At 40.6% G+C, this 120,748-nt stretch overlaps 1 protein-coding gene and 1 pseudogene across 2 annotated transcripts; both read left to right on the plus strand.

The window, feature by feature from the left end:
- The first annotated feature begins 25,650 nt into the window (after nt 1-25,650).
- LOC106928095 (uncharacterized) lies at nt 25,651-27,688 on the plus strand (annotated as a pseudogene). The gene is made up of 5 exons (XR_015761804.1): nt 25,651-25,977; nt 26,199-26,386; nt 26,494-26,650; nt 26,740-26,867; nt 27,006-27,688. The product of XR_015761804.1 is annotated as an uncharacterized LOC106928095 (transcript).
- A 5,109-nt stretch (nt 27,689-32,797) lies between these two features.
- On the plus strand, nt 32,798-119,528 carry ches1 (checkpoint suppressor 1). Its single transcript, XM_015004144.2, has 6 exons — nt 32,798-33,244; nt 69,566-70,165; nt 85,875-86,026; nt 101,774-101,832; nt 111,752-111,860; nt 114,118-119,528. Exons 2-6 carry the CDS (start codon nt 69,584-69,586, stop codon nt 114,671-114,673), a joined length of 1,458 nt encoding a protein of 485 aa, XP_014859630.2. The 5' UTR covers nt 32,798-33,244; nt 69,566-69,583; the 3' UTR covers nt 114,674-119,528.
- Nucleotides 119,529-120,748: the final 1,220 nt, after the last annotated feature.

Here is a 120,748-nt window from a genome sequence, read left to right on the forward strand (position 1 = left end):
TGATAAAATCAACAGGTTGACTACACTGAACAAACATGTAAAAATAAACTGTAGTAAATCTTTAAAATGATTCAGAAAGTTCAATTAGAAATTTTAAGTACAATGTAAAAAAAAGGGTAAATAAATAAGGCATAACATTGTTTAAAGCACAATGCATAGAGTTAGACTAGGTAGATCTGCCCATATGAATCAGGCACATTGTCACCGATACTCAATTTATAATTTTTTTCAATATCGGGACAGCTGCATATCTTAATAATGGATTGGTGCATCTCTAAATTAAAATGATTGGATCACTGCTCAAACTTTTTGGTCACAGTAGTGTGCTTTTTTTTTTTAAGCAGTGCACATGCACAGTGTACATGGTGTGTAAAAGGTTTGCTCAAAAACATGCTGCCCAAATCTTTACTACACAAAATGTATCTCCTGGTACCGATCGTTTGAAAATGCCATAATCTGAATCCCAGCTTTATCAGATTACTTTATCAAGAAAACACATAAGCCCCTTTCTCCCCACAAAGAAAGCTGTAGTTTTTAAAGTTAATCCAAATTAACCAAATACATTTTGAAACAGCCGTATCACAAGGGACTGATCAGGACCTCAAGCTCCCCTTAGGCACCAACCCCAAAGGATATCTGTAAGCTTCACCCCCACACTGTTTGAAGCTGTTACAAAAAAAAAGAATAGATCGGATATTTAGCAAAAGTTGGGAACTTTTTTTTTTTTTTTTTTTTTTTAGAGAAAGAGGAGAAAAAAGTGTTGCCTTTAAATTATTCATGGACATCAAAGGCCTCCCTCGTTGAATTTCATGAATAAACCAAAACCGCGGTCAAGCTCGGCGTTCCACAGCATAAGTTCAGAGAAACCCGGGGAAAATGTTTGAAGACATTAAAGCAAAAGAGAAGCAGACAAAAGAGAGCAGCGTATGTCAAACATCTCAGGCGTTGGCAGCTCTTACTGAGGTAGACAGATCAAGCTGCTCGGGCAGCTTAAGAGTCCAGACGTGTTAAATGAAGCATGCTCAGATGTTTAAATGTAGAAAAATCTGTTCTGGTACATAAGCAGGAATTATGTCCTGGACTGACAGATGAACTGATAAAGAAAACTCAACGCAGATTGTTACATGTATATATGTTTTCAGGTTTTTCACCCTGTGAGAGGGAAGAAAAGACGTTTTCTTGGGCTCCGACATTGCTTCTTCTGTAGTTTTTTTTCTTTCTTTTTGGTTCTGTTCAGACTATTGATGTTCATTCAGGATAATGCCCTTCAGCCGGTCAAATACGGTATAGGTTTCCTAGGTTTTCGCCCTGCGACTAAACGCATGGCTTAAAAATCAACATTTTCCCCATTGAAGGAGCCATAACACCATCGCTCTATCTGACATGCCTTACTTTCTGATATCATCCTGCAGGTAAAATGCCTTCTTCGTTTTTAATTATTAATTGCATTAGAGGTGTAAGTTTGCAGGGAGCTTCTCTGCTCCACTCAATAATCCATTATCTGATTTCCTGCCTTGTATCGTTTCCTCCCGTGGATTCAGATTCATCCACTTTTGATGGCAACTTTCAATTCTCCCCTGCAAACTGGTGTTGGTTTAGTTTTGTTGGTATATTATTTGGTATGTTACCTGATTCAATGTAATGACTCAAGTACAATGTGAAAAAAATCTTTTTCCAAGTCAAGTCCTAGTCCTCAAATGACTTAACGTGTAACGTTTATCTCATGAGAAATAGAAATATGTATTGTTTTTTTCTGTGAAAACTGCACCCGCTGATGTTGAATCTTTCAATGAACGTGACAGGAAGTTGCATTGTTTTAGGCGAAGCAGAGTCTTTGTAGCGATATAGTGAAGCTAAGGGACAAATTACTTGCACAGACATCACTGTAGATTACTTTTGTGCTAATGTTTGACCCTTGGATAACAGAATGGATTATTTACAGCTGCCTGTGCACAAGCAAGATCAATACCTGCGATCTCATATTAAAGATGGCTCATGTGACTAGCATCTCAAACCTTTAGCCCAAGTCAGGGTTTGAGTCATTTTTTTGTGCAGCTAAGATGCAACTCAAGTTCTACTCTCATCTTTTTAAGGATAAAACTTGACGGTATGTTTCGAAAGATTAGCATAACACAGTAATGAAGTACACAGAGAAATTAGCTGAATATGGAAAGCCCTAAGCAACATTTATGCTAATTTTAAAAAAATGGGAGGAACATGAAAGAAAACCAAAACATAGCCACACATATATCATGGCAATAAAAAAAAAACTGACAAGTTTTTGCAACAGTCGAGTCATTGACAGTAATTCCCGCTAACCTCCAGTTTATGTTGTATTTTTTTCCAGAGATAAAGTCCACAGGGCTTTAGAAAAAAAGGCGGTATCCTTTCACGCCACTCTCTAAAGAGCAGTCGGTGGACCAACAGGTGGGCAGCCAATCAGGAAACAAGTAACCAGAACTCTTTCTAAACTCTTAAACCTGATTTTGTGTAGTCACATTTCATGCTCTTTCTGTAGTTTATCCAAAACATCCAAAAGCCTTTCCTGTTTGGGGTCAGCCCTCTCTGAATTGTCTTGCTCTTTGCGCTGAGAGCGAACGCGTTTGCTTCGTAGCAGCACGCCTGACCCAGTTTTCCCAGCCACCACAATAGAAATCTAAAGCGTCAGCTGCTGCAAACAAATTTCCCCACGCCTTTAAATTTCCCTGTATTTATTTCCGAGATGAAGGACCTTTTAGAGGACTGTTCTTTGCTTCTTTTTTTCTTGTGACAAAAATACCATCGTAATAAAATTACCTAGCTTTTGCTTGCTTTTGTAGCGGTTCAATTTTCCCCCCTCTCTCTCTCCCTCTCTCTTTCTTTTAGGATTCAGAGAGCCAGACAAGAGAGCTTTTGCCTTTCTGTGTCTTTGGCATGTTTGCTAGTTTATGCTGGACGGTATCCAGGTCTTAACTTTAATTAATTCCAAACAGTGGTCAACCATTTTGCCTTTTAAAAGCAGTGGCAGTTTTAGGATTTCGGGTACCTACTGCCCAGACTACAGGCCGATGGTTAAGGATTTTTCCAGCACGTTCAGATCATGTTCACATGGCCTTTAGCGGCGTTAAAGTGGACACATTACCCAAACGTCCTCTGACAGAAGCTGCACACACTGGCAAATATAGAACACTGCGGTGTTTGAATTTAGCACAAGTCCAATCAATAGGATTCTGTGTCTTTCTCCCTCGCGCGCTCTCAGCCCGTCTTCGTCAATCCCCCCTTCACCCCTCCTGATTGGAAGCGAAGCGGGCAGGCTCTGTTCCATGGGAGGGCCTCTCCGCAGCAGATAATGCTTCATTCCGTTCATTTTGGCTTCCTTTTTATTTGTTCACATCAACATCAAAGCCTGTCTGTATCCTCCGCTGGGAAGCGGAGCTCTAAGTCTTTGACTGATCTGCCTTGTTCGCTCATCGCACTGCCCTGGTGATGTCCATCCCTCATCGCAGGCGCAGTGAACACACTCACTTACATTGACGGGGATGCGGCCGCTCACACCCATGGGGGACAAGCGGGCCACGGATACAGATGGAGTGAGTGTGTGTATGTGTGTGTGTGTGCGTGTGCGTGTGTGTGTGTGTGTGGACGGCCTCAGATGCAAAACACATTTGCATTTGGTTGAATGTGGCGGGAAAGAAATTATCTTCTTGGGATTTATGATAGTTGTAGTCATGGGTGTACCAATTGCAGGGTTTTTTTTTTTTTTCTTTTTGGCCGAACCCTCTTCACCAAACTTTAAAAAACCTGACTTGCCAATTCCGATTTTGGCCAATACCATTTTTCTTTTCTGAAATGTCACTAAATATAGCAAAAAAGTCGATGAGTTGGTAACAGTTGGGTGACTATTAACTGCAAACATGCAGACATGACCTGGTGGCCCAGTCTGTCAGTCAAACCTCTCTCACGGTGCAGCAACAGAGGACAGTGGTTGATTTTTAGATCTTTGCTGAAGTAGATAGCAAAGATCTGTCTACTTGGATAAGATCGGCTTCACATGTAAGCATCAGCTGATCACCAATCTCCCAAAATTAAGGAAGTCAAGGCCGATTTATCAGCTGGACGATTTAATGGTTTGTGTGAACTCACTTTTTACATGAATGTGTTATTGCCCAAAAGCACTTGATCGATCCATCCATCCATCCATCCATCCATCCATCCATCCATCCATCCATCCATCCATCATGAATAGAATCCATCCATCTATCCATCTGTTCTTCCTATCTTCCTTCCTTCCTTCCTCTGTACTCAGTCAGTGGGTTTATGAGGACCCATATCTCTATGAACCTCTTCTGGTTCTCCAGCCTGGTTAGGAATTACCAGGCCGTTGCCTTCTAATCACCCTTCTCTGCTCTGTGTAGGATTTTTCCCATCAACTTGGATTCCTCTGATAGAATTTCAACCAGCACTGTAGCTCTTCATCTATCTGCTAGTTGGCAGTAGTGGCTGACTGGCGCACGCATGTATTGCACAAGATTGCCTTTGAACCCTGTGCTGTCCTCACCACTTAGCTGGTTGTGACGGGGGAAAAAGAAATGTCTTGAATAAGGTTACTTCATGTACATTTCCCTCACACTGACAGCGTTACAGAATAATCTGGCTTTAATTCTAAGCCAAGCACAATTTCCCCAAGACTCAGATCCAGACATGAGCTCTGCTGATCAGCATTGTCCTTAAGCTTAAGGCGCTGTTCAGAAATTGAACTCCATGGTGTGTAATGGTACGGAATCTCCTTCCTGAAATTGTAGAAATACTTGCACACTCATACCAATGAAGAAGGCAAAGTGGCACAGGATCAATGACGGAGCAGACGATGCGATCTTCTTCTCTTGGCTTTCTTTACAGGACAGGCTCCCTGGTTGTCTGGTAATTGGCTCCCAATCTTATCTTTTTCCATATTCTCTTTCTTCCTCTCTCCCATTCGCCTGCTTTACTCTGTCTGTATGGTCTGCTTTCGTTACGACTGTTGTCTGACCTCCCCCCGCTGCCGCACACCCTTCAGCGTCTCTTGACACCACCGCTAATTACTAAACGCGCGGGGGCCATTAGCGCGGACCTCCAGCCGACGCCTGCTCCTTTTGTCAATTCATCTCCTGCCTTCGGTCGCTATCTCTCCATCTGCGCCCCGCGTCTTTCTCTGTTCTCGGTCAAAAGTTGCTTTGTGTGGGACACATTAGGCGAACAAAGGGAGCAAGCGGCAGCGGCACTCAGAAAGGTCACAGTGATGTACAGCGGCTCAGCGCTGCCGCCGGGGTCAGGCCTGTCGCAACGCGGCCACACTTAGCACTCATGCAGCCAACAGTATCATGGCCTACCGAAGGAAATGTACGTGCTGCAGCTATCGGTCTATCATAATGGAAAAATGGATTAAAGAGCTTATCGCAGAAGAAACACATCCATCCATCCATTTTCCGTCACCCTTGTCCCTCAGTGGGGTCGGGAGGGGTGCTGGTGCCTATCTCCAGCTCACGTTCCGGGCGAGAGGCGGGGTACACCCTGGACAGGTCGCCAGTCTGTCGCAGGGCAACACAGAGACACACAGGACAAACAACCATGCACACACACTCACACCTAGGGGCAATTTGGAAAGGCCAATTAACCTGACAGTCATGTTTTTGGACTGTGGGAGGAAACCAGAGAACCCGGAGAAAACCCACGCATGCACAGGGAGAACATGCAAACTCCATGCAGAAAGACCGGGGCCGGGAATTGAACCCAGAACCTTCTTGCTGCAAGGCGACAGCTCTACCAACTGCGCCACTGTGCAGCCCGAAGAAACACATAATCTTTCAAATCAGCCTCACAAAGTAGTCACACCCCTTGAACTTTGTCATCATTGATTTTTACTAATAAAACTCTAAAAATGTGGTGGGAATTTGTATTTGGCCCCTCTGACTCGCCCCTTAAAGCCCCCTTTTGCTGCAATTACAGCTGCGGGTTGCTCTTTGTAGGTCTCTACCGACTTTGCGCTTGTAGACACTGATATTTTTGCCCATTCTTCTTTTGAAGATAGCTAAAGCTCAGTCAGATTGACTGAAGAGTGCCTATTCACCCGTCCATTGTCTCCTGCTTCTTTGGGGTCGGGTCATGGGTGCAGCAGTGTAAACAGGGAGACCCAGGCCTCCCTCTCCTCAGCCTCTTATTACAGCTCCTCCGGGAGAATCCCAAGATATTCCCAGTCCAGTCGAGGAACAGATTCCCTGAAATTCTAATTTGTCATTTAATGCCTTGAAATTGGGCCTCTGTCTCTTTAAGAAGCTCCTGCTCTTTCCAAACACTCGCATAATGAGCTCAGCTGATGCTGCTGGCTGGTCTAAAGGAGCTGGGTAGGGTGAGTCAGGGAGCTGGGCTGCTCTGTCAGGTGGAAGCTTGGAAACTGCAGCTCCAAGGAAGAGCTACATCCTCGAAGGCGGAGCTAGGTCCACCCAGGTGTTTTGCACAGCTGAATGATTGCCAAGAGAAATTCAAGGATTACATGCTTTAAAGTATCAAAGCAACACTACAGGTATGTTTTTGATGAGGAAATAACTTTAGAACATGATGTGAAGCTCAAAAAAAGTCAATTTTACATAATACTGCCCCTTTAATACACTGTTTTGTGTTTAGTATTAGGTAGATAAAAGTTATACAAAGTACATAAAAATAACTGTTGCATTTTACTTTTAAAAAGAAATCAGCATTTGTGTCCCTGAAGTACTTTTGATTTTGGTGAAATGGTTTGGACTCCACTGCGATCTGGATAAAATACATCAAAGCTTGAGGCCATGGGTAAAAAAACAAAACAACAAAAAACAACAAAAAAAAGACGTGAAAATATTTGAAGGGAATGGATATTTTTTCAAAGCACCATGTGGTCGATTGTGACTTGTCTGACTTGTATACTGACACGCTTTCTGACCGTCTTGATGACCGTCCCATGAGGACGATCAAAAGCATTTTAACTTCTGTCAGGAAATGACTCTGAGCTTTTTTGCCAACAGAGTTCACATCTAAAATGACTCTCAGTGTTACTCCTGTGTGTGCCCGTATAGTAGATGGAAATTTAAAGATAGAGAGGATGGCATAACTTTACACACACATACACAGACACACACACACTGAGCTCCAGTCAAACATGGCATGTCTGTTCGATACTGTAGGCTCGTTGGTTTTGTTTATTGTTTGTCTTCAGGCACTGAGAGGCCTTTTTACACTCACGCACGCCAGTACACAACTACACACACATGGATTCAGCCACTTGAAATTGTTCGATTAAGTGGGTCATCCTCTTCTACAGACTCTTGAAAGAGAAAATCGCTCTCTCTCTCTCTCTCTCTCTTTTTCTTTTTTTCTTGTGAGTTTCTAGCCAAGAGGCAATCGCACCCTTCCATGGTTTTGGCTGCACCTTTTAAGAGTATTTATGGAAATGACAGAACAGCAGTCTGGAGCACCGCATGCTGCTTGTTGCTCTGCCTGTGTCTCACCGTGTTTGGCATGTGGATCGCGAGTGCACGCGCGTGCGTGCGTGTGCAACAAAGAATTTCAAAAGCAAGGACGGTTGTGCATATTAGCCGATATCTGTGGCTGTTAGCGCGGACAAAGAGCGTCTGGTTTGTCGTTAGGGATGCTTTGCGGCTCCCTTTATTTACTTTTCCATGATGAGCTTGGCATAGATCTCTCTCTTGCGCTGCGTTGTGACTCCATGGTAGATTTGGCAGGAGCACACAGACGCAGACCTGTCTGTGCGAATGAAAGCTGAGCGTCTCATAAAACCCCTTCACTTTGGCTGTCTGAGACACTGTGAGCTGAAGTGTCCATCTCTCTTTTTTTTTTCTCTTCCCCTGTCTCCTTTGGACAGCTCTGAGGCAGTCCAGTCAGATCAAGCTTCACCGCCAAGTATTCGGACTGATTGGCCTCCAGCAGCCACAGCTGCACAGGAACCGTTGATGCTGCATGAAATAAACAGGCTTCACAAAACATGAGGGGAGCTTTAAGGGTTTGATACTTCCCACATTAGACATCTGATTTACAGACACGTACACACAGAAAGGCAGTCACGCTATAGGCTGAAAATGTCCTGTAATTCAAATAAAAGTCAAGAGAAAATTGTGGAAAAACCAAATTTGTAATAAGAAATGAAAGATGGCATGCATGTTTTCTGCAGTGACGTATGATTTTACTTTAAGAGTCTTATTTCAATATGATTGTGACATGAATTGTTGTATTTTTGGAACATGAAGTTACTAATAATGTAGAGGTTGCACTACACCTTTTTGTTCTCCATCATTTTGACAGACGGGGTAAAAACAATCCCAGCATAATCTATATTTATTTGTGTTTAAAATGATGATAATGACATTCAATTTCATTTAACTGTCAGTCGGTTTAAATGGTAACAAACTGAACTGAGGATCCACATTGTGTCATCACACACCAAGCAGATGAATGTATTTCACTTTTTCTCTGCAATGAGAAGTTTTGAAATCGGGGAACATTTCTCAAACCACCCTAACAGCATGTTTCTGGACCATGGGGGAAGGCGGAATACCCCGCATTTTCCAAATAATTCACTATTTAAAAACAAATATTTTCTTGAAACGAATGCAGCCATATCTTAAATATATGCTGTGTAAGAATATGCAGCTGCTGCCACCAACTGGTTCGGAGGGGAACTGCTTGTTACTCTGCTAGTGAGTTACCTCTCCATGGGAACAACCAATCACATGGCAAGGTTGGCCAACGACGCCCCAACCTGGCTCCGCCCCTGGACCAGACAGAGATAGAAAGAGAGTACACCAGTTTAACTTTTATTATTTTTCTCTTTTAACACGTAAATGCCAGACTGACTGAACGTTCTTTGGACAAATTAATGTAAAATTGACTTGTATCAATGTCAACTTCTTTTTGTTTTCCAGTTTTCCTGGTGAATTAACGCAAATTAAATGTGTTGATTGAATCTCCTAACTTAGCAAGATTCACAGGCTGGTTTCGATCCCTCTTTTCTTGTACTTGCTAAAATGGTCTCTCTCTGATATGAAGATATGCTTAATGATGTGAAATATTTAGGTGGGACAAAAACACATGACAGAAGAGATCGACACGGATGCAAATACTTCTGTTGTAGAAAAGTTTTTTCCTCGTCTACGTCTGCATCTGATCCAAACTCCATTTCTGGGAGAGACTGCTGCTAGTTATATCATCGCCATTTAATGTCCTTTTCCAAAAAAATCTCTGCTCTAATCCGTCACTGCTGCCCAAAATGAAGGAACTGATAAATTTCATTATCCCAACAGAGCAATTTGCTGACAGTGGGGGCTTAGTTTTGGTTCCCACCGGGAACGAGAAGCAGCAGAAGCCTTCAGCTATCGGGCTCCCTTTTTTCCGTTGGAGCCAGTTCACAGTTTGGCTTAAGGAAGCAGGTATCCTCTCTATTTTTAACATAAGGCTTAAAAAATTCCCAGTTTGTCATGCTGTTCTGAGCCCCGTCTGCTCGTGGACTCCCTGTGACGATTGGAGTACCTTTCCTCAACTCTCTTTTACCCTGCATGTATTCATGGCACTTTCTGATGCCACTAGCTCTTGTAGTTTGTTCCCTTTTTTTGTCCTTCTGTTCTCCCTCTTCATGCACCTTTCTGCAGGTATCGCTCGCTCTAAAGCGGCAGGTTTTCTGATGTACTCCAACTAGCTCCACAGGCTTGCCCACTATCATTTCCTTATAGCCGTCATGCACAGTTGTCCTCATAAATTCACTCTTAATGCCATGCAACCTGTCTACGGTACAAACGGCCGTCGTCTCTGGCGCACACGGCTTTTCTGCCCCGTTGTGCAGTTTAACAGTACAGACAGTAATTTCATAAGGCCACCCTTTACCTGCTGAGCTCTTCTATTATTAATATTTACCTGACTCATTCAGTTTAATCCTCAGTCACTCATGGAACCGTTATCCACAAGCTGCCTGTAAAATGTATGCAGGCTAATTCTAAGATATCGATATCATTGTATCGATAAGCTGCTCTTATCTTATCTTTTGTGTTAAAGAAGGTTAGAAACTGAATGTCATATGAATTGGTAATGACGTGTCATTGTAAGAAACAACTGATAAAACTTAAAACACCAACTATAAAGTCAAAAATGATAATAAGGTATATATTTTTTTCTCTTTAGTTAAATCCTAAGTAGTCATCCAATGGATCTTAAGTCTTAATCTTAATATGCTTTACTAAATATTATAAGGTTACAAATTTTAAGTATTGTAATGGTTTTTCTTGTGTATTCCTAAATCCCACAGTTTTATTTTTTGTGTTTTTTGGTAATGTCTGGTAATCTCTTTGTATTTACAAAGAATACTCTGGATTAAAAACATCAGCCTGTGATTGGCTAGAAGTGCAGTTCGTTTACATCAACCTCATCAAGTTGTAAGTGCAGACACTGACCAAGCGCGCGCCACAACTTGTATTGAGCGTTATTCTTTGTTTACAAAGATATATGCGCTCACATCAACCTTTGTTTCGAACGAGCGCAAACTCAGCAACTGGTGGGGATTTTATACTCGATGTGAACATTGGTGCTGAATCCTCCAAAAAGTCAGCCTTCGTAGAAGGATTGTATAAATACTGGTACAACTGAACCTGCTCTGCAAGAGCACCCCCCAAGTGATCCATTCTGAGTGAAAGTTGGTGCGACAGTAAAACTCTGTCTTTACTGTCACTGCTACTGGTGTGTAAAAATATATATTTTTAATAAACAATCAATGGCATTTAGCCTGGCGGAGGTGCAAGTAAACCCCGCCATGCTTATAATATTTTGGAGAAAACGCTGTATAGGATAAATTCTTTGTTCCCACTAAAAAAATTTGATGTTTTTAACGATAGCTGGTACTATGTGTTCAGCCTGATCTTGGAACAAGATGGTTACTGCAATAAGAACAAGGGAATAGTCTATTCTACAAGACGTTTGACGGGTGCCACGTGTGTCACTCTGTAGACAAAGATACTTGCCATGCTCCAAGTAGACCGAGGGTAGTCACAATCTTATCAGGGATTTGAGGAGTTCTAGTGGCTTCTTGGAAGGCAGCAGCTACTTCAGTTAGAGGGGCTGAAGCAAGTCTCTGTCCGAACACCAAACCCTGGAGGGAAAACCCTGGAAAGGTACCCCTACACGAAGAGCCGCCTCATTCGCCCAGTGAAGCAGAATTTGAGCCGTGCCATTGGTCCCAGGAATTGGAGATGCTGTTAATTCAAGGTCAGGTTTACCTTAAACAAATGATTTCCTCACAATGAATGTGCAACACTTCACAGCTAATGACATGATGACAACTGTGGTGTGCAGTTTTGCACTCTGGAGGTTCTTAGTAATTAAAAACTTTTGCAGGCGACTTCATTCTCTTCCATTCCATGGACAAATGTGGGTGGCCAGGGTGTGGGTGTTGTGTCCTTTTTTTTTTTTTTTTTTTTTTTTTTACACAGTAGTCATATTCAAATCGCACAAATCTGTTCGCAGAGTTAAATTAAGAGTTATGTAGAATCAGACCAAAGTCAAGTTTCGCACACGTGATCCTGTGCACCAGGCATACCTTTGGAGATCGCACCCCAACAGCAAGGTTGACGTGAAGCTGAAAAGGAGCGTGGAGGGCACCGCACCTCAGGAGGAATGACACAACAAACTCTTGCCCACAAACAGAGACATACGTGCAAACACACCTCCTCTCCTTTCCTCTCCTCTCCTTTCTTCTCCCTCATCGATGACTCATCCCACTCGGGGACAGCGAGTGAGCGAGAGGCAACGGGAGGGAGGGGGACAGGAGAAGTGTGAGAGACTACAGTAGAGAGGGGGCCAACTCTAGTTAATAGATTTGCAGAGACGACTTATTGCGTAAAGCGCCTTCCTGTTGACCTTTTTGTTTCAACGCTTTGGTAATCCCATAATGTACATCGATATAAGTGACAGCCGTTTAATTCCACCAAACACCCGCATTGAGACCAGTCACACGTGGAGATGCTTTTCTTCTTCTGCTTTAGTTTTTAGCATCTTTTTAAAAAAGATTTTTGGTTTATCACAACTCAGTTGTGAAACACAGAAGACCTTACTTACCAACTGAGCTTCATGCCAACAAGCTCAGTAGCTGCGTTTCCGTTGTCCGTATATCTGCGCAATTTGACATTTTGAAAATAAATTTGCTCAGTGGAAACACGTCAGTTTTGAAAAAACTTGTTTTTTGACAAAATAAAATTGTTTGTTTCGCAAGTGGAAACACTTTTTTTGCATCACACAAGTCACACGATCAACAACAGGACGTTGGCACCGGCACAAACCACGAAGAAGAAGACGTCAGGAAGTAGCAGGAGGATGATGGCACAGCATGATTTTTAGTGACTTAGAACGTGAACAAACTTATTCACTCGTGATTTTAATTGCAGTGTTTTGGGGACATTGTAGTCTGCGATTTTACACAAGAGCTATGGATTCAAACGTATGCGAATGACAACTTTTTATGAAGCGTGTGATGCTGTGAGAGCTATGGAGGAGTCAGCTGCACATTGTCTGGAAAAAAAAAAAAACATCATCCTCTTACCACTTCTTGTTGTCTTTTTGTTGTCTTCGCCAGTAGTAACATCCAGCTGTTGGTCACGTGACAGGTGTGATGTGAAGAAAGTGTTTCCATTGCAGTTTTGCGAAATACATCTATTTTGATGCAGATGAAAAACTGCTAGTGCAAAGACTTTCTGTTGGAAAAGGTGAGTTTTGGCAGGTTTCCATTAAGAGAATTTATGTTCATAATTTAAGTTGGTGCAAAAGGAAATGCAGCTTGTGTCACCTTGCAACTCCGGTGGAGCCCACTCCAAATCCCTTAATCTCTAATGTCTTTATCTCATGGCACGAGGATATTTGGGCAGACAGACAGACCCTTGAGGAAGAAGGGGTTTTGTCACAAGAGGTGATTGTGCTGCTTTGAAGGAGGAACGCTGTGGAGCTGGATGCATCGCCGAGGATAAAGGAGCGTTGCTGCTGAGGGTATGCTGGTGCTGCTGACTCTTGGAAAGCAAACAGACGGTGGAGTGGTCATGTCCCGTGTGGCTGTATGCTACATATAGCATCCCGCCCCCCTCTCCACTGCACCACCAGCGCATCCTTTCTGAACATTTTAAAGCCATAGAGGTTATTATAGGATTTAGGGTCTATAGAATTTATCCTTTATCAGACTGCAGATTAAGTGTGATTAAGTGTGACACTGACCTTGTAATTAAAGCGAAATGTTGGGCAGTTGGCGATTACTATTAATAATACGACTGGAACGCCATGTAGCTGTACCCGTAGTGCCATTTGCGAGAATAGCCTTTCATTTTCTTTTTTTCCAGCTGAAGCCGAGTCAGAAAACGGTTTAAGGAAGTATTAGTTTAGGGACGAGCACACCATTAACGTAACCCATTCGTTGCAGCTTTCTTTTCCTTTACATGCTTCAATTCAAACTGGTTTGTTTTAGTTTTCAGCTGAACTGTAGGCGATATAAGTGACTGGATGGGAAAAGTTCTGAAGGGATTCAACACAAACCCATGGTTTCACATCACAAACGCCTGGCACTTTAACAGCCTCCTTACTTCTACTCTGCTACTAGACTGCACAGGACAATGCACACGTATGTGTGTGTGTGTGCGTGTGTGTGGATTTTCGGGGTTACCAGGCGTCTCTGTGGGAACAATTTTCCAACCAGATATGAAAGCTGATCCGCAAGAAGCAAGCACAGACAAGCCTCAAACAGCACGACGCCAAACAAACCTCTCCCCCGAGAGTTTTAGGTGCGATTACCGGACAAAGCGACTGAACTCATTTGCTGGATTCTATCAGTAATTTTAAAAGCGCCTTTGCAATTATTATTCTTATTATTATTGCTTTAATTATGAGTCGGAGCTGGGTGTTGATTAGAGAACGGCGCAATCATGCCAAGTGGTCAAAACAGCAGATGAGATTGCTCAGCGTGTCGCGCCGGGAAGCAGCACAGCGGTGTCTCAACTGCAGAGTGGATGACAGAAACACTCCTCGGCGGTCTCCTCAGGATCTGTGTCCGTGCCCGTTTGAGTCGGCCGCCGCAGTTCAGTCTGGTCAGCAGGGTTCGTCTCAAACCCACTGTAAAAACAAAATATAAATCCAGCGACCTACATGCATTTCAGACCACGCCGTCCAATTTAATTAGTCATTTTAATCCAAGCTGATTGGTAATTAATGATGTTCTAGCACTTTGCTCTACTTCCAGTCCAGAATTATTTTGTTAAAAGTACATCGAAGCAGGGTCTAAACGGCTCATAGACTGGATTTATGAGACCTTTGGTTTAAATGTTTTTGTTTTTCTTTTTGACATCTAGAGCTGGTTTTAGATGTTTATTAGAGGCATAAAAGTAGTCCTGCTTTTGTCAAGATTAAAGTTGCACTCCAAAAAATAAAGGAACGACATTAGCCTGCTTTTATCTTGTGATCCTACAACCTCTACTCTTGTGCTTTCCTAATGGAGCAATTCAGTAGGGCTCCACAATCTGTACAAATAACATACAATATAAGACCAAGATCTTTCAGCCTGTAAGGGGGAAAGAAACCTGAACCTAATATGAAAGTAGACAGAAAGAAACACTAATCTAAAGAAACAAATCTAAAACACAAGCAATGTGAGTAATAAATGAACTGACAAAAGGGAAACACCAAAATGGTTAGATGTTACAAAATAAACAACTTCGAAATTATGAAAACAAAAGCTAAATATCCAAGCGTCTGGGAATCACGACAGACTTTTAGCGGTTTGGAGTTAGCATCCTGGTAGCTAGCATCCCTTGAAACAGATGCATTAGCTGTGTTTCCATTAACAATAGATTGGCGTGAATTGAAATTATGAAAATAAATTTGCCTAATGGAAATATGCCAATTATGAAAAGACTCTTGATAAAAAAAAGTGCCTTGCTCTAGGATGAAGTGATTTTTCAGCCTTATTGAAATAAAAAAATATATTTCACAAAAACGTAATGGAACACTTTCTTTGCATCACAAGTCACGTGATCAACAACCAGATGTTACTATTGGTGAAAACAACAAAAAAGAAGACTAGAGAAAGTGACAAGAAGTTGCAGTCCGATAATGTCTTTTGGGGGTTTTTTGGACAATGTGTAGCTAGCTCCACCAGAGTGCTCAATTCTTAAAAGAAAAAAAAATCCATACCTTTCCTGGAAAAACCAACCTCAATTTTCCCAAAATGCCACATATGTAGCCACGTCCAAGTAGGCGGGGCTTGTTGCTCCAATACTTGAATAAGAAGCCAACGTCTCCTCTGATAAACGTTAGCGCCGTGGCTGTCTTATGACTACATCTCATGTAAGTGTTTACATCCATCGGTAGCTTATTCACGCATGACTTTAACTTAATTTCTTACTCAATGTAAATGCTGCAATTGTGAAATTGTGTTTTTGGGACATTAGCAGAACATAGACAAAGATTTGCTCACATTTGTGATTGAAAGGCAGCTACTGAAGCATCTTTTTAGGCCTTAAGCTTGCAGCCTGCCTACATGTTGTATTTGTCGCTTCGTATTCACTACTCTGTGCCTTGTTGTGCTCTGCCTCAGCTACAGGGAGTTTTTTATTTTTTTTTATATCGTTAAATGAATGTGTGAGGGTAAATGTGGATCCTGTCACCCACCACGCTTCGCAGGCACTCCAAAATAAACTGCTCCCACCGTGGATTACTATTGATCCGTGTGGAGCACTCAGCTGAATTTGGAAATAAGGAGCCGGAGAGGGAAACTGGGAGAATATACAACTTCCTCTCTCTCGTCAACTTGACCTGTCATCTGAAGGAGTGCATGTAGAAAATGTGCTTGAGATGATTTAGAAATACAGTTTGACAAGTTGGAAAAATGACAAACGCTCGCCGGCTGTTCTTACATGCGAGGCAAATTACGTTTTCAGACATATGTAATCTGTTCAACTGTATATTTCAGAAACAATATGAAGTGGAAAAAAAAAGGTGACGTGTCATTTGAATGTTTTAAAATTAAAGACGAGTCAGAATATAAATTTCCTGAATTTTTATTCGGTTCTTTGATAAAGAATTGATATAACTTTGACAGCGTGAAGTCTTCTGGAAATAATTCCTTGAGCTTTTTTTATATTTTTTTTTTTCATAAGTTTTTTTTGACAGAGTGGCATGAATAGACTAAGAGTAGTAATATTTCCAGACATTTTTCTGAGTTCAGGGCCGGAGTTCTGCAGGCTTTTTATAGTTTTCTGAAAACACTCCATGCATTTTCATTTGTTTGTTTGTTTTCTTTTTGTTGAAATGTAAAAGTTCAATTCTTTTTCAAAGAACCTGAATAAATTTTACCTTCTTTTTTAAGAACAGTTTTTGTTTTCCATTTATTCTCCCCTCTGCTCCTAGTGTTCTCTCTCTTCATGTCACAGAAGATGCAGATTATTTGACTGCAGTGACAGAATACTTCGCACATTATCACAACGAATACTGCGCTCCCATTCACCTGAAATTCACATTCGAGAATGACAGCATACACAACATAAGTGAGTTCTACTTGAAAACTGGGGGAAAAAAGTAAATTGTACTTTTGCTATTTAAGATCAAAACAAATTAATGCATTAAAAATGGGATCTGGTTACCTTGGCAACTGAATGCAGACTGGTGAAGAGTTCTTGCTGACCATCGAGTCACAGTAATTTCTAAGACAGAATCTCCAAGTGCTTGGACATAGTTTGTTTAACACTGTGTACGTTACTTAATCAATAAGACAAAAAAGAAAATAGAATTTAAAATAAATACTATATTACAGCAGTTATAATCCTTTTTCATGCACGCAGGATTTACTCCAAATTTTAACATTGCACTGACAAACCTTTGAATTTTGCCTTCAGGAAATGTTCTGAATAGTTGCGACGTTGTTCATGTCCTGATAAAACGTTTGGTCAGTAAGTTCAGTATTACTGTCTTCAATTGATTTTTTGCCTTTTATGGTGTAAGAGTCCCTTTCCTTCCATTTCCTCCTGCCTTACCCTATCCTACCTTACAGTCCTACCCTCTGTGCCAAACTGTGCCAGATTGTCAGATTCGTTCCCCCTTTCAGATTCCTAGTTGCTATGCTACCACTATTTTCTTGTTGGCCGCTCCCAACTCCTTGGTTCTCTTTAACTACAAGGCTCTGACAGAGCCTCTCTCAGGTCCTCAAGCCACTTCATGGTTCAACTGCTGTATTTGCCGTGGGAACTCACTTCAGCCACAGGAGATTACCTCTTCTTCCCCACCTCCCGCCCGTTTACCATAACCCACTGGCCTTTCTGCCCTGGCCTATATACAACAACCAGCCTGTTGAAGCAAATACCAATTGAACACTTACCAGAATCGACTCCACTATTGCTTATCCATCCTGGGATCAATGGTAATTCCCATATGTCAGTAGCCATTGTAACACAATTAAGGTTATAATTCAGAATACTCACCATCAGTGTTCCTACGGCTGTCCCATCTTCTCAAAAAATAAAAAACCCCAAACCTCCTACATCATAAATAAGGTCATGATGAATGTATTTCATCTATTGCCAAACCTTTAAACACAACCTTCAACACTGTCTGACACAACATTCATCAAAATGTTACAATGTAAACTATGGAGAACCCCAAGATCCAGTGTTAGGACCCACTTCATTTCTCTATATCTGTTGGATCGCTTACCATTTCTTTTGATAACTAAACATTTTCATTTTTATTACCTCCTGATGACAAGTTGAAGTGCTTTTCAACTGGATGTATGGCAGAACATTTTCTTCAGATAAATCTGGAGCAGATCCTTAGGGTGATAAACCCAACCCACCATTTTAAATTCTGTCCATGAACCGTCACTTAAAAGAAAATCAAGTTGTTATGTTGAATTCAAGCCAAATTTTCACAACCCATGTTAAAAATGTTTCAAACTATGTGTTTTACCACCTGAAGAACATTGCCAGAGTTTCACCCCTTTTCTCTCTCAGTGCTGTGCAAAGACTTTGATACATGCTTTTATAGTGTGTAGCATTGATCATTGTAACACAATGCTTTCTGGTCTTCCTGGGAGAACTATGGCTCCACTGAAACTACTTCAAAAAAAAATTCAGCTGCAAAAATGCTGACAAGGACCAGAAAGCAAGCTCATGTAACACATATTTTATTTTTATTACCGCTTTCACCTCTGGTGCAGTCCTTCAGAACAGCTGAGGGCAGCTGGGGGAGTTGATGTTTAAAAATTCACTGTATGTAAATATGTCCCACGAATATGTTTATTCTCTACTTACTTATGGTTTCAAGTTTTGCTGTCTTCTAGATTTTTTTCCTCACTACACCTTGATCAGTTCCTCATTGTTTGATTGATTGAGAACAATGACTAAAGTCTGTCTCTGTTGATGATTCTAGGCCTTTATTTACTGTAATAGGAGTCATTGTGCTTCAACTGCATATTCTACATTCGTACCGAAATCAGTACAAACTCTTGTGTCGCAGGTCAAAAGGTCATTGGGGTTACATGTCCAGGAGAGAATGCCAAAGGTCCCTTTTGCCAACGACACTCTCCAGCTCATTCTTGGGGATCCCGAGACATACCAAAAGGGGACTGATCATCTCTCCAGCTGATTAGGTCTGTTCTTATGACAGTAGAACATGCCTGGAAGGTCATCCAGAAGGTGATCTTAATCTGAACAACTCCAACTCAACCAATTTCAATGTTAATAGCACTAGCTGTGTTTCCATTAACCATAGATATGCACAAATTGAAATTCCGACAATAAATTAATGAAATGGAAACGCCAAATTAGAAAAGCTTTGCACTTTGATTATGTTTTTCTGGCTACCAAAATAGATGTATTTCACAAAACTGCAATGGAAACACTTTCCCCACATCATGCGAGTCACGTGATCAACAGCCGGATGTTGCTACTGGCAAAAACCACAAAGACGACAGGAAGTGATAGGAGAATGACAGTTCGTACTTTGGACAATGTGCAGCTGGCTCCACCAGAGCTCTCACAGCATCACTCAGTTTATACAATGTTGTGTGTCATTCTAACGTGTTGAATCCGTTGCTCTTCTGGAAAATCGGTCACACCAATTTTCCCAAAACGCTCCCAAGTAAACAGGATTTGTTGCTCTGACGCCTGAATAAGATGCCGACATCTCCTTTGATGGCTGATAGATGATGAGCGCTAGCACCATGGCTGAATTATAAATATATTATATCTAACTCTTTACATCTGTCACTGCTTTATCGCATGAACAAAGTTATTCATGAGTGATTTAAATTTTATTCCTTAATGGAAACACTGCAATTGCGAAATTGTTCTTTTTTTGACATTAGCAGAAAATCAACAAAGATTTATGTAAATTTATTATGGAAAAGCAGCAATCAAACCAATGTATAGCCATATCTCTTGACCATAGGGAAGAGTTGGAACATTGAATCATGTCGCCAAATGACAGTAGCTCATTACGTCCCAAACAGACGTACACACATTGCAAGGTTGGTCTGTATTCACGCCAGAAGCAAACCACACTAGAGTTTGTTTGGAAGCAGACCCAGACCTCCTCAAAAACCAAGTGTCAGCTTGGTTGTTTGGTCCGCACCAGGATTCGCTTGAGCGTATTCACACCTGCACACACTGTCCGGACCAACAGGGGAAACTGACGTTTAAACGTCTCAGGTGTGAAATCAACCACAAACCGCTCCACTTGAAGACTTGAAGAGAACATCATCATGAAAGATGAGCCTTGATGGTCTGAAACCAGACGCCTTATTCTCCACAACTAGACGTTGAGTTTCTTTTCATGAACACTAAAGAAAAGACAGGAGATTCGGGGTGAACTGGGGTTCGTCCAGCGCATTCTGGGAGCTCAACTTTGTGCAGAGAATCCAGAGACTGTTTTCTCCAGAGTCTTCTGATTTGGTTAAAGAAAATCTAATGAACAACCTGGGAAAGCATCTTTGGTACTCCATACTCCAACCCACAAGTTAATGACACATTAAACTATGTGAGGGTAAAGACCTGGTGTATGTAACCACAGTCAGAATCATTATTTTGCAGCATCTTAAATTGAACTTTCTCTGGGATTCTGTGAAGAATGTCACTGATTAGAAGAAAAATAGGTCAATATTCAACATGAAAACATCAGATGCATGAAAGGATCAGTAAGCTTTCCAGGTAGACTGCACTGGAAACGGTGGGGGGGGGGAACCCATCAAGTGTCATGACACACTTCTGACATATGTTCCCGCTTTCAAGTAAAAGAAAAAAGAAAAAATCTTTAATTTGCCAGAATTGATGGAGAAACGAGACACCGGGAAGCGGAGAAAAAGCACAAAGATTGAAACACTGGGAGGGGAAATAAAAAAGGCATTTTGATTGACAGCCATTACGCCTGCCCGTTTCCTGCCACACACAAGCTTGCTGACCCATCCGACTGCTCGCCCGAGGCCTCTGGGTAGACAAGCAGAGATGGCAGCCCCACTTAAAGAATGAGAGATGATGAAGGGGCGGTCGGCGCCCAGGTCGCCTGTTATCTGGAAAAGTCTGTGTGCAGCAGGAACGCCAACTGAAGTGCTGCAATTTGGTGGGTATTTGTTTCTGTTTCAGACACAAGTAGCATATTTTAGACGAGGTTAAACCAGAGCTGCAGAGAAGACAGGGGCATGCATTGTAGATCACTGATGTAACGAATTTAGACATTCTTGATCAATGCTTCATTGTCTCTTCAATTCTACGACAAACGGTACGAATGAATACTCTCAGTAATTAAATTTTAACCGATCGTAGTTTATTCGCACTTGCAGATCCAGAATCCAGCTCCCTTTTTTGCCCCATTACCATTAGCCTTAATCTGCAGCTCCTAATCCGACCACAATCACAGCTGCAATTTACATTTGCTCCCTGCAAACGTCCAGCCGGGTCCTGCTGACGTAAATAGGACATAATTTAACAGTGCTGAAATATAACTGCATCCAGGGCAGTTCTGTAGGCTCCTGCTGGAAAATCCTCACAAAAATATAATTTATGGATATACTATTGAGTGTTTCTATGTACATTAATGTGTTTTTTGTTTGTTTTTAATGTGTTGTCACCTTCCTAAAATAATGGCCTAAGTCATTTTTTGGTTGTTTTTTTTTGGGGGGGGAGGTTTTGCCCAAAGTGATTTTGGTAAAAAAAAAAAAAAAAAAAAAAAAAATCACCACCTCTTTATTGCCTAAAGATGATTTGCAGAAAAAAACATAAACAAAAAATATATATGCAGGCCATTTTTTGGAAGGTATGCATATACATGTAGGTGTTTCATGTGAATTCAAACATAAAAAAGAGGAGAAAACAACATTTAGAATTTTCTGTAAAATGTCATTAAAAATGTAAATTCTTTTTGGAATAAATTAATGCACCCACATATTTATTCCCACCAAAAATCTCTTAAATCAGACATAGACCACATGATTAGGCCATGCTTCTCAGCATTTTCACTGTGTTTAAACCCCAGACATTCAGCTTGGTGTGCTCCTGACTGTTGAAGTGAGCGTGAACACCCTGGACGGACCCGAAAAGCTGCCTGAGGCCGTCAGAAAGAAGATCGTTGGAGATAAGGAGTCTGGCAATGGATATAAAGAGTTGAAATCAGCCGTTCCACTCTATGGAAACCAGGTTCCAAGAGGAGGAAATTCAAAACAACTCGCCATCCAAGCAACTTCTCCCTGAAAGCAGATCGCAGGACGCTAAAAGCCTTAAAAAGTCCTTCAACCTTCAACAGGCTGTTCCTGCTCTTGTAGTGAAAAAGCATGCCTAAAAAAATATCGCAAAAGTTTAATTTTCACAGAACACATTTCCCCTCTAAGAGAACCAAAAAGGTCACTCAAACGTTTGTCAGAGATGGTAAAAATGTTGTGTTTTTTTTGTTTTGTTTGTTTGTTTTTTGACAAACAGCTCTATTAGGACATGGATGTTGTTGACCAAATCCAGCATCCTGTCAAAAAAAAAAAAAAGAAAGCAACAACCTGACCCTACCTGGAGTAGCAGATGCCACGGTTTAGGGATGCTCTGCTAATGACGTAGGAACCGGCTCCGCAGTCCTAACGTCTTCCTCAGAAAGCACATTTATTTTAAACGAGTAAAATAAAAAGGTCAATTTTTCATGTTTACTTGTGAAGAAATATATTTCTTGTATGAATTAAAAAAAAACTAAATCTAAAAATTAGACATTAGCAATTAGTGTTTATTTTTAAAGAACAGAATGTTTAATTTTTTCACAGCATTTCACATCTGTAGACGAAGACGACAACCAGGTTTAAATTTGTGTTTATTAACAGTAACTGTCATATAAACCCCCTAACCCAGAATAAAGCATGCAGTAGATCTTTGTCTAATAAATGCATATTCAGTAAAATGTGTGGCTGGAAATTACATAAAAACAATGACAGACATGAACATACTCAGCGAGATTTATTATGAGTCTAAATTGTTGAATTTGATATTGTTCAGCTTCAGACCAACCAAACTTTAAAAAACAAAAATCCTTTCACACATTTGATATTTTCAAACAAGAAAAAAACGGCCTTGTTTGAAACCTCTCAGCCTCTCTTTGTGTACTTATGTTCCCAGCAATTTCCCACGTTTCAGTACGACTAAGTAAGATCGATGAAGGCGGGGCAAAATTTCTCCCCACCATCTTTTAAATTAGCCTGTAGTCCATCTCCTGCACACAGCTGGTCCTCCGACTGAACGGTCCCTTTGTGGGGCTCCTGCTATGAATCCGTGCTCCGGACCCTTTGAAATCCCCCTTAACTTTTTCCCCCCGAAATCTTTGATTCAGCTGCTGTTTGCAGTCTTTTTCATGTGGTTCCAACTTTAGATTCTTTTTTTTCTCCCCCAATTTGTAGAAGTTTTGGAGAACAGATCATAACAAACTATTATTGGTGAAATATGTCCTTATATGAACTGGTTTAATGCAGTTAAGTAGGAAACATTAAAAGAAAAAAAACCAACCAACTTTTAATTTGAAGAGGTACAAAATTTAAATGACTGCACATATTTGTTTTAAATCACACGTGAGATTATTAGAAGGACCTCAAAAAATTTCTACTAGGGAAATGTGACTCGGATTTGGAAGAGGATTAGGGCCACTGGGGAAAAAAAAAAAAAAAAAGAATTCTGACTTTAATCTCAGAATTCTGAAAAGAAAAGTCAAAATTCTTTTTTTTTCCAGTGGCTCTAATTCTCTTCCGTCCTCGGACATTTGTGTAATTTCTACCATTGCTTCTTAGGTAATGGTTCAGAATGTATAGAAACTTTGAATAAGCCTCAATGTTCTATTTCTTTTTTTTTAAATAACGTGCTATCAAACATAAATGTAAAGTTTCACGCTGACTCATAAAACAGAATAACTTTTTTCCAATTTAGCATTAGCTCGTTATTCATTTTTTCCTTTTTTTACTGATTGTCTCATTTGTTTTTAGCCCTCCTGCATTGTTGAATGAACAGTGTACAATGGCTAAACTTTATTATTGCAGGCAAATATATATTTTATGCACATGGAGACATATAGTAGTGTACCACCAGCGTTTTGATAAAGAAAAAAGAAAAAATAGCCACACATATCCATCCTGATTGTGGTTCTTTGTCTCTCTGAAAAGTGAAACCAGTTTGGGTGAAGCCACTGGTATCAATGAAATATATGAAGGGTAGATGAAGGCATCTGTCAAAACTTCTCCAGCTCGTCCTTGCATGACTGGCTCCTTTTGGAGGACTGCACTGGGACTGAGGTTCCCCCCTCCGGGTCCACTGGGCCCTGATCAGAATCTCACAGGAACATTTGATTTTAACATGGCAAAAAACGCAGATTAATCAAATAAATCTGTATTTCTTGGCTTCGGCTGCTGGGATGCACTTAACACATAAAGTTGAGACAAAGAACTGAGTTTTTTTTTTGTTTTTGTTTTTTTTTATTGGCATGAATGTGAATGTTAAGAATCAAAACAACATGATATTTTTATTGTCTCGTCTTGGTTAGTAAGATTTGAGCGCCAAGGCAAAAAAATAAATAAATAAAAAATCTACCAGGAACTGCCAGAAACGAGAAAAAGAGTTCAACTCCAGGCTTCTGACTCATTCATAAAGTTTAAAGCTATTTCACTGTATAATATAATCACACAACTAAAATATTGGATGACAAGATAGACAGTAAATTCTAAAGATTTACATTAAGTTTTAATCAGTCTCTCTCCCTGTTGCGACAATCATACAGCATCTTCATTGAGAACAAACATCATCATCATAAAACGCAAAATCAGAACTAATTGACAAACCAGTGAGTGGAACGACTACTGTAGTCATTCTGTATCCAGTTAGAACAACCCTTCATATATTTCATTGGTATTTATCGTGGTAGACCAAAACAAAGTAGTACATAAAGTATTGTTCAATGGAAGGGGAATGAAGGAAAGTTTTCAATGTGTTTTTTTGAAATATATATATATATATATATATATATATATATATATATATCTCGCCCATTTCATGGAACAACATAACCAAGTGGCGGGCATAGTGTACAGGAACATCTGTGCCGAATATGGACTGGAAGCCCCGAGGTCAAAGTGGGGGACACCCCCAAAGGTGGTGGAGAATGACCGAGCTAAGATCCTGTGGGACTTCCAGATCCAGACAGACAAGATGGTAATGGCGAACCAACCGGACATTGTGGTGGTGGATAAAGAACAGAGGAAAGCCGTTGTGGTGGATGTAGCAATACCAAGTGACTACAACATCAGGAAAAAGGAGCATGAGAAACTGGAGAAATACCAGGGCCTCAGAGAGGAACTGGAGAAGGCCTGGAAGATGAAGACCACAGTGGTGCCTGTGGTCATCGGGGCCCTCGGGGCATTAACCCCTAAACTGGAGCAGTGGCTAAAACAGATCCCAGGAACAACATCAGACATCTCAGTCCAGAAATGTGCAGTACTAGGCACAGCCAAGATACTGGAGGAGAACCCTCAAAGGCCTCTGGTAGAGGACCCGAGCTCAGAGGATGAAAGAGACCACCCACGGAGGGTGAGAAGGGAATTTATATATATATATATATATATATATATATATATATATATATATATATATATATATATATATATATATATATATATATATATATATATATATATATATATATATATATATTTGCTACAAGCCATCAGGCATATGAAGGTGCACCGGTCAGTTGAGTCCAAAATGAATAGTAACCTGCTTTGTTTGTCAAGTTTGTGCGCACAAACAAGAAATTTTGACTTCAACTTTGCTCACAATTAAGACATTTTTAAGAGGAAGACAAGGCTGAACTGGTGCAAATATGCATGCTATCAGTCTGCACAGCAAATTCGGAAGTGTCAGATTTCCAGTGCAAGTGTTGTACGTTAAAAATACGGCATCAATCCAACACTTGTTGACGTTAATTCAACAACATGAGTGTTAGTTTCCCAAAGGAGTTGCTAGTGTTCATCTTAAACAGCCCTACTGTGGTGCTGATTTCAGAATGAACGCCACCTGCTCCGTCAATTCTAACTGTGAGGGGTTTGCCTGAAGAGCTGGGACAGCAGTCTCATAGTCGTGTCTGGAGCTAACATTGCTTGTTACGAGATAAGTTTTGGCATATTTTTATAGGCGCTTTTATTTTCCTTTTGCGCAAGTGTCTCGATTAATACATGTCGTTTTATTACTTTAAGTATTTGCTCTTGTATGATAAATGTATGCGTTTAAATTGAAGTGTAGCAACTATTTTTCTGTATGGTAAATAATGATGAACATATATTAAGATAATGGGTACGTTTTTCTTTTCTTTAGCGCATCATGTTGGTGAGATTTGGAGAAAAGCAGAAGTTTGTCAAAGTGGCTGAGAATGATGATGGTTATAACTTCAGCACATTTCTTCACCAAGGTTGGCATCTGTTTTCATGCAAGTACATAATGTATGAGTGGACTACTTGCTATGTAAAACCTTTTGAATTAATTTAAAAGGCTTGTATCATGGAGTTTATGATTGCTTATTGTTATGGTCTGTGAAGTACTTTTACAAGGTGACTTAAAATGTTGAAAATTTTCTGTTAAATATTTATTGTAATTTTTCAATTAATGCAAATACATTATTCTTTTAATCAGTCATTGAGAAGCTACATCTTCCACTTGAGACTGAGCTGGAATTGACGGATGAATCGGGGACAGAAATTGATGCAGACTTGTTTGAGGATCTTTTGCAAGCAGGTAACCTTACTGTTACTGTGACAGCTAAGGAGTTTTCTTCAACGGTTTTGGATGTCTTTCCAAGATTTCTCAACACTACTGGACTGGTAAGACAAACAGCTTCTTATTAAGAGTGAGTGAATTATCACTCATAGTATACATTTAAATCTGAAATGGTCCAAAATCTTTTTTCTTTCTTTCTTTTTTTTTGTAGATTGACCAAGACTTCACCATGATGTTTGGAGAGGAGATGTCAGGCAGATTGTTGGAAAAATGACCCACCATTTTCAAACCTAAGATTCTGACGGAGTGCAGAAAACAGACTTTGAATGTGCACATTGAAGAACTCTTATCTGTGCAACATGACACAGGTTGGTCTGGTTAGTTTGGCACACTATTCTTTTTAAATCGGTGGCATATTTTTTGGAATGCATGACATTTCTCCTGTTTTTTGGTGTAGGCTGGGACGGAGGCCTGTCAAGCATCCTTTTGTTGGTTCACCTCCTTCCCCTTACCTCCAAAGGACATAAGAGAAGATCCAAAATCGGTGCATGTCAAGCTGTCGACCATCTTGTGAGATATCTGCAGGTATGCAAGACATCCACTGCTGTTACTCTGATTATCCTACTTTCCATGTTGAAGCTTTCCAATTGTCTTGGTTATCTGTTTGGATGTGTATGTAATATATATCATTATTTATACTTTGATTTTTCTGAATATTTTAAGATGGGAACCAATGTAGAAACCTTCCTTGCTGGTGTGGAATCGGGTCAGCCCTTCCTTCTGTGTGTGGGTGAAAAAAGGAGCAGCATTCAAAGATACATCATCATTGATCACAAGGCCATCCCTTGCAAGGGAAAAACATCCTTGGCAGCTTTTGATGAGCTCTTCAAGTCACACTTCATCTTCAGTATTAACTATCATGACTTACTCAACAACTTCTATACATTCATTCAAACCACTGTTTTCAACATTGATGTGGGAAGCACCAAGGAAAGTCCCAGAGTGAAGGAGCTAAGGGCAAGATTTATGCACACTTAAGGTAATAAATATCCTTTGATGCAAATATGTTTATTTATTTTGTCTGTAAACCACAACACAGAAGTTCTGTATTGCTCTGTCAGCGTTTAAGACTCCTCCATGGTCTATATCCAGCAAAGAATTTACGCTTAAGATATGGACAGTCTGGATGTTTTCATTTTGCACATATTCAGGTTTTAAAAAGCATCTTGTTCAGTTCTATAGAGATGTTGCTTTGACTAAAGGGTTTGACAATGTGGACACTCGTAATGAAATTGGTGAGGCCTCAACTTCACAGGCGGCCAGTACAAACCCTCCCCTGACTTCTCTGCCCTCTGTTGAAAATCATATGTTAAGCATGTTGTTGCCTCTGTTGTTGCACAGTTGCAAGCATCGCTGAGGGCACAGTCCAAGCAATGGTGGGGTCCATGGAGGAACTTGTTGATGACATTCATAGGGAAGTGAGAGAGGAAGTTCTCAGCTGTATTTCAAAAATTCAATGCACAGGTTTGATCTTCGCAGAGATCAAACAGGACTTTACTGTCAGGTCCCTGTAACAGATAAATTTGTGTATATGCCTATACTTGGAACTCTAAAGTCCATATTCAGGAATACTGACTTGTGTGAAGGTTTTTTGCAACCCAAATTTCATGAAGAAGGCATTTATAAAGACTTATGTGATGGTTCATACTTCAAAGAAAACATATTGTTTTCCCAGAAAAAACATGCGCTACAGATTCAACTCTATTTTGATGAGTTTGAGACAACAAACCCCTTAGGTTCAAAGAATGGTATTTACTTCATTTTGAGAAACCTTCCCCCAAAGTATAATTCTGTGTTGATGAACATATACGTTGTGGCTCTTTTTCACTCACAAGATCTGAAAATGTATGGCTTTGATGACATTTTAAAGCCTCTTGTTGATGATCTTAAAATCCTAGAAAAACAAGGAATTCAAGTGCCTTTCTCAGACTCACCATTGTTTGGTTCTGTAGTACAAGTAATGGGTGACAACCTGGAATTACATGGACTGTTTGGTTTTGTTGAGTCCTTCAGCGCTACATACTTCTGCAGATTTTGTTTGACAAGTAAGGATGAGTCACAGTCTGTCTTTACTGAAGATGAGGCTTGTATGGTATTTCGTACAAAAGAAATGCACGGAGAACATTGTGCAGTTCTACAGGAAAATCCTTTGTTGGCTTCAATATTTGGTGTCAAAAAAACATGCTTACTCAATACATTGCAATTTTTTCACACTTCTGACAATTATGCTGTGGACCTAATGCATGATTTACTCGAAGCTGTAGTACAATACAAACTCAAACTTGTCTTTCATTACCTTGTCAACCAGAAGTACATTTCTTTGGAATTGTTGTCACAGAGGATTCAAAGTTTCAACTATGGTTATATTGAGAGGAAAAATAGACCTAGTGGGTTCAAAATGGATGAGGCTAGCAACAGTCTCCCAACATTGTGCCACATTGTCATATTGTGTGATTTCTTTCATTTATTTATTTATTGCAAACCAGTGCTGATTTATGTGTTGAGCTTGTTTGAAATAAAAGTACATTTAAAATTCTACTTGTGTTGCTTTGTGTATATTCAAGTAGCATCTAATGTTTTTAAGTGAATTTGGGCATTATAGACTGCCATTATTTTAAATAATTTTATTTGCTCTACTGGCTTTTATTTTGTAGTGAATTGACAGAAAAGTGGGTAATGAGAGAAGGGGAAGACGGCCCACGACAGCCGCATTGAAAACTAGAGCCTTCATATGTGGGTTGTGCTTAACCCCTGGGCCACCACAGCACACCTTGCCAATAGAATTTTAAAACTCAGATTTCTACGTTGTTCTATTCTTTACACTGTTCTGTGTTAGATTAACACATTTACAGTGTTAACTTTTGACAATATACACGAGTTTTTGGGTAAATTAACACTGAAGTGTATTTGATTTCAACTACTGAGTGTTGATTCAACTCTTATCACAAATAAAACTTTCAAAAGTGTAACTTCTACACCATCCAGAGTGGACACTTTAAAAGTGTTGAATTTAACTCTGTAGGAGTTGATGGAACACTTCCAAATTTGCTGTGTGGGCACCCTGATGTTTAATTGTTCAGAGAAACAGAGAGAGAGCTCTGTGGCACCAACATGAAGGTAAAAAGTCAAAACAGTTTGTGTCCAGGATGTGTGGGATCTGGGAAATCACCAGATGAAATAGGAAACTAACAATTAGGCTGGGACAATCCATGTCTTCAACAGATAAAGGAAGGCTAGACAATAACGTCAGAAAAAGCATATGTTATGTGCTGTATTGGGAATCTGTGGCAAAGAATTTGAGCTTGAGCTATTACTTAAAGAAAACTGGACAAAAAAAATGACAACCTCTCGATGGGTAAAGATGGTAGAAACATAACCCCAAAAGACCTGTAATTCCAGGTCAGCTGTGCAACTCTGTACTTTTTGAGGTGTGTGCAAACATATTACCACTTACTGCGCCTACAGTTGTTTTTTTTTTCTTGCTAACACAGTTTACTGCTCAATTTTCGTAATCTTTCAGGATCAGGCCTTTATGGTGTGTGTGGGCGAGCAACAAGAGAGGAGGTGAAGGAGCATAGAGGCGCCTAATCAGTGTCTGTTATTAATCTTATCATTTACACATGCGGAGACAGCTGTTAAGTGAAGAAAATGCCCATGAGGAACTATTTTTCCACCAACGTTTGGCGCCCCCTCTAGCGGCACCCACATGCGTTGTGTATAGTGCATACCAACTTTTTGTGCCACCGATTCCAGGACTCAGTAGGATTGAATGCAAATTCTCACCACCTTGTCCTGATGCTGATTTGATCAAATGCTCATAGCCATCAGTCTTTTCCTTTCACCTTACAGTTGTTCAAATCCACAAAGAGATTTAGATTTGTCTATCACAAAATGTGAAAACGCTAATCAGATGTGAATACTTTTGCAAGGTACCATCTGAGCTAGCTACACGTCTCCCCCTATTACTGCGTGTCCTTAATTTTTCTCGTCTTCCTGCGTCGCATTTCTTTGCCCCATTTTCTTGAGTTTTTTTTCTTCTCCGGCACTTGGAGATAAGATCTAGCCTCTCTGGAGCCCGTCTTAAAGATCCCCACTGTCATCTCAGCTTATTGCTGCCTTCTGGGTTGCGCGGCACAAACACAAATACGCTCATGTACACACATGGCCTCCCACTAATAACAGGGGCAGGGAGACGCAGCCCGGATTCAGGGACTTGTAAACACACTTTCGTTCTCCCAACAATTCTCTTTGATCTTCAGCAAACAAAACAGTTTGCCTGACGCGTTCGCCGCTTTCCGTCTCTGAACTTGAACCCGCCGCAGTGCACTTCTCCCACTTCGATTTCCCAGCCCATAAATAAAGCACACTTTGGTTTTTCCCTGACTGTGGCGCTCTCCGCCGTACCGATAGCAGCGCCACGTCTGTCACATCCATTAACTCGGCGGCGTTCAAGCAAGTTCTGCTCAAACGTTTCTGCAGGCTGCATGTTTACATCTCAAAGAAATCCGTTTTGCATATGGGTTTTATTTATAGCAACACAGGGTGTGCTCCTTATGCTTTCCATAAGGATTCAGTGAATTATTATAACTCAAATCTCTGCATAGCTCCATAGTGGCTGCTCCTCTTAAGAGGCGAGTTCAAGCCCAAGTTAGGGCTCCCACTTCCTGTGTTCACAGAAAGAGAAGCGGAGGGAAAAAAGGAAAGAAAAAAAGAAATCCTGCCCTTCAGTTTCTGGATCCCATGGTCCATAATGATCTGATCTCTGTCTCCCATAGGCGGGCCGTTGCTGTGGCAACCTGATGACGCTCTGAGGCAGGATCAGGAGGAGAGGGAAGGAGGGAGGGAAGAGGGGCAGGCAGATGAAGGAAACGGCAGCAGCACCAAAGATAGGTTGGGTTTGAGCAGATGACTCACACGGAGAAATAAATATAGAACATAAACGAAGAGTGAGGGAAAGAGAGAAAGCATTTGCTGTCTTTGCTTTGACCTTCCTATATATTTTGTGAAGGATTGTTGGCTATGTTTGTGTTCATCCACATAAATAAAATTATTTTGATTCCCTCTTGACATCACTAATTGGTTGAATATTTGATTTTATGTGTATGTAATATATATTAATTTTACCATTGGATGGCAATTGTGGTAAGTAAACCATGAAAACAAGTTTTCATTGTTTAATTAAATAAAAATCTTTTTAACTGAATATGTGCCACTGATTCTTGGAGTTAAAAGCAGTTAGAAATTTATCACAGCACCATTTAAAAAATATATTTTTAACAGTTTGAAGCAAGAAGTTTACATACACTGAATAAAAAGACATAGACATGTTTTTTTTCTCCCCTCAATTCCTGCAGTTAATTAAGGAAATATTCCAATTTGCTGGAGGAATTTCATTTTGTAGTTTTAACAATAAAACAATGAAGCGACAGGTTTACTAACTGAGGCTCTTCTTAACTCAGCTTGACTTATTTGACAGGACAATAAAGGTCAAGAAGGTCAAATGAAAAGTTGGAAATACAATTATATTGCACGCAGAAGTCAGAATTTGGTATCAGAAAAACATTATGACATTGGATTGTATGAAAAAAAAACTCTTTTGATACCTTTTACCTGTTTCAGGTAAAAAAAAAATCTTATTAATAACAGTCTTATTATTTTTTTGTTAACTACCAGAGTAATGGATGAGATAAGAAAAGCAAAAAACCTGAGTGAGTGTGATAATCCACAAGGAAACCTGTACTGATATGGACTGAAATGCCACTCAGCAAAAAAGAAGTAATTATTCCAAAACAGTAAAAAGACCTGCTATGCTTTCAAGGGATAAAGACCTGGATGTTGACGACGTGCTCTGTGGTCTTATGAAACTAAAATTGAAGTATTTGATTATAATGAGCCAGTGGAATTTTTTTAAGTTTGAAACTCAGACATATCCAAAAAAAAATTCTACAAATTTCCTAAGATTAATTTAAAACTTTCTGAATTTTTTCAGCAAATGTTAAACTTTTCCAACTCAGAAATGTCCTACATTTTTCTAGAAAATTGACAAGGCTAATCTCAAAATTTCTTAATTTTTTTCAAGCAAATTTCAACTTTTTAAACTGAGAAATTTCCACAAAGGTTTTTCAAGAAATTTTGTGAGACTCATCTCAAAATTTACATGTTTTTCTAGAAAATTTCTGAGAATTTACTCATTCTTTTCGTATCTAATACAGCCCTAATACGCCATCATAGTGCTGTCTGATTTAATGTTAGACAGTGAAGAAAATATATTAAATATTTGATTAGATATCTTTGTATACAGGACGCATCGTCACAGCTAAGATACCCATCATGTTTAAATCAGTTTTGGACAAACAATAGACGATCTTTGGCTAAAGCTTCTGTATACAATGGCATTCTTTCAATGAACTCGACACTCTTTAGGACCCAGGGCGGCCTCCGGGGGAAGTCCTCAGCCGCTGGCGGGGCAAGGCAGGCAGGCAGAGCCCAGGAACACATCCACGCACATCCACACACATACAGCCAAGCCGAGCTCCTCTCCTACAGAGGAGAGAGCGCACAGAGGGATAAACACAGGGAGACCAGAGGAACGCGGCAGCGGCTCTCGTGTGTCTGCTTTGTGTGTGCGCGCACGCGCGCTCGCTCGCTCGGTGCTCGAGACGACTAGCGGGGCGGAACATGGAGGGGCTCGGGAAAAACGCTGGGAAGTGACCTCGAACCGAGGAGAAAATTGGGGGGAGGCAAACGGACGGAGAGAGCGAGAAGAAGGACGGACTGACAGACGGACAGCTCGGTCGGAAAGGAGGAGAGGAAGAAAGGAAGAAAGAGAGAAAGGGAGAAGTCTGACAGAGGAGAAAGAAGAGTGGGGAAGGGGTTCACCTGGAACTCGCAAGGATTTTAAGGTGACTCCATTGGGCTTTTCATGGCCGTATGTAGCTGTTCTGAAGGTGTGTGTCGCTGACATGTGCTGCATGGCTCCGCACTTGGAAGGAAAAGTGTGGTGGGTTCGCGTTGTGTGCGCGTGTGTGTGTCTGTGCGTGAGTGTGTGCGCAGCGTCGGTTTACATTAGCGCGAGTTAGTTGTGGAGGTTGTTTTCCCTTACACGCGTGAAGGGAAAGGGTGCCAAAGTGAGCTGGAAGTGACCACTGTAAACTGGAGTGAAGGGATCAAAAGGAGTGGCTACTTTTTAGGGAACAGCCTGATCCCATTCCAACACGCACACACGCAGTCACACACTTCTCTGGTATGTTACTTTAAGTTGAGCAACAGTAAAGCAGAGTCCACTTTCACCCTCCCTTTAAAATCCCTCTCTCTTCACCATGTGTTTGCATCTAAGTGTGGACTTTTTCTCCCACAAGCCAGTGCATACTTGCAGAAAAAAAAAAACAGCACAGGGAAATCTTTTTTTTTCTTCCTGAGAGAGGCTCGATAAGTAGTAGCAGCTCCAGTCAACGTGTGTGTGTGTGTGTGTGTGTGTGTGTGTGTGTGTGTGTGTGTGTGTGTGTGTGTGAGTGAGAGAGAGATATTATGTATCTGTCTGCGTGTTTCTGTGCCATATACGGCAAACAGGTTGAGAGGAGGCAGATCTGATCAGACGCACAGCAACAGAGGAGAGAGCGTGGCACAGGCTGAGCAGCAGCGCACTGGATTACACACACACACACACACACACACACACACACACACACACACACACACACACACACACCCAAGCTCTGGAGCCAGGAGAACAGCTGGGAGAAATGTGTGTGTGTGTGTGTATGCCCCAAAGCCTTTTCACTTTAATGCATGCGTCTGCCTTTACACGTGCAGCGCTGTTTGCTCTCATATTATCCTCCTGCCGCCATGTGAGCGTGCATGCGTCCAGCTGAGGCTGTGTAAATATGTAAGAGAAAAGGTGGTGGTGGTGGTGTGTGTGTATAGGGGGGTGTTCGGTCATCTACTCAGACAGCCTGGACGACAAGGAGCTGGAATGCAGACAACGAGGTGGATGGAAAGAGAGGATGATTGAGATTTTTAGGATAGAAGAGGAAGGGAGGAAAAAAGAAAAAAGAGGAGGCGGGAGGAGAGATGCTCTCTCCAGGAGTGCTCAGAGTGTCGCTCATTCATAATTCACCTCTATGGCAAACGTTCATTCACATATTGACCCCCCATGGCTGCGCTCACCGTCTTCCCTGTCTCTCAATGGACGCCCACCTATGGCGAAGTGTTCAGTTAGCCCTTCTTTATCCTTTATCACTTTCTCAGACAGGCACCTCCATTTCTTTTTATTTTTTATTTTTTTACTTTGTTCGGCCGTTCCGGTTGTTCGACGCCAGCAGTTTTCCAGCGAGAGCCTCTTGTGTGAAATTGAATCGTGTAAATTGAATATTGAACTCAGACTCCACCCCTACACACAGATAATTGGTTTGGATGGATCAGTGGGTTAGTGCTCTCAGTACAGCTGTTTGACTGATTCCCTGAACCCCGGCTCAAACAGTCCATAATGGATCCATAATTCATGTGTGAATGAATTGAATCGTCAGTGTTTTGAATATGAGCGTCGAGACGGTTTCCTCGGACTGCCGGCTCATGGTTTATTCAGCGTAAACGTCCCAGAATGGCTGTGTTTTTTTTCTTCTTTTAATTTGTTTTGTTTTTTAATATTTCTTGTTGTGCTACTGGGGGCCTGCCTGGGAGCTGCACAATCATCACCCACCGCTGAGATTTGGTCAGCTGTGGCTGCCGGCCATATGGCGGTTGAGTCTAAAACGCAATGTCAGGTGAAAGCGTGCAGCCGGGGCCATGGTACATTTAGTTCTGAAAGGTAAACGTTCCACTAAACATTACCTTATCAGCAAAACTGATAAAAATATCCTGACCTCTTAAGTTGTTGGGGGATGATGGAGTGTATTTACTCGGTGAAAAGAGGACAATGTGCGTTGTGCGTCTCGCTTGGCAAGGCGGCATTTGTTACAAGCCGGTCCTATTTTTACGGAGCAGCAGGCAGGTCGGGAGCACTGAGAAGGTACATGTATATTTGGGTATACTTCCAGACAAAAGCAGTAATTTAGTTCATTTGAATTGATTTATACTCACAGTAGTAGCGATCATTTTAAGTGGGTTTATTTGGCCGTAACTCAGTACTAGAGATGCATCAATCAGATTTTTGGCCGATTTCTAGCTGCCAATTTTTATGAAGTTTTAACATGCCAATATCAATTTGAACTCTCTTAAATTTTCAATAATAACTGCATTCAAAATACATTTTCTAACCTTTCTTATAGGAGTATGTCATTATAATTTATATCACCAGAGAAGGCGACTTTACCGCATCAGAGGAGTTGTTTGAAAACACAATTTTACAGATTTAAAATAAAAAAATAGCTATTTTTAACGTGATTTGAAAATTCTAGTATATTTCTATGAAGCCAGCACTGGCATATGCTCATTTATTACATCTGTCTTAACAACCTCAATGTGACCAATTGCTTTGGGGTAATTTATGATTTTAAGGAAATGTTGGAAACATTGCCAATATTCCTAAGTATTGTCTTGTATCACGTGCTCGGTTGACAAAAGCTCTCGGCTGGTACATTACAGCCGACTTAACAGGAACGGATCCCAGTTGCCACTAAATCTGTCAAATTCAACGACTATATTGCCAGGACGTTTTAAAGCAAAGAGACTCATTGCCCACCTCAACCATTGTTGTCTTCTTAAGAGGGAGGATGACTTTTGAATTTGTTCTTTGTTTATAAAATTGATAGTTTATCACACATTGTTTTGTTAGCCCACATAAACCCAAACAAAAAAATGATTCTGTTGCGGTTGCTGTTTGGAGGGTTACCTAACAAACTTCAAATCTGGTTCTACAACTTTGGCCAGTCAGATTTTTGTTTACTTCTATAGAAAAGACCGAAGAGTAGGCTTTAATATTCAGAATGTCGATCAATGACTAATTGAATTTGTCCCGAATGCACTACATTGTGGTAGAATATTTTTCCAATAATCAGGAATTAGATGATCAAGACTGCATGATTAAGAAAACACGTGACTGTTTTCCTCACCCTTCTTTCTCCTGTATACTTTTTTTTTGCATGAGCATTTCATTCTCTAAACTCTATATCAAGGTGTTGGCATAACGGCTTCACTAGCCTGCTCCACCTTTCTTTTGTGTTGGCTTTGCAATGGTACAGACACACTCTCTGTTAACTCTGATGTTCATCATGCAGAAACCCCGCCGTGAATCTTTGGTGGACATGCAGGAAAGACGTATCTGACTGATTTGGAAACGTCAAATTCGACCACTGGCCTTCAGATGTTGCATTTAGTTCCGCATATTTTCCAGACACTCTACACACAGATTCAACACATGCCAGTAGTAAGAGTGTGGCACTTCTGTCTCAGCAAAGTAGGTCACTTCCACTGACAATGATATAATTTCCACTGAATCAAAGAGCTCAAAAAAGGTTATTTCTAATGAAGTAAACCGACTGTTTGTTAGCTTTACCAACTTAACCTGGTTTAGGTTGGCTTATGGTCCCAGAAATCTGCTATTTACCTAGGATACATAAATAATAGAGTGTTTTTATATTGCTTAAGGGATTTTCCTTATTAAAATTGCAAAAATAAATTATATTTTGTTACATTGCAACCAAAACTTTATACAATGTTGCACTTTAAAAGGTTCAGTATTATGTAAAATTAACTTTTTTTGAGCCTTTCATCATTTTATTATGTTACTCTCTCATCAGAAACATACCTGCAGTGTTGCTTTGATTCTTTCAAGCATGTTTGAGAAATCCTTCAATATCCATTGCAACCATTCAGCTGTGCAAAACGTCTGGGTGGACTTAGCTCCGCCTTCAAGGATGAAACTCCTCCTCTGAGCTGCAGTTTCCGAACTTCCACCTCACAGAGCAGCCCGTCCGTCCCCTTCGAATTGCCCACTCAGCTCCTTCAGACTAGCCAGCAGCAATTAGCAAGCACCTGGTGGAACTGCACATCTGCTTAGATCATCAGTGAAATGCTGGTAAAAATGTGATGTGATGACTTCCCGAGAGCAGAGTTTCAGAAAGAGCCAGAGCTTCTTAATGAGACAGAGGCCCAATTCCAAAGGTGTTATTACAAGGTGAAGTTTCTTTTAAGTCATTTTTATAAAAACCAAAGGTAACATAGTTTCTCGATCGTGCTATAAAATGGCACTGTGTGGCTGGAAAACATAACTCCGCTCGTTTAATTAGGTGAATCAGAACGCTAACGCTGCACACTGACAGCCTAACTGGCTGTTGCTGAGATTTTGAGCATTTAAAAATGCTTTCCTTGGATCCTAATAGGAGGTTGTAAATGCAACATTCAAGAAGCCTTTCCAAGCCAATAAACGGCTTGTCAAATTCAGCGCGCTTCTCCTCAGCGCCTCCAAGTATTTGCTTTGCGTGTGTGCTGAGAAGAAGCCTCCTGTTTGTACACACCTCCTGACCAGTACACTGCAAACAAACAAGCAAAAGAGGCGAGCAGGAGGAAGAAGGTCAGATAAATATAAACTGGGAAGTAGAGCTTATGATATAGTTTCGTTGGATCTCACAGAACGGTTCATGCTGGTGTCATTGGAGCTCGCAGCTTTTTTTTTTTAGCTCTTTAAAAGATTAGCAAGTACCTGGCTAATTATTGTGCTAATGTTCATCTTCTATCGTCTGTACATTATATCAAGGTGTTAAAGTTGAGAACTAAAAGCTAATTCTTCCCAAAGGTAGCAGTGACCAGAACTATTTGGCATCAGCCGAGAGGAAGCTGGGTTTAATGGAATGCTTTTCATCTGCAAGAATCCTCAGAGGCATGTAGGACGGAGTCAGGGTTCATAGCACTGAAGCCAACCTGAAGGGAAAAAAAAAGTAAGCTTTATCTGGGCTGCTGTTCACATCAACCTGAGCACAGGCACAGCAGGAAGACTGTGTTACAGCCAGGGAAAGAAAGACAGACATTTCTTTATCGCCGCGCATTGAGTTGGTGGTAAAAAGGTCGGTGTGCGTCTAAATATAGCGGATATAGCGGTTAGGAAGGAAACCTTGTGGCCTAAAATTCAGCTTTCAGAATCGTGGGGGGATTTCCCTCATGATTCTGGTTTACATGGGGAGGAATTTATTCGTGCATAGGCAAATGTGGGACGTGTGAAAAGTCTGAATTTTACTGCTACCTGTTTAGTCTGAAGGGTTTTGTTAACAGAATGCATTAATGCAGCTTGCAGCGGCTCTGTTTTTTCACCAGGTGGTTCTGTTTATGTGTCCATCCATCATTGGCGTAGTACAAAATAGGCAACATAGCTATTGTGTTGGTTTGTCTGTTAGTTGCTGTCTTATGGCAATTTTTTTAACTAGTCAGTAATGTCTTGGAACTGGGGTTACCACAATCTGTTTTCTCACTTTTAGATTCATCAGTTATTATTAATGATGATTTTTCCCTCCAAATAACATTCTCTACTCAATTAAATGTGATTAAAATGGGTAAAGTAAAGGTAATTTGCACTAATTCACAACACACAAGCGGTTTAACAGTCATTCTTCTGGGAAAAGTGGGACAAAGTAGCTCAAGGACAATTTGCCCAACCTCAGAATGCGTTTAGCAGCTTCAGCAAAAAAGTAAAGTGGGAAGTGTGTGTTTATATTGGTATTGTTTTTTTCTTGTTTGTTTTTTGTCGGGTTCTTCAACAGCCACTGGGTCCATTTCTTCAGCTGTTGAACTATTCAGACTTTACAGTCTCCTAACTACAGAAATACTTTCACACTTCAGATCACTTTGACCTTTTATAGCTCTGAGAACCCGAGTGGGTCAGACGCTCCATCCTCCATGTTTGTTTGGAAACGTTGACATAGACGGAGACGGTGGATGACTGGAGCCAAACTCTGCTGACTTAAAGGAGCAGAGACGCACAAAACACACTCATACGCACACAGTATTACAACTGCAGGGAGGGGATGTTCTAAACCAGTGGTGTCCAAACTTTCTGCTACATTGGCCATAATTCTCATTTTAAAGTACATCTGCACCACAACTAAAACATTTTGTTTCCCATTTAAAAGCACATAAAATAATTCTGTGAAAGAAAAAAGCTATATTTTACTGTAATAATGTAATTGATTTCATGTTAAAGGGTATTTGTAAACCAGCATACATCAAAAACATAAAAAGGGTCTTACCTTTTTAAATAAAAAAAGTAGAGGAAAAAGGAGAGGAAAGTAGCTAATTGGAGTCAACAATTTAGTGTTGTACCAAACAACTTCAATTTTAGTTTGTTAGAGGACAAAGATACCCTAAGACAATTACAAAAATTATATCCAATGTGCCAGCAAGTCGCATTTCAACCATTTTTGAGTGAAGCTTGGGGGGCCATGTAAAACCGTCTCGAGGGCCAACGTTTGGACGTCCCAGCTCTGCACATCAACCTTCAGGAAAACTGTTGCTTGCAACTTTTTAGAGATGCAAAACGTAGAAGCTAAAAAAAGCAAAACAAAATGCTGTGTCAGCCTAAAGTCTTGATGTGAACTGTTTATTGCAGTTGATTATTAGATTCAATTACATCAATGAATCATGGCAGCTGTACAGGGAATTTGTTTATTTTATGAGCCGTGATTCAGCTGTTTGTATAGCTTCGTCCACAACTTTTAGCTGTTCTGTCAGTTTGTATTTTACTATGTTGCAGTGATGCAATATAATGTGGTGTAGTAATATCACTTAGTTTATCGTACTACCCAAAAGTCATCTACTCCAGCAACATAAGACTGTTGACAAAGTTGCAAGCATCTTCGGCTTTAGTTTCTCCAGGAGCAGCAAAAGAATAAACACTTTTTTTCAAGGCCCTGTTTGTAAGACTAGTTTAAGCTTTACTGTTATGCTCTTAATTGCACTGAACAAATTAAAGTTGTTTTTACCTGTTTGACAAAGCTTGTGAGGCTGCTGGTGTATTTAAGTGTGCTATAGCAGTGCAGAGTTGTAAAATAAGTTTGTAGCACAGTACATTGATGTCTTTGTTTAAAAAAAATATGCTGCAAGTCAATTCAGCGCTGCTGTTATGTTTCGAATCGGTATCAGCACATGCTAAACTTCAGGTATCGGTATCGGAAGTGATAAAGGTGGATCGGTGCATCCTCCATTGTCTTCAATTGGCTGTTGTTCTGCGTTGAAGGGATGCTACTCGGTTAGCGCCTCTCTGTCGTATCCTTCGTGTTACACAAGTGCACAAGCGTAAGCCCGCAATGACACATGCACACAGTTTCAGCCTCATGCAGAAAAAGACGTCAGCAGGAACAAAAATAGAGCTTATAAATGGGGGGGAAAAAGTGCTTTATGTTTTGCGAGGACTGATGTCATGTTTGGTCTAAATCCACGGCCGACGAATTAGGGGGCAGCTGCGGCGAGTATCTGCCTGCGCTGCGTTAGCTCACTTATCTGCTGTCTCTTTTGGCGCTTTCAGAGGCACGCAGTTCAAGGAGTTGCACTTTGGATGTGTATGCTTTTGTGTGTGTGTGTATGTGGGTCTCTGTCGGCTTGTTTGTGTGTTTTCAGCGGTGGAGGCATGCACACTGTGACGCTGCTCCGGTTGCCACGCAACTCAGGAACGTGGGTGGAAGGATTTCCTGTCCTTAGGAAGCTGTGTTTATAAGGAGGGGGGAGTGAGAGTGAGAGCGAGCGTGTGTGTCTGTGTGTTTAGATTTCAGTTTGCATTTCAGCTAAATATGCTCGAGTGCTTGTGTGAATTTAATGCGTTCTCTGCCTGAAGTAAAAGTGTTACAGAAAGTCATCAAAGACACACACACACGGCATCCTCATAGAGATGGGGCTAAAAAGGCCTTTTCTTGTCCGTTTTGAGTTGCATAACTGCTGTTTGCAGAGCTTTGTCTCTATACGCCCCCCTCCCCATCACCACCGCCCACGCCCTCGCATCCACCCATGATGTCATCAGCACGCCACATTTCATGTCTTCTCTCGCACACGAGGCTGCAGTTCTGTCTCTCTGCCCTTCACGCAGTCACAGAGACGCACGCAGCAGCTGGCCTGTCCTGCAGCCGTTGGACCCCCTCTGATTACGTAATTGACACTGAGTGAATGGGATGACGTCAGCTTGGCTCTCGATGACTCTCCCTTTCTCTCTGGCTGGCTGCGGTGATGTCATGACTGGATGCAGCCAAAGACATTGAGAGTGTGTGTTGGCATGCAGAGTCGCATGGGGAGAACACAAGTCCCTTTAGAAATTATTTTTATATGGTAAAAAATGGCTCAAATCCTCTTTCTCTTTTCTTTTACCTGGAAGAGAAATAATTCCCCAACTGTTAGACGTTGTGTTCATGCTTAGACCTTTTGTATGTTTAGATGGTGGCTTGATGAAATTATATCTTGAACTCTTTTACATTTTGCCATGCTGCAACCAAAAAGTCTCTAATATGTCTTCTTGGGATTTTAAGTGATGGACCAAAACAGAGTAGTGCATCATTGTGGAGTGGAAGGGAAATGATCCATGATCCATGATATAATAAATCTAAATAGTAAAAAAAAAAAGGCAATTTGTATGCAATGGAATCCTTGTATAAATGTAGATGTTCTATTAAGAGGTTTATTATGCTACTGAGTGGTGCAGTATGGCATGAGTCGGTCTGTTTCCCTTATAAAACTCCTCCATACAACCAACCTTTGTTGTACCATTCCTGTCCGGTTAGGGTGGAACTAGTGACGTTGCACACCACAGTCCATTTATTGGGGCACAGAAAACGCGAGACATACTAGTGCATCATGTTTGTCATTGCACTAGTATCACACTACGTTAGGCGGTTGAGTTTATCCCCACTTGCCTGGTGAAATTCCTACTGGCAGTGGAAAAGCTCTCTCAATTGTCCCAAACCATAAAATAGTGTACCAAACTTTGCCAACCTCTTCTGTGTTGGCACTGGAGAATGTTAGGCAACAAACGGCATCCTTAAGACCAAGGAACACACCGGACAAGTCTGTTTATGAAGCAGGGTTAAGTAATAAACCATACTTCATTCTTTGAAAGTCTTAAAAAGCATTGTTCAGCCCATCATCTGAAAACAGACCTACCAAGACTTAGCTGACCACCTAGACTCAAAGTTTAGGCACGAAGGGCAATAATCACAGAAGCAACCAAGAAAGCTCTGAAAGAGCTGCAGAGATCCACAGCCCATTAGGGAGAATCTATCATTAGTAAACATGTTCATCATGTGAAAGAGTGGCAAGGAGAGGGGCGTTGTTGAAAGAATTCATTTAGGAATCCTGTTTGGAGGGGAGCCTTTGAGACTGGGGCGGAGGTTCACCTTCTAGCAGGACAAAGATCCAGAACTTACGTGACTAAGATCAGTGCAAATTCACGTAAAAATGGCAAAGTCAAACGTAGACTTAAATCTAAGTGAGAATCTGTAGGAAGGTTTAAAGTTGCTGTTCTAAGATGCTCTTCATCCACTCTGACTGAGCTTGAGACATCTTAAAAGAAGAATGAACTTCGGTTTTTTGACAATATATTTAAAAATCGTGTATAATTTTTCCTCTACTTCATAATTGCCCATGCCTATACTTTATGTTGTTCTATCAGTTAAAATCCCAGTGAAAAATATTGACTTTTGTGACTGTAACGTCACAAAAAATCATAAGAGGGTCAAAAATTCATAAGAGGGTATGACTGTTTTCACAAGACGCTTTAGGGCACATGGGAAATTTAGACAGATTCCTTTGTTGACATGGTGGTACTGCAGGCTCCTGAGACTTCTGCTTGAAACGGGCTCACCAGCGCTACGTAGCTTGAAGCTCCATCACCTTATTGCCCTTCTTCTGCAACTGTCCTGACCTTTTCTGCCCTCCTCATCCTGGGACTTGGCAACAATCAAATGTGGGAAGTGAATGAAATTGGAAGAAGAGATGATGCAGGGCTGTCTCCACAGATGTGGTACACAGCAGTTCCCTATTTTAGCTAAAGTACACATCGTCATGGAGAAGAAAAAGAAGTGATTTAAGTCATTGGGGTCTTTTTTTTTATTGTTCAGGAGGGGAAAAAAAGCTGTATCTGGTTTTAGCTCAATGTTTGGGCAATGGCTTTTCGAGACATCTCTATTTGTGTGTTGGTAGAACAGGCTGCCTGTTGTGGTCTCGCAACTGTTGTGGTTGAAGCTCTGAACATCTGCCATCTAACACTGGATGGGAGGACTGGGAGCTTTTAACAGACCTCAACACACACCCACACACACGCTCTAATACACTTTGCTTTTCTTTTGTCCTCTCCTTCCAGCCCCAAAAGTCCGTGGGGGAAATCGCACAATGCAGTGACTTGCAGGTCAGATCAAACGGCGCACGTGCATTCATACGGACGCAAAATCAGCAGATTTAGCCTAATAAACTGATTAGCACTAGCTCATTGTGCGTAAGGCCAAAGCACAAACAAAGCACTGTACATTCCACTGACCAAACAACAGCTTAACGCTAAACAGGGCTGTTTAAATAGTGCTTCACAAACACAAAGCAACACAAACATGGAGGCTGCACCCGCCTTTTAGATCAAAACGGATCAGAAGGCTACCGACTGCTGTATTAATTATATACATGTGCACAAGATACGGATTCACATGTGGCCTCCCCTCGCTCCAAAAGGAGTCCTAGGGCCTTAGTCAGCGTCTGTGTGTCCGTGCGTGGGCCTGTTCCCTGGCACTGTGAGGGGAAAAAATACCTTCCCATATGATGTAAACACCAAAGTCCCTGTTTGTGTATGAGACCGTGCGCCTGTGTGTCTGTGTGTTTCTCTGTGCTCTCATAAGCTTCTGCTTCCTGAGTGTGTGTGTGTGTGTGTGTGCGTGTGCGTGCGTGCGTACCCGCGCGTTTGTGACTGGCATGCTCGGAGATAGGATTCGCTGTCTTTGACAGTTTTCCAAATTATTTCCCAACACTGTGCAGTTTCTTTTTAAAGATAAGTTCCTCTGCCATCTCTGCTTTGTTCTGTGGCGGAAAGCAAATGCGGCGTTGTCAGAGGCGGCTGACGTGTGACGGCGCCAACTAAAGGGAGGGCGGTCAAGTCAAAACTTGGGCCACCCGTTTGAGTTTAACCTGTAGGATTGTTGGGTTTTGAGTGTTTAAAGTAGCACCCAGGACAAGCCACAGTTGGCAGTATTTGTAAGATCTTTGAAATTAAACAAGAGTTCCTTGACGTTTTGCTAGAAACAGAAAGGATCTTGAGGCGTTGACCTGATCCTTTCTCAACTCATGACTTTCAAAATGAGCTGCAGTCACTACAGTTGGTGCACCAGCTGTGTTGGGATCTGCAAATGGCCTTGTAGGGCTGTGTAAAGCTGATGATCGATTGCAGGGATTTTTGACATTCCACTGCATCATTCATCAAGAAGACCTTGTATCTAAGAAGCTAAATAGGGCTAGAAACTGTGAATTTTATCCTTCCGTATGCTTTAGCTGCGTTTCCATTAACTTTACAAATGCGTAATTTGACATTTTTTAAATAAATTTGCTTAACAGAAACTCATTAATTTTGAGAGAAAAAAACAATATAAAGTTTTGGTGCTAGAAAGAGGTGGGTTTTTTTTGGACTGTATCTAAATTGGTGTATTTCACAAAGCTGTAATGGAAACGCTACATGAGTCGTGATCAATAAGATGTTACTACTGGGGGAAATGACAAAGAAGACGACAAGAAATGGCGTGAGGATGATGGTGCTGCATGTTTTTAACGACTTATCGTGTGAACTAGCTTATTCACGTAATTTTTATTTAATGCACCTTGTTTTTAATGGAAGCACGGCAATTCCAACGTTTGTGACCCCTGGTGTAATTAAAATTTGGTGCTTCTGCTCTTTGACTCTCAGTTGAAGAAGACTGGACTTTGTCTGTGGTTTTGAGAGAAGAAACCACAGAGTTTTGGAAAACTGTGCCCCCAGACACTCTCCATTGTATTACAGACTACACTCAAGCTAATATCAATGTTTGCACTGACCATATGCCTGTGAATCCATTTACTCAACAGGTGAAAAACAAATGTTGCTCTGTTGTTACCAACATGTGTGAAAGGATTTGCTTTGAGTAGCCACAGCAGAGCACAAGTCAAGCCCAGAGATGATTGTGGAAAACAAAGACACTCAGGTGTCCCACTAATTCTTTGTGACGAAAATAAGAAAAAGGACAATTTGAGTAAACAGTAACCATTGACGTTGTGCGACTCTTTGCGGTGATGATGGGTTTAATTTGGCTGTTTTTGATTAACTGGTTTGCCGCAACCGAACTAGAACATTAAGTTGGAGTTGATGTTCTTCCAGGAATCAGTTTCTGACTTCAGAGCTAAAAGATGGCAAACAACCAGGACTTTTTCCTTAGGATGCTGTTGTGTTCTTCAGTTTCTACTGGCTGGTGGGATGGTACCACTAAAAGTGCCACTACGTTGGTTTGAGAACCACGACCCTTTACTTAACAGGTCTGGTCTTTTTACCTCGACTCTATGGTCAAGTCAGATTTGCAAGCATATTTGAACCCTTCCTCTATAAACAAGAAAAATAACTTTTCCCCTAAAATTAACAAGAAAAGTTTTACTAAGATACAATGGGAAAACTCAAATTTAAAGTCAAATTTCTCATCGATATATTTCTAATTGAGAGGGAGCGAGGAAAAAGTTGACAGATGAACCAGAGCTGATTTTTTAAAAATTGTTTGATAGAGACATGAATAAAGTAAGTTACATGAAAATAAGATTAGTTTTTAATTGTCCAGTCGATAACGGAGAACCTCTGAAGATCGTTGGGGAGCTGAGCCTCATCAAAAATGTTAATATTTGTAAAAATATGAATGATTCTTTTTTTTATTTTACCTTGTTTAATTTTATCAGTACCACTAACTATCTAAACCTTAAACAAGGCATTCCGGAGGGAAGCTAAATCCTAATTAATTTCATGCTTTTTCTTTTCTAGCTCTTCGTCATGAGCCACAACAAAGTTTGTATTCTAATAGTTTCGTTTTTTTCATAATACAGATACATTTTTACCATTTTGGTCTGATTTACATTTGAGACCAGCAGAGCAGGTTTTCAATTTTAATTTGCAGCCAAATTTAATTTCTGTAGAAACTCATAACACACCTATTCACAGCTTTTATTTTGAAGCGTTACTCTGACAAAAGAAAAAAGCTATAAAACACCAAACACTCTTTTGACATTTGAATTCATTTCATAATTTTACTTGGTTTTTAATATCAAAATTCTAAAAAATAAAAATAAAAATGATTATGGAGTTTCACTTATACAAGCTCTATGCTTACACTGGCTTCCTGTTGTAGCATTGTTTATGATCAGTTTGAGTTTTGATGGCTGTTGGAAGGACTGAAACAATCAGATTAATCGTGATGAATCGATGATTGAAATAATCGTCAACAAATTTAGAAATTGATTAACTCTTAATTTTTTGAGCCAAGACTCAAAAGAGGTCATGTGCTGTAAAAGACAAAATACTCAACACAGTATTAAGCCAGAACTGTAGAAAAATATATAAATTTTGAGTTTAAGATAATAAAAACCCTCTTTGTCTATAAGTGGCATAGTTTTAGGTTCATTCAATACAAATTCTGTAAAAACAACAACAACAAAACTTCCTGTTAGGCACCTTTTGCTATCCAATTATCAATTTATCAGTAAATAAATAAACAGATCAGCCTGAAGCGTTTCACATGTTGACATTATCAGTATTTTTTAGCTGCAGACGCATCCTTTGCTATAAATGACTAAGCGAACACTAAAAGAACGCTACGTTATTACATTTTAGGGGATACAATGTTTATTTTCTCATTTAAAGAATAAATTAAATCATTTATCTATTTACATCTTTTAATGTATTTCTAGTATTGTAACGGCTTATGTGGTTAAATGAAAAATCTGCAGAATGTGGCAGATTTTTGTCTAATTAATCTTCAGAATAAATGATAGACTAATAGATTACTAAAACAATCATTAATTGCAGTTGGGGTCTTTCTCTGGTCCAATTAGTTGGACACATAGTTGTTTGAATTTGTGCTCTTGATATCTGCATTTACCTCTAAAACACTGTCCAGCTACCTGCTGTATCTAGACATTTTTTAATTAATTTATTTTGCAAAGTGACTTTTATGTTGCCATTTTTGCATTAGTATTTTTGTGATTCATGGGAAAGCCTTAAGCCACAGACTTCCTCTCCAACGTTGCCAGGGGCAAATGTATAATAATAACAAAACATTTTGAGGGGAAAATGCGACTGAAAAGAGGAACGTGATCTTCCTTGTCTTTCGCCATCCACCAACTGCAGAGTAAAAAGCGTGAATGTTCCTACGGCCGAGTGCTTTGATTTCGCCGCCGAGTGCCAAAGATGGAGCTTTAACTGCGGCCCGTCAAGAAGCGCCGCCACATTCAACATGTTTCTGCTCCAACAGTGAACGCCAGGTGCAAAACAATCATCAGCTGTCAACACATTCATCACAACCGCATTCAGATCTGGTCAGGGGCCACACAGGAGCTCGCGCTGGAAACGATATGTGTCATGTGTTCGTTGCTGGGCAACTTTGTCTCAATACCCCGCCGCCTCCCCTTCCGCCCCTCACGACCTTGCGACCCTGCCAAGTCTGGCGTTACCACCGCCCCCCCTCCTCCTCCTCGCGGTGCTAACACTTGTATGTGGCTGTGTGTTATCTGAGACGATGGCGCGACCGCTGCGTGGCAACTGGGAACAGCTGTGATTTTGCTGAGGTTCAGGCAAGTGTGTACACACACACACACACACACATTTTTTATGTTTTTAGCGCGCGCATGTTCACGAGACGCTTGCCGTCACTTTTCATCTGCGCGCGGCTGCCGCTACAACATAATACAGAACGCAGACACCTCCGCGTCGCGAGAGACTCAATCATCCACGTCGTCAGCTACCCCACTCAAAGCGCGCGCACCCTCAACCGTGTTGTCAAATTGCAGCCAAAAATAGCCGAGTCGAGGGAGCGACGGGGAGCAGTCATTTCCCTGAAGATCCATTCATGTAAAATACTGTTATTCAAACCTCCCTCCCCCTTTGTTCAATAGTCTTATTCATTTCTTTTGACTGGAAAACCAAACAGAGCCCCCGTCTTTTGCTTGCCAACGCGAGACATTGTGCATGTGCGCGCGGTTCCTTGTGTACCTGCTCCGCTCTTCTCCATAAGTGGAATGCCCTTGGCCCGTATGACCTGCGTGCTCCTTACTGAGCCCTCCGCCGAGCGCCCCCCGGGGCTTGCTCCAGAGCGGCTGCTCGAGCCAATAAGGAGCTCTGGCTGGCAAGTGACATCATTTAGCGGGGGATCTTTAGGGCTGGCCCCCTCGAGGTGATTCGTTGCAGTGAGAGGGTGCTCTTATTGTTATTAAGATTGAGTGTTATATGAAGGGCTATCAGAGGAGAGCCCCCTTAATGAAAGTGGAGCACGGAGAGCAGAGGCAGCAGCAGCAGCGGTGGCGGAAGCTCTGCAGGGAAAAACTGTGTGAAGGGGAAGAGCTAGAGCTGGAAGAGGAGGAAGACTGAGGACGGGAGGGGAGGAAGGAGAGTTTAAGGTGGAAGAGGACAGGCCAAGAAGAAAGAGAGCAAGGGGGTTGGTGTGGTGGAGGGGAGCGGGGGCTGAATATTTAACAGCTGTGTCCAGACTTGCTGACTCTGGGTGTTCATGCTCTGAATGTAGCATGAGATGCAGGCAGTGGATACAGGAAACTGCTGCTAATATATATATATATATATATATATATATATATATATATAAAGAAAAGGCAAAAGTGCAAGACCTAGAGGAAGAGAGATCAAGAGCATGTGTGCGTAAATGCATGCAAATTTTCCAGGTTTTTGTCCTTTTGTTCTTCTATTCATGTGTGGGTGCATCTAGGAATGTGCGCTCAAGTTTTGCCCAGCATTCAGTATAAAAGTGGAACGCCCTACCTCTGAGGAAAATTCCACTCTTAGCTGCTCCTATGTTATTGTTGTAAATCATCAGTTTGGGATCTCCAGCATCTCCTCTCTCCTTTTTGCGAACATGTAGTTGTTGTTTACTTTCCTTGTCGCATCTGTAGTCTTTTAACTTCCCTTTACACTTTTAGTTAAAAGTTCTACTTCACTTCCCAGAATGCCTGCTTGGTTGGCGTACTGTCTGTGATCATGTCAGCCACAACATGCAAGTTTTAAAATATCAATAAACTTCTGTGCGCTTGGCTTGCAAAATTGTATTGTTGACCATGCACACAAATTTCTGTTATGTGAAATAATATAATGTACTCTCCTAAAGGTGATATGCACATAAAAGACTGTTTTGGTTGCTGCAGCTTTCTGTTTGTCTGAGTTACTTAATTTCCTGGGCACTCTGGGCTCCCAAGACGGCTGCCTGTGTAGGTAAAGAAAGCAGCTGAAAGTCTAGTCATTAAATTTTTCAATGTTCAAATCCAAGCACAACGCTTATGAAGCCGAAGATCATTTCTTCTCATTTTAGTCCTACGTGCAACCATGGTAAATGATGTTGGAAGGCAAATTATTGATTAATCAAGTAAACATGCTAATGTTAGCTTAGCATTTCCACTAACATAAGTTTGAATGTGTTTAAGTCTTTAAAAACAAAAGGTTATCCTGAAGAAATTACTCTTGGGGTACATATTTCACAGTGTCATGAAAAATGGTACAGGCAAATCAATTAATCGCATGATAAACAAACTCAGTGATTTCCATGTGAATTATTTATTGTTTTTCTCTTTTTTGCTCTCTTTCCACCAAAAATTGGATTACACAAGTCCTCAATCTGGTGCTTTCATCTCATCTAGTCTTTGTTTTTAAGGACTGATTTGCTTAGAGTGACTTTATTATTCATTTTATTTGTTTTTTCTGTTATTTATTATGTATATTTAAATGTCTTCTAGTTCCAGTGTTGAATGCTCATTAGAATTTAAAGTTTATTTATCTTGGATTATTTTTATGCCATTACCATTACAGTATTTGAAAATGGTCTCAAAAAACAACATTATCATTTATCGCAATAACTTTTGTGGACAACTTATCGTCCAGCAAAATATGTTATCGAGACAGGCGGAGGTACAGCTGAGTGAGTCAGGAGGGACACAGGAACAATGCTAATGTAGATAATGTAACAATAATGGTTATGAAATGCAGCTGTTGACGTCCTGTTCATTGTATTACGTGGGATTGGACTGGCTAAAGAAAATCCTGAATACTTTAAGACAATTATATCATCAATTTATTTTCCTACGACTTCTCCAAGATGAATTTCTGTCGGAATGCTGAACATACGAGACTCTTAAAGTCTTTCGAAAGACTAAAAAAAAAGTGAGCTCAAGACTTATTGGTTGTTTCTTGGGATTGTTCTGTCTCTTTATAGCTTTAGTAGATCCACTGCTGTGTGAAGTTGTATTAGGTTTTGCAGCTTGGCCGTCGTCCAGCTCTTCCACCAAATTCTTTTTGTTGTGCGTGTTCAAAGGGGTATTTTCTTACTTAAATGCTTTCGAGCAAATCTAAAGCTATTTAATTAGTGCAGGTTCCACTGGAGAGCTGCGGTGTTGGATATCATTTCACAGTTTTAGTGAGGAAAACACCGGAGAGCCTTGTTTTTATTTGCCTGTCAAGCCAACACCTTTTACTACATGCTGCAGTAATTCCCAGGAGCACTGACAGAAATTAACTTTTTGACTCGCCTGCAAACATTGGTGAAACTAAAATAAAACAAACCTTACAGGGAGTTATTTTCATGAGCTGATCAAATGCCACTAATAGTACAGTATACATGTGGACTGGCGTCTGCTGACTATCATCTTTTTTTTTTTTTTTTTTTTGCCATTTGACTGACCATTAAGGGGAATTTCCTCCAATTTAGCTCTTACAAATTTCCTTTTTCCTAAAGGTTGACTAGTCTTAAAAATGACACTGAATAAAACAATTGTGTGTGCCTCTCATGTTGGAGTATTGGCCTGATATCAAGATTACTTTACCACACTTGACTCTAAGCAGACGTTCTGTCAGTGCTAATGATTCAGTCACCTCAGAATGCTGATTCCTTGAAGTCTTTCCAATTTATTTATTAAAACATTCCTTTTGTTTTATAAAAAAGTGTGACAGTGATACAATTTAAAAGTGATACTCTATCACATTATACAAAAGCAGGAAGCTTCAAAAGGCACTGTATAAATGACGGGACTCGACTTTCCACGACTTGTGATTTCTTTCCTCATGTCTAGATTAGCAATGGGCTTTTCTGAAATTTTCATGGTATGATGACCTTGAGATAATATTTATTGAATTGACTGTAGCTTTAAAACAAAAATGCTTATTCAGCCATATTTTATCTAAAATTGTTTACTGTCCAGCTATCCAAAGCTGGACAGTAAACTATTGCTTTTCACTATTGCTTGTGAAAAGCAATAGTTACCACACCTTGATTGTCTGTGTCTGTTTCCATTTACCATGTAATTGTGAAAATTTTAGTCACCAAAATCAATTAGCTAATCGGACAGACGCCAATATTTAAAAAAAAAAAATCTATTTTTTAATAAGTTTTTGCACTTGAATGAGGTGGGTTTTTTGCTGTATTGAAATTAGTGTATTTCACACATATTTTTGCTATTAACGGAAAAGACAAATAAGTCTACAGGAAGTGGTAGGAGGATGATGGCAGAGAATGTTTTTTAATGACTTACCACATTAACAAACTTATTCACATGTGATTTTATCTGCGTTTCTTATTTAATGGAAACAGCAATTGTGAAATTGTGTTTTTTCGACAATTGCGGAATGTCAGCAAAGTTTTTTGCGCATTTGTACTGGAAATGTGCATAAAACTTTAGAGATCTAGTTTAGAGACAAACTAGATCTCTAAATTTGGAAACACGACTAGGGTTTTTTGCAATGAGAAATGTTTCCAGACAAATTGCTTGAGAAAAACATTAATCATCTTTCAACCAGTTTGCAGTGCGGCATCAGGTAGGGCAGGGGAAAGGTAGAGCAGCACTACTCTGTTCTCCAAGCAGTCAGGAAAATAAAGAGTAATTATTAAAACCTTCCGATCCATCCTGATCGTGGTGGCGTTGCTGAAGAATTAAATGTGTTCACCACATCCTTTAAGATGATAGGAGTTGCTGGAAAGCGGTTTATTTTCAGACAAAGCTTACTATGTGGCCTGAGCAGAATTAGATAAACATGCACCCAGAGTGAAACAACTACTGCTAACGGGAACCAAAAGAATGAATCAAGACAAACTAGATCTCTAAATTTGAAGTGACCAATGTGTTTTGCCAAGTGTACTTTGTCTACAAAACCAAAATAATTTTCCTGCTGTCAAGATTCTGCTGTAGACCTTTGGTGTTACAGATCTACGTGTCTGTTGTCAAGCTTTTCTAGTAGCTGTTTGAGATAAATTATAGAATTGGTAGATGTTTGAAAGACTTTATAACCAAAAGTGGGAGTGAGTTGATGCCACGGACGAGTGAAAGAAGGTGAATGAAAGCATAAACCATGAAGGGATGAACTGACTTCTTGAAGTGGTTTCAGAAACCTCCAAGGATACAGACCTGTTGCATGAGGCTCGAGGCTGAAAGAAGTGGAGGGGGCAAAAAAAAGCACAAGACTCTCCTTGAATTACTCGAAAAATCTCCACTTGACTAGAGGTGCATCGTTGGATATTTTTGCACTTGTGGAAATGATGCCAGCCCCGTCTCCTTCTGCAACACATCGGCGCTGGCTAGAGGAATGTAAGTGGAAATCAGGGGACTTCAGATAAAAGATCAGAGGCCTTAATGTGAGCCACGTTGTGTGTTGTCCTCCCGTTCCCCCCATCCCCTCTCCATCTCCTGAGTTCTCCACATCAGGAGCGAAACAGCCTTTGATGAATATCTACAAAGAGATTTGAGACTTATAAAGCGCGGCAATTTATCCAGGTATGTTATCTTAAGCCTGGTAATTTGGGAATTCAATTCGCTCATCGGGGGAGACAGAGGGGAGCCTGCAGTGTTTGTATCAGGTGGACTCGTATCAGATTGGTTGGTTTTAAAATAAAAGGTCTTGGGGCTATCCAGTTAATAAGCGGCAACATCTTACCGCTGTGGTTATATTACTTTGTGATGTATTTCTTTGTGCATGTATGAGAGCATAACCATGCATCAAGGCCTCAGTTCTGCGTCTAATCTGAGCAACATCATCCCTCACCCCTAATTCTGCTGGCAGGACCTGTCAAACAGCATGCGCTGAAAGCAGGGGTGACTTTGAATAGCTGCTAATGACCCTGCGATCTAACCATCCTCTCCATTTTGCTCTCCCTCGCTCGTTCTTGTCTCGTCCGCCGCTGTCAGCAGCATTCACGCTCACCCTCCTTCTCGGGAGGACGAGCACTGCCCGCTGCCATCCTCAAGATCTGCTGATTGGAAAGTACGACAAACACGGAGTTTTGCGAAAAAGAAGCCCGTTTATTTTTTTATTTTTGTGAAACGAACCAACCCTGTGTGAGAGCGAAGATTGAAGCCATGGCGTTGTGCATCAATGAAAAGACGGGTTTTTGTCGTTGACCTTTTGTTTAAGCTTGGCAAGGCCTACTGAGCCAAAGTCGTCTTCACCAGGGGACGCCGAGGAAGACTCTGAAAGACAAACTTACAACAGCAGCATACATCCACAGCCAAGGGAATTCTTTGTACGCAATCCGTCAGGCAACACTTTTGCTTCAAACATGCAGGCTTGCTGCCAAACCCATTTAAATCTTGACCAAACAAACAAAAATAGTCATCTCCTTCATTAACAATGTGAATTCACTAAGAGATCCTTGAATTTTTCAAGTATATGAAAGAAAAACCCTTCAGATTAATTCTCGTGGATGAAGTAAAACAATAAAAGCACCAAACCAACGTGGTCCTATATTCAAAAAGATAATTGCTCCTTGAACTTAAGACCTTGTTGCGCCACAGTCTTTGACAAAACCAGCAGTCGGTGTTTTAGGTCACTATGCAGACATTTTGACCCACTCTTCTTTGCAGAATTGTTTTAATTCAGCAACATTGGAAAGTTTTTGGGCATTAATGACCATTCTAGTTTATACTGCAGTGTCTCTATAGGGGTTTTAACTCGACCACTCATTTTGCTTTGGCAGAGGAACTTGCTGGTGTGCTTCCAATCATCCTCCTGCAGCAGAACCAAAGTGTGTCTGATCCCTGGAGTAGTTGTTGATTTGCTCTTGGAGAAGTTTTGGAAGGTTGTCTACCGGCAAGGTTCTACACCGTTTCATAGTTTCTTCATTTCAATGGTTCTCTCTGTGTGTTTGCTAGAGTCCCAAAGCCTTAGAAGGGGCATTTTAGCCCTATCCAGATCGACGGATGTCAGTAACTTTGTTTCTTATCTGTTCCTGAATCAATTTTTGATCGAGGCATGATGTGTTGCTCCTTAAGATCTTTTAGTCTGCTCCATGTTGTCAGACAGGCTCTATTTTCTGCAGGTGATGTCTTGATTCCTGCAGAAGTCAATGTTGCTTGTCAAAACTGAGCCTCCAAAAATTGGTCATTGATTTAATTTGTGATTTATCAAGGGAAAATCTGCTTTTGTTGACCTGATGATCTGAAAGTTTAGGGGGTTAAGTTCTTCTTCACAGCCCTGTATTTGAACAGCGCAACCTGCATGTCTCTTTTAACAAAACAGTAGCTGGAAAGTGGGTGGACAGCATAAAATATGGAATGTGACATTGATGGGAAGCAGAGGTACAGTCAATAAAGCAGCCGGAGTGCTGCAGGCCACGGAAAGAAAAAGTGAAGCCAGGAAAGGTTGGCTCTAAGGAAATTGATGGCTTTCTCCTTTTGTAAAAGTCACCTGAGATTATTTTTGATTAATTGAACGAAACATGAAATAAGATCCGTGAGAAAATGCCATTAACTTTTCTCTTTTAACTGTTAGCAAAGACATGACCTAATTTCATTTTTATAGGAGCTAAACCCTTTGTGCATTTAATTCCGCTTTACTCCTTTGCACAAGTTTTTCCTACATCCTAGACAGACATTCTTTCCATTCATCTTCGACAGCACTGAAATCCAACTGGGAAGAGTTTGAACTCGCTTTTCATAGACAATTCATCGCAGCGAGCGTCCCCTCGAGTTTTCTTCCATCCCCCCTCCACCCCTCCGATCAAACTTGCTTTATGCTTCTTAGGTATTTTAGTGGGATGCAGAGACCCCCTCAAGAGTTATACAGAGCTGTTACTGACAATATTGGTGACTTTGAAGCATAATTTAATGGATTTAACTACATGGCAGAGCGTTGAAGAGAATAAATTCACCCATAATCGCAAATATAAGCTTCCATTTGATATTGAAAAGTTGGAGAATCACGTATCACAAAAATGCCATGTGTTCGTATGTAATTTTGTTTTATTTATTTGGCTGAATTTGAAAAGCAGCCGTCAAAGGTGACGACATCAGTTTGTGACCAACAAGGGCATTCAAGCTGAGAATTGGACGCTTTTTCATCATTGTGTGAATAAAATCCGAAATATTGATGTGTGGCTTTCACTTACCATTTTTTTATTATTATTATTATTCAAGGTGTGTGTAAGGTAGGGAATGCATTTATTATTCCCCTTTCTATTAATTTCACATCATTTATTGAGATGGTGAGTAGCCAGTTGTCAGCTTGGTGATGCAGCCATGGATCAGCGTCTGGTTTAGAGTGATGGCGATCACTTCAGGATACGAGCTCGTCTTGTGAAATTTATTTGACAAGCTCTTTAAAGAGCTGATATGCATTAATTGGGATTTTTCTGGCCAATACCCATTTTTATTTTTTTTTGTTGTGTTTTTTTTAAAGCCTTACAGTTTTGATTTTTGAGGTGTATGCCACGTTTTCTGTTGGTTTTTGAATCCAACAGAAAATGATCACAAGATGTATGCTTCAAAAAAAAATTTTGTAACCAGTAAAAAAGTTAGGTTTTATGCTGTTTTTTTAAGGAAAAAAACCCCATAAAAATACACATCTGGGCACATTAAGGGAAAAGGAAATCTGCCAGTATTGGCATATCGTGAGAAAAAAAACGTTTGTTTGGTCCATTCACACCTGCCCAAACGAACCGACCTAGTGTTTGATTAAAGCAGACTTTAACTGGTCTGAATGCACCCTTAGAGTTGAAATAAACTAGTTTGCCGCTGTTAAACTCTGTTTATTTGGCAAGATCATCGGAAAAAAAACTTTTAGTCACTTAGGAGAGAGAGAAAAAAACACTCCACCGAAGGGTGAGATCTGATATATTTCATTTTTAGCCTGTTTGGGAGTTTGTAAACAGCCTGAATTTAGTTTTGTCAGCATTCGGAGCACGTTTCAGTTGACATAAGGTATCTTGTGCGGTGTTAAAAACAGCTTGTAAGAGTGGGAGGGAGGAGTGAAGGATGTAAGCAGAGTTGTATCATCAGCAGAAGCGCTTGGAGGACCGTCAGCAAAGGCAGGCCAGAGAGGACCATATAGCCGCCTGACAGATTGCTGCTTCACTCTCTTGTCCTTGTCTGTGCACTTTTTTTCTTCTCTCAGCCAGAACCTCAGTTCGTCAGCCAAAGGTGATCTAATAAACTCCTCAGTCATGAGTTTCCTGGCCAACGTTGAGCCAGTCGAATATTTTCTTGATCGCAACCATTTAACTCAAGAGTTTGACTTTGTTTCGCTTATTGGTTCAAATCCATCCGTTGTTTTTGACCAAAGAGCTGCTGTGGGTTTCGGTAAGCCAGACTAGGGTTGGACCTTTGGAACTGGGATTGCTCTTCCAGTGGTTGTTGCTATGGTTTTTTTCTTTTTTTTTTCTTTTTTTTTTTTTTTTTTCTTCTTGTCTGGATCAAATTTAGGCCAGTGGCCGAGAGCCCGAGCTGCTGTTTGTTAAAGATAAGTGGAAAAGCCAGGGGGGGGAAGGAGACAACAGAAACAGACACAGAGAGGGAACATGGTTCCATTTCTTGTTATATTTTAACTGCAGGACAAACATCTAAAAATGAAAAGAAAAAAAATCCCACACCACCTCAAAGCATCATCCACCCCCTCTCTCCCCTCAGTGTGGGGATCCCGATAGATGACGCTGCCCTCTTTCAGCAGTTCGCGGAGGCTTCCTCTTTGCTCTTTTGTGGCCTGAACTCCTCTCTGCCCACTATCAAAGCTCTGTTGGCTCTGCACCGGCTGCTTTGATTTATCGTATACTGTTTCTGGCAGTCTCCCTTTCTCTTTTTCTTTTTTTTTTTCCTTTTTTTCTCCAGCTCTCTCTTTCTCCCTCTGCCTCTCTCGCACACACATAGTCTTCGCTTTCCCACAGTATTGTAAAGGAGCACGAGGCGCCAACTGGGACCTGCTCACTGTCAAAGAGAAAAAGACGGGGAGGCCTCGGAGGAAGTAAGGGGACGTTTGGGTGAAGGATGGAGAGCGCTAAGGAAAAGGTGGAAAATCGGACATGGGCAGTCTCAACTCTGTTCCTGTGGGGGTTATTAATACTGTTGATGTTTAAAAACTTTCATCAAAGCTAAATTTAGAATCATATTTAAGACATTTCCTACTCGTTTTGACATTCATCAAGCGTTCTTTTGGTTTGATGAACATAAAGAGCGACCCCAATTACCAGTGGGACACCTCAAGGCCGTGTTTCCAGCCCCCTTTTGTTTTGCCGGTCAAACTGTAAATCCACTGCATCTGCTAACGCTAATGAGATTGTGAAGTATGCAGCTGGTAAAACATATCGTTACCACGAAATTTCATTATGCAAGATGCTATATTTCGCGAAGAATTGCCTGGATTGAAATACGCTAACCATTTAAGTCCTATGCATCCAGGCTCACTCGCTCTGCCTGTTATATGGTTGGTGATGCTTGTTTGACGCAGTATGAGAATATTTAGAAGGTAAAGTCATTTGTGAAGACTGTATCTGTCATATGTGGTGGTTGAGAGGTGGTGAGGAGAGACGCAGAGACCCAGGTTTTGAAAGAAATGATGGATTTAATGAAGAGAGCTCAGACAGTCCAGCACAGGCGACACGGCAGAGAGTTGGCACACAGCTAATTACCGGTAGCAACTGAAAGAACAGACTGAAAACGAGAGCGGAACCAACACAAGACTTAACAGTACGACTGTGGTGGCAAGCAGACAAAAGACATACGGCGTACGTTTGACGAGTACCCGACAAGAGACAGAGACAAGTGGACTTAAATACACACGGGGATAATCAAGGGAACGAGACACACCTGGGAACAATCAAGGGCTGAGAGGACAACACAGAGACTCAGGGAAACAGGACTAAAGACAGAAAATCCCAAAATAACTATACCGAAAAATACGGATCATGACAGTATCTTTAACTGCATCGACAAAAGACACTTAAGGTGTGGGTATGTGTATATGGATAGACTATCTGTGGTCTAAGTTTACTATGAAACCCTATAAAAGGGGCATATAAACTTCAATTATTTACTTATTGCAAGACATCTTGTTATTGCAACATTCACCCATATTACAGCATACAGCATATTTTTGTTTATTGTAAATCTCATGCATATAAAATTGAACATTAACAGCTGCATAGAATAATAAAAGCTGCCACGAGAATCCAGAGTTAACGATTTCCAGTCACTTTCAATAAATTAGAATATTTGTCCTGATGAGTCATATCAGATTAAATGTAGTTTTCTATAAACCCACATTCCTGTTTTTAAAATACTGTTTTTATTGATCTGATGTAATATTCTAATTTTGATGTAGCGTAAAATCATCATGATTAAGAGAAATAAAGAAAAACGGTGTTAAAACATCAGTCTTTGTCTAATTAACCTCTACAATTTGTTTCATTTGGTGATAAAGATACTGAAATTTTTAATAATATTCTAATATATTTAATGGGTCTGTATAGTACACGTCTATGACCTGCTTATGGTCTACTGTAAGGATGTGTGACTCCAGTAAAACCTGAGTGTTTTACTTGGTTTATAACCTTCATTTCACAAGTCTCAACTGGCCCAGAACGATGCCTTCGCCATTTCATACATACTTACAGCAATGAAACATTTCATACCTGCTTTGACAATCAATGATTTGAAATAATTGTGTGTCATCTATTCCAAGTTGACTGTAAGGAAATTGGATTCTGTGACTCCAATTTAAAAAAAAAAAAAAAAAAAAAAAAAAGAATGCAGTCCAGAGGTCGCTCAGAGCTATTTTTGTCTGATTATAAGTCATAATCTGTCATGTTACATAAGAGTCATAAGGCCCAACAAGGATTTGGTCTACAGTCAGTGGAAATATAGGCTGATGTACAATTTTTACACACAAGACTTGAGTATTTTTTTTTAATTATTTTTCTAAATAATTATTTGAAAGTATAATTGTTTGCTTGGAGAACACATAGGTAAGAAATGCAGATTTTTAAGTAGTGAATTTACCCCAAGCCACCAACAGCATCAAAGATTCAGATTAGATTGAGTTTGATTTATGCAGCAGGGAAGAAAAAAAATAGCTTCTTGGAAAATAAAGCAGCTCTTTCAACGCCCTTGTGGCCTGATAATCAGTTTTAGATTTAATCCAGAGATTTGGTTTCAGATAAACTTTTCATCTCTGTCTTTTTCCGGCATCTGATTTTCTTCCTAATTTGCCAAGAAAACACGGTCAGGTCATCGAAGCTCAGCTTTAAAATGAGGAGGAGAATTAAACCGGCTTTTTCAGTCTGGTTCCTCTATATAACCCACAGATTTTGGGATAATTTTCCCACCTCTTTTAATCTAGTAGTCTAGCAAAGTTCCTTGTTTTATCAGAGAAGATATAAAAAAATACTTTGACATTTGAAGGAGACTTAATAAATGCTAATTAATGGAGAAAACCTTTTCCACACACTTTTTTTCAGGTGATATTTTGTGCTAAATTAAAACTGTTGGCAAAATAAGTAATTGCTGTGGATACGGTAATTACTAATCAGGCAATATTAGACTCCTAAAAATAAGCAACAGTTATTTTTATCACACTCTTTTTAAGAATTTCTGGAAAATTTAGATTGTATCAACTGGACAGCAAAAACTTTTATTTCACTTTAAATCATTGAAACATACTGTAGGCAATACTCGTTTAACATATATAACGCCCCCTACAGGTAAAGTGCAATGTGCTTATGGAGGTGCACTAAGTAATTAAAATTTATTTATTTCCATCAAATGTCAGCCTCTAAGTACATGTAGCTAAAAAAAAAGATATATTTGTTGTCTTTTTACGTTGTGACACATAAAAAGTTATTATGTTGGGCTGAAACGATTAATCAAATTAATTGTGATTAATCATCAGCTAATTCAACAACCGATTAATCGTTAACTGGAGTATTCAGACTAAATAAATCCATTTGGTGAAAAACAAAAACATATTCAGAGCAGTAATTAGGCCAAAAGATTTTGTGTTTGTCTGTAAATATGTTATAACCAAAACTCCTCAAGTGGTATAGTTTTAGCTTCTGATTTACAGCAGTTCTGTTTATTCTTTATTTAAAAACTTAATTGAATTATTTGTTTATTTGCATCTTTAAATGTATCTCTAATATTGTAAAAACAGCTTAAACAGTAAATTGAAAAATCTGTAGAACGTCCCCTTTTTCTATCCGATTAATCGTCATAACGATTAATCGATTAACAAAAAATCAAGTTACTATAATCTATAATTATCTGTGGTGATGCAAATTGGTACCAAGTTGGTTATTACATAAATACTCATTAAAAAATAAACTTTGACTTAGTGGTTAACTCTTCATACTCATTTTCTCATGTATGTGTCACCGAAATAAAAATAAAGTGCCCTGAGACCATTGTGTGACAGGTCAGCTGCAGGGGAGCAAACATGCTTAAAACAATGATTCCAAATGGGAGCAGTGATGTGTCATGGTCATACCCATGCTCTAGACTACACCCTTGGGCCTTTGCTTTATATATATATATATATATATATTTTTTTTTTTTAACTTTGACCTCAGAGTTTCAGGCAGTCCTCTACACTTTGCCCCTTCACCACCTCCAGACTCCACACACACGTCACCTTCAGGACGCCATGTCTGCAGCCTCCGTTTGCCTTCGTGTGTGTCCGTGTTTGTGCGTATGTCTCAGTGTAATTGTTTTCCGTCCTCAGAGAGCGAGAGTACGCGTGACTTCATGAGCGCTGGCTGCTGATGAATCAGACCAAACGGACTGCGTGTTTGCCCGGTCCAAATGTCTCCTGTTTGCTCTGACGGTTTAGACCACTTTGAAGGACTGATGCAGTGTGTCTGCACATGTCATCTTAAGTCACTCGCACAATTTGATTTTATAATTTTTTTTTTTTTCTTTACCATGCAAGGAATAAATTAGTTGCACATTTGCTTTTCCTGCACTTTTCTATAGTGCACCAGCTTGGAGTGGTTCTTTCAGCGTCACTGATGTGCTTTATGCTCTCATTTTTCAACTTGAAAGTTCTGGGGCTCAGCTCCCCTAACTATACTATCATGATCTTATTATCTGCTTTGTAGGAAAAAAAAAGAAAAAGGGGGAGGTATAATGGTTAATCCCGAGGCAAAGCAGTCTGAGAACTCAAACTTAGAAAAGTAGGTATGCAGAGCAAAGGCTCATTTTGTCTCACATTTCATTTTTCTGTTCAAGAAATTTGACCATGTATAGGCAGTTGAAACGGTTCCTCCTTATTCAGTGACGTAAATGAAGTCGAGTACTAAGTGTACCATTTGTTTATATTCAGCGGGCTTTCCCCTGTTGCCCCAAAATAAAACTCAGTTCAACCAGATGCTGTTAGAAGGTACCTAAGTAAACTCTAACTGGCTTTGAGTCCATTTGGAAGGAAAAGGAACATTTTTTTTTTTTTCTTAGACAAATGATTCTCTTTATACAAATAAAAATCTGAAAAGTGTGGTGTGCATTTATATTCCTCTAAGGCTGGCTGGGGTGTACATGATTATTATTATTTGTTTTAATCAATTATTAAAATTTTTTGTTTTTGAAAATGACATTTTTGGAAAAATCTGGATTTATTTGTTTTTCCGCCAATGCAAGCTTTGTGTTTCCATAGTTAGGAGCCGTGTTGTTTGACAAGTGTGTTTTAAAACTTCTGTCATTTAGACTTTGAATTCAGGTCAACTTTATGACAACATATTACTCAGGCTATGATTTTAATGTTTTTTTTAATTCCGAGAATGAAGTCCTAGTCAAAGTTATAAGAATACAGTTGTAGTAATACAAGTCAAAGTAATGTGAGAATTAAGCGTTAATATTACCAGAATAAGTTTGTAATATTCTTACCTAATATAAATAATATTGCCTTAATTCTTTCATGCACATTTAAGAAATCCTTTAATCATTTCCCATAGCAACCATTCAGCTGTGCAAAACACCTGGGTGGACCTAGCCCGCCTTCTAGCCAGAGCTCCTCCTCATAAATGCCGTTTCCAAGCTTCTGAGCTTCCAGCTCATAGAACAGCCTTTCCCCAACAACTCCCCCACTCAGCTCCTTCAGACTAGCCAGCAGAAATTAGCAAACACCTGGTGGAACTGCACATCTACTGCGCTCATTATACAAGTTACTGACTTACTTAATATGGGAGGAATGTTGTGACGACTTCCTGAATGCAGAGTTTCAGAAACAGTCTGAGTTTTTAAAGAGACATAGGCACACATTCCCTGTGGCATGATCCCTCCACCACTGTGTTCTGATACTTTTTTGTTACTGGGATTTTACTTGGGGTGGGGGGGATAACACAAAGAGCAATAATACTAAATGTGCTGAACCGATGTCCACTGAATGTGTTCCCATCTATGTGTGCGCGGCTGCTGTTAGCTGCCCGGCAGCACAGAGTACAGCCCAGACACTGGGGGTCAGGAGCGCTCCTCAGGGACACCCCGACCCTGACCTCCATTCCAGAACTCTCGGCTGCTGCAGACGACAGAAAAAATAAGACGCAGTCCAGAACCAATAGGATGTGACCGCTTCCTCAAAGCCCCTTGGAAACCCTGATATTTGTCGCCAGGGAAAGGTCTAATTCCACAGCTCGGAAACGGAGAACTTCACAAGGCTTCCTGCAAGCCATGCTGACATATATGTAGCCGAAGTTATTATTTTCCAGTCTCTTAGAGACTTCTCATTCCCTCTTCCCTCCCCCCGTTTCTCTCTGTCCTTCTCCCTTTTCCCCCATTTCCCTTCTGTCCATCCGGTCTGTGTGAAGGAAGGATAAAGGTCGTCCTTTTGTCATCAAAACTCCAGATTAGTTTTGCCTCGGTGCATCTGACTCTCTGCTTTATCACTGTGGCCAGAGGAGCCACAAGGTTCAGCTCACGCCTCTGCAAGTAATAACTCCTACCAGCCACTATTCCATTCTCCGCTGCTATCTCCTACACTACTATTACTACTCCATTCACGGGGTGGAGGGGTGGGGGATTATTTTCATGGCACCGGCTTTATTGTGGCGTAGAGTGAAGACTGACAGGAAAGTGGGGTGCACGAGAATGTGTCATGCAACATATGTCACTAGCTGCAATCAACCTGACAAAGTTCTAATGGTTGCTTTAGTCCTTGGAGGCCCGGAGTTAAGTATAAATGAGCTGCTGACAGCGTGTCACAAGCCAAACTGGGTTGTATTTTAATATTTCTTCATTGATGTGGGTCTTTTTGTGGTGGGGATCGGGGGGTTTTCTGTGACTTGATGACTTGGTGGTTTTTTGCTGAAAGTCTCATATTTTCTAATGGTGCAGCTGCTCTCGGAACGGGTGAAATGAAGGACTTTGCTGGAACGTTTCCTCCGGCATCGGCTCTCGAAAGAAATGCCTGTAGGTCTGACAGGAGGGGGGGAAGAGAGCTGCCAAGAGGGATTGGAGATCTTCGGAGGATTACGTAAATATGGCTTGTGATCTAGACAAGTATCTGCGAGAGCTCGAATGCGGCATAAGATGATTACGCTGTCAATTAGAGCACATGAATTAACTTACACCTTGTCTGCTCTCAGAGGAGTTTATTAACCTTTTTCCACTCGCGTAAAGACCGCCAGCCCCCCGGCTTCCAGCCGTAAGGACTTCAGAGGGCCGGAGCGGACCGCAGGTCAGCCGAGATACACCGAGGTCACAGACAGCATTTCAATTAGATAGCCCTCATGATTCCATGATGTCAGGCTCAGTTTGGTCAACTTTAGAATCTACAAGCGTTTTGGATTTCTATTAGTCAATCTGACTAATAGAAGAAGCACCCAAGGGAAATATGGAGGGAAAAAATGGTATTTGTTTTTTTTTTTTTTGTTGTATTTTTTTTTTTTTTTTGATTAATCAACCTTAAAAATTTGATAGAAGTAGCTTTTGAACAGGCTGTCTAAAAAAGTCTTTTCAGTCACTTTGTAGCAACAACACTCTCAGACTTCTACTGATGCAATAAATTAAGCCATTTTGCAGACAAATTCAAACTTAAGTGATCAAATTTAATAATAATTTATTAGTCTAAAACCTTTAAAGTTTTCTATGTTGAGGACTAAAGGTCTAGACCCAGGAAGTGATGTCACACATTTTCCATTCATTTGCTATTTAACTTATGCAACCGGCAAAGTTTGCGCATGTGAAATTTTGAGCTCATGCACGAGAAAGTAGAAACATGTTAAACTTTTGTCGCTGTCATCGTCGCGTCCCCTTTGTTGGGTTCACCTCGAATGGCAGAAAACCTTGGCCTTTCACTGTCTGAATAGTTAATAACATTAGAAACTACCAAGGAAAAAGTAATGATAAAAATACTTTATTCTACTACATCAGAAAACTCTCATGAGAAAAATGTAACTTATACAACGCATCAATTTTAATGCAAAGGAATTTGGAGAAATTGAAAATAATGAAAAGTAAAATAAAATAATGGAAAATGTCAGGAATGTTTAGAAAAATATCTTATCAGAGGTGTAGAGTACTCAGTTGTACTCAAGTAAGAGTACAACAATTTCAGTATACTTTTACATTAGTAATCGTAATTGGGGATACAAATTTAGCTCAATATAATCAAACATATTGCTGGTTGATCATCAATATGTTTGATCACATGTCCAACATCCTACCCCTTCAGAAACTCAAACAGTGACGATACTGAAATAAACATCGGTTCTTCACATTGGCCCAGTTACACCTATCAGACTGATATCTATATGTTAAAAATAGCTACCACCAGGAAGATGCCGATATATCGATCACCCCTGCTCATAACTGACACAATGAATCCAAGGCTTTCTCTGAATAATCCCCATTCACACATTAGCCTTAATTTCTTTTAATCCACTCATGATTTTAAGATCTGCGGCAATACTGCTGAAACTCTCCAAGAACCTACTGTACACGCACCGGTGGTACAGTAATAACAACAACAGTCTGATTTTAGTGAGTGACGTTTCCAGCGGAGAAAGCCACTTATTGTAAATGAATGGTGTCTTTTAAAGTCCGTACGCTCAGGGCGCAGAGTGCAAACAGAAGCAGTGTGGTGCCAGGGTCACAGAGAGAGAAAAGACGTGCTGTACTGACTTCGGCTGCTTCAAATTATGCTGGTTTGCTCCGAGTTTCACAAGAAGAGTGTGACCAACAGATCAGACTGCGCATGCTTTTGTAGTCCGGTGCGCGCGTCTATGCAAAACCGGGGAAAAGCGATGGGAGAGAAGGAAGGAAAAAAAAACCTGCTAATGTGGACACGCCAAAAAGAGACGAACACAAATCAAAACAAAGCACGCAAACACAAAAGAGATCCAGAGAATGAGGAAGACAGAGAGAACAGCAGAGTCCCATCTGTCAAACAAATGTGAGGATGCTCCTAACTCACACACACACACACACACACACACACACACACACACACACACACACACACACACACACACACACACACTCTGATGCACACGCAGGCACACCACAGCAAGCATCATTTAGTCTGAACTTGAGCGATATCTGCATTTGTCCTTTAGCAGTGGCTCCTCGGGGGCCACTGTAGAAGTTGCATGGAAGTTTGTTTAGAGCTGAGCAAGTGTGTTAAGCTTTATGAGAGCCCATGGGAGACTCTGTGGCACACACACACACACACACACACACACACATATCTACACACAAACATGCAGAAGCTCAGGCACGAGGCTTGGGCGGCAGCTCGCAGTGGCCCCAACCAACAGTGAGGAGTTTGTTGTCATAGCAACAGTAAAATGAGATGACTTTACTGTCAGCCGTAATGTTTCATGGCCCCCTTGCCGCTATGGCAACATAACAAGGAGGAGGAAGAGGAGACGGGAGAGAAAGAGAGCATCAGAGGCATCTCTGCATTCCGGTGGACTCCTACCAGGAACAATGTCACTGCGATGTCCTTTCTTCCTCCTCAAGACAAACACAGTCACAAACACACCACCCCGACAAGCCTGTCAGAAACAGGCATCAACACACACACACACACACACACACACACAACTTGAAAAGCCTATCAAACGCCCCCCTCTTCCACCTCGCCCATCGCTTTGATTTACCCGCTCACTATTTTCAGCTCCGGTGCCATATCGTCACCGGGCCACCAATTTGAATTCATTATGCTCAATGTCAATATTGGTGCAACAACGGCGTACCTCAAGACAGGTACAGCTTGTTGAATGAGCGCGTGCGCTTGTCAGACAGCGGGAGAGGCAAAACGAAGAGGAGGAGGAGGGGGGAGGAGGAAGGAGAGACGAGCGAGATCAAAGAGCCACACCAACTCCTGCTAAGCGTTTTCCCTTCGCCGTGGAGACGGCGGGGAAGCAGCGGAGCGGAGGGGTGAGTGACTGCGGGCCGGCCCCGGCTATATGCGGCGGCTGTGCATCACAGCTCTATATTTAGCTCAGTCCTTCCACGACGGCCTGTCAACACTGCTAAGCAGCTATCTGTGCTGATAAAAGTGTGAAAAACGGAAGATAGGTGGAAGAGGAGCAGACGCATAGGAGGGGAGGAGGAAGGACAGGAAGAAAGAAGAAAAAAAAAAAGGCAGACGAGAGTGGAGATGAGTTGTTTTGCTCTGTCGCCATGGCGACGCGGCAGCCGGAGCTGTGGCGCGCTGACAGTTGTCACGCTGCGGCCGGTCGCCGTGGGTGACAGCTGTCAGTCAGCGGCACAGAGTGAGGGGGGACAGATCGGTCGATGATCACCTTGGATTAGAGAGCGATCGCAGCATACAGAGAGGGGCCAGAACATATCGAGGCTTAATCCTCATGTCCTAATGGTGCTGCTGTGTGGCTGTCCCTGTGTACATCCATGCACTGATAAAACAAACTGGTAGAATTCAACCCAAATAATGGGTCTGTCTCTATCTGTGTTTCTGTAACTTAAATACATTTGATCTACTTGCTTAAGTTGTCAGTGCTTCTCTGCTTAGGGTTCAAATGTAGGAACCATGCAGACGGTTCAGCTATGGAAAATAAATACATTTATTATTACCACACCAACATGTCTTTAATTAAGAAAGTTGCATCTGTCTACATCAGCTGTTTTGGAGTTTCTCAGTGACATCTTAACCTCCACTGCGTGAAGCATCTTCTGCTGCATCTACTGCAAACATCCCCTATTATTTTACAAGTGAGGAGATTATTTATTAATCGATAAGTCAAGTGTATTTGTATAACACGTTTCAGCAAACAAGGCAGTTCAAAGTGCTTTTACATCATAAAAAAAACGAGTAAGAAGTCATAAAAACTGCATACAGTCAACAGTTACCTATTTATTGCTGTGTGCACAGCTGTTTGTCTTTAAATTGTTGAAACAATAGTTACAGTTGACAACGTCTGAAATTGTTGCGTCCTGATTTACTTCACATCCAGTCTGCGTAAGAAAAACATGATAAAATGTGACTCAAAGATGTCACGTTAACTTTTTGTATCATTTTTGTCCAGGTCAACTTAAAAAGTGAGCTATTAGTGCAACAGAAAATATGGGACTTTGTTGAGATCTGATATTAATACTGCTGTTTTGACAGTATTGACCAATATCGTACTCTTTTAAAAACATTTTATTACTCAATTAATCGTCAGAACTAAACGCGGAGAAGTAGCATCCAGTTTTTATCCTCCACTAATCTAGAAGGACTGATGTTTGAGATCTCTGCTTCAAGTTTATAAAGTCAGACCCACTATATGCTGTTTGCCTAAGCTAAAAGGAACAAATGATCAAAATGTTTAGGTAGGATTTGTCGGTAAAGAAAGCCAATACTTTGAATTAAACCAGTATTGAAATTCACAGTTACAAACTACTATCCTTGATTATAACATGAATATTTCATTGTTTAAATTTAATGCCAGGCAAAACTCCTTTTTACAGTGTATGCGCTTTAGCTTTCATTCATGTTTGCGTGGGTGTTGCTTTATGCGTGGACGTGTGTGCGTGTGCGTGTGTGTGTCTCTGTTCTCAGGCTCCGAGCGGGCAGAGCAGATTAGGTTTTAGCTGGAGTTGCTGCCGGGTGCCTTCCCACAGCTGTCTGCGCTAGAGGACAATCAAAGGCCCAGTTGCGCGCCTTCTTCTGATTGTGGTGTGACGCTCGGGCCCGTTCCCCTTCAATTACCGCGCTCTGCCTGCGTGTAACGAGCTCAGCATTGCTCTTATGCTGGCAGGATAATGGTCTGATTGGAGCAGGGATGGATTTGAACTCACACTTTAATTTGTTTCTTTTCTTGGTAAATTACCCCCGATCACGATCATGTCTCGTCACAGATATCCCGCTGTGGAACTAAGTCTCATCATTTGGACGCCGTTCCTGATGTTGTAAAATCCAGGAATTTAAGAAGGGTTTCTTTTCTGCTCTCAATTATCGCGCCAACCCCTGACAATTACATTTTCTCGTGCTGCAGAGATGTTAAATCACCGGCACAGTTTCTGAGGCCCCTGCAACCATTAGACCTTTAACTGTTTTCATGTGTTATGACAGCAACCCCGTGTAATGTCAATACTGTGCTGTTACACTGGTAATTAGAGGGGTGGTTGTACAAGGAAAGATTTCCTCAGCCGCTGAAGCACTAAATTTGCCACACCAGTCGGAATTAGACGGAAGGCCTCGGAGGGAGATGATGATGCAGATTTTCCCTCTCAGATGTAATTCTGCCTAATTGCAAAAGGAGTCAAAATCTCCTCCTTTTTGACTTTTAGCGAAAGTGAAGGCTTAATAAAACACAGACAAGCTGACCTTTTTTCTACTCTTTCTGTTTCCTTCCACCTTTGTCGCTTTGCAGGAGTGAGCCCTGGGCTGGATGGGACCCACCATGCCCCCCAGTAAGAAGGCCCAGAGCCCCAGCAGCGGGGCCAGCGCTTCGCAGGGCATGAGCCCGCCCTACCGGCAGGGGGACCCTGCCACGGCGGCGTCCGAGGCCGAGGCAGCCGACCTCTCGCTCTCCCTGTCCGCCTCCTTCTCCAAAGCTGAGGACGAGGAGCTCACCAGCCTCTCCTGGCTCCACGAGAGCACCGACCTCCTCAACAGCTTCAGCCACTCCGGGCTGCGTAGCGTCTCCCCTCTGCAGGATCCCGACAGTCAGCACCCACGCTCGCCTTCCTCCTCGTCGCCGTCCCCGGACGACGCATTGCTCGGCGACGCGCACTCGGCGTACGACCTGGCGGCGGGGGCCAACCGGAAACCGCCGTACTCTTTCAGCTGCCTGATCTTCATGGCCATCGAGGACGCGCCCAACAAGCGGCTGCCGGTGAAGGACATCTACGGCTGGATTCTGGAGCACTTCCCTTACTTTGCGAACGCTCCAACTGGCTGGAAGAACTCGGTGCGGCACAATCTGTCGCTCAACAAGTGTTTCAAGAAGGTGGACAAAGATCGCAGTCAGGTAAAGAAATCAACAACTCTTCATACACAGGTCCAGGTTAAAACCTTAGGTGTGTTTATTGGGTTTTAATCAAGTGAACTAAAATGATGTGAAGGTTTTGAAGTTCCAGGTGACTTCTCAGATCAATTGTGTGAAATAGTTTTTTTGTAAAAGTAGACAGACAGTATTAGTAAATATGTTGGGAAAGTGAGCGGAAATGTTTCAAATTCACTGAAATGAGATGCAAACAAATTTTCGGAATAGTCGAGCTTATATTTATAGCACATTTCAGCAACAGTTCAAAATGCTTTATACCATAAAAACATAATACAGTAACCAGTCATGCAACAAACATGGTCATTAGAACTGGGGTGATGTGTTTTTTTCTTCCTGGTTTTAGTCAGAACTCGATCAGCAGCTTTCAGAAACAGACGCAGCTGTCTGATTGGTTTTCTATGCAGATCTAAAAAGTCATATGCAGTGGCATAATAACATTATTGTGTTTGAAAAGTATTCATAATTCTTAAACATTTCAACATATTGTCACGTTACATCAAACTTTTACATGTTTTATTTGGATTTCATATGCTAGACCAACACGTAGTAGCAGATTTTTGGAAAGTTGAAGGCAAATTAAAGACACCTGTTAGAATCAAAAATGTGAAATGTGGCATTAAATCACTTTGATACCCACTAAAAAAACTTGAAAAGAAGGTGAAAGAATATCCCGGACAAGCCCCCATTTTGTTTCGGCCAGGCTTTAGGATCATAACAAATAAAGGGAAGCAACGCATAGAATAATTTAAAAACTGATTTATTTACCTGGTATCATGGCTGGCTGGAGAAAAGGGGCAAGGAGAGGGAGCAAGTGATGAGAACAAGTGGTGGATCTTAAACTGGATCTGAAGCTCTTATGGAGACACTGACCAGCTGCCTCCAGTTCCAAAAAGCACAAATTAGGAGCTCTGAAACACAGATATGTTACAGCGTGGCCCAGAGGAAAAGCCTTGGGCCAGTCAGATGACACCAGATTTAGTGATTTTTATTGTTTTGGGTTTTTTTTAGAAAAAAAAAAAGGTAATTTTGTCTTGCATGCTAAACTCTCGTTCCATTCACTATGAAGCATGATGGCCACTTCATCTTTTTTCTGCAAAGGTTTTATTTTTCTTTATTATCTTCAAAAATAAAATTAAATGGGAGCCTTTAAAAATGACAAAATTCCTGAACAACGTTTTTTTTTTTAAAGGTCGTGACATTTGCGGCTCTAAACGAATCTAATTCAGCTGCATTGGAGGCAAATATGGATCTTAGCATCGCAAAGGTTGCACATTCCTGGTTTAAATCAAAGCACATTCAGGTTAGAACGGCCTAGTCAAAGTTCAGATTTAAATTCAGTTGAGATTCAAAGAAGAAGGGGTAACAGTAATGCTTTTTTTATGTCGCGCATAAACAATTGTGCACTACTTTGTTTTTGTCTGCTAACTTGTAGGCAACTTGAGGTTGTAACGTGACACAACATGAAAAAGAGCAAAGAAAAACTCCCCATCTTGGAGTTGAATGCAAAATACACTTGGAGGTCATCTTAACCTTCCTGCTGCCTCCCCCTCCTGTCCTCCCTCCCCCTGCTGGACAGCAGAGGCGACAACAAAATGCAGAAAGTAAAATCTTGTGAGGGGAAAAAGGAAAAAAAATAAAATAAGAATTAATATATTGAAAAGCCATCTTGCTGCAAATATTCACTCTAATTACAACCACAGTCATCGATTAACAATTTCAGTTCATCCACAGGTTTTTTTTTTTTTTTTATATATATAAAACAACCCCAACCCATAATCACTCCATCATGTGCGGTTAGACCTCATTTCACAGCCAGACGGTTATCAGCCACTCGCAGACACATTCAACGTGAAGTCAAACAGATTCTGTTTTTTGTCTACAGCTGTACCAGAATCGGCCTTATCAATAGTTGATGATCTCCTCTTTCATAGTTCTCTTTCACTCCGACGTTCTGTGCCTCCCCGGTGGGAAGAGCGTTTCGCTTTTGATTTAAGTCTTGATGCAGCCCTTTAATACTGGCTTTCCCGAGCAGATTTTTTTTTTTCTTTTTTTTTTTTGTGCTCAGGGTAAACTGGGAGCGAATCCCTCTCTCAATTAGTGCTAAATTAATACCGGAGGATTTAATAACACAGATGCCAGCAGCCTTTAGATCCCGTCCTGCCCTAGGGGTTGTTAAGCAGGGTTGGTGGGAGTGAAGGGGGGGGTGAGGTGGGTGGCGGCGGCGAATGATGAGGATCAATGTTCACGCTGATGGAGATTACACCAGAGGAGAGGCGACTGCTTCTGCTGTCTGGCTTCTTTGACCAGAATGGGATTTGAATCATGTGTGTGTGTATATATATGTGTGCGTGTGTGTGTGGATAAACAAAATGGATGAAGGATGGCGAAAAGTGTGTGTTTGTGCAACGCACACGCCCTCGCTCTGTGCTGTCATCTGGCTCTTGACTACGACGGCCCAGAGTTTCTCTTGTATACATATCTCCATAGTAACAAGGTTGCAGTTGACATAAAAGTATGCTGTTGCTGTAGCAACGGGGAAAACTGATTTGGCTTTACCGACTTGTATATAAGTGTGTGTGTGTGTGTGTGTGTGTGTGTGTGCGTGTGTGTGTGTGTGTGTGCGCGTGCGCTTCAGAGGTGTTGAGTGGGGAGGGGAAAAAAGTATATGTCCTCCTCTTACGTGTTTGTGCGCGGAGCAGCTTGTGGAGAGGTGATTCTGGCAAGGACGGCTCGTCTTGTCTTCCTGTCACTGCTCTCTGCTTAAGACAGCACACTCATTAACCCCTCAAACCCATTCCCTTCCTCTCTCTCTCTCTGTCGTCTTCTCTTTTTTTTTTCTTGCACACACAGGACAACTCTGACATGCAAACAAACAAACACACACACACGCACAACCCCTCTCCCCCACCCAAAAACACGCATGAGTGCGTAAAAGGGGCTTGAGCATGCGAGCACCGCGTCGGTGTGGAAATGAGGGCACATCTCTGCAGACTCTTACTCTACCTGCCAAGAGCCCGGGCTTTATCTGAAGCCGCAATTACAGAATCTCTGTAATTTCACTCAGACTCTTGCCCTTTTTTTTTTTTCTTTTTTTTCCCCTTCCAAAAGCTTTTTGCCAAGAATATCTGCATGCGAATACACCTCTCTTTCTCTTACTCTCCTCCTCTACCTGTTTATTTCCTTTGAACTGAGCGTGCAATTACAGGCTGTAAGATATGTTTCTGTTATACTGCATTGTGTTTTTGTTTTTTTACTTCTTTTTCACTGTTGGAGGAGAGCGAGGGAGTCGCCAAAGGGGACGGGGGGAGGTCAAGTTATGGTTACGAGGGACAAATCGAGATTGCGCTCATGAGGGGAAGGAGGATTCGTGAAAACGGCACCAAGTTAACATTTCCATCAATTTCCAGAGGTGGAGATTAATACGACGGTGGCCTATTTGTTCCAGTGGCTGTATTTCTGGGTCATATCCAGGCAGATGACAAGATGGGGGTCTGGTTCGGAATAAAGCTCGCCGTGTTGTGGCGCGTGTGTGTGTGTGTGTGTGTGTGTGTGTGTGTGTGTGTGTGTGTGTGTGTGTGTGTGTGTGTGTGTGTGTGTGTGTGTGTGTGTGTGTGTGGCAACTCAAAGTTGCGAGCGTGAGAGCAAGCGAGCGAGTCTGGCTGTTGCCATGGCTTTGTTTACAAACAGGATTCTTTGCGCTGAATGACATGCCTTAATGGCAAGTGTTGTTGCCCTCAGTCTTGTGGATCATCGCCGGAGATCAATGTGGTAACGGAGCGACGCACGCACACGCCCAAACACACATCGACGGAGTCAGCGATATATCTCTCAAAGCCTCTTATGAAATCACAGCAGAGAGAGAGCGAGGCAGTTTTGTAATCCGAGACTCGCTGTGAAGTCTCTCTGCGTCGCACTTACGTGTGTCGCCCCCGAACTTAACCTCACCCTCGTTCAGACGAGAGGCGCTCCTTGATGTTTTTACATTTTAAACAGTTACAGCGTTTCAGGTGAGGGTGAAATTGCCTGGTTAAAAGTGTTGGGGTTTTTTTTGTTTTGTTTTTTTTTTCATTAAATTGTGCCCACCAGAAGACTGCAACCATGTAGATTTTTTTTAAAATAAAAATGTCATACATCTGGTATTTCTTACACAGAGATTGCAACATGTTGTCCTGCAAGAGTGACCACAGCCTTTTTCCCTTATTTGGTGAAAAATGACAGGAGCCCTGTTTCCAATCGTTGGTTGTTTTCCAATCTTTTAACCAATTCACATTTCTTTATAATATGAAAGCTAAATGCATTCAAACATTTTTTTTTTTCTGGCCTTCCTACCCTCATTTGTCTTGCATTGCAGGAGCAGAGGCGACGTCACACTGTGTGAAGCTGAAGAAACAGGATTTTACAAAGATTTATTTTTAAATTGCAATATAAAGCTTGCTTGTCACATGTTAGTGATTAGGATGGTGGCCAGAGCAGTAGGGGTGTAACGGTACAACCTGTCCCTGATGAGACAATAACGGTCCACGAGAACAAGACGTCACTGTAGCAAATGTTTTCGGAGAACTAGCAACCACTAGGAGTAAACATTTTACAAATGGCCAACTGAATGTTTAGTCAGCATACAATTATTCAGTTTGGAGAGGTGGTGGACACCGCATGACAAAATCGCACTTTAATGCCGCTAAGCATGTGTGACGTCATTAGCATCATTAGCAGCTAACGGTAGGGTAGCGGCAATATTTTTCCAGGGCTTCGTGTCTAGTCTGTCACTATCGTTTTTAAAATGATTTGCATAGTTTTAAAATCAATAAAACCGTGAGGGCTTCTTAACTTGTAGACTGTCAGTACAGCTTTCAGCAAACCTCACTGTCTTATCCTCAAAATAACCACTTAAAACATAAGAGTCAGCTGTTGGTTACAGTGAGACTGACTTCGCTTTGACGAAAACGTTGCTGCGTTTCATTATTGTGAGATCTCACACCTTTGAGATCTCGTCACAGCCTCAGATGTTGGCGTAACTGAAACGTTGTGGTGCGTGTGTGTGTGTGTTCCCCAGCATTTCCGACTTCCTACCTGTTACATGTGAAAAGTCTTACTCTCTTAATCTCTTATGCCATTAGTGCCACAACAGAAATCTATGTCCTAAAATTGGCTTTCTCTTTCTCTTGCATCTTCCACACTAAAGGGTGCTAATAGTGCGACCTTTTAGAGCTTAGGTATGGTGCGTTCACTGACCAGTTGAGCCAGAAATTGTGCTGATTGTCCTTAAAATGCCCTCAGTGCATCTCTAGTGCCTCTCATGTGAAACATGTTGAAGCTGTGGGCAACATCTTCATAAAAAAGGGAGTTCTTAAATTTCATCAAGTTGTCAATAATCTCATTTTTTTTAGACGAAGGTTTCCGCTGTTGAGGTCGAGAACAAGAACATAGCCAAATGATCTTAAAGTCACACTTCATAGCATCTGTAATGGATGAATCTTCAGTCCACCCTTTTGTTGACTAAGGTAGATTTAACTGGACTTGCTATGTCTTGGAGCTTTACACACAAACTAAATGAACAAAAACCCAGATTAAGTCAGTTGTAAAAGTAAATTAAAAAAATAAAACAAAGTGTCTTCAACTGCAGATTATCAGAGCCAGCTGCTGTTTCCAGTGAAAGAGCTCATCTGTGCTCTCACACCTGCCTGACAACAAGAAATTTAATTAACCGCATAGTAAACATAAGAAAGCATTTAGTGCCTAATTAGAAAGGTAGTAAACCCAGGTGTCAGTGGAGAAAGGGTGTTAAAATGCTCTTTGGTGCTTGAGTGAAAGACGACTTCCTGTTGAGGACCGTCACTGTTGACTTGGATTTTAAATAAAGCCGTCGCTGGTTTATACAGTGTTTATGGAAAGTATATTCAACCCTTTGTATGTTTTATTCATTTATTGCTTTTACAAATCAATCAATATAAACAAAATGTGGCTTTTTTGGCAAATATACAAAATGTGGGCCTCTGTTGAATTAGATCAGTCCCTTTAAAAGTGTTCGATATTTAAGCAGTCACTTGTTAAATGGCAAATATTTTTATTTAACTATAGTTATTTTGGAGAAATCTGGTTTTGTTTTGACATTAAAGTTTCTGTTTTACTTTTTTGTTGCAAAAGCCAAATTATGTTGATCATGACTGATTTGTAAAAGCAATAAAAAGGTAAAACATCCAAGGGAGTGAATATATTTTTAATAGGCTCTGTAACTAGATCAAATTCAAAGGTAGTTTATTTATCCGGAAGGAAAATTAAATATTATTAGTAATAGTTAGATGACTGAATATAATCATTCATTAAAGAGAATTCAGCAATTTTCCAAATATTGCAAAAGTATTGAAGAAAACTTCAATTGCAAATTGGCAAATATAAAAAATATTAGTATATGGAAAATAGAAGACCGATATGTTAAAAAAATACATTAAAAAACATTTTTTAGTTCAGTGATTGAGAAGTTCACTTTTCCATCAACATTTTGTTGTGTTAAAACCACAGATTTCCATGTATTTTGTGATAGACCAACACAAAGTGCTGCATAGTAGAGAAATTATAGGAAAAAGAGAGATGATTTAAAATTTAGTAAGAAATAAAAATCTGAAAATTTGGCTAGTATTTGTATATAACCCCCTTTTAAGTAGTTCTGTAGTTTTTCTTGCACTCTAACATGGACATGCGCTGCAGCTCTGACTGTTTGCTTGTGGCCAGTGTTGGCCTGCAGACAGCTGAACCATTTGACCGTTCTGGGGTCATTTTGCAGAACAGAAAACTTCCCGCCCCTCGTAAAACCGCCACATAGAGCAAAACAGCCAGACTCCGAGCGCTGGCGACACTTTGACATCGGACCACACAAAAGACTGCGCTGTGCTCTCATCATCTCCCACCTTCAGCAAGTCAGACCGTCTAAACTTGGCTGTAGGCTGTTTTTTTTTTATTTTGTTGTTTTTTTTTTCTCAGCTTATTGCATATGGCAATTATTCCCTACCGTAAAGATCTAGTTCTGAATCTATATGACAGTCTTTCTTCTCAGTCAAACATCCTCCTCTATATGTTTAGGAAAAACCTTCCAGAAATGTGAAAACTCCTGGTTACTTATTTTGACATATTTTATGTCATTGCATGTCAAAAACCTCGTTGTCGCCATACGTTCCGTCTCGCCCAAAGGCTGCAGTTTAAACATCTGTAAGCGGCTTCAGTTCCACATAAAAAAGCAACATGTTATCAAGTATTTAGGAGTTTAATTCAGTCCAGGCTCTCTATCCCTTTTTTTAATGTCTATTTTGGCTGTGATGTAAGAAAACTTAGCAGTACTTAAACTTTACTTCACACCAGATGGGCTTATTCTTGGTACGAGCTGAACGACGACGGACTGGATCTGACACTGGAAAAGTCTTCAGTCCCTAAAAGCATCTGTAGATTTATGTGTTTTTGCATAAAATGTGATTAATAAGGAATGAAAGGTGAGAATAATCTGATCATACAAGTCAAATTAGAACTTTACACTGCAAAAAAAAACAACACAAAATCCTACTGGCCTAGTTTCTAGATCAAATATCTTAGTAGACTTGAAATAACACAAAACACCTTACAAGTAGCTTTTTAGCAGAATATGGTGGCTTGTCTTAAGTAAATAATTACTTAATATTAGAGATGTGCCGATCAGGTTTTTTTCCTGCCGATACCGATACCGATCACCCATGATGGCCGATACACCGATACCGATCACCGATACCGATCACATAATTATTATTTATTTATTTTTTATCATAAACACTGCCGGTTACATTATGTGGAAAAAGGAACCATGAATTCACCTTAATTTAGACAAAAACTTGTTTTTAATAACTTTTTCCAAGAAGAAAACTAAACAAAACAGGCATTGTGCAAATTGTACTGCTATTGGTAGTGCTATCTTTAACAGACTGAAAACATATGAAGGCATAAAACCTCTCAACATTGCCAAAAAGTTCAAGTATAAAACTAAACATTCAAAGGCAAATACAGGATCCATTACAATAAACAATCCAGAGTTACTGAATGAAAACTTCCTGTTAGCATGGCGGCTAGCTGATTACTGCTAGCTCTGATTGGCTGTTTCTGACTGAGCGGAGTAATTATGCAGGACAGGGAGGAGATCGATTATTTTTTCAGAGATTATCTGTCTCATGTTAGGACAGCGGAAGTTTTAATACGTAGGTAAAATGTATTTTTTTAAGTTAGATGCTGCAGCTTTAAGCAGGTTCGGTGTGAGAGTCACTACCAGGTGGAGCAGAAGCGGCGCTCCGTCTGTGAAATATTACTACCTGTAGCGTAGCAGCGGTTCAACAGGAGAGCAGAACCAGCGTCTTACATCGCAGCTCGAAGACTTAAATAATTTTGCGGGTTATTTGTTTAGCTTTCTGACCGTCATGCTAATCCAGGTGAGTGTTTGTAGCTGTGCTTCTTTACCTGCTATCTGATCCTCCGTGAGCCTCGATGTAGCCAATCTCCGTCAAGTATGGCATTGTTTTTATGTCGTATTAGCTTCGTTGTGTTGATGCATTTTGACGTGCTTCAATTTTCCGCCGCAACACGCAAACTTCCCCATTCACTCAGTGCGTTATAGTTGCACATCGCTTAAGATTTGTTGTTGCGCATTTGCGCAGTGTGAAGGAAAGAGGAGACCAGCTGCACAGGCAGGCTGGAAATGAGATGCAGGTGATCGGTATCGGTAAAAGAGACAATGATCGCCGATCACCGATCATGCACTTTTTCACGAAAATCGGCCCGATTATGATCGGTAACCGATCGATCGGCACACCTCTACTTAATATTGATTATTTCACTTGTAATATGAGGAAAATTTGTTGTTAAAAGTGAAATGACCTGTAGTGGAAATAGTATGTTTTCATCAATACTAATTATTGGCTTAAAAAAAGCTTCTATATTTTGCTCAAAAGTTACTTTAAAGTTAATTTTATCTCATTTCAAGTGTACCAATATATTTGTACTAAAAACTAGACCAAAACTACTTTGTGTAAGAGTTTGTGTTTTTAAAATGTATTTCCACAACCGTTCTATTTTACAAAGTCACTTTTTTTCTGAACAATAAACATTAAAAACTTGCCATATTACTCAGTCATGTGTCTGATCTGTGCTGCACTGCAGCTGCTGTCTTATTTTGGTCCTCTTGTTTATGTGTATACAATGTGTACAGTAATGGTGGATCCTTGTAGCACAGTGATTTTAATCAGGGTTTGTTAAAGCATTTCCGCTGCCTTGGGGTGTCATTTATTGAACCTGTATGCAGTTGTAATAATATAGATTGAGTCATGTTGTGCAGATAACAAAACCAGTTACTCTGATGTTTGCATTTAGAGTTTAACTGAGTGTGTGTATGTGTGTGTGTGTGATCTGGGCTTTACATATGTCTAATTTGAAACAGAGATTCAAACAATGAATCCAGAGCTGGAGAGGCAAAAGTATTTGTAGCTGTTGTTTCAGTGGGAGGTTACTTTTTCGTAGCGGTGGTTATTTATTTTATTGAATATAATTTATCGTGATAAATGAAAAGAATTTTGACTTATTGTTGTCTCAACAAATTTCAATGAATGGTGCTAAAAAACCTGACGATATTATGGGAAGTGTTATTTTTGCTTTTGCTTTTTTTCTCTCCACCGTTTCTTCCACAACAGCGTCAATAAATATTCCAGAATGTGATTAAATGCTTTTACTGTGTGCAGTTTTTCAGTGGTGTTCTGAATCAGCCTGCTTCAAATATGAATGTTTTTCAAGAGCAATATTTGTGTTTACCGCACTGTCAATGCTGTGCCACCTAAATGATTTAATCATAACTTTTAGCATTATCACAGTATGGTACCACAAAATAACACGATAAAATTACAATTCTGTGTCACCAACCTCTAGTTTTTAGTCATTTTTTTTTCACCAAACTAAGACATGACTGCCATATGTCAAATCTGTGAAGGTTGGCATCAAGAATCCAATGTGATCCATTTTATGAAAGTTCACAGAATGAGTCAAGAACAAAAAGGCCAAAGTGAGATCTTCTTGGTTTTCTATTGCTGTGGTTCCATCAGCAGCTGCAGCAAGTATTTTTGAACCGAATTGAACTTCCTCAAAGGATTAAGCAAGCTAACTGTAGGTTGGCAAGATTATTCAGCAATATCCACATAGGGTGACAATTGAAAGCTCAGTGGTCTTAAAAGGCTTCTTAAGTGTTCAATTTAACATTTAACTAAAACTCGGCGAAGCTGTGAAAAATTTTAAGAGTCAAAATAACAACCGGAGTTATCGCTATCAGTTTTGCAGGTTAGCAAATAGCTTAAGTTAGAGCCACAGAATGACTCATCCCTACTGCAGGCCCCCTGTAAGCAAAGCAATAATGGCCGCTCCTTTTAAGTTCGGATCATTGGCAGTGAAAACCCAAGCGTGTCAGATCCCGTCTAGGTGTTGGTGAATGTAATCTCTTCCATGTTTTACTCTGGATTTCATGTTGCCGTGTAGAAATCCCTGATTCGACCCTCGTTTTTCATTTCTTCCATGTCTCTTAATTTGGGACTATTTTCACATGAGGATTTATACACTATTTACCTATCTACAATAGACTGTTTTGGTGATTTACTGTTAACCAATTCACTATTGTTTTAACTTATAGCCATTGTGTTACTTAAAACTAGCTCAGCTAGCTGTTTTTGTTGTTTTGGCCATTATTTCAGCTCTATAGCAAACTGGGCTCATTAGATTCTTAGCTTGATGAAAGCTGCTAATATAGAAAACATTGAATTGTGTCTGCTTTTTTTCATACAAAATACTCAGAGAGAGGACTGCTACCCTCTTTCATAGTTCACTGAATATGTAGCAGCTGGTTAGCTTAGCTAAGCATGAAGATCAGCAGCTCGCCTCGCTCCGTTCAGGTATGGCGTAATTCGATGCTCGTGTTACTCTCAGGGGTTAACAAGTTTGCTTAGGTGTAAAACAGCAAGGCGGCGCTTTCCAGAGCTAACAACCTCTAAGTATCACATTAGACAAACAGTTCAATGCTCTGTAAAAGTAAGCCCACCCTTTGAAATTTTCCACATTTTACTTCTGGTGGAGCGACACAAAGTAGTGCATAATTTTAACTGAAGAGGAAAAACAATGCCCTATTTTGTGTTTTTTTGTTTTTCCAATTAAAAGCCTAAAAAACATGTTGTGGATCTGTATGAAGCTGCCCATGTGGCAAACCATATTTCACCCCCACATGAGCCAGAAAATTTAATTTTGCTCTTGTTTGATAAGATCTATGGTTGTGAAAAACTCCAAACAATAGCAATGTTTCTGCCCAAGTGTCATGTGAATTTTAAGCAAATTCTTTCAAATGTCTCAAAAAATGGAGAGAAAATTAAAATTAGGCAAGTTTTCATCTACTGGTTTGCAGCAAATTAACCAGGCTTTCCAAAATGTAGTTTTGTCAGATGTTGACATTAGTGTGGCTGTAATAAGCAGGAAGTGGAGGTTGCAAACCAGCATGTACCACACATCTCAGAAAAATGCAACAAAGTTTTCAGGGATGTGTTGCTATCAGGCAAGGTGTAATTGTTCCTTAATGTCAGCTAGTATTAGCGCTGTTACATGTTTTTTTAACGCAGAGAAAGAAATATGACTTCAAAATGTGCACAAAAAGTCATTGATGGAAACACGCCTACTGTCGTCGTCTTGTTACTTAACAAAGACCAAATTTGAGGATTGCATAATTAATTGTTCTCTAGACAGATACTCCAACCAAAACTGTACGTCTCTTCTGATAAGATCACTTGTGAAGACAAATTTTTTATTTTATTTTGGAGTATCAGAACAAAGGGCAAAGAAACAAAAAGTCTTCACCTTTCAACTTCAAGGTGATGTATGCCTCTGTGTTGCTTTGTCAGTTTAATCCCAATAAAAAAGAAAAAAAAAAACACGAATGTTTGTAGCTCTAATATAATGAATGTTCAATAGTCCAAGGAGTTCAAAGGCACTTTCATCTCATTTCTTTCTGTAGGTGTAATTTGTCAAACTGTCCCTTTAACCCAGAATAATTCTAATTGGGTACAGATGACAAAAGGACGGGCTAATCTGAACAGTCTTAGCCGTGGTGAGAGATTGTGACAGGTAAATGTTCATGCGACAGGATAATCATGCATTCAGGAATGCAGTGGCAGGGCTGTGTGGTTGCTACCAGCAGGGTCAGTGGCAGCAGGACTTTTTAATATCTCCCATTTCCATGGGAGACCAGCCCCAACAGCTTATATAACACAGGAAACAGATGTTAGCAACTCACAATCATCCCTCTATCTGACTTTTTCTCTGCCCCCTCCCCGCCTCTCTCCTCTTTCTTTCCCCCCCTCTGCCTTCTAAATCGTATGATAATGTGTCCCAGACATGCCTGTTTTCTTCATCACCTGTATGTTCCAGGACATAAAAGGACCGCTGCTCTCTAAATTAATTCTCAGCCCGTTCTTCTAATTTCTTTTTTCTTTTTTAAAGTTGTCTATAAAGTCTAATGCGCTCCCTTGTCAGATTTAGTTTCATACTTTATCGGGTACGTCTCAAAAGTAAGGGGCGAACCTTTCAAAGTGAGGGGATTATTTGTTGTGTAATCCTGCTCGTACGCTGCATGGCGCTGCGGTTATGTGACTATTTTCAGGAACATGTTGGATGTGGAACATAAATGAGGACAAAAAGGAAAAAAAAAAAGTGCTCATCCCGACAGAGGATGGAAGAGAGGAGATGGACAGTTGTTCTTATTAAGCCCGAAGTCGTCAGAAACCAATTCTTAACATCACACTGGCTGCCCGTATCTCAACTTTATGACATTGTTTGAAAACGCAAACTCCATTTTACCTTTGCTTGCTTCCATAATGATGCCTGTTGCCAAGGCGACTGCTATAACCCAGGTTACCGACCCTTCCTGTGAGATGCACCGTGTGATTGGCCTGGCGGCCAAGAAGGAGGGGGGTCTCTGGTTGGAGGAGCGGGATTGGCTGGCTGGTTGGCAGAGGCGAGGACCCCCCAGCAGACAGACATTCAGGAGAGAGCATTGATTTAATCGGTCGGCAGCCCAGGCAGACACCATTCACACATATAGATACATCTACACAAACACTGGCAGCATGGCAGTGTTGCAGGTTGGGGGGGGGGGGGTTGGTGGATTTTGGCCCAGTGGGGGTCACCTCTGTGGGAGTTTGTGTATGTGTGTGCAATATCATGCTCTCCAGGAGAAGGCGTCGCTGGCAGTCATAGAAGCACTCCTAGGAGCAGACCATGCTGGGTAATATCACACTCCTCAGGGAACTCACTATGCACACGCTCACACACACACATTAACCCACATATACACGCACAGAGTAAGGCTTGACACATATGGGCTGCATTCAACACAGCTGACATAACAATGCAAAGACCCAGACAGGGCGGTTGCAGACACAAATCAGCATATGCTCTATTAGCTTCTTAAATTTTCTCAATGTTGGAGGGCTGAAGTTGGCCGGACATGGGTTGTTGATTCTGCTACACAGGAGGGAAGTAAGGAAATGAGTAGAGGCTCTGCTTGGTCTTCACACAAACGTCCTTCTGAGCCACTGGCCACTAGACTAGGAGTCATCTTAGCTGTGCCACAATATACAGTAAGCAGGATAGTGAAGGTAAATGATGTATAGCGCATAATCAAGTCCAGAGCTCTTCACACTATGTTCAGTTATTCACACATTCACAAGCTCATAGTGACGAGCTACTAAATAGTAGCCACAGAGGTCCTGGGGCAGTCTGACAGATGCGAGGCTGCCATGCACCGGCACCACCGGGCCTCTGACCAACACCAGCAGGGAAGGCGAGTGAAGAGTGTTGCCCAAGGACACAACAACAAAGATGGACGGACTGGTGATTGAACTGGCAACCCACTGATTGTATCGGTAGTACAGTCAACTGTACCCATGTGAAGTTTGCTAATCCCTCCTGGAGCTTTAACTCAATGGTCAGATAAAGCAAAGTTGAGGTTTTGTCTGCAACGATGCACAGATATGCGGGAAAGCACCTCCCACATATTCATATATGCGGGATGTATGAATATGCATTCCACAAGAACAAACTGTTCAACTCCGAGTTGAAAAGTTGAGAGAGTCGATACTGTTGGGCTGAAACCTGGAGGACAAGCAAATTCTCAAACCAGAAAAACTCAAACATTCCTGAACATATGTCTTAGAAGAATTCTCGGTATTTGCTGGCCAGACATTATCAGTAACATCAGCCTACAGGAAAGGACTTAAAAACTGTCAGTAGAGGCAGAAATCAGGAAGAAAACATGGAGTTGGGTAGGACAGACTCTACGCAAACCGCCAACCAACACAACCAGACTTTCAGGTGGAACCCCTAAGGCAAGCGAAAGAGAGGCCGTCCAAGAAACACCAGGCGAGGCAGACATAAAAAAGATTGGCTACACGTGGAACCAACTAGAACGAACTGCTGAAGACTGAAATCTGGGGAGTTCTACCTTTGGCAGCCCATACCCTGATGTGGTGAAGGACAAAAGATTTATTAGAACAAAATATGGATTATTTTGACAACTTTTCCTAGAACAGTGGATAATCTAAGGAGACTATGCAAAAAAAAAAAAGAAAAGTGGTAAAAGACTGCTTTCTCTGTATAATGCCAGCAATGTATTAGGTTGAAGCATCTGTGGTGGAATCATGTTGATTAAAAAGAAAGACTGGCTGTTTTTAGACTGACTTACAACTGTGTTTAGTCTTATATTATCAGATATACTGTATCTCTAGTGATGATAGGAAATGCATGACGGGTTTTCAGATCAGTCACGACTTAATGCTTCTGGCCCATGTGTCACTTCCCTCTTTGTAGATTACTTGTTATACTTCCAGACAGCAGAAGTCTACAGCCACTTTTGCATGGCGACATCTACCCAGCCCCTGCACCTATCATTCGACAGCGTACCACAAAGCGATCTGAACACAACGACTTACATGGTGTTCATCCTTCGTCCTGCCCCGGGCAAAACCTGTTTGATTTTGCCACTTCCACACAGAGAGGGCTGGTAGATCCACAGACGGGCAGTGTTTGCACCGCTGCCTTTCTCTGTAATCTATAGGCTGGCTTCCTTTAGAGTATGAGCTGACAGCTTCATTAGGAGAAGGATGGGGGGTGGGAGAGGGTGCTTTGATCTAAAAATACACACAGTTGTCGCCTCTGGAGTGGAGAAAGTTCAAGTTTTCCGATCTTCTTCAAAAAGCTTTGTGTTTTGTCTTTGTTGGTTTTTTTGGGGTTTTTTTTTCTTGTTCAAGGAGAAGCTGGCAATGGGAGAATGCGGCTCTGGCATTGAGGGTGTATTAGTTTTCATCCCTCAGAGTGTTGTCTATTTGTGGAACATGTGAGTGTTTGGATGGCATGTGTTCTGGAATGGGTTTGGGCAGTAATATTCCACACACACCGCTGTTTTTGTCAGTCTTTCACTCGGCAGGAATGCAGAATTTGTTCTCTCAACAGGTAGTTTGGCTAATAAGGGACGTTCGCTTCTCCACCTGGTGGCTCCGGTCCGCCTGATGTGAAGAATCCAACATGCTTTAGGAGGTTTTACTTCCAATCTGATATCTCTCGTTTGTTCTTCTCTTCTCTCTCTCAGAGCATAGGCAAAGGCTCCCTGTGGTCCATAGATCCAGAGTACAGGCACAACCTGATCCAGGCGCTGAAGAAGACGCCGTATCATCCTTATTCGCCCAGTTTGGCCACACCTTCCACCTCCCCGCCCAGCCTGCCTCAGACGTTTCACCACAGGTAAGAAACCAACAGAGAAAAGCTGAGATCTTCTGTGACTTTAATCTCCTTTACAGCTAGATCAAGGTTGTAGAGGCCTTCATTGGAATTTCTCCGTTTTGTATCTGTGATTGTTCTGTCCTGTCACACAACTTGTTTTACAGTTGACTATTGAGCCAGAAATAAATAATAGCTATGCAATAGTGTGTTTTGCTTCATGACCAGGTTTACCTTGGTGGGTAAACAACTTGTGCAATTGTCAATCCACCATAAACTCAACTTCTCCTGGGTCCTACTAGACCAGAAAGGTGTGCCACTAACCTGGTGCAAAGTTTGCTTTGCAAACATTAGGATTTATTGAACTAAGTTAAATAAATCCTAATGTATTTCAGTTGGTCTTTAGATGACAGAAATACACAAAGTAGCACATAATCATGAAAATGATGCATGGTTTTAAACAGTAGAACCACCTTCCTGGTCTTTTTGGGGCAAGTCTGACTAAGCCGGTCACAATAAGCAATAACTCAATGAATCACATGATAAATTAAACTGAGTCACAGTTTTCATTTGCATTCTTGTTTGTGTCGTTCACTTAATCTTTTAAGAAAAGCTGCCCTTTAATATTAATGAAAAGCCGTCATTTTGAGAAATGCTGCAAACATTTGTTTTTTTGCCGAAGTACTAACTGGCAGTTTTGCGTGTTATTCCTGTTTGAGCCTCATGATGACTCTGTTTTGAAGGGCAATTTATTTTGTTTAAAACGTAATAATCCTTTTTATTTATTTATTGTTTAATTATTTTGAATATTTAAAAAATGTCTTCCAGTTCCGATGTTAAATGTTCTTTGGAAATGAACGTTTATTGATCTGTGAGAATGTGTGCTTGAATTCTTATCAGTATACTAGTTGAAAACGGTCTCAAAACAACAATATCATCGTTTATCGCAATAATCTTTGGGACAACATATCATCCAGCAAAATATGTTATCGGCTACGACTGAAAATAACAAAAAGTTTTGACAATTGTTCTGTGTGAAATAACTCAATCAGATTAGCCAGGCGTCTGTGAATGTGCATTTCCCAGCCTACCACTGATTCTGATGTTGATTTAGTTTTGGACTTTGGGCCATTCTGACACCTCCATATGCTTTGACTTAAACGATTCAGTTGTAAGTCTTGCTGTATGTTTTGGTGTTAGGTTAGGTTTTCTCTCTGGAATATCCTATATTTTACTTTAATTTTTTAAAAACATCACCAAAGCATAATTCTATCAGCACCATGCTTTCGCAGAACAGCTGTATTTATGGAGAGATCAAATCACCCACAGGTGGACTCTATGTACAAACTAGGGAGACTTCTCAAGGCATTTTGGGTATTTTTTGTATTTTTATTTGTAAGAAATAAAAACCATGTATCTTTTTTATACCACTTCATAATAATGCTCATATTTGTTTCTTTCTTTAACATACTATGGCTTAGTCAAGGTGATGGATTACCTTGACCTTTGGCTGGTCTCTTACATGGTACCACTGTTATGTTATCCATAGTTTTACATGAAATGAAAATAAACTATTTATTTCTAATAATAAGTAGAAAATCAAACAGCTGTACCTGATCAAAAAAAGTTAAACCTCCTACTAAATCAAATACACCAAACATACTTATTAATTAGTAGCTAGTGTGAACTAATCTGCCAATACATGAACCCTCCTTATTTAACTTTTTTTTTTTTATCATGGAGACATTTTTTATTAAGTTAAACTAAAACATGAACGTACAAAGTGCAATTGTCTGCTTAAATGTTGCAAAAATATAGAAAGTATGACTCGGACACTCTTGTAATGCTTTAGGTAATGACTGAGTCCTTTGACTCTTTCATAAATAAAAACACAACAAATTCTGGAGGAAAAAAGTTAACAGGAAGTTTTGAATCAGTTTTCTCCTCTACTTTCACTTGTAAATGTGCTTCAGATGTTTTCATGTGGAGCAAAAGTTTCCAACTACGACACCAGATATATGGATTACAGGTGGTGGGGTGAAAAAAAATAAATAAATAAAACCCCACTTTTCCCACGACAAATGACTCAGATATACATTTCTATTAGAGTGCGTAGGATTTTTAGTGGATCTCCGAAAATTAAAGACCACCAATCAAACATGCCGTGCCAATATCCAATTATAACATAAAACCTACAGCGTGCATTCACCTCCCTGTCTCCCATCTGTCGCTGGCGCTCTGCATCGGCGCGCTGCAGGCGTCGGAGCTGACCCGCTCCATCCTCTCCTCCAATCCTTTTTATTTTTATTTTTTGCACGCTGCTTTCATGCAACAACAGTCCTGTCTTTCTCGCCCTCAGGCGCATCTCAGGTAAAGAAGAAGGGGGAAAAAAGCCCCTTTTTATTCTTTTTTTTCGGCACATGTTCGCTCCATCAACCCCTCCACCCCCCACCCCCCACCACCCTCCAACCGCTCTCTGCCGCATCTCCTCGGGCTTCTTCCACACCTCCATCTCCCTTTTTTTCTTCTTCTCTTGTCTTCCCTTTTAATGTCCTGCACACACCCTCCCGTTCGTCCTCAGGCATACAATTGCGACCGGCGAGGCAGCCTCCTCTTCATCTTCTTTATTTATCCCTGCTGTAATTCATCTCTTCTTTCCACTCTTTCCCCCTCTCCCTCCATCACTTTATCATTCAATTAAATCCTCCTTTGTCTACGCTCACTTTTCCACACCGCGCAGCGAGAGCATCCTCTCATCCTCGCGTTATGACCTCTCCACCTCCCTCCATCATCCCCCCTTTTTTGCTAACTTCTCAGTATCCTGCACCTCCATCTATCCCTGCGGATATGTCAGAGAGAGGTACCATTAGTTTTTTCTTCTTCTTCTTCCCTTTCGCTGTGTCCAACCAGCAGCCCTCCAGCCCCTCCCCCCATCCAGCTGATCTGGGCAGGTTGGCTCGCAGAGCCAGCGGACTGTGTAAGACAGAATAATTGGTTCACCATAAAATGTAAAAGTGTCATTTTGAACAATGAGGTATGGGGAAGTGGAACAAATTGGAGGCTGGATTCGGAACATGGAGGGGTGCGAGGGGATGAGGCTGTTCATTTGCATTCTGACACACACAGAGGAGAAGCGGGAGAGAGAGAGTAAGGGGAACTGGAGGTCCCCATGTGATGCAGCACCTGCACTCTTTCTGTGTCTGTGTGTCTGTGTGTGTGTGTTTGTACTGTATTCACTTCAGTTACAGTACACAGTTATTATATTTATAAAACGTCCTTCACAGCGTGTTGTAACGTGAGACGTCTGGCTCTGCCCGGGTTTCCACAAACTCCAGCGAATGGGTTTGTGATGGAAGTCAGCAGTGAAGAGTTCCTTTTTAATCGAGCTTAAATGTTTAGATTGTACAAAAAAGAGGTTTGAAATAATTATTTTATTTACTAATGTGGGGAAAAGGCTGTACAAATCAGCTTGGTATTATGTGAAAAGTAGCTTCAACCTAAACCCAATAGCTGGTTGTGCCACATTTGGTGGTGGCTACTTACACCAAGTGCTAGCTACCACTGGTAATGAATATTTTATGTCGCCGTTGAGAAGTTTTGGCACACAGTTCCTTATAAAAATGTTTTGAATCGGCCACAATCAAGACACTTCAACTGCATCTATATCTGGACTTTAACTGGGCCACTGTAAAACTGTTTTGTTTTTTTTCTTCATATTGAGGCATTTAAAAGAAGAGTTACACTGGAAAAGACAAAATATTACCTTGTATTTTTTGTTCATATCTCAGAATACTTGAAATAAGACATGACTTACTTAATAGTAACTTTTCATTAAGATATGGTAACTTAAGCCAATAATTCTTTAATATTGTGTTGAAAAAAAAAATCTAATTCCACTGGCAGATTATTTTACTTACAAGACATTTTCCCCATCTTTTTTCCTATATACCAGTAGTAGTAATAGTAATTTTTTTTGTCAATATAATGGAATCATTGACTTAAAACAAGTGCATTTATCTTGCTGAAAACCTATTGGTAAGTTAGTTTTGATTATCAATAATTACCAGAACTCGACGATGGCAGTGCAGGTTTTGCATGAGACGAGATTGTCTTCTCGTGAAGTTACTCAGTATGTGGGATGTACAGCTTTCACTGTGGCTAGGTGTTGGAATCAAAGTGTGTAACCAGAGAGGTTGTGAAAGGTGTCGATCAGCTAGCGAAGAAAAGACAGACGATTGTGTAGAATTTGCATCTTAACTTAAATAATCTCGTCTTGTGTGATTGCCATCCAGACAACAGGTCATCTCTTTCAAAGATGACCTGTGAGAAATTCCAAATAGGACTTCTTAAGACCTTCCAACAATGGTTTTCTTCTTTCAAAAACCCAGATTCATCCGATGAGATGACCCAACAACCAGTGGAGAGTCTTACGGAGGAAAACCCCAACTGTACATCCTTGTATCTGTGCCTCTCTGCTGTTCGTACAGGGTTGTGTTCCAGTTGAGCTGCTCCTCTCTGCCTCTCACTGACCGGTAGCTTTCTCAGGGGTGGAGGGGTTGATAGTTTGAGATGGTAATTTGAGCAGATGTTCTCTCCCAGCACAATACAGACACTGCTGAGGCATTTCTGGCTAAAACAAAGATGAAAGGGCGCTCTTACACGTCATTAGCAATACCAAAAGCAGTTTCACATTGACGAGACAGACAGTTGGAGTGGCAAAGATTTGAGAGTGCATTTTAATGCAAATCCACCCGCTTTTCTTAGTTCTTTCGATTGGCTGTTCTTTCCTTTGTTTCTGGGATTTTATCTTATTTACATGTTACAAACCGCATGCGTTTTAAGTATAGGTTATACTACACTATAAATTTGCTTATTTGCGGATTTCTTCATAGAGCACACCAAAAGTATTCAAAAGTAAATGCATCTTGGGAAACTGAAATACCCAAGATGCTGTTGGCTGCCACTTGTAAAGCAGCCAATCCAGGAGTGCTTTTTATTTTCCTTAACACTGATTGACTTTTCCACCAAAAGCACAGGGAGATGAGGAAGACTGTGCATGTTAGCTCATGTGGCAGTGCTAAGACGGTTTCCACTGTGTGTATTAATGCATGTTAAGTTATACTTGGTGTTTGAACTATTAAAATAAGGAATTAGAAGCATCTTTAGAAGGAATCTCAAGTATTCATGGATTGCAATATTTCACCTTTTAATAGGCGGCTGTGGTACCTAACTATGGCGAATATTTTTATGTTTTACAACACTCCCTTGACACTTTTGTGTAATGTTATTATATAATTACTTCATCTGTGGTGCTGACCTTTGACCTACCGACAGTTGGACCTACCACAGGTTAAACCTCTCAGTTCTTCTAGTGTCACTCTTGTGCATTAGTTTCTCAGTAGTGACACCTACTGTTTAGGAAGAGTTCTAACAGTAACTATTAGTAAGCTGCAGTACCTTGCAAAATATTCATACTTGAATTTTTTCACTTTTCTTTTCTTTTCTTTTTTTTTCTTTTTTTTTTTTTTTTTACAAATTACAACCACAAATGTCAATGTATTTTTATTGGGGTCTTAGGGAACCAAAGCTGCCAAAAGTTTTGAAGAGGAGATAAAATTATACATGGCTTACCAAATCATTTTTGCTTTTGTGTTTGGCCCTCTTGACTTGGATGTGTCAAAATAAAACTCAGGAGTTAGTTAAATAGCAAACGGGTGGAGGTTCCAGGCGTACAGACATTAGGTATAAATACATAAACTTTAGAAGAAATGCAGGATTTTTCATAGCATTTTCTCCAAATCACAACATCCCATAGAAGAAAGTGTGTCCACTCACTTTATTGCAAAAATGTTGCATCTTTCTTTGCTTAAAACCTAAAAAAAGGAATAAAACAATGGTTCCAAACACATTTCCTATAGTAGATGTTTATCATAAATAAAGATCATGTAACACGTGAGGCCCTAAACAAGTTTTATTTAACTGGCTCTTTTTCTATTACAAAGCTTACAGACTGCAATCCACCAGAGCAGTGACCCTAAGCTTTCACCCCAATATACACAGGAATCATTTGGATCAAAGCAAATCTATGCACTAGAGTAGCCTGTCAGAGTTCAAACCTAAATCCAATGAAGAGCAGGGGTACAGACACTTTTGTATGCTCTATTCTGGCCTTTTAAGTTGTTTTATGTTAAATATTAGCTTCAAAACTTGCCTTTAGTTTGGAAACTGTAAGTTGACAGGTTCAGCTGCGGTCTTAAGACGTTGGCCATACTCTGCCTAAGAAGTCAAGCTTGATCAATAGGAAATGATATCTCTCTCTCAAGAGCACTCACTCTGAAGAACAGCATGTATGAAGCTAAACGACCGTGAATGGTTGCGCTGCATGTCTATTACGTTAAGGTCAAGGACCGTCTCTGGCAGTTTGACGCAGCATCTGATAGAGACGGATCATAAAAGATGGGGGGGGTGACGGACCGCCTCTTCTTTTTTGCTTCTTTGTCCTCTGTTTCCTGTATGGACCGTACTACTGAGTCCTGCCACCCCCTGTACAACCCCACCCACTTGTGCCTGGAGGAGCAGCTGGATGTTTTCAGTCCAGCTTTGTGCGTTCAATGCAAGCATCATCAGATGGGTGTGAGTGGACGCAGAGAGAGAGAGAGAGAGAGAGGCAGTAAGAGACGGAGCATGCTGGGTAGGAGGTCAGCCCTATGGTGCATTCCTTCACACCCCATCAGCATCTGGATGAGAGGAAGAGGGGAGGGGGAAGGATGGATGGAAGGAGCGCGTCTCTAAGGGGAGGGGATGGTGAAGGAGCTCTCCTCTCTCTCCTCCTCTCTCTCCTTTTTTTTCCTTCCTTCCTCCTCCGGCATCCCTTCGAGGAATAAAAGCCGGACAAAGACGATGTGGCGGTAGTCAGAGGGCTGGTGGGGTGGGGGGAGTTGAAGATGGCGGGGGTTAGGTTAAGTCGGCCGCCGTCGCGCTGCCGAGTCGTTTGCTGGGAGGAAGAGAGAGAGAGGGAAGAATGAGATGGGTGCGGGGTGGGGGTGGCAGGGAAAACAGACAGGCTGTTAGCGCAGGAAAAATATGTTATCGCCGTGGCAACGCAATGTGGCAACTCTCCATGGCAACAGCAGGTGGCTCAGGGCTAAAATTTGCGTTCCTTGCTGTTGCTTTGCCTGTGTGTGAGTGTGTGTGTGTGAACGTGGCTTTGTATTTGATGCATAGTAAGGACCATTTTTCTAACAAATACGTCTTAGCGGGGACCGACTGCTCCTTGTGGGTCCCAAACACGAGGCCCCATAAGAAGTACTGTATGTACAGGTAACGGTTAGAGTTTGGGTTAGGCTGTAGAAATGAATGGAAGTCAGGGAAAAGTCCCTGGAAAGATGGAAAGACATACTATTTGTGTGCGTGTGTGTACACGCCTGCACGTGTGCCTCTTTCAGCTACTTAGCCCAACATAAAACACAACTCGCATCACAAAGACAACTCGGCAGATGAGCGGAAACAAGTGCTGGTTTTGGACTTTCCAGCTCCTCCAGGTGTTTTCTCTCCTCTGTGTGTGTGTGTGTGTGTTTGCATACAGTATAATAAACCTCTGTCCACATTGTCGCTGACTGTGTTAGGGAGGACAGCCTCTCCTGACTGCAGATTTGGGGGGGAAGCAGTCAAACGTGCAGTCTGACAGAGAGCTAAAGACTACTCAACCTGGAAAAGCTCTTCCACTCGCCCCCCTCCTCCTCCGTCCGTATCCCTCCATCTTTCTGTCTGAATTATGGCCTCACCAGCAGAACTGCGCCCATTGTCTTCTCGCGTGTCTGTGCTCGCGAGTGAAGATATCTCCGTCTATGTGAGAAATGCTGTCATTACCTCCCTCATTAGTGGTGCAATGATCACCTAAAGTGAGTCCCCAGCTTTGTGTGTGTGTGTGTGTGTGTGTGTGTGTGTGTGTGTGTGTGTGTGTGTGTGTGTGTGTGTGTGTGTGTGTGTGTGTGTGTGTGTGTGTGTGTAGTGTGTGCGCTGGGTGCTTTTTTTTTGTACTGTTTCAATGGCTTCTTGAGGGTTTAAACTTGGATTTAGGTTTTGGGGGATTTGATTGACTGTTGGCATGGGATTGTTTGAAATACAGCTGCACAAACCATACATTTTCTGGCTGATTTCTTATCCCTGGTTCCGGTTCTGTTAGCCATGCTAAAACTGTCTCTACAAGTTTTTCCTGGAAAATATAGATCCTTACCACAATATGAGACTACGTTCACACAGCAGGCGAATTTGACCCAAATCTGACATTTTTTTGCCCAAATGCAACCTATATCCGACTTTTTCGCGGTAATCTGAAAGGCCCAATTTGGATCTTGGCTCACCTTAAAACAAATCTCATTTGAGCCACTTCCATGTGTTGAACTAAATCTGGTAAATCATTTTCAAAGCGTCTGCAGTCTGAATGGTCATGTTGCCTTTAATCCGACATTTACATCATCGGCATGAGACATAATTCTGCACCAAAAGAGGCCAGACGCAAGAAATTTACCTGTAAACAATGGCTGAAAAATTTTAATCATAAAATTATGAATGAAATTTGTTCCACTGATGCGCATCACATCACAATCCCACCACTCTTGGCTCTGACTGCGCATCCAAACAGACTTCACTACAAAAATTGCAGTCAATGCTCCACAAAACGCCGTTGCTACTCGTTTTGTTTTCTTTTTGTTAGTTCCCTTTGTGTTTGTTATGATCTTATGACAATAATATCGGCTCTAATTGCTAGATAAACTTTAAAATCAATCCATAAATGGCTTCAAGCATTATTACCTACGTAAACAAGTTCGGTAACACTTTATTTGAAGGGGTGTGCATAAGACTGACATGACACTGTCATAAACATGACATAACATCTGTCATGATCATGAAGAAGTCTTTATGAATGTTTATGACAGTGGTCATGAAGTGTCATTAGGTAAATAATGACACTTTTAATGCAAAGTTGCCCTAAAAGTTGCATTAAAAGTGCCAACTTTGCATGGACTTTCAAGTGTCATTATTTACCGAATGACCACTGTCATAAACATTCATAAAGACTTCTTCATGATCATGACAGATGTTATGTCATGTTTATGACAGTGTCATGTCAGTCTTATGCACACCCCTTCAAATAAAGTGTTCCCACAAGTTCTTATGTTATTCTCGCGCTTGCAGGTCATTTTGTGGTCGTAAACCGTTCACACAGAAGTCCGATTGCATTCACATTTCATTATTAGAATAACAGACTATTCAAAAAATAATAATCTGATTTCAGCAAAAATAAAAAATCAGAATCAAGACCTGCTTTGTGAACGTAGCCTGAGAAAGGCTGCCGATATTTCTGAATGTTTTCTGCTAAAAATATTGCTTTCTCTTTCGCAACCTGAAGGAATGCCTCCTGATGTTAGGAGAACTTGAGTTTGCAATGCGATTGTTGAATACAGCAATGACCATATTGATTATAGTTAACCAACATTTCTGTTTGTGAGCAAAAACGGCAGAGAAGATATGTCAAAGTGCTTACATATATTATTAGAAAGCAATATTTTTGCTAGTCTTTGGAATATTGCAACAATTATTAATACTGCTGCTCATATAATGTAAGATTTTTTTATGGTTATAATAACAATATGTATGGCATTTAAATGTTGTGGCTTGATACCTGGACTAAAGCAAAAATATGAATTATACACCTGATAAATTTAAAAATTTTCAAGTGGTTGTTTCGGAGAAGTCAAGAAGTTGTTTTATTTTTTTAATATTTATTTTTATTTATAGAGCCTGTTTCATTCGCAGCGTGGGCAACACAAAGATGTATCTATATGATAAAAATGAGAACAAATGAAAAAAAAAGTATGTTAAAAGAGAACAAATAGTGGGCCAAACAGGAATATTAAGTTATGTTGGTTTGAAGGATTTCAGGAAGTTTTGTTGATGATGATGTAGCGACAGTGGCGCAGTTGGTACACTGAAAGAAAAAAGCTGTTCAGTTTACTTAATTTTATTGTGTACATCCGTCCCACACAATGCAAATAAGTAGAACAGACATATTTTCCCTCTTTCCCTCAAATACTTAAAGCTTGTTAAATCAACATATTTTATTTACATTAGATTACTTGAAAATATTAAGTTGAAACTACAAACATTTTATCTCTTACCATAATGTAAATATATTATGTCTTAGCAACACTATTATAATGAATAACACCAGCTTATTTTTCATTGCCAGTATTACTCAATGAAATTGTGTTGGGCGAACACAATTCTATCATGTTAATGGAACACATGTTACAGCTTTAAATCCTACTTAATTTTTTCAAGTTATCTATATACCTTTCTAATGTAAAAAATTAAATACAAAAGATCTTTGACAAGAAAGACAAAGAGTGCAAGTGCTGCTGAAAAATTGAACTTTATTTAAATGAACATTTCTAAATCACACCATTTTGTATTTAACATTTTTTACATTTAAGACACAGAACATTTTTAAATTGAGTCTTACCTGAAATACAATTTTTATGAACAAACATGTTATTTAAGATATGAAATGATATCAAGTTTTGATATATTAATATTTAAGATATAAAATGGATAAGAAAATATAATAGTTAAGCTTTATAAAACATATTAAACATGGTATAGAAAAGTATTTCAGATTTTAACAATGTTTTTGAACATGTAACATGACATTAAAGCTGCAGTATGCAAGTAAGCAAATTGTTGTTTTTTTTTACATGTTTGTCAACATTATAACAATGTCATGTCAGTGGAAGACAGCGCTGGATTTCTTCCACAGATTATGTCTTGCTTTCCCTTGTAAAAGACGAGTGAAACTTTATACAACTGTTTTTAAAGAACTTAATTTTTATAAGTTACACACTGCAGGTTTAAAAGTTAATCTGGAACATATTTGTACAAGAGATATACAACATTATGTAGAAAAGTAAGTCGGATTTCAATAACACTATTTGACAGGGTGCCCATATGGCTGACATGAGATAATATGTAAAATAATTTTTTAAATAAGTTACATTTGGCAGCATACATGCTCAAAAAAGTTGAACATGTATGACGCTGATAATTTTCTAAATCATTTTATCTTTTATAGATATGTTAAAGGTCAACCTTTAAGCTGCTGTATGTTCCACTGAGAAAAAAGTTTTTTTTTGTTTAAACTATCACTATATTATTACATTACAAACAATAAAACATCAGACAGAAAATTGGTGAAAAAAACGGAGCCTCGTCTTATACAGACACAACGTACTGATAGTCCTAACTAATATGTAAAAAGAAAGTTATAAAAGTTACGTACTGCAGCATTAATTTCATATTAATACATGTTCAAACAGTTTGTAGAAATCTGGCTAACACTTTATTTGACGGGGGTGCACAAGACTGACATGACACTGTCATGAACATAAAAGAGTCTTTATAAATGTCTATGAATGTTGTTATGAAGTGTCATTTGGTAAACAATGACACTTTTAATGCAAAGTTGCTCCAAAAGTTGCATTAAAAGTGCCAAATTTGCATTAAAGTGTCATTATTTACCAAATGACACTTCATAGCAGTCATAGACATTAGTAAAGACTCCTTCCTGTTCATGACAGATGCTATGATTTATGATAGGTTTCTATCAACTTTATGGAACATGTACATGCTGCCAAATGTAACTTTTGTGACAATTCTTTTGTACATATTTGTTAAAATTATGTCAAGTCTGTATAACACAGCTTATTTTTTATATCATCAGTCTCATGTTTTACTGTTTACTATGCAATATCATAGTGACAGTTTAAACAAATATGTGAAAAACCTATTGCTTATAAATATCACATACTGCAACTTAATAGTTGACCTTGAACATATTTCTGCAGTTAGTTATTAAAAAATAATAAATTTGTGTCCTGCAATGAGGAATACAACAACAGAAAACACGAAAAGTGAACATTAGTTCACTTTTCGTGAACTAATGGACTAAAATGTCCATTTACTCACTCATAGAGGCAGTTTTTAAGGAATAATGTCTTGTTGGACAGTTAACCTCCATCTAGTTCCATTGTTATCTTCTGTAACACCTCAAAAGTGTAGCGAAGGCCAGCAGGGTAGGCGAGGTTCAGCCCATATATCAGTCCAACAAGTATTACAACAGCTGTTGGCACACTATTCAAATTGGACACCACCCTGATGCCTTCATGGACGATCCCGATGTCTTCATGTGATGAAGTCTTTCAGATGAAAAACGCCGGTGGTGGTGGTTCCAATAGCCTCTTCAATGGTAGCTTCATCCACACCCTATGTGAAGTGATGACAAGTTAATCTCTCTTTCTCTAGACCTAGATGCATCTATATATATAGATAGATAGACATTTCTCTATAAGAGCTATCTCTAAAAAGTTGGACAGATCAATTTAAATTTCGATGAATATAGATATATCTCAAGTATATCTAAACGTAGAGATAGATATAGATGAATGTATCTATCCATGTAGAAAGAGATATACATATCTAGAGAAATCTAAATCTAGATAGAAATAATTATGTATGTACAGATCTAAATCTTTCTTTATATTTAGAGATATATATCTATCTCTAGTTGTGTAAATACACATATAGATACATACCATATACTCCTGGATGAGCTTGGCTGGATCTTCTCCCATATACATGCAGACTTCCTTAATGACACTCCCATGCAGCATCAACATCTTCACACTGAAGGAAATTAATGGAATTAGAATCTTTTTTCAAGCCTTATGCTTGAAGTTTAACAATTTACTTTACACAACTATTTTTAAAGTGAAGACATACAGTAGAGGTTGAAGTGAAAACAAGCAGGTGTAAAAGTTCAAGGTGAGAACATTTAACACAAGGAAAATGTAATTTTCTGCATTAAAAAAGTTTATCCAAAAAGATTGATAGTTGTGTTGTGGCTACATCACTTACCTCCTCCATTTGTGCAACAACTTGTCCTAGCATTTGTCCAAGCTGTCCTCCTCTTCTTTTGAACATCTTCATCAGGTTGTCAAAATGGAGATCCAGCTGAGACAAGAACTTTGACTGAAGTGGTATGGTGGTAATTCTCTTAAACTCAAGAGTTTATCTGAAAAAAGAGCACAAAGTAATGAGCTTCAAATGTTCAACACTTGTAAGAGCCCAACAATCACTGCTGCAGAAGTGAACAGTCAGGTAAATGTGCCTAGACATCTTAGATTAACATTACATTAAAAAAAAACACAAAAAAAAACTTGTATAACATTGTTTAAACAAACATACGTCACCATCAACACTTTTTAGTAGATATTTACAGAGGGCACTTTACACAAAACTTGAGCATCTGGAAGACATTTGGATTCAAATAAGATTCTGAATTTATACTCCATACTGTGCTCCAGCCCAGCGCGCTGGAGCATTGAGCCCTGCCCTCCACATAGCGCCGCTGCCGCGGTAGAACCATTACATCAGCAAAACGAAACATGGAGATGGAGAGAATTATTAACGTAGCGCAGTGCACCACGGATAAGGAAAAATAATGCAGAAAACAGTCGAAGTACTCAAAATCCCTCTTATTCGTATTTTTGTCGCTTAGTAAGCGACGCTAAATGCAGACCCGTTACCATAACGACAGACAATGGTTCTGTTAGTGTGCTTGGGAGAAAGTAACGAGGCAGTTTTGATAGCTCGATAAGCTAGTGAAAAGCCACTAGCTTGCAAAGTGTTCGTGTTGCTTTTTTTCCTCATTGCTACTGAGTCAGTTACTTACAAATTTGATCAGTAACAACTGTTTTTTGTGGACTACTTTGATAAACGATGATGTACTGATCTGTACTAGAGCTAAGCCCCGGTGCTAATAACGGTAGCTAGCAAAGTGAAAACCAAAGAACATGCAGACGGTTTACAAATGACTTCTCATACAGAATGATATTTTTTGTGGAAACATTCCCAACTACAAAAAATAATATTTAGATCACTTACCTAATCGGTCCACCTCCAAAGACTTGTCTTGTGGTCTTGTGGCTGAATAGTCAGAAGAAACTGCGCGGCAATCGCGATATCTTTAAAATTATCTTGTTTGACTTCTTATTGGTTAAGATTCAAAAGCCCGCTCTTATTATTGTCCAATCATATTTAATCCTTGTCTTTGTTATATTGCATCATTTCCGGTAATGATGAAACATGATTACAATGGTTTTAGTAATCTAATTTAATCACGTTAAATCAACATATGAAAAATGTGTAGTTTCATTATTGTTGGTTATTAAGTAAATTGTTCTTTATTCAATTGTGTAAATACAAGAAAGATGACTGAATTGTGTAGTATTAACTTATTTTGTTTGTGCAAATTCAAAAACCCCTCAATTCTCATTTTTTCAGTGTAGAGCTGTTGCCTTGCAGCAAGAAGGTTCTGGGTTCGATTGCCGGCCCCGGTCTTTCTGCATGGAGTTTGCATGTTCTCCCTGTGCATGCGTGGGTTTTCTCCAGGTACTCCGGTTACCTCTCACAGTCCAAAAGCATGGCTGTCAGGTTAATTGGTTTCTCTAAAAAAATTGTCCTTAGGTGTGAGTGTGTGTGTGCATGGTTGTGTGTCTCTGTGTTGCCCTGCGACAGACTGGTGATCTGTCCAGGGTGTACCCCCCCTCTCGCCCGGAACGTTAGCTGGAGATAGGCACCAGCACCCCTCCCGACCCCAATAAGGGAGGGGTTTTATTATATCAAATTGACTTTTTTTTTTTTACCTTTATATCATGTGATAATGTTATTCCTTCATCATAGACACACCTGGAGTGTTGCTTTGATTGTCATGGATCATTTAATCCATTAAATCATTTAATCTCCCATAGCAACCATATGGGGGTGACAAAAGCCTCCAACAGAGCAAAGAGCTGGAGCTTCTTAAAGAGACAGAGGCCTACTTTCAAGGCGTCAAATTGTGCAGTCAAATTTATTTTAAGTGATGTTTGATATATACAATATAATGTTTTTATAACAACTGAAAGTAACATAGTTACTTGATTTGTGCCATGAAATGGCAACATGTGCCTGGAAAATACATAATACTGCCCTTTTAACAAATGGCGTTTTAGAAAAGCACTACCACAATAAAGTGACCGATGATGCAGGTTTAGTATCAACGCAATGGTTATCCTGTCAATGAGACAGGTGACTGGATTGGCAGCAACAGTTTAGGGAAGGGTAATTCTGCTTTCCTCTTTGCTCCAAACAGCCTGAAGACACTCTGACCTCTTATTGTAGATTGAAAGGATCTTAATCTGTTTGTATGATTTTGATGTAAATCCTTATAACCCTGGCTTACCTCAATGCCAACAGATAACAGATTCGTTTTTCCACGCTCGCTTCAAAATGCGTCACCCCGGACGCACATCGTCCGTCTTAACCATGCCGTTAAGTGCACACGTGCCGCCGAGGGCCGGCCGCGTGCGAACGTACCGGCGGCAGGCGGTTGGAAGAGATTGGGGGTGGGGGGACTGTCATGAGAAATTACCCCCGTGGACTGCAGCATGGAGGCTGTAATTCTCTGAGGTAATCACAGGGAATAATGGCAACAGTGGGACACCCGGTATTCTAATCACTATAATCAGAAGCATTGGCTTATGGACTCAAATTCCTGCCTCGCGACGAAGCCGGCCGGGCTCGTCTGGCTGCTGCCGCGAGATCAAATGATTGACCAGTTCTCTCTCTCTCTCTGTCTCTCTCTCTTCCTCTTTCCTTCTCCTTCCTCTCCAGTCCTCCATTGTGGTCGGGGAGCCCCCTCTTCAGAAAGAACGGAGGAGTTCTTCTACAAGGTACGGTCTCACCTCCACAAGTCCCGTTCTTGTTTGTGTTTGTGTGTGATCTCTCTCTCTCTCTCTCTCTCTGTCTCTTTATCTTTCTCTCGCTCTCTTTCTTTTGTCTTTTTCACTCCCTCGCCCTCTTTCTCCCTTCTTCCCCACTCCACTTTCCACGGATGTGCCAACTCCAATCATCTCAGTTCCAAATCCCTTCTTTTTTAGAGGAATACCAAGCTCTGAGATCTGACTCTTGGCCTCCATCCAGAGGAGGAATGCTTTTTTTTTCTGTCTACAGAAACATATTTCAGAGTTGTTTTTTTTATTTAAAAAGAAAAAAAAAGAATGAGACAATAAGAAAGGAAGAAACCGGAGACCCCCTTTTCCACCGCCCTCTCCCCTCATTTAGCGTAACATATGTCCACTCTCACTTCCTTTTCCCTGTATTTTCCATTATTCCTTTCCTCCTCCGCCTCCTCCTGCGGTGGCTGGACGGCAGTTAAAATGGACATTCAATCCCAATCAGGGAGCACTCCGGGAGCTCGCCGGGCCGCCGAGCCCTAAATGGAGAGGGAAATGGATACATTAGGCGTCTGAGGCGAGCCCTCCATCGCCGCTATTAATGGAGTAGTAATGGTCAAGGAGCCGGAGTCGGAGAGAAGAGAAGAGGGGGGGGGACGCGCCTGAGAACCTGGACTCCCTCTAGTCTGAGTGATGACTCAAAGCGGATGGACGGACAGAAAGGGAGGCAAGCGAGGGTTGACTCGGAGTGCAGGAAAGGACAGGAAATGTCTTTTTTCCTTTTTTTTAAAAGGAAAGAGTGCAGGAATGGTCAGGTGTGATGTTCAGAGGCAGCAGGGAGAAAGGAAGTTGTGACAGACAGCCAGAGGCAACGACAAGCAGAGGGTAGGAGGAAGGTGGTGGGGGGAGGGGGGGAGGAAGGGCGGTTAGTGGCCTCACTTATTACTTCCATCGCCCATTCCCAGAGCTTTCAGAGCTGCTCTGCTCTGAGCTGATCTGGCCTGAAGTCTGTCTGTCCCTGTCACCAAGACAGCAGCAGTAAGAACACAGCGACAGTCTCTGGGAGATGAGGCCCCATTCTGACAGATTACCTCCCTTCCCCCCCCAAGTTACCAAATCACAGGGTCAAAAGAATAAAACACACATTAAAAGGGCAGAATTATGTAAAGGTCATGTTTTTGGACCTTAACATCATGTTATAATATTATTCCCTCATCAAAAGCATACCTGGAGTGTTGCTGTGATTCTTTCATGCATGTTTGAGAAATCCTTTAATCTCCCATAGCAACTATATTCAGCTGTGCAAAACACCTGGGTGAACCTAGCTCCGCCTTCAAGGTCGTAGCTCCTCCTCCAAGCTACAGTTTCCAAGCTGTCAAGGCTGACTCCCTCACTCAGCTCCTTCAGACTAACCACCAGCAATTAGCAAACTTAACTGTGCATCTGATGATCTCATTTTAAGAGCTTCTTCTCAGTTGATTAAAAAAAATAAAAATAAAAACTTTTTTAAAGGGTTAATATAGGAGCCATGTAGTGACAACTTCCTGAAGGCGGAGTTTCAGAAAGAGCAAGAGTTTCTTAGAGACAGAGGCCTGATTTGAAGGAGATAAATTACAAAGTTAAATTTCTTTTATGTTATATTTGATATAAACAGCATATTTCTAATGGTAACATAGTTTTGTAATTGCACTAAAAAATGGCAATATGTGAATGGAAAACATATAATACCATCTCTTTCAATAGAAAGTAAGTGACATACAAAAGATTAAAATGTCAAAACTGTTTCTGTAACAGCAATATAAACTCTCTAGAAGTTAATAAAAGTGAGTTTTCTGAAATAATCTACTAATAATTTCCTGATACCAGAAGTGTAAAGTTTGTTTTTTGCAGCTGATTTTCTCTGTAGTAAGTTAATAAACACATAGAGCATGATCAAATTTTTTTTACAGTCACCGCAACATTTTTACTTTTTTTTTTTTACCCATTATTTAATTTTATTCACCTTCAAAATCAATGTGCTTTTCATTTAAATTCAGCAGAGTATTAAATTAAACTCTTTATAATATGAAGCTGATCCTTTCACTTTCACCTTGAGCACCTCAGGTAATATATTTCCTTATGGTAATTAAGAATACTGATATGTCATATTAAAACCTACAGTCCCTTGCTAAAGTATTAATACCCATTCAACTTTATTCATACTTTCTCACATTACCACGACAAATGTGTGTTTTACTGGGATTTTATGACAGGCCACTTCAGAGCCTCAAAAGGTATATAGTGTAGGCAAAAGTTTGTTTTCATGCAAAAATCTGCAGTGTGACTTGTATTTGCCTGAAGTCACCCCTTTACTCTGACTCCCTTAATTACAATGTCAATGCAGTTTACAAAATATGTAATGATTTTAAGTTTGGATTTACAGCTATAGATGACAGACTCGGAGTGATTACACGATTTCAAATAAAGCAGAAATATATAAATGGTCCAGTAAATAAATCAATATACTTAAAATGAACCAAGTAATTTAAAAAAGGAGAGTATATGGCATGTTTTATAATTTAGTAGACATTCATGTTTATTGTTTCAGGTTAGCTATAACAACTCAGAGTCATAATTTAAATTTAACTGTTTTTAAAATTCTTCTATTTATTCGTAGACCTATGTAGTTCTATTTTTTATTATTTAACTTTTTATATTGTTTTTTTCCCCGTCCACTCTACTTTATGTCCTTGCTGTCTCCTATTTTTATTTTACCTATAAATTTCTGCCTCATTATGCAAATGAGGAGAGGCGGAGTCTTAAGGCTTCACCTTCTTCCTATTGGTTGGTTAGCGTTACACTGCATAGACCAAATCTACCTGCTATCTATCTTTGTTGTGGCTACCGGCCACAAAGGGACTCACAGTTTTATCTCCTTAGAGATTAGTTATCCAAACGGTGTAAACAGTGATCTCAACTCACTATGTTTCTTAATAAGTTTAATTTCTCTGCTGATCATTATCAAACTCTTGGGGTGTTCTGTAACTTTGGTGTTCGGCGCCTCCTTCTGGATGGGAGTGCTATTGTTGCTGTCATTGCTTTCACCGAAACGAAGCAACGCATCCTTAAAATTCCTGAATTTGGGTATCTTAAACTAAGACCATAATGTATTTAATTAATCAAAAAAACATAATAATTTGGCTTTAAATGTGTAATTTCCAGGTCTTAAATCTGCCTTTACAGCACTATTTAATCTTGAATATTCACTGTATTTTTTCTTTCTTGCCGGACTTTTCTATCAGGCAAAACATATTCATTGTTTGCCTGATTCATTGTTTGTGTGACAGTAGAGGCAAACGCTTACTAGCTGCTAACATACTCTTGTTAGCAATCTAGCTTTTTTGCGTCTTTCCTGGGTAAGTCCAAAGTTACTGCCAGTTGTCTAGACGATGTTTGTACATTTCTGTGGTAATATAGGTCTTGAATTCAATACATGTTAGCAAACACCTGGTGGAACTGCATCTGCTGAGCTCATTATATGAGCTACTTCTCCCAAAGGTAACATAGTTACTTGATTGTGCTATAAAATGCCACCATATGCCTTGATGATATATAATGATGCCCCTTTAAAAAGTCTTAAATTTGAATGGGTGAAACCTACAGAAACCTTGTTAGTAGCAACTCAGATATTTCCTAGGAGTCCTATTTCCAACGTTGATCAAAACAAAACTGGTTTTACCTGAGCATCTCCTTTGGTTAACTTTAGGCTTGTTTCTGACAGAAAAGAAGAGACTTGTTTACAAAGCTGTATTATATTACCGTAATCAAGCGCTACTTTCCTTTTGTCTCCCCTCTACAAGTTCCAGCACATGTCAGTCAGCCAAGCTCTTAAACTCTCCGTCCGAGTGTCAGATAGACAAGCCGGTTAGTCGTCCAGTTAAACTGCCAGCAACTTCATCCCACCAGCAATCCAGGCTGTCACTCAGCCAGTCAGTCAGACAGCATTAGCATGCATCCTGCCCTCAGACTCTACTCTCGGTTTAACACACAGCAGCCAGGCGGACAAACGGACAGGGAGGGGAGTGGAGGGGGAGTGCCTGTTTTGACTGAGCGAGAGACCGCCTTCAAACGGTTGCAATCTCAAGGTCTGCCGGGAGTGACCTGTGAACCCGTGGAGCTGTGAGAGCGAGATCTGAGCGAGCGCTCCTCTGCCGGACGAGGCGAGACTTCGCAGCCCGGAGGGCCATGTGGAACTCATTTAGGAGGAGACAGGAGGGGGAGGCAGGGAGAAGACGCAGGAAGCAGACAGAAGAGAGGGCAGCTGACCATGCTTAAGGGGAAGGGGGAAAAAAAGCAGACATTCTTTCTAGGAAAATGCCTCAGATGCAAACAGTGTGTTCTCTTACCATCAAAAGGAATTTTTTACAGTTGAACGGCTTGAGGCTTTTAAGAGCGAACCGCTCAGTGTCGGTGCGGTTTTGTCGCCTCATCTCCGCAGCATATGTCCCAGGCTTTTCACCTGCAGAGACGGCATACATGCTCAGTAGGAGATATGAGTCACCAGTGTACACAGAATGGCAGCCAGATCAATACAGAGGGTGGTTGGCTGGGGGCTATTGAGGGGGGGAAATATCAACAAGAGGGTGGAATTAGATGGACAAACAGGGTTTATGAGCAAGTGCAAATACGAAAATAGAGAGAGGACGAGGGGGAAGAGTTGCCCACGCTTGGACTTGGCAGCCACGTGTTTGTGGGTGTGTGTTTGTGTCCATGCGCCGTCTGGAAGTCTTTTAGAAAATAAAGTATGGAAGTGTAGTGGTGTTTCCCCCTCAGGCCGATTCATTAAGTATCCATCCGTCCATTAATCCATCCATCTGTTAGGCTGTGTGTTCATCATCTTCCAATCTATCTGTCCTTCCATCCATATCTCTGTTCATTCGTCAACTACACATCCATTGATGTACCTATAGGTCAATGCATTGGCCGATAGGTACATAGGCCAATGCCAATGACTTCTAGATGGATGGGTTTTCATCCATCTAGAAGTCCATCCATTAGATATCTACCCATTCATCCATCTCTAAGTCTATTCACTAGCCATTCATCCATCCATCCATCCATCCATCCATCCATCCATCCATCCATCCATCCATCCATCCATCCATCCATCCATCCATCCATCTTATAGTCTATCCAATAGTCATCCATCCATCTAGAAGACCAGCCATAATCCATCCATCTAGAAGTCTGTCCTCCATCCATTCATCCATTAGTTATATTTATATCCATCCCTCCATCTGGTTTTGAATACAGCTCAGAGGTAAATTCATAAATTCTTAGTGAGTTTTTGTATTTCTCTCAGATTTAGAGGCACAGAGGACTCTGGCTCTGTGTGTCTGGAACAGCGCGAGGTTTCTCTGCATATTGAAGCGAAACAGTCCTCGGGTTGGTTCGCCGTCGCTGTGTCAAACACAGCCTGGTATTTCCTCTCGCCCCCCTGCTTCTTTCTATCACTTTCCCTTCTGATGCCTGATCCTCCACTCTGTGGCATGTTGCTATGGTAACGCAAAGCCCGATTGGAGCGAACGGGTGGGGAAGGAGGGGACGTTTGCACGTCAACCCGGGAAGACCTAATGCGCTGCCCACACACACACACACACACACACACACACACACACTCATATTACATCTTTCTATTTTCACAAGGACTTTGCATTGACTTCCATTCAATTTTATTCATTTCTCTACAGCCTAACCCTTAACCTAACCATTACCAGTACATGCTTAACCCTAAACCTTACCTAAACTCAACTCACACTTTAGTCCTAAACCTAATTAAAAAAGCACATCTTCTTATGTGATCTGATTTTTGGGCTCTATAAGGAGTATTTGATCCTCACAATGCAGTATTGGTTAGAAAAATGGACCTTACAAGTTGAGAAAAACTAAAACACACACACACACACACACAGAGAACCATGCAGCAAGTGATCAAGATTACAAAAGAGACTCTGTGCAGCGACTTACTTATAAGGTTATGGAGAGCAGCGCTGGCGATATCAGGGGCACGGCCATGCTAACAGCAGTCAATGAGATTACTGTGGACACAGCGGGCCGGGGGAGAGGCTGAAAAACACACTTCCAACGACAAAAGCACCAGCAACTCCCATCATATTTCATCTGGTTGTGCGACTCGCGTGAGCTACAACATGAGCCAAATACACCAAGCTCTTTTCTGGGGGGGCCTCGCCGTGACAACTTGTATGTTTTAATGAGCTTGCGGCTCCTGAGGCGAATTAAATTTCTCCTCATGACATCAATCATAAATTTAGCATTTGGGCTCAGATTTAACATTGGGGTGGTGGCGGTGGTGGGGGGATACAGGCTTCAGCTGCAGCGTGTTTGTGCTGCAGTACATGTTCGCTGGCATTTGCACCTCAACAAATGCGTCTGTGGCAGACAAAAGGCAAACAGCGGGTCATCATTTGCAAAACACGAGCTGACCCCAGAGATGACAGCTGTTTTAGTGAACTGGGACGGCTTGTGGTGAGCAGTCTGCGTTGAATAATAAGAGCTTTGGGCTCAGATCTTTTCTTCTTCTTCTGACCTTCGGGAAGCTTCTCGGTTCGGTCCTTTCGCAGAAGCGGGACGGCGGCCTTTAGACGTCACGGCCTTGGTGGAGAATCCAAAAATTGCTCAGTTTTATGTGCAGCTTGTTAATGTTTCTCTCAGTTCTGACTTTAGTTTTATATTTAGACACATTTAGCTTACAGGCATTGAGTATTCAAGCTTTAAATATGGTCTTTTTTTTTCTTGTCAGTCTCACAACACACAATAGGGTTACAGTAAAGCCTGGCTTTAGAGGTGTAAAATAAATGCTTGGATTATTTTACTTTTATGTGAATGTGCAGGTCTTAAACTCCATGTTTCTAGAGCACAATTTGAAAATAATATGGTGTTTGTTCTAAAGCACTTACTTTGAGAACTATTCACAAAATGCCTCAGTATGGGGAGCATATAAACCAGGAAGAGTTGGGCAGTATCTATTAAGCTTTCTTCAAATAAAGCAGTGTGTCACATGAGAGTTGTTAAAAGTTATATTCTTATGGAAACCTTGAGTAAAATACCAAACTTTTTACAGTTTATATGGTAAATAAACTTTTTTTCTAAAAGTTTAAATACTTTTAGAAAGTTCTCTTTATGACATCAGTCATAAATTTAGTATTTTGGATTTCTAAACTTTTTCTAAAGTGTAAATACTTTTGCCTGTTATTTAAGGCAAAAGCAACAATATTCCTTTGCATTATTTTTATTAAATAAAATGACACTATTTTGTCTTCCTTTAAAAAACAAAGGAGGAGAAATTTGTTGTTGTTTTTTTTAGCCAGCTGGGTTGCAGTGCACAATTGGGAGAGAGGTGAGTGTTGTGCTAAGAATTATATGCCGATTTTTTTTTTCTCTCATTTTTCATTTCCAACAATCTGTCAAGCACAGCAACCCAGAAGCTCCATGGAAACGGTGCAGAAATCAGCAGCATAGTAGTCCTCAGATCTTGCCTGTATGAAAAGTGGATATTATAGTCAAAAGAAGTCCAAATTGACTTCTTCTGAACATCGTGGTAGGGGTTGTATTTCTTCACCAAAAACATGGAATCTCATCAAAGTTGACCTGTTGCCAAGGCAATTGACTTTCAATCAATCTTTGTAATGTTCTTGTCGCATGGCATGAATTATTTCAACTATTCAATGTCCTTTGGGCGGACTTCTCATTGAGATATAATTTTCTTTGAAAATGTCTGAGTCCACATCCTCACGCCTGAAACAAGTTGCACTTATTCAGTCAGCTTAGACGAGTCAGAATCTTGTTCCAAGAGTCTTAATGGATGAAACTGGTGTAGTAATTGAACCCCAGTTCCACTGGGAGCCATCTACAATCCTTCTAACTCTTGCTGCTCCTTACTTTGACATTTACCATAATCTAAGGACATAATTAACCCAAACGCCTGTATCTCCAAATTGTTGCCAGTAGATCACCTTTGAGTTAAGTACCGCCGATGGAGGGAAAAGGAAATGATGTCGTTTAGCCCGGCTTAAGCAGGTCATTAATAGGCAGGTTGTTCGGTGCACTGCAAAAATTAACAAATACAAATTGGACTGACCACGTGTTAAAAATTAAATAAACATCTTGTACATGTTTCTGTCTTTAAATTACCCTTTTACTGTTTTAAATTTGCACATTCTTTTACGCTGAGCATGTTGTCTTTAATGTCTATGTAGCGTTATTTTTCTTATTATAAAATTTGTCCTTGCTATACAGTCTCTTACGCTTCTTATTTTTGTATTTTTTTGTTTGGGTGAATAATTATTTTTGAAACTTATAGCACCAATATTCAAATGCCCCATCTTCTTGATTTTTTTTTTTTACTTTATTTTTCATTTTTGTGTCTCTGACATCATTGGAAAGCTTAGAACTCACATTTTTATAATCTGCAAATAACTCAAAACCAGTAACCAGTGCATGCTTATACCTGCTTCAACTTGCTTCCATGGCACCTGAATTTTTCCACCTTTACACAATAACTTTCATACAGTGTGTCCACATATCTTTAAAAATTCTTAAATTAATTTTTTAAAAAGGTAATTTGGGCTTAGATGTGCTAATCAAAGGTCTTAAATTTTGTAATTGTAGGACTATTGAATCTTGTAAGTAGCTTTTTTTGGCGGGACTTTATACCTTTTTGCAGGACTAATATAACTTTGCTAACCAGCAAACTAGCTAGCTAGCAAAGGTGTATTAGAGGTATAAGACAAGCAAATGTTACCAATTGGTAACCAGGCTGTCGCTAACTTTCTTTTAATATACCTTTGCTATCGATCAATCAATCAATCAAATTTTATTTGTATAGCACATTTCAGCAGCAGGGAATTTCAAGGTGCTTTACATAATTAAAGAAAAAAATAAAATAAAAAGTATACCTTTTCTAGCTAGCTAACTAGAAAAGGTATACTACCTTTACTAACTATATGCTATCTATATACCTCGTTGGCAAAGGTATATTAGAGGTATAAGACTAACTAAGTTATAAAAGCTAGCTAGCTGTCACTGGTGAGTGAAAATGTATCACTAATTGGCTGGAAGACATTTGTTTTTACCACTGGCTCACTTCTGTCGCCTGCCCATATGAAGATTCTCTAATCATCCTGCATATTTAGAGTTCTTTTGGTCGCATATTTCATTCAGTCTGTCTTAAAATTTCTTAAAAATTGAATTTTTAACAACTATCCTGTTATAAACTGTCATTGAATAAGCTTTCAGCAAAAATGCTGGGACCACATTTATTTACTGAGCATCAGCTGCTTTTTATAGTTTATTTTTGGAAAGCGGGTAACTCTAAGGAGGTTTTACAATGGGTCTAGCTACTTGAAAAATCAGCTTACGGTGTGGGTTATCGTGGACATTGTCTTTTTTTATGCTGGTTTCTGACTCATGACATTTATTGAGTGGAGATGTCGACCTGCAGGTTCGTTTGTAGGGTAAATACTGCCCAAATTCTCATCTCATGAGCAAAACAGGAGTACTTCAGGTCCAGTTTGAAGTGCCGCCACCGCCGATTTCCCCCACACGGTGTCAGACGGGCTGCATTTAGCCGAGCCCGGCGGTCGTTGCTAATCGAATGAATCAAAGCGGCCCTAACTCATTTATGACGCTTTCCCGCTCAATTTAAGCTCGCCTTGCTCATCAATATCGCCTCATCGGCCTCCTCGGACGGCCGCTGAATTCTCATCGAGGCCCGATCAAATATTTTCGAGACGGTTCCTCTATTTTTATCCCTCCCTCTTTCATAAACTGATTTAAGGGCTACAGGTTGCAGGAAGGATCTGTCTCGATGTCCTTTTCTTTTTTATCTTAAGTGTTTATAAATGCTTCTCTCTTCCAGTTCCCCGTGGCGTGATCCAGAACGGCGCTCGCGTCAGGAGCCAGGCCCTCTTCCCCGTCATCAGACCCCTGCCCGTAAGCCCCGTGGGGAGCAGAACCTCGGCTATAAGGTGGGTAAACTTTGCCCTCAGACGTATAATTAATGGGATTCCCCTGCGCAAACGGATCCACCTACACCCGCAAAAGAAGAAAAAAATAGAAAAATTTCCACTCGTAGTTTACATAATTACATCTTTATTGTCTCCAAAAGTCAGGCTTTCACACGCTCCCCCTGTTGCTCTGAACATTTCATCCAGGTGTGTTTATGTAATGCGCTCCTTTCCTCAAAAACACACACAAACAGGTTTATTAGAGGGAAAGGCTTTTTGATCCGGAGAACATATGCGGCATGCACGGACACGCACATCCATCACCAGAGCATAAGAGTATAATGGTCGGCGCGGCGTAATGAATTAAACATAGCCAAGGGCTCACTGGAGGTATGCAGTGAATATTTGATCACTGCGAGGGGCGCGTGTTTTGCTTATAAGATATTAATATGCTAACTCTCTCATTCTGAAGGAGAGGATGTCTGCGGGACGAGGCACTCTCCTGAAGCTGCTACTGATTTATGGCTTTGCAGGATACCCCCACCTCACCTCCCTCCACCTCCTTTAGTGCTGTACACAACACAATTCTCTCACTATTACAGCAAAATATGTTCAATAGTATGACGCTCAGGGCCTGAAAATTATGAGCATCCTTTGAACTTTTCATATATTGATCAGTTTGTGATAGATCAATACAAATCAGTTCTTAATTGAGACATATTTAAAGGTGCAGTATAATGTAAAATTTACTCTTCTTTTTTTAGCTTCTCATCATGTTATCATGTTATTCCCTCATTAAAAACACACCTGGAGTGCTGCTTTGATTCTTTCATGCATGCTTGAGATACCCTTGAATCTCCCGTGGCAACCATTCAGCTGTGTAAAACACACTCAGCTCCTTCAGACTAGCCAGCAGCAATTAGCAAACACCTGGTAGAACCACACATCTGCTGAGCTCATTATTGGAGCTCATCTCAGAGAAACTCTGGTAGAAATGTTAAAGGGTTAATAGAGGAGCCATGTAATCAAATTTCTTTTAAGTCATGTTTGATGTATACAGCATTTTTTTAACAACTGGAGGTAACATATTTACTTGCTTGTGCTACAAAATGATATCAGGAAAACGCATCATTCTGTCCCTTTAAATAACTAAAATCAGGTCTCCATTTGCATTCAGCCTCCTTCACTTTGATAACTCTAAGGCGGTTTTCACACTTGATAGTTTGGTAGACTCGGCTCAACTACAGACCAATATTGCAGCATTCAGCTGTTATGGTTCTCTTTCACACTGCCCCGTGTCAAACAATCCAAACCCTTTGAAAAAACCCGTGGTGGCGCTGCACCAAGAACCACTGAGGGAAACTATATGAGAACCTCAGAAGAAGACATGAGCGCAACTTCCTTCTTTGCGAAGATTTAGTGGTTGTCGGGTTTCTCTTTTGTCATTGGTTAACAACATTTCTCTCACTAGTGCAAGACTAGACATTTGTTTTGGTTGTATTTACCCAGAATGCTTTGCGCTCCTCCCAAGTTACCATTGATATATTGACTGGTTCTTTGATTGAAGCTTCTTGGTTTGCAGTCGTGTCATTGATTAAAGGTCTGCTTCTCTCCTCCTGAAGGCATTGGGTTTTATTTGTCAAAGTAAAGGGCAGTTTGCTACAAATGTATTGTCCAAATTGCTGTATCCTTCTTCTTACACTTCACACAAAAAATACTTTGTGATCTATCAAAAACAAAAAATTCCCCTAAAATGCATAAAGGTTTATAGTTGTATCATGAGAAAATGGGAAAATGTTGAACAGGGTTTGAATGCTATACCTTCAGTGTTAAATTGACGTGTTCTGATGCTGTACCTTTGTGCTGAGCAGGTTCCCCAGGTTTAAAGCCGCTCAGAAGGCTCAGTGTCATCTGAAATATGCATGGGTGACAGTCTGATGACTGCCGACCTTAAAAGGGAATGGCTGACTTTGTATTTTATTTTCAGGGATACAAGGTTTTTATCGGACTTGAGAGATCTTCACCTCAGGCCTAGAGGAGTGAAAGATTACCTCCTACCTTTCTTCTACATCCCAGCAGTTTCAGTAGAACATGGGTACACACTATCAGAATGTGGATGTAGTGATGGACTCAGACCTGAACATCCATAATCACTTAAAGATAATTACAAAGTCAGCCTTCTATCAGCTGTTCCTGACATGTGCTATACATCTTGATGAACTTGATTTTGACTTCCTGACCAAAGATGTAACATTATCCTCTCCTGTTCCGTGTCCAGATCATCCCTGGGAGATTACCTTAGCCGGGGAAAGGACAGCCCGTCCCGCTACTCCCCCATCCCCTGCGGCGAGGACCTTCAGGACGACCACACCTACAGCACCGCCAAGTCCCCCAGCAGCCTGTCCCCCTCCGAAATCACCAACCCTTCCTCCGCGCTGGAAGATGACGACATTATTGCTGTGGAGATCCAGTCGGATGTCAAGCCGGAGCCCCGGGAGATCCCGCTGGACTCTCACATAGCCACAGCCGCCGCCGCTGCCGCCTACATTTCCCAGCAGCCCCCGCGTGGACAAAGACGCAGCTCGGCAGCCGGAGCCGGGACTCTGCCGGGCAGCAGCCTGCCCTGGACCAAAAGCCGAGCGAGGGGCATTAGCGACACGCTGCCGCTGAAGAAGCGGCGTGCGCCGGAGAAGCCGCCGGAGAGCGACGACGAGGAGATGAAGGAGGCGGCGGGGTCGCTGCTCCACCTGGCCGGCGTCAGAGCCTGCCTCAACAACATCACAAACCGCGCCGCCAAGGGCCAGAAGGAGCAGAAAGAGACCCTAAGAAACTAAAAAAAAAAAAAACATACGCATTCAGACACCTCCAACCACGCACACCCAACACACACCACTCACACACACACGTACAAATAGGTCAACAGGTAACGTTACTACAGCATTAGTCTCGACAGACACTCGTCATCTCCCTCTATCTATCTGCAGGGCATTAGGTGAATCCTACTTATTTGTGGCAATATCAAAAATCAATGTTTTCCTACATGTTCAGCAACACTAACATCAGTGGGTATCTCTCATGTGTCTATGTTGGGTTTTTTTGTTGTTGTTTTAAAAAGGGGATGAAAGCCATAAAAAAAAGCATGTTTTGTCACTAACTCGGGGCGAGCAGAGGAAGTACGTCGCGCAGCGAGCGGAGGATGGCTGTTTGTCCTTTCCTGGTTTCGGTTCTTTTATTTTTTCTTTTGTTTTGTTTTTTTTTTCCCACATTGAATCTGTAGCAATCTCTCAGCGATGCCAGCAAACGCGGCGGAGACCCACCTCTTCTGGAGGGGCGGGGGCATCGCTCTCCTACACCCACGAGCACAAACGTGAGACTGTGCCAAAGATACGCGACCAGGTTGCTTCATGTAGCCGATGCGACAGCCGACGGAGAAGAACGAAAAAAAAAAAAAACGGAGAAGGCATCGTAGTAAAGAGCTAAAGAGAGGAGTGACCTCAAGTGTCAAAGTAAAACCCAATGTGATGTATATTCAATGCACTTAAAATTATTTTATGCCACTTACATGGAGAAAAAAAACATGGTTTATTTCGAGAGCACTCATAGTATTTAAGAATAAAATATCTTAAAATAAAAAAAAATAGAAAAAAAAACGGTCATGTTTATCACAATAGAGACAGATAGCAAGCCGGGTCTGAGGCAATATCTCCTTCATTTTGTTGTTCTTGTTGCATCACGTAGACGTCGTCCCTGAAACCCGCTCAGTACCTCCGTTCAGAGATCATAGCTATACCCAGTAGCTGCCACAACTTCCTGTCCAGCCGACAACGCCAACTTTCCACGTCCGACCCGCTGGGCTCGGGCCTCTCCTGTCCGTCGTGTCCCCGTCTCTAAACCCTCTCACTCTACCTTCATAAAGATATAAGCAATTTGTCCCACGTGGGCAACTCTGTACAAAGGTTAGAAAATATTTTATTTTTTTTTCCCTTTTTCTTAATTGAAGCAATTTGACCTGCAGGACTTTCTCAGTTATATTGCATGGGTGCTTGTAAATAAGATGAGAAGCAAAATCTTTTTTATTCAAAGATTCATGTAAGATAAACGATGTATTTAGCATGAAGCATGACTTATTTTCATATAAACCTTGATCCTAGAGGAAAGGAAGAAAAAAAATGATTTTTTTCCGCCAATTCTTATACCTGTGATTATTATGGAGTTTTCTGTTTTGTTTTATCAGGGTTTTTTTTTATTATTTTTATTTTTTTGGAGTGGACATGTCTTCAGGCAGGAACGTAGATCAGAGACCTCCACCCCCGTTGAGGGGCGGGTGGTGAAACCTCTAGGCTTTGGCTTTCAGGGCCAGCAGAAGCGTTTCTTTTGAGGGGTGGCGGGATGAGGGGGTGTAGGGTGGGCTTCCCTCTACTTCTGCCTACATGTTGGTCTTGTTTCTTTTCAGCGTTTTAGTTTTTGACTTTTCGGAGTGGGTTTTTCAATGACACATCTTTAGGCAGGAACAATTAGAAAAACCCCTTTGCACCCCCTTCCCCAAGGGGTGCCACCTCTGAGCTCTGGGTTCGATCACCTCTTTTTGGGGAGGGTGGGCTTCTGTCTTCCTCTACCTGACTCTTTCTTTTTTTGTTTTGTTTGTGGGGGTTTTTTGGTAGATTTTTCTTGTAGGTGTTCAGTGTTATCCCCACATCCCCCTGGCCCCCGGTGTGTCACTACAGATCTCGTCTGTGGAGTGTGTGAGCCAGTGTGTCCGAGAACACACACACCCTTTAACGTTGTGCCTGCCTCCCTGCCTGCCGTCAGTCGCTCTATTTACACAACAGAGCGCCACCTATATTTATTTATAACAGTATTGTTTTGTTTTTTTGTTGGGGGCGGGGGGATTTTTTTTTTCTCTTTTCCAGCGTGTAGATGTACATGTGTCCTTACTTTCCATTGACATTGTTCAGTGTAAATGTATGAATCAGTTGGGCATGGAAAACGCTGTAGGTGTCCTGAATAAATCTCATATTTTCCCTCCCTTCGAAACGGAAAAAAATGGCTACCTTGTAGGAGACGAAGAGGAAGAAATGTTGCTTTCTAAGTTAAATATAGTATTTTAAATTCTTTAATTTAAGGAGAGATTTGCTGCCATTGTAGAGGACAAAACACGGTAGGAAACTTTAAAGGGCATATATTATTATTATTATTTTTATTTTCTTAACATTTTTCTTACCAAAATCAAGAAATGTGTAAAGATTCTGCAAAGTGACGACGCAGCCAAACTTTCCCGAAGAGCGACGCCAAACACAGGCATCAGTGCGAAATACAAAGGCACCAAAGATGAGGGTAGTGATTGCAAAGTGTCCAGCTTGAGGTCATTAGGTAAAAAATTGTATTATTAACCCCATAAGGCCTAAGTTTCAAATGTCCGCCTGGATATTTTTGCTTATTTTAATTGTACGCAGTTCTTTAAATCCCCTGCGAGTAAATATATTTGCCCATTTATCCATAACAACTGGAACTTTCAGTACCTAGCGAGTTATTTTTGCAATTTACTGTCTACTTAAAGAGAGCCCCTCAGATTAATTTCACTCCCTGCTACGGGGGGATGAAATTACCATAGTAACCCGATATTGGCCGGAAAGCGCAACGTCTCCCCTTTCAGAAACCGTTGGAATTTTTTAGATAGTGTGACAGTCCTGCAATTTTGGATGGATCGTAGGCGCTACATTTGGTCTGGAAGGGTTAATCATCCAACCAGGAGGAATTCGGGAGAAATGTTGTCCGAGAGCTTTATGTTAGCAAGTCATGCACACATTCAGTACCTGTTTTTGTTATGGTTCAATTTCACAACAGTGGCGTAGCTGTACAAATTGGGATTCCGAGGACGACTTTTGTCGCAACATTCAAATTCTCTAAAGTCCTTTTTGCACTGCGTGGGCCGACCCGGATTCACACCTGGGTTTGACATCCCGGCCAGTCCAGTTTAAAGTCAGCCTAACCAGAGACGTCTGAAGTTTATCTCTTAAAACAGCATGCTGATTCACACTAAAACAGAACTTTAAGGTAATAAATCCTCATACGACCGGGCTGCAGTTACAGTTAATTTCTCTTCTTCATTTGGCTCAGACACAGAGAAACAGCTGAAGCTATTTAGCATTTTGTACTGACGTATAAAAGAAAAGTAAGTGTTGTACAAGGCAGCATTTTCTTATCTGACACTCTTTATGCTCACAAACCACAAGCTACTCTTGACTGCATAAACTGTATTTTATCCATTTTTCTCAATTTTGGGGTTGTTCCTTCCCTTAGGTCAAAAAATATGTTTCCAACATAGAAACTCTTTCAGCTGTGTTTGTCTCCAACATGCGGCTACACATGAGCTCGACATGTCCCGGTTAACGAGGCCTATCAGACACTATATATGGCGCTTCCTGTTTTTAGATAATCGTTGACTTTTATTTTACTGTCAAAAAAGTGAATTGGATTTATTTGTTTAGAAAAACAACGGAAAGGCCAGTTAAGATGAACTTACCCTGCACACTTTCAACATTTTGTATTTTTAAACGGTCTTTGTTTTGTTTTTATTAGAAATGATGTAAAACATTAAAGAAGAGCACGTCAAAGTGCTAATTTACTGTCAGCTGGGGTTGTTTAGAGTAGCAGAGACAGAAGAGGTGTGTGTGTGTGTGTTTTTTTGTTTTTTTAAGCTGACTAGACACTGAGCGATTATGAGCAGGTCGAGCCGGAAAAACAAATGCATGTCCCATTCACCGGTATGCTCCTTTTGCCACCTGTAGCATGCATCACTGACTTTCCATTCCGCGCATACAGAAAAAAAGGCTAAGAGGAGACGCAGTCAGAGCGTCTGGCTGTGTGCCATCCGTCTCGTTTCTGTCTGAGCGTTCCCGCGGCCCTGGGTCGATGATCAGTTGGCTGCGTTTGACGCAACAACTCCACCCTCCCCCTGCACACACACTCTTGTATTGACGAGTTAAAAAAAAAAAAAAAAGTTGGTTTAACAGTCGCTTGTTTGTTTTTTTTTAGTGCGACTCCCCTTGTAGTTTGCCGTAAAGATGAAATCTGGTTTTTAGCGTCCTGGAAAAACCTCAAATTAATTTCATTCCACTGCCTGAAAAAGCGCTCAAGACGAGTAATTTTAATTTTTCACACCTGCCAAACAGAACCCATTCATAAATAAATGAACAGTTTTTGCCAACTTTTTGGGTTTTTGATAGTTTTTAATCCCTGTTATTTATTATTTTTATCATTATTTTTCTCGTTCAAAATTCCTTAGAATACTGCCATTGTTTCTGCAGAGCTGAATCTTGGAAAGCCATAGGTTCGTGATGTCAAAAGTCGAAGCTGTCAATGATCTGCGAGATGTGATTCGGAGTGCACCCGGGTGTTGGTTCCTATTTTTATTTTATTTTTATTGTTTTGGTTTGTTCTTATCTCAGTAAGTGTTCGGTTCTCTCCTTATTGTGCAATCATGTTGCCAAAGAATGATTTCAAGACCTACTTCATCACTACATGTAAATATCAACGTTGTCCAATGCCGTGGCAAAAAAATATATAAATGTTGTTTTTCTTTTCTTTGTTGTTTTGTTTTCCATTTTCTGAGAAACTACGATGATGTTTATGTGATGTATTGTCTTCCAGTTGGTTGCAATAATAAAAAAAAATACAAGTTGCAGAGAAGCTCGGCTGTTTATTTCTCATTGGACGGTGATTTATTATCATTGGACGAGTATTTCCTCTAGTTTTGGATGCTGTGCAGTTTTGGATGCTCTTACTTTTGTGCTTTCAGACAGTTGTAATGTGTAACCGTGGCAACAAGGCGGCACAGCAGCAGGGTCCTCAAGTCAGAGGCGTCTTCAAATTTGTTGCAAGACTGACTGCTACCTGCTCACTGGATCATATGAGTTACAACATTTGATTTTCTTTTGAGATAAACCATTTCTGAACTGAACTAAATAAAAGTAAAAAATCAGAAAGTTTGCAGTGGCGCATATAAGTATTAAACCCTTTGATTTTTGATTTTTTATTTTATTTATTTTTTTCCACATTTTCCCATATTGCAACCACAAACTTTATCTTTATTAACGTAACAAACCAAAACAAAGAAGTCTGTGACTGTGAAGTGGTGGTAAGATCATGGATGTTTAAAAAAAAAAAAAAAAAAAAAAAAGAATTTCACAAAAGATGAAAAAACTCTGATTCTGAAAAGTGTGGCTTGCATTTGCACATCTACAAAACGAATCTTTTGGCCGCCCTCCTTTTTAAGATAAGTTCGAGTTTTGTCAGACTGAGTGCAGAGTGTCTGGGAACGCCAGTTTTCAAGTTCCGAGAGATTTTCCTTGCCAAAGAAAAGCAAACACAAACAGCATGATGCTGCCACCATCGTGTTTCACCAGCTGAAAGTTGTCAGGGTAGTGGCAGCTTTCTACCACACATACTGTTCTGCATCTTGTTTTTTTTTTACTTTTTCTATCAGTTCTTAACGTGTTTGCTGCGTCTCCTACGTAGCATGTGGCCAACTGAAACCAAAACTTCCAATCTGAACTGCACAGATAATAGTCGTCAAGTCAGCAGGTCCCACTTGAGCTGCACTTTAAAATAAGTAACTGAAATAAATAACTACAATTAATAACTTAAATGAATTGCATCTCATTTTCCTACATATTATTGTTCTGTCACATTAAACCCCAATAAAGTAACAAGAAGTTTGTGGTTGCATCATGACAAAATGTCACATGAGCATGAATATTTTTATTTTATTTTTTTAAGCACCGCACATTCCGCCACACTTCGACTACTCGAGGGTAAATCCATTGAGCTGACCGAAGACCAGTGCATATTGGGTATAATTTAATCGTTTTCCACTCCGAATCTTAAGTTAAATATAGTCGAGCACTAGC

This window comes from Poecilia mexicana, unplaced genomic scaffold (genome assembly GCF_051168715.1).
Source record: "Poecilia mexicana isolate PSO_F unplaced genomic scaffold, ASM5116871v1 scaffold_21, whole genome shotgun sequence".
NCBI lineage: Eukaryota > Metazoa > Chordata > Actinopteri > Cyprinodontiformes > Poeciliidae > Poecilia > Poecilia mexicana.

Coding starts and splice junctions, on each gene's coding strand:
- ches1 (XM_015004144.2), top strand. CDS start 69,584: ATGGGACCCACCATGCCCCCCAGTAAGAAGGCCCAGAGCCCCAGCAGC. Junction 70,166..85,874: donor TGGACAAAGATCGCAGTCAG/GTAAAGAAATCA, acceptor TCTCTCTCTCAG/AGCATAGGCAAAGGCTCCCT. Junction 111,861..114,117: donor AGCAGAACCTCGGCTATAAG/GTGGGTAAACTT, acceptor TTCCGTGTCCAG/ATCATCCCTGGGAGATTACC.